Raw genomic sequence first — 144,179 nt, forward strand, 5'->3', positions numbered from 1 at the left:
TCATTACGTTAAACAGAATGTTCAAGTTATTAGCGAGCGCGTACTTACCAACGTTAAAGAACACATCGTGATATTGGCTAACTCCGTTTGAAAACGTGCGATTGAAATTTTTCTGCGGCTGACTACCGTTTTCAAAACTTTCACTGAATAATGGCGGATATTGTCCTAAAGTCCTGGAAAATAATATAAAAAAAGGAAATTAAATATCTCTCTTTACGGTATTAAATATTTTCAACTGTTTTTTTTTTGTTTTAGTTTGAAAGTAAATCAAATCAGAAAACAATTTTAATCAATTTTCCTGAAGCCCTTTCATCCATTTGCTGGAGTGAAAAGGTTAAAAAATATACAGGAATAAACAATGACTGATATACCTCGATTTGATGTTAAAATTTGGTGGGCTGGACCGTGCACTAGATCTCTGTGGCAGAAATCTTTGAAAGGCACTCCTGGTAATTCTTGGCGTAGGCACTTCCTTACAAGCTTGGTCGTGAACAATTTCTTCGAGAAGCTGCCTTCGCGTTCTCTCCTGAAACGAAAAGAAAAAGAAAAAATGAATAATAAAATTTAACATGTCACGAATCAGGATTAATATTTGGCTCATATGCAATTTGCGATAACGAAGAGTGATTTATGCTATCCAAACATACCGATCAATCAAACAACATTGACCAGGGCTGCAATTTAAGACACGGAAATTACATATCAATAAGTCAATAAACACCTGCATGGCAGAAAACTTTGGTGAACGGTAACTTGCTCTCTCTCCATTAATAATCTTCGTGAACAACCAATTCTGAAATATTTCACCCTAAAGAGAAAAAAACCTTGATTTAAAGTCCAATTTAGTAAACAAAGTGACTTCCAGTGCAAAATGCCACGACTATTATTATTTCCGCTGAACATTGGAAAGAAAAATAGAACTGAGAGTTTGTTGCACTATGGTGGCTGCACTTTAGAATTAAAATGCTCAAATGAGAGTGCTACAAATGTAATAGTGTATCCTTCATATATAGCTCTTATTGTTAGTACTGCAAGGAATAAATTTTAGAGAAGTTATCCAAGGTTGATAATCATAAATGAAAAACGTATGGCGAGGTTATCCTGGTCTGATAATCATAAATGCAAATAAATTATGCATGGATAAAAAATATTTAAATTTTCTTTTATACCTTTTTAAAGAGCTTTGATGGAAATATAGCTGGTCCAAAGGGTAACACTAAATCCCTAGATACAACAGCCACCTGAAAATAAGAAAACTAAATGCATACAATCCAAACATCAAGACAATGGTTAGTTTATTTGAAAATATATTTCGGCTGTAATCTTTAGTCCAATAAAAGTGGTTAAAATCGTAAAAGTTAAATAAATATGTTAAAAACAGTATGTACACTAATTAAAACTCTCGTGATAATATTCACATAATACACATGTTTAAAACTTGATGGTTTGTTCACCGCTCCTGAACTCATCTTTAGTATTTAATGAAGGTTTAATTTCTCTAATCAATAAAGCTTCCAAAACATTTTTGTTTAAAAAAAATTCCAAATTAGTCTCGTTAAATATAATAAAAACTTATTTTAAAATTATTTAGATTATTTATTATAAATATTCCAAACTGACATATTTGACATTCTTCAAGCTTTAAAGCAGACAGATATAAGGAAAACTCCCAAAACACAAACAACACAAATTAAAATCATTCACATTAAATTATATTTGAATATATTGACATTTTAAGGTTTTAAAGGATTTTCTGTACTAAATAATGGATATTTAAGGTTTTTACGGTCACCTAGTTTAATTACAAGGTTTTCAAGTCCTAGCAGGCACACTGTTAGAGGATTTCATGGAATTATTGAGTGATCCAAGCTTCCAGATACTTCATTTCAGCTCCCGCAAAACATTACACAACCTGCTAAAAATTTTACCTTATAGTACAAGCCGGATTCAATCCACTGAGGTTGGATAATGATGAAAACATGCAGAAAGTTTGATTTAATGGAATTAGGGTCAAATTGAGCACCAGGAGCAAGAAAAACAATGCACACAATGTCGTTACCAATATGACGCTTTCTTTGCAACTACAAAAGAAATCGTTTAAAATAAAAAAACAAAACTTCAAGACAAATAAAACCTTAAGGGGATGAAGAACTAATTTTTGTGAAGCCAGCAAGTCCTCACATTTTGCAAGAATGAAATTTAAATGAATTCTGCAAAAAAAGAGAAAAAATAACTCAAAATTCATCAGAGTTTAGAGTGTTTTTAAATTATTTTTTGGGAAATAATTTTTGTGGAGTTCACAAAAAGTCATTTTCCAATGGAGAGTCTACAAGAGCATTCTTAGGTACACTGATGATAAAAAATGCAAACATATAAAACGTCATACTTTCTGGTCATCGTGTTCTTCCATCGGTAACAACGTTGAAACATGAAACATAATTTTATATTTCTGCCATTCTTTGTATATTGAATGTTCGCCAGTAAGACCATGGGAAGTATCTAAACCACCGTTGTAGCCTTTAAAATCCTTTAATTTTACTTTATCACCTAGTAAACACAAGAAGTCTTCGAATTCAGAGTTGTGGCCAGTGTTAGTGAAAAAATCCTCCTCTTTAATTTGACCATCGTTAATAAAGACAACGCCAACTTTGAATTCCTCTTTTAACATTACCTAAAATATAAAGATTGGTGACGTGAAATGGTGAAAAAGAAAAGAAATTCTCAGATGTATTATACACAGATGTTATATAGTAAAGCAAAATAATACTTTGTCTAGATAGTACAACTTGTTAGGAGTAGGTTCATTGAATGGTCGAAGTGAGGATGAAATTTGAAGTTCTTTGCATAAAACCTCCAGGACTTGTCTTTCGTTGTATTTTTTTGAGCAGAAGCACGAGACAGGTATTAAACCTTCAACTACGTGCGATGACGATCGAATTAATACTCTGAAAAAAATGACGAAAGAAATGTTAGTTAAAAAAAAAATAATCACAATAATTTAGATAAGAAATCTATTAAATCTAAAACCAAAGAAATATCAAGAAAAATCATGTCACTCCTTTGACAGACCTTTTCTTGAAAATGTTTTACTTCATACAAAAGAGAACTAAAAGTGTTGGAAACTCACAAAAATAATTTTGTAGATTCAAAATAAATACTATATTACGCTACAAAACTTGAACATCCAGAGGAGAAATATTTATTTATTATTTCTTTTTTATTTGAAGGGGGGGGGGGGGGGAGAGAGGTCAACGAAAAAAGTTTTAAAAAATCATAATCATATATTGAATATATAGGAATCATTATAAAAACAAGTTAAACAGATTTAACTTTCAATAAACTCAAAGAAATTTACATAATTAGTTTTTTTGTTTATTAGCAGTTTAATATGATTTTGTTACCCACAATTATGAATTAGGAGTTTAACCGTACTAAAATAACATGCAAACAAATCACTTAAAAAAGACTAATCACATCATACCTATAATAAAATTTGTTATTAATGATTTCCTGTTTTAAACTCATCACTAATGGACCAACAAGTTCATCAACAGAGTAATAATTGAAATGCTGCTCTTCCAGAAAACATGTCTCATAAATTTCTTCCTCATAATGTTCAATTTTAAAAAACACTTCATTTTGATTTTCTTCTTCCCAGAGTGGTACATTGTAATTTCTAGTATCATTAAGCTGGCTATAACAGTTTAAAAGCGGGCAACTTTCTTCAGTGCATTCATTCCAAAACCCGCGGCTTTTTAATAACAATGGTTCTGAACAGCACCTACATTTTGATAATGTCAATCTTAGCTTATTTTTAAGGGAGGATGGCGTCTTTCCACTTTGCAAACAACTCAGGTTTTCGCGAGATATCTCCCTAAACTTGCGCAATTCTCGTATTAGGTTTTCGTGATGGTTTGGCAATTCAAAGTCAGCATGTTCCCAACAATAAAATAATTTTCTAGGTGATAAAAAATAATTTTGCATGGAAAGTGTTCTCTTACAAACATTGCAGTTAAAGCAGTCAACATGGCATGTGAAGCGTTGACATATGCCCTTTTCTCCGTAAAAGTAAATTCTGTGTTTTGGTTCTTTTATTGCCTTTCCACATAACTGGCAAGTGTTTTTGCCATTTGGTGCCATTAGCTCATCTAAACAAGAAAAAAGTATAAGTACAATTGTCAAACCACACAAAAAATAACACGAATTAATTGGATTCAACACTTAATTTCTATTGTGATGTGGCAAAATATTTTGACCTTGTGTAAAGGTTTTCATGTTGTAATAAAAAATAAATGAGGAGAGAAAACTTAATTAACTCAAAGCTGTACACAATGGCAATAATACATATATTATATATATGCACTAATTTTTTTTCCTAATAAAATTTAACTGCTGATGTCTTCAAAATTGATCTGTTTCTTTTGTCTTTAAACAGAACATTGCTGAACTATATACATTTTTTCGTTCTTACATTGTTCCTATTGAAGATCGCAGTAACTAAGAAAAATCTTTCAATTTAACGTCACAATGGCTCTTATTGCAAATTGCAAAAAGGAAAAAGAATGTCATAAATTTAACAGGCTTTGACCACAAGAAATTTTGAAGTTATATTTTCTGCAAAAATATTTACAAGTCCTTTGTCTAGAGATAATCAATCCTTATTTTTTTAACAAAATTTAGCCACTAAGGGCGTGGAAGGGAACAAATAAACGAAGCACTACAGAGAATACAAGACCCAGAAGGTTAAACTGTTATGCACACAAAAACAAAATAACATGTTATCCAAAAAGAAACATGTAAATATCCACATGAATGTGTTTTTAGCATTTAAAAATCTAAGCATTTAGAGAAAATACATAACATAGACTATCCATCTAACTAAAGATTGATGGGTTTGCAAGAAACGCTTGCAAATCTTGTTACAAAAAAGTGTTATTCCCCTTTGTTGTAGTAAAGGTTTACAATACCAAAACACAACTATGTTTTATTTGCTATGGTACTTTTGCAGGAGTTTAGCATGCTTATTTGTGTCACAAATAAGGCAGCATATTACTATACATGTCACTGGCTAAATATAACATATATCATCCATTATGTAACATCTATATATCTATATAAATTATATGTGATGTGCCAACTTTCTCTGTGCACTATTAATACTGCATGACTATGACATGACATCTTTAGTATTAAGTCTAGGATCCAACCATATTACCTATTTTATTATTACCAAAACCTATGTAATATACAGAACAGACAGAAAATTTGTACAAAGTGGAGCATGTTAGACGTGTTTCGGCATGAGAATGTTTGAATTTTGCATCGAGACTGTTGACATTGCACAGGCATAAAATATATATAAGCAACAGACTGCAACAAAGATATCAAGTGAAAAAAGACTGAAAAATATGTAAAGTCTGTTTTTACATAGAAAATAATAGTAAAAAAAAACAATTCCAATGCATTTTAAATGTTTTATCATATTTCTTAAAAAATATAAATTACGTAAAAATGCACTTTGATCTAAGTGGTTCTTTCTTTCTTGCTTGTTAGGTTGCACGCGCATATATATACAGAAATTTGTAAACATATGCAACTAATCTATTTTAATCTGTTGTTATCTTTATCATTTGTTGAATACAAAACAAACCTATGATTTAAAAAATATAGACAGGTTGGAGAATATTTTTAAAGAAATTGAGCTGTGCGCTCTCTTCTGTAGGTCCTCTTTGTGAATTCTTGGATCCGAGTTAACATTATGAAATATTAGAAACAAAAATATTTCGAGAAAAATGAGTTAGCTACATATATATCTGGATTTATTAGCAAAAATTATATGCATATGTATATATAATAACATTGGAAATTTGGAATACCATATTAGAATAACATTTATTGTAATTTAAAGTTTTTTAAAAATTTATACAAGTGTGACCGTAATATTCAACCGTGATTTGCGTTGTCATTTATTTCTTTATAAAATATCAAAAGTTTGGCCACTAATAAAGACAGTTGTGCCTATATATGGTGTATAAATTGAAATTTTGCATGTTCCCATAAATTTTGAAGCATGTTAACCCAGTTCCATTAACTCTCAGTTTTTTCATCTCAATGCCAACTCTCTCTGCTTTTTGAGTGATAGAAAAAGATACATATAGGCAGCAATGCTTAATAAAACAAGTCAGTAAGTTCTGTATTGCAACTATTATAACCATAAAATAGGCTTTAAAATTAATTTCAATTGGTCTCTCACATTGAAACACATCACAGACTTGGGATGAAAACCACAGAACTGACGTTTTAAGCGGTTTGTTTTTGGCTCAAAACCCTGTGCAATAGTTGCCCTTTTCCCTGGAATTCTTAGCAAGTTGTCTTATGAGCCAGTGTAGTTAGCTATAGCTAATCTGGATAGTTTAACTAAAATATATAGCTAAATGCTAAAATTTACGTTTCGTTGCAACCCAAGTGGAGTTGTTATTATAGCTAGCCAAACGTTTTGTAAAACCTCTTCAAATAGCATACCTTGTGAAATGGATCTAGGGTTTAATGCTACGTGATAAGATTGATACAAAGGACTGACATTTTAAAGATTCTAGCTTCAGTACTTGCGGCGATTGATCTTCTTTCATCTGCCTGCCATCTTGACCTAAGCCTTTCTTTGTCTCGATGCTTTTTGTGTTTTTAAACAATCCGCTTTTGGCTGGACACTTGTGCCATGCCTTTTTAAGTGAAACTTATTCAGCGCTGCACCCGCCCTCTGACCCAGAGGCCCGATTTATTACTACACCTGAATATTTAAAAACGAGTAAAAACATTATTACACTGTTGAGCGTTTTTAAAATTAAAGTCATAACATTTTTTTTTATTATTGCTTGTAACTTTTTCCATTGTGCCCAAAGGTAACGCACCATTCTCGTCCCCAGAGCTTTTTGAGATTAAAACCTGGAAAGTGCAAGTTTATCTCAACAAAGAGCTCTGTGGTCGAGAATGCTAACTCACAACAAAACATACATATATAATTTAAAAAAACTCGAATTTAATGTGTTCGTATGGAAGCTTTGATCTTTTTTAAAAAAATTAAAAAATAATACACGCGCTAATAAGAATAAAAACGGGAAAGTATTAGCGAAACTGTTACTCAACAAATTTTTTACTGTCCAATAATATACACGGGGGCTTTAGAAATATCAGAAAAAGAATCTCTCAAGATCTACCTAAAATCTACATGTGGTCTTTCTAATAACTGAGAGGAGGGAACATGTTCTGCCCAAAGATTTGAAAAAAGGTTTTTCGCATTTTGTTGGTTTTCTTTATTGTTTGTTTTGTTTTTCACTTTGTTTCCCCCCATCACTCTTTTTTTTCTCTTCCTTAATTTGCGTAAATGGTGCGAAAAAAACCCTTGAAACTAGACTTGAAGGCTCCTCAAAGCGGAATGTTTTTTATACCAGTCAATAAAACAACTGGCTTTAGAAGATCCTGGGAAAAATTTGGACCTGACAACCGTAATTCACATATGTAAATTTTTGCTTTTTTTTTTGTAATATACTTGCTAGAAAATGGGATATCGCGACTTGTGACGAGAAGTATAGAAGTTGATCAAATTACCTTCTTCTGTGAAGAATACATCGTCGCCAATCTCACTGCTATCGCCAAAACTTGAATTTAGCAAGTTTAGAATTTCTACTGGTAAATACATGGCACAAAATCATCAACTTTGTGTATTTGTTTATTTATGTTGACTGTCTGTCTGTTTTCTGTTGTGTCAAAAATAAGTACCAAAGCTCACAACCAGTATCTTCACTGGCTTTTTTTATTTCACTTTTACCAATTCATACAATTTCTCACCAGTCAAACTTCATGAAACGAGAGAAACAAAGTTATTAAAAATTTCATATGACAAATATATTTTATAAATGACATGTCCATCATTATTACACGTTGTTAGATGACAGCCTAATTGTCAAGTCGTCACCCAAACCGCAAAGTACAAACAGAATCCGCAAAGCGATGAAACAATACAGGTTAATCGATTCCTCCTTAAACCTTTAACGACGTATCCTATTGAACTCATTACAATGTGAAAGTGACATATAGAATATTTCCGGTCTATGTCCGGTTTTAATTTAATTAGGTATCACATTCTGTTAACTAATAAATTTATAGTCACGTGCTAGCCCGTGGAAAAATCCTCAAGAGTTTGCCTGTTGTTATTCGCAAAGCATGTTGGCGCGCAGACGGAGGGACCAACAAGCAGATAAGAACATATCGAGCATAAGAGTGGTTGTTAGCCTGTGGAAAATACACGAAGTTTCCACCCGACGGAAATAAAGTTGATAAAATATATCGAATTTGTGTTATTAATAGTTAGGAGATTTCGTGCGTGGTTCAGCATGACTCGTTGTTAGCTGACGAATAGACAAAAATACGGCTATTACTATAGGGATTTTTAATTTATTTCTGTTTTATTTTTGGAGCATGACTTAATCTATATTATTATAAGACTTTTTATTTGCACATTTAGACATAATACAACCCGTTTATGGTTTTTCAATCACTTTTAAACCTTAATTTTGAAAAAAACACCCCCCCCCCCCTTTTGTGTCTACTAAACAATGTTAATAAATTAATGAGATAACAATATAATATGATATTTTTGTATCTGACACATTTCTTCGACTTCAATCCCAGGATCTTTCATAGAGAGATGTCTCCATCCTCAGTGTAAAAACACTACAGGCCCTGGGCCTAAGGTTGTGCTTCATACTTTTTCTTACTATAAATAGAACTTCGTGTGCTAGTTCGCGCCAAATTAATGTGTCAAGTGTTTATAAAACTGAATTCGTGTTTACGTTGTTCTATTCATGGACAACGTCAATTTCTTAATAAGGATGACAGGAAAACACGCTAGATTGAATACAGACAGACATTTTAGTAGGGAATTTTATATTTTCTTCAGGAAGGCGTAACTTTACACAAGCAAAGAATAAACACGGAAATTTATTATAACCTGTTGATCTGACAGATATTTTTTATTTCTCGGATAATCGAGACAGTTCTTCAAGTTAATACTATTATCAGTATCATTGAGAAGCAAACAGACCTAAGAACGAGGTTGAGTGTTGTGAAATTCTTTTGCCTTGACAATTTAAGATGGACATAGGTTGTTTTTGTGGAATAAGATAATCCACTGTAAAAATGCTAGTAGGGAAAGCTCCATCAACTTGTCTTGATTGGAATTACATCGCTTTTTGCTTGATATATCGTCTGAACCTGATCTTCTTGAGTAGGGAAATAACATGCTGCATCAGCAAAAATTTATAAAAAAACAAGTACCGTCTATCGTCACTATGGCCAATAAATTCCTAAATATTTTCTCTTAACTAATCCCTCACTTTTTTCTTATTTAGATTTTCAGTAGGCTGACGAATCCTACGTGAAGGACCAACCATTGAGGAATATCTTTAAGTAGTCGTTAGCTTGCGAAAGAAAATCCCTCGTATATATTTTCTGCATCCTTATTTCGAGCATCAGTTTTCATCTCTTCGTACAATGTATTTGGATTGGGGAGGGGCTGGAGAAGGGGAGGTCCGGACTAAAGCTGGTGGCAATCACTTTGAATAAATATACAATAGGTATTTTTACTACTATAGAGAAGACACTATGACTGCTATCTTCAAACGAGATCATATCATGTTTGACGTCATACAAAAAGGAAAAAAATCAAATCTTATTAAAAACGTCTGTTATTCATATATAAAAACTAATTAACGAAAGCAATTATGTTTCCTGGAGGTAAATAACGAGGTATTTTTTTTTGTATAAGATCAATATGAATTTTGTGACTAATGTGATTTTTTCCTCAATCCTGCCACAGAGATATAAAATATTCTTAATCAACCTCGTCCCTAGGGCTCCTCTTCTGTACCTATAAGATAGTGGTAATTAATTGGTAGAACTTAACTAGGCTTGACACAAAAATTCTGGAGTTCTTGTCACTAAATTATATCCATTACTGTGCAAGAAGGTTGTCACAACGATCCAAAAGGCCTTAAAGAGCTTGATAATTCAATTCAGGCTGTTGCTACTGTATTAAGAGGTCACCCGCATACAGTCCTTGGTAGCCGTTCAAAATTATTTCCTCGTGCACATAAATTAAATCACAAAAAAGATTATCGAAAAAACTTTTTGCAAATGGAACGCAGTTTCTAAACAGAGGTTAACGAGATATCGGTCACAACCTACGTCTAACTGCACGTTGACCTGGTCAAAGAGTTCATGTCCATTTAAAAATGTACTTCGCAATAACTACCTTGTGTTTTTTGAATGTGGAGAATTTTTATTTTTAAGGAAAAAAAAATCGTCAGATTCGTCAAAAAAATCGCCCGGTTGGTTTTCTCTAGACCTCTATATTTATAATACCCGTATTTTGTTTGTCTGCGAAAAGCCTAAAAATGTGCACAGTTGTGCGAAAGACTTGATTTTTTTTCTATCAATTTTAAAGTCGGTAGGGTTGAAGAAAGACAAAACAATATTGAGTCGAATATTCAAAACATATGGAAACACTACTGATGTCCAATCAATTGACAGGAATACTGATTTACTCAAAAAACGCATTGCTATTTGCATCGCTGCACAATAACCAAAACATTACGTAATGTATTGTGCAATCCAATGCGTCCGTTTAATTTCTTGATTCGTCATATTGATTTTGTTGATATTAGTATACATCAAAATCTGAAACGTATATCAACAAAGCTTTAATTAACTGGCGGGAACAAAAACGCCAAATCTGCACAAAATAATCAATATCATGTCAATTGTGTCCCAAAACGCATCAACACTGTCATGTCAGTAAAGGACAGGAACTTCATCCAGCCTGTCTTATTACTGACAGCGCTTTAATCGCTATTCCATCCTGTTCACATGTATGCGTCTATACGATAACCACAAAGGTATTGAGAAATACGCAGCAATAGAAAATATGTTTCTGCATGATTTACTGTGCGGATAGTAGTATGCTTGTGGCGTGTTGGATGTCATTGTTAGCACTTGCTAAAGCATCAACGACAGCATCTCTTGCGAAACCCATATCGACTAAAGTTTTCACCTACAATAGAAAACATATGCATAGAATTTTAACGAAACTTAACAACCTAACAGGAGTAGTTCTCTAGGCGTACAACGTTTCGCGCTTTTTTTTTTTTGAAAATATTTTCTTAAAAGAGTGTTACGCTAGCTTTCATTCTCTCTAATTTTATCTTTTTGTGTGATTTACCTTGGATTTGAAACAAGTAGAGTCTTGCTTTTGGAACCTATACTGTTGTGCAAAAAAATTTAAAATATGCGCTCCGCTCAAATATGCGCCTTAAAAGTCAACAAGCGTCCGGGCGGTTAATCAAAAAATCTACTACACAATTCCACGTCTAATTATAACGCACCAAATATAAATTAAATTTACAGATTTTCAAGCGGAATTAGGATAAGCGAGGAAAGTTTTTTTTCGTATTTTTAGTGCCTGTCCTTCTTGACATATTCGTGAAACGAACAAATGCTCACAGACAGACAACAATCCTATTTAAGCTGCGTTTTACAAAATAAGCGTCAATGGAGTATGGACCTTGAAAAAATGCAGTCTATTGAAAAGGCTTTGAAAAATTAAAACATTATACAGCGCATCATTAAAAACCTCGCACAACAAAGATTTCGTCCATATCCCGAAGGTACAGAGCAATATGTTCCCTACAGCGATCTAATCATATCTACTAATTCCGCATGTTATTGGATCAAGCAAGTAAATGCAAGCATAATTACCTTTTCTTCACGTACGTCAGATGTGGGCTCTGCCTCGTTTACCACTTCAGGATATGGAGGCGGTTGCGGAGCGGGCGGCGCTTGTGGAGTGAGCGGGGCTTGCGGTGTGGGCGGTGCATGTTGTTCCACGTGTCGTGCGTTATTAAAAAGACTCCCGAAAGAAGGATTGATGACGTCAGCGTAACCTTGACCAACAGTTCGACGATCCTAAAATAATGTAAAGTAAAATTGAACTTTAAAATAGCAAAAAAATTTGATTTTCCTAAATCAAAAAATATTGGGTGCGGAATGCTTTTTTAACTCACTCGAAAATTTAAGCGACTACTCGCTAAACGACAAGGAATCGTAATTAGATATAGCTAGCAAAATACTGTTTTATTCATTTTTGTAAATTATAACATTTCTACAAAGGAAAAATTTATTTAGCACACTACAGCTTAATACAGTATCCGCTATGAGAGGGAAAAAGCAATCAATTTGACATCCAAATCGCGGTTTTACAAAAAGCTCGTTTCCCTTCGTTTGGGCACTCTTGAATCCGCTATTGCACAGGAGGACGCAAGGCCTTCTTTCTTGACCCAATGTATATTTTTTCTTTGCACTACTATAGATTATAAGCCGATATAGGACTAAAGGTATTACAGATGTCAGAGCTGGGATTTCAGAAAGACCATATTTGTTTTTTCCAAAGAACTGTATCCTGATGTGTGTTACATACAGCAAGCGAGTTGACCCTTTTGTATTAAAATTTAACTTGCTGGGATTTCAGAAAGGTCACATTTCTTTGCGAACAACTGTAGCCTTATGTAACACACAAAGCAAGCGAGTTGACCTTTGCTTATTGAAATTTAATTAGACCTCGTTTGGCTGCAGAAACCAGTCGGTGTCTCAAATGTTGATATAGCACAAAAGGAAAAACTGTCGTGAAAATAGCAGCATGAGACAAGGTTGTTAAGGTTACTAAAAAAAAGTTAGTACATAAAAAAAAAATAATGAAAAAAAAATGAAAAAAAATGTAAATATATGTTCTAATGACTTATTAAAAAACCATTAAACAAGAGGGGTCAAGGAGACAGTAACATTTCTAAACAGAAGTCAAATTGATTAGCAAAAAAAACCACGTTACGCTGAATTACACACGTGAAGTCGACGTGCCAAACCAGACTTCATTATTCATTTGTTTCGTAATATAATTTCCGTTTCAAATCAAGTCAACATGTGGATGAGAAACTACCATGCATGAAAGAGCTTGCATATCGATAGACAAAACTGCAAACGTTCAACACTATTGCAACATCGCGACATACGCACGCAATACGATGAAGAACTATAATGCATAATAAAAGACTTACATCGCATAGGATATATTTTTTCCTTCCGTCAAAACATTTCGTTGAAATAATTTTAAAAAGTGAACTCAAAAGAGGTTCATTGCAGCATAAAAACCCTTGTGTGCTAAAATTTCCGTGCTTTCCTTGTCAAGTTTTGGGATGACACACAAATCAAAACATATAAGTATATGCTATAACACAACGTTATATGGCTTGAAATAGCGCCCTACAAGGTGCTAGATGATCCTAGGTCAAACAAACAAGCATAAACAAACAAACAAAAAAGTAAAAAACAAAACTAACTTACTCCACCTCCTCTGACCACGTTCTGTCGCTGTCTACTCATAACGTAATCAAACACCATGTCTTCGTGAATTTCTGGGGTGGCTCCCATGTACGCTTTTCTTGAAGTTGTAGCTGCTTCACCGGATAGGAAGTAGGAATACAGTCGTTGAAACCTACTGCTCACAGCGTTTGGAATTGTAAACCAGGATTGTATTTTGAGAAGATTTAGTCTGTAGATCATACCTGATATCTAAACAGAAGATACGGAAACTGCGAGTGGCTAAGTTACACGTGACATTACGAGTTTATCGGTAAAAAGTCGGTAACAAATAGCTTACTGCAACTTTATCGATAAAAAAGTTGGTTATAGTAAAACAAAAAAAATCGAATTTATCAGCAAAAATGTTGGTGACAAGTGGCTATAACTTCACAAATGTTTCCAACGAGCTCCCTCTTCACAAACAAGAACATGAACTTTTTTTAATTTTCAACTCCAAAAATAAGCCCATCAAGTTACTACTTTATCTTTTTACTCCGAAAATAAACCTATCAAGTTACTACCCTATCTTTTTACTCCGAAAATAAGCCCGTCAAGTTACTACTCTATCTTTTTACCCCAAAAATAAGCCCGTCAAGTTACTACTCTATCTTTTTACTCCGAAAATAAGCCCGTCAAGTTACTACTCTATCTTTTTACTCCGAAAATAAGCCCATCAAGTTACTACTCTATCTTTTTACTCCGAAAATAAGCCCGTCAAGTTACTACTCTATCTTTTTACTCCGAAAATAAGCCCATCAAGTTACTACTCTATCTTTTTACTCCGAAAATAAGCCCATCAAGTTACTACTCTATCTTTTTACTCCGAAAATAAGCCCGTCAAGTTACTACTCTATCTTTTTACTCCGAAAATAAGCCCGTCAAGTTACTACTCTATCTTTTTACTCCGAAAATAAGCCCGTCAAGTTACTACTCTATCTTTTTACTCCGAAAATAAGCCCATCAAGTTACTACTCTATCTTTTTACTCCGAAAATAAGCCCGTCAAGTTACTACTCTATCTTTTTACTCCGAAAATAAGCCCATCAAGTTACTACTCTATCTTTTTACCCCGAAAATAAGCACAAAGGAAGGCCGATTGGAAAATTAATATTTCGGTTGGGAAGTTAATTAAAAAGTCATGCTTGGAAGATTCTTTAACATATGCACATATGTTTCAACACTGAGCTCTGCCTACCCCTAAGTTTTCCACGTTTTCCACGCTAGAATTAAACGAAATAATTTCCCGAATATTCTTTTACACACCTTTCCAGAAACCATGGACCAGGTGATAATAGCAATTTTTATATCACCTGATTTTTCTCTCAGTTTTTTGGTTCCCCCTAAGACGACACCCGTTTCCCAACCTCCCTTTCTATCCAAGACGAATACTTTACAAATACTGAAATTATGCAGGACCTAACGAATATCGATTTGAAAGGCCTGTTAATCAACACAAGGATATAAAAAGCCAAAGGTGAACTTCTTCAACGCGAAAACAGCTTTGATGATTCACACCAACACTACTACAACACAATGAGATGATGACGAAGAGAGTTAACACTTACAATGCCGCAGGAAGCCATTAAAAATGTTTTCTCGTTACTTAGCACCATCTAGAAGAAAGATAATTTCACTTTAATTACAGAATAAAAAGTCACCGTAGAAACAAACAAATTATTTCTCATTTCGTTCAGCGCAAATAAAAAATGTATAATTACACAAAGTTGAACAATCACCTTGACACCCAGTGTCTTTGACTTTCATTTGATAAGGATACAGTCATCGCATTAAGATTTACGGCAACCGAGCAGGCCGTATGTCCAGCTTTTTGTAAAAATAATGTACCGTAATTATTCCAATTTAACGCTGCTTCTAATTAACGCGGACGGAAAAAAATGGCCAAAAGTTTGTAATTTATCGCCTCCAATTATTAACGCGGGTCGAAAATTTGGCGTGTTTTATTTACCTCTAATTTAACACGGATCGCATTTTTTATTTAAAAAAATCAAGCAGTGGTTTAGATTAAATGAACATATATATTTCGATATATTATGATACTGAGATCAAGCAAAGGGATTATCATTTTCGTCTTCGTCCATGTCAAGCTCGTCCTGTGCTTTTTCCATACATTTTTGGTAAAATGCTCCATTGCGAATGTCGAAGGGAAACAAGAACAAGAAGAAATAGCTTTGTAAAAAAATTATTTTGAAAAAAAAAAATTAAGGAAAATTTTCAAAAAAATGTTTCTTATATTGAACGGATTAGTTTATTTGCCTCTAATTATTAATACGGGTTGACCGTGCTCAAAAGTTTGTAATTTATCGTTGCTAATTATTTTTACCGGCGCGTTATTTTAAAATAATTACGGTATAACCCGTAATTACGAAAATATGCTAAGCGTAACCCAAACTTGTGGAAAACAAATTATTTCCTATTTTTTTCATATTTCGCGAGGAGAAACTTGCACAAAACGGAAGACTACAAATGTTTCGTCGAAATTAAATTTTGCAAGTGATTATGACACAAATACTGACGTCCAATTACAGAAATAATGTGAGTTTTCATTCACATCTTCCTCTACCTATCCCATCGAACCAGTTTTTTACGCGAATTTGGCAATTTCGGAACAAAAAAACGCGAATTTCCTGCAAAAAGTACTTTTCCTAAGGTAGCTGAGGTTGGTAATTGTGTTAAAATAGAAGATAAAGCACTAATACATGTATAAAAACTCATATTACAGAAGATTTTCACAAAACTTAAAAGGGACAAAAAGTTACTCATAATCACACTTATTCTAACATACACGTTGGCCGACCTTTTAAAAACAAAAATTTAGCCAAATTGAAAGAAAAAGACAGTGAGTTTAGTAGGTATCGATTACCATGGGTTTTTTCATGGGCTAACGACTGAAGTTAAAATGCCTAAATTGCAACAAACAATACGACGGAACCATAGTGAGCTTTTACGCTTTCTAATTAATAAAATAACCGTTTGCATTCTTTCAAAAAGGAAGTAGTGCCAGTTCTCTAGAAGTGTGTATGTAAAAATGTTAAAAAAAATTGAAATTATATTCTACCTGTGCTGCAAGCATATATACAAATGTCTTTTTTGAAAACGAAAATCTACCATTTTCTGCGTTGCTTCGAATGTCTTTGTAATAGTATACCAACATACTAAACAGTGGGCCATAGCTACGTGGCGTTAAGGAATTATACATGTTAGTGCTTTCTACATTAGACTTTTTCTTCCAACCAACAATAGATTGTCAGCGAAAATTTTTGAACCAATATGGAAGAATTACTGATTTCTTAGAAAGCGGTTTGTGACTGGTGTTGATATTCTAAGGTAATGATTCAAATCGAAAAGTGAACACGAAACGTGAAATTTTCGCCTCTTGCAAACATACAACTGAAACTTTTGCGAATAAGACATAGCAAGAAAATTCGCGAATCAATGCTCTTGAAAAAATACTAAAGCATTAATTTTCGCTGAATCACCGAAAAAGTTCACCTTAAAAAATTTAAAGGATTGAACCTCAAAACGTGATAAACTGAAACTTAAATAGACTGGCCAGATGTTTTCTACTTGTGAACTTTTCAAGTGAAAGTTTTAACACAACAAAGAGGTGTCTCTAAAATATTGGATCAACAGAAAAATTTATAGAGCTCAGAACGAAGCACAAGTAGTTAAGCAAGATTTAAAGGAAAAACAGAGCGTATGGCAATCTGTTGTTTGTCATGAAAAGATACATCCCTTTCGGTACTATTTCCACCATTGGTATATTGCTTGCCAATATTTTTGATTTGAAGAGAATAAAATATAATCCAAGGGATAATGACCAATTTGTGAAAAAGAATGACTAAAATATAAATAAAAACAGTAAAAAATAAAAAAAACACACTCTATTCACAAATATTTCCATGACATTTTAAAACAAACATGTTTGTAAAAAAGTTTATTACGCAAAGTCAGTTACAGTTTTTTCAGCATTCTTGTGGCAGACAAACCACAGCTAGTTAATCTTTAGATGAAGAATCCAAAATCTGTTTATTAAGTGAAGGGAAAAAACTGAGAAAAACAAATTTTAACATAATTATCAAAAAGGGCGTATTAGCTGCAAAGAAGTTACCATTTTAACATTTTTAGGTTTAACAATTTGCATGGGTAGTTATGGAGTGCTGAGGTAAATCAGATTTCACATTCAGAAAGAGTGTCTAACGTTTGTCTATAAGACTTTCGTTCTACTTTTTTATAGTTTAACTTTCTTAATCAAATTAAAATAGAAAATAAGCTTGATCTTCAATTGTAAAGTCATGAACATCATTTAGGTAACAGTTATTATAATTGTGTTTTAGTGACTTAACATTACTGTTGCCAACAACAGAATGTAAAATCACTGGTACCAAAACGAACTGGATTTAAATCTTTTTGGCACCCACTTAGAAACGACACATAGGTGGCATTCAAATGAAAGTCTCACTTCGTCTAAAATAAAGACTTAAACTGAAGTGAAAAGGGGCAAATTTCGACAAGCTTCCATTTCCCCCGGGAGTTAAAGTGAAATGCTGGGCCACTGTCGTCTTTTATGTCAACCTTGATAATGGTTATAATACGGTAGTACTTATATTACTTAAGTTTTCTTTTGTCTGTTTACAGTGAAATTTTATTTTGCTTTAACAAAAGTTTTGGGAGCATCTTGTAAACAGTCAAAAACTACTGAATTGAGACCAAAGAAAATATATTGCTTTTTTTCTACAATGTTGGGTTTTGTGTGAATAAACCAAAATCGAGGAAATATATTCAATGATTTCAAAAAAATGCCAAAAAAATTGTAAGGGCAGTTAAAGTTTTTTGAAGTCCTTGAGAAACTGACAGCTTCCAGACTTTCCTAAGCACTTTTGAAATGCCTTTTCATTGTATTCCACCCTAATTTAAGTTTGTGAAGGGAGATAAATATTACATCACATACAATATATTTCTTTGAACCCCATCTTCGTTCCAACACCAAAAAATAATAAATGAACAAACAATTGCAAATGACATCGAAAGAATTATCCACGATAAACTGTGAACAGATAAACCGCAATATCTAGGTGAAAGAAAAAGAAAATAATTAAACACAGCAAATAAAGCGCATTGTTAGAATTCACAGATATGTGCAGCCTTAAAGTCTACAGGATACTCTGCAAAAAAGTGAATCCTTTCGAGGGATAATATGTAAGTGTTAAGGGAATGCACACATGACAAAACGCTGAGTTCAATCCTAAACAAGATTTCTTTGAAAACGTTGTGTAAAATAATCTCTGAATAATGTTCTAAAGTTGACCACGTAATTGTCATAATTGATAAAAATGACAGGTATAATGCCTAACATATTTATAAATTTTCAATCTTAAAAAAAACGGTACTGTTGTTATCTGTTGAAGGCAGGCTTTGAAGTTAAAAAAGTTGGAGTGCATTGGTTTTAAAAAATGTTTTTATAAGAAATTGTGTAAATCATAATACTAAGAGAATTAACTGGAATGTTTATAAAATTCATAAAATAATAAGTTTAATTTAATAAGTTTAGAAAACAAGCGCTGCTATGAGAAATTTATTTATTATCAATTATTTTTGGTCCATAAAAGTTATAATTCCAACGTACTCATAGTTCGAACTAACTTGGTTTTTAATTCCCCTTAAAAAATGGAGTAAAAAAAACATTCAGTCTGTTGAAGTGCCAGCTCAGAAACAAAACACACTGCAGGTGGCCAAATCATTGACTACTGAAATTTAATTTGGCGTACATAATTGAATGAAAACTCAGTTAAGTTAGAACTGTTTACAGGTGAAAATCAAAATAATGAACCGCGCATGTCAATAGAAGTACAGATGCCTTGACATTAGAAATAGATACTTTTATTGAACTTTTTTAAATACAAAGTACAAACGCAATGTGGTTTTTTTACGACTTTTCTTCCTTATGCATACACTTTTGTGTTGCATTTTGTAATCACAAAAAATATATACATCGCAGCCATGTATGAAAAAAGTTTACCCACAATGCTGCTAAACATTAATTTTCGTTCACATGCATTTTCAGAAATCAATGCTACAAAAAGGTAATGTGATTTCTCTATTTGTGTATTAAAATTTAAAGTTTTTATTTTGCAGCGTACACTAACCTTTAAATCTAATTCCTGTAAAAATTGCTTGGTTTCCTTAAGTTTAAAATCGTCTTTAGTTTAGCAATAGGAAATCAGAGAAGTGAAGTGGTACTTGGGAGTAGGCCTAACAAATGGAACTCTCCAACAACTGCAGTATGATCGTGTTCTAGTTACAGCAAACCTGTTTAAACAAAAGGGGCTAGAAGGAACATGTGCCAAATGTGAAAATATGAATGAGAAAATTACTTGTTTTTTATGAATAACATCTGTCCATGATACAGTGAATAATTTTCGGTATCCATTTGACAAAAATACAGCGGCCACAGATGGAATGCCAGTTGACACCAAAAGAAACCGGCTCACAGGTGCATGCTCTACAAAAGAAAAAATATTAACAAATTATGATATGTACCAACCAATCAGAATCCTGTTGATGTTGTGTGTGCAGGAGACCTGAAATTACCTACAAATGTCAGCTTTGGCAACTTTTTAGTCAAAACAACTTCTTTGTGGTCATTTTGGCAAACATACTTTCAATACATGTTTTTCATAAGCAAAATATTGATAAGCATTATAAAGACTTGGAATGACTAAAAAAATAGAATGAGCGGAAAACAGGATTGAGAGGTTTTGCAGATTCTATTTTTACATCATTTAAGTCGTGTGACAGTTTGTTTTTGAGAAAGGTAAGTGATTTTCCACACTAGAAGTGAACTTTGTTTAAAATTCTTTGTCTAAAGTTTTTTAGTTGTTAAAGAAAATAATGAGATGATACAACATGTTGATATAAAGTAATGAAGGTCTCAATATGCTATAGTTAACAACAGGGATCTACCAACATATAGACATATCAGATAAACATAAACATTTCTATCTGATGCGGTGCATTCAAAATTTAAAAATGCAGTATGCTATAAAAACAAATCCCACACTGAGCTCTAATCAGCAATCACACAAAAACAGGCAACTTTGAATAAGGAAGTTTTCACTTTCCTTGTTAATTAAGATAGCATGTCACGTAAATGCCAAAACACTAATCACATTGTACTACAACTAATAGTGCCTATCTTACATGCAACGTAGAGAACATGAATAATAATAATAATAATACATACTAAATCCCAAACCAGATATAACATCAGGACTGACATCCATACTGTGTTGATCTTTCGAATTTGCTTAGTAGTTTACACTAAAATGGAATAATTTTAATTTCAAGAGTTAAAATTTACAAAAAGACGTATAAATATGCAAATTATAAAAATACATAGGTGAAACTAAACTAAAATTAACATGTGTCATGATGTACGATGACATTGTATTCTCGTCCTGCTGAGCCACATTCCCTTTTTCTTACAGTATAGCAAAACAAAACAAAAATTGCAATGGAGTGGAAAAATCAGTTGTGCTATGCTGTAAACATTTTTTATTTACTTTTGTTTTCATTTTCATACTGTGGTTATTTTAATTTAATCTTAAACAATGCAGCCTGATTAACTAAATTACAGCAAGAAAAAAAAAACTACTAGATCATTTTTCTCCTGACATTAAGATAATTAGCATGATAAAGTATACGTTGACACACATTAAAAAATTAAAAAGTAGATATATACTAATACTACAAATATTTATAATATAATGAATTCGTAACAATTTGTTAAAAACAGAACAGGAACATAGCTTCTCTACATGAATATTGCTGTCCACAAGATTTATTCATATGTTGATACTAATTCAAAACAAGATATGCCTAGTCAGGGAGCAAATTAAGTGTAAATAAATCAAAAGCAATTTTTTTTTCGAAGCTTTTGCCATAAGTTTAATGGTGTAATCGCTACCTCAAAATTGACGCTCCTTTTTTCATTCACATAGCTGAACAAACACGCTTCTTCCTATCATCGCCAAATTGCTACCATATCAAAATTTTTTTGACCTGTATCGCCAGTAGCCGAAATGTGAAAAAATACATACTCGTTCAAAAAAAATATACAAGAGAGCATGCAAGATATCCCGTGATTTTCTTTTACATCCATGATATAGACTGAGGTAAAAATATGGAAAACTTATAATTTATAACATTTTAAGATTGCTAGTCAATAAAAACAAATTGCGAATCGCGATCCCTTAATTCGATCATTGCTAGTAACTATATTTTTCTTATATTCCATTTTTTACCATCCACTGTATTTTCGTTATTCAAATATTTATGATGATTTTGTGCATCTTATCAAAATTTGGTGCCAATTTACTTCAGAGGCCTTTTTAACTTCATAGATAAAGTGTACATAAAACCCAATCTGAGTTCTCTGTTTGCGTGTTTGTGCATTGATAAAACATATAATTTCTTATCAACATAAAAATAATAATTAGGTATATAGTTTATCAATTCCACAATAAATATCAGATATATAACGTTATAATTGACTTTAGTATTATAGACAATTATGACAAAATTATGTGAAGAACAAGCTTGCTAAAGGTATAAGCAAGCTTTATTTAGGTAATGATGATAAGTTCTACATAATTCCAGTTCAAACAAAACATCCTAGCGGTTGTTTGTAAAAACATTTACATTGTGGTGCACTTTAAAATTTCTTTATTCAAAAGCATAGGACATAGTGTTTTGTTTAGTTTAAGAAATGTACAAAATACAGTAAAATGAAAAACAATAATACATATAATAGTATGTAAGTAAAATAATAATAATAATAATAATAACAATGGTTTTAAATTGTGCAAGGTTAGTTACATTTTGTACAAAAAAATATATGAAAATATAAATTATAAAAATTAAAAGATTACTTTGGCGGGACAACCAATACAGACTTTCCAGATTCACGAATAACAAAATCACTAACAGATCCAAGAAAGGTTCGCCGTAATTTATTCAATCCTCTTGAACCAATTATAATTAAATCAACCTCATTTTCTTTTGCTAACTCGCATATGCCTTCTCCAGGATCGCCACTATGCAATATAGCCCGGTTCATGATTCTATGCTCATCACAAATTTCTTCGTACGTTGTAAGCAATTTCTTTAATTCATTAATTTTATGCTCTACTTTGGCCCGCCATTTTTTCCAATGCTCGCTCCCAGTGTCTATAAACAAAAGGATGATAGATAAAAAAGGAGTTTAAAAATACTATTCAATGCATGGATCCATATGGTTGGAATGAAATACAAATCCAAAAAAATGTATGAGATTAAAGCAATAAATTATTATCAGAAAATTTTTTTCAGACTTCACATTTGTAAAATAAGAGAAACAAAACGAGTTTTTTGTTTAACATTGTGCTGTATCTTTGCTTTGTTCAGCAATCACTTTCTGCATTGGAAAAAAGTATTTCTGCTCATTATTATAAACTAAGTATCCTGTGGATAAATTTACTGTGGATAAATGTTTCTCGCATACAAAATAACCTAGTATGATACAAAGTAACAGCAAAATGAACTACAAACATCTTAAAATTATCTTAAACATCGTAAATTAATAAAGCTCTTTGTGTCTTTGCTTCCTCTTCAAAACAACCAAATTTACTTTCTTTAATTTTTTTTCTATAATTAGAGATTCCATCCAAATTGATCCATGGTTTGTTGAAAGTACTTTCACAGAAATTTTTTTTGCAGAAAACGGTTCCAATAAAATATACAGAGGTTATTATTGCAACTGAATGCTTGTTTTTAGTTGCATTTTTTGTGATTTTATGAAACTATTATGGACAAAACACAGAAACAATGCTTGTGATTGAAATGCTTTTTAACAAACAAGTTTCACGTTGTTAAATACCTTACATAAAAATAATAAAGTGTTTTATTTCAAGAGATAACAGATATATACAGGTAGCACTAATTTTAAAAGTCAGGTGAAATATTATACTTTACACGACATCGTCCTATAATTATTATCTTAACCACATTTAACCAAAGACTTAACAAAACACAACAGTTAGGAAACACGAAACAGCACAAAATTTCAAAATTAGTATATCAAAGGGTGTTGACTCAAAAGTTGACCTTAATTTTTCTGACTTTTTCGAATTTATTTTTTTATTCATAGTTATCGCTGATGAACTATTTAACTTTTCAAGGTAAAATAAATAATGCAATATACATAAAAAAAGAAAGAAATAAAGGAGGAAATACAAGCTAAAAATAAGAAATGACATTTAAAAATATTATATTAAAACTAGTCAATAAGGGCCTTGAAAAAATTCCCTTATAGGCAGAAAAACAATGGAAAAAAATAAGTTGTTTTTGTTGACGTGAGCAGTGCATGTACAAAAATTGGTAAAATTTGTATAGTTGTAATGTGTAGAGCTGACAAAAACAATGCAATGGCTTCACTATTCTTATTTAATGAACTGACATCAGCCTAAATGCATTGGTGTCGTTCCATAACGTCTTGGCTGTTAACACATAAGACATTACTTCCTTTGGCAACTTCAAAGAAAATTTTAGCCACTTAAGACAATGAACATATCCACTATACCTGTCACAGACACTTATTATATAAGATGAAAAACATATGGATTACGGCACTAATGGAAAATTTTATCTCTTTTTTAAATTTCCCAAAAATTCCCAACAGTCAAAAAATGCTACTGAATCAAAATAAAATCTGTTCTACCCTGCAAAATATTTACATGAAAGGCAAATCATACCACATCACAAAACACCAGATTATAAGTAAATAAATCATTACATCAATAATGCATGATTACCTGACAAAAAAAAATCATGTCCAAACGGATGTGAATGGTGCCGATTAGATCTTTCTTCCTTGCCAGCAACTTTCATAGCTACATAAATAATAAGTAACTGTGAATCACCAGCTTGACCATAGCAGCCTTCATAATTTAAACTTGTTTAAGGTTATTTGCCTGCCCAATTTGTTAAAACATTAACATTCACGTCAGCAATTGCCAAGCACTTAGGTAAATTAGAAAGGCTGCCATAGGCAAAGAAGCATAATGCATCACTCATAAAATAACATGGCGAGGCAATGCCCGTTTAGATGTTTTATTTGCATTTCTTATTTTTTAATTTGGTTTTTTATACAGTAAATATGCTTTATTTTGTTATTAGAGTTCAACCTAAAAGTTCTTTTGCAGTAATTATATAAAGAATATTTATGTATACTCCATAAGGGATTTTTCCTTATTATTATTTCTATTATTTCTCTCTGAAAACAAACAAAAGACTAGGAAAATAAACCGTTCTATTAGAAAAACAGAATTTTTCTCAAAATTAGGTTCATTTCCTAAACCCAAGTTAAACATAAAACCATGTCTTTAATATGCTCACAGTTACAGAAATATATATTCTTTTTGATGCCACACATAAAGTAACCCTTTTAAAAATCAAGAAAAGTTTTTTAAAAAAATTAGTTTTGAGGTTTTGTTCAGACTATATACCCATATATTTTCTGTTATAAACGCACTTGTCACAATTTTATAGCTATATATAATTACTATTATCTTTCACCAAAAATATTTAGCTTCAACAATTCCTCTTTAAATAAAAATGTTCAGTATAATTAATTAATTCTGCCGAATATATCTTTAGTGCTACACGCTTGCAAAATTGTACGGAAAGTAATGACGTTATTATTAAAAAAAATGTTAATAACAACAAAGATGAATAAAGTGAAAAAAAACTATGATCTCAATAGTGCTTCACCTTGATCTCTAAACTTCTGATAGCATTTTCGTTTCTCCTTAAAATTTAAACAGAAGCTTTGTAAATCATACAGCTTTAAAATGGTGTGCCCTATTTTTTTCAGTTTAAACATTTTTCTTTTACAGCGAGCTAGATGCAGCATAATATGCCAACGAGATCTCTCTGAAAACAAACAAAAGACTATTGTAAGGAGATTATAAAAGGACAAAATCTTCCCACACACTCTTTTGATACAACCAACTTATGGTTTGTTTCAAAAAAGAAGGCAATGAAAAATCATGAAGTTGAAAAAATTAACTGCCTGAATGCCAATAATTTCAGAAAATAACAAAGGAAGTTCGTATAGATAACACACTGACTAAAAATACATTTGTTTGAACAGTTAAAAAAAGATTACTGCCTCCCTAACTTGGAACACAGCTATTTTTCACGTCAATTAAGCTCTAAAAATCAACTTACGAAAGAGGCATGGAATATGAGAGATGCAAGTTCCAGCTCTAGCTCTGCAATTTCAGATATAGAATATATTAGTGATTCTAGTAAACCTCAGTGACATGAATGAGCCAGAGTATTTGATAAAAGAATTTGAAAAAAAATATTTAGCTATAGAGAATTTGATAATATACTTGCAGAAAAGATAAAATAAATTTAAGACTCAAAAATTTGAGCAGAAACACATTGGTGTTCTTGCGCATGTTGTGTCATTTTTACTACTTTCACTCTTGTTGAATGAAAGTGTTGTAAAGAATTCTCAGCCTTATTGAACAATAAGTTGAATGACAACAAATGTGTCATGACGTAGAAAGTTTTTAAAATCCTCCTTTAAAATCACACAGTTCTGAAGACAGCAAGCTTATGTCACCAGCCTTATCAGAAAAAATTTAAAGAACTCTGAGAAGTGATCAAAGGGAAAACACAATTTTAAAAGTGAAAGTATAATTTCCAGTTTCTCGATGCATATTTGCGAAAAGAATGCTTAATACTAATATGTTATGAACATTTAGGAAAGATGTAAAGTTAAAAAAGCAATGTCAGCAATTTTTTATTAACGTAAAAATACACGCGGAACACGTTGTGTCACATATAGAGTATTACTATATAATTTACCTACCATACAACCAGACAATACAAGATAAAAACCACAGAAATATGTGACACAATATTTTTAGAAGACTGAATATTTGTTTTAGAAATGTTAGTCAAGACTAAGCAACCACATCAATGCATTGTGGAAACAAAATCTGGTTAACATTCAAACAATCTGCAGGTACCATACTGCTAACTTAAATAGTCCCTGATTACTAAGCAGAATTTTATTCTGCCTATCTAGCAATTTTCCCAAGCTCTGTGAAATAGCCACAAACTGTGCATTCTCATCTTTTACAACCATTCCACTATGCAATTTGATATGTGAAAATAATTTACATAATTTTGATATGTGAAAATCATTTACTCAATTCTTAGGTTGGTCAAATAAAACTACAACCATTGTTTTTTTTAAAAAAAGCTTTCATAGTTTTTTCTAACATTAACTTCGTTTGAGATAATATCTTATTACATGTTGATGCAATTCAAAAAGCAAAAGTTAAATGGAACCCGAGATAAAACAGAGGTAGTTCTATTGCAACTATAGTTGTTACGGCCTGTCGTGAGTCACCTCAGGCAGAAGAAGAATGAAAAAGATTGGGAATTTTAGAAATTTTAATGACGTCAGTCTGTTCATATGCAAAAACATTTTTTCTTTCAAATTTTTATTAACTAATGTGTCTATTGTGTAGAACTTGATAGGCTGATAAAGAAAAGACATTTTGACAAACAATTGAAAAGACTTGGGTTTAAAAACCATCAACCTGTTGATCAAAACAAAGGTTGGTTTACTATGGCGCATCTATGTTATCCATGCAGGTGATGACGTTAGCTATTGTTGAAATGTAAACTTTATATATTTGCAGAGTTGCTTCGACTGCTCCAATAACTTTATGACTCTATGACTCTAAAATTTACAAGACGTTCTCCTATTTATATATTAAAGATAAGATACTTTAGAATGTTCTAGTATATTCCAGATGTTCTATATTTACTATTAGTAGTTTCTAGTATAGTTATCTTATTTCTGGAATATTCTCCAATGTCCCTTATATTTCTAGATAGTACACAAGGTTCTAGAATGTTCTTGCGGCAAGAGTGCTTATTTTCAACACTCCTCCTCACTCGCAGTCCGTAAGGTTCTTCAATCCGATCATCGTTCGCAACTTATCAAACTGTACTCGTCCGATTCCTTTCGTCATTATATCTGCGATCATATCTCCACTTTGACAGTACTTCAATTGGATTTGGTTTGATTTAACTTGCTCTCTTACGTAATGATATTTCATATCGATGTGTTTGGCTCGTCCGTGAAATTGAGGATTCTTTGTCATTGCGATGACTGATTGATTATCTTCATTGATGATTGTTGCGTTTGGCTGCTTTTCTCCCATGTCTGCTAAAAGTCGTCGTAGCCAAATCGATTCCTGTGAGGCTTTTGATAATGCATTTGGATCTTCTTCTTGAGTGATGTATACCCATTCTCCGTAACGATCAGGAGGCCGTCGTTCTCTTACTTGTCGCTCTTGCTCCTCCTGTATTTGATTATCTGTGTTTTCTTCACGAGGTTGTAATTCGATCTCTACTTTTGGTTCGTCTATGTCACGGTCGTCTTTCAATTCACCACAGATTTCATTGAATGTCACATTTCGGCTGTAAAAGACTCTCTTCTTGTCGTTGTCATATAGACGATATCCCTTGATTCCATCACCGTATCCAAGAAATACACTCTTCTTGGTTTTTGAATCAAGTTTCTTTCTTTCATCTTTTGGTACGTGAGCATACGCATCACATCCGAAAATTCGTAGATTTTCGACATTTGGTTTCTTTCCAGTTAATACTTCAAAGGGTGTCTTCCCTTTAACTGCTGTCGTTGGACATCGGTTACGAAGGTACGTTGCTGTAGCCAAGGCTTCGGCCCAAAATCGTTTTGGTAACTTTGAATCTGCTAACATTGATCTTACAGATTCCATGAGTGTTCTGTTCATCCTCTCTGCAACTCCATTTTGTTGCGGTGTTTTCGGAATTGTCAACTCATGATGAATACCTTCTTTCTTCAAATAGTCTTCGAAATCTTTGGATGTATATTCTCCACCATTGTCAGTTCTAAACGTTTTTATCTGAATTCCAGTCGATTTTTCCACAGTTGCTTTCCATTCTTTAAAATTCTCAAACACTTCACTTTTGTGTTTCATGACATATACCCATATGTATCTTGATTTATCGTCAATGAATGTAACAAAATATTCTGCACCACTAAGTGATTTTGTTTCTATCTTTCCACAAACGTCGCTATGGATTATACCAAGGAGATTTTTCGATCGATCTCCTCCTGTCTTCGGAAACGGTATTTTGCTTTGTTTCCCATCAATGCACGGTTCACAAAATGTCGGTTTCTTTGTTGCATCATAATCAAACCCTTTAACAAGTTTGTCCCTTGCCAATCGTTTAAGATTCTGCACACCGAGATGACCGTATCTTCTATGCCAAATTTCTTCCTTTGTTGTAGCGTTATTATCACATTTCATAACTGTGTGATTCTTCTTATTTCTCAATCCATTACAGTTGAGATGGTAAAGGTTGCCATGCTTTGTTGCTGTACCAATGATTCCGTGTTTCGCATCCACGATGTCACATTTGAAATCTTCAAACTGAAACTTCTTTCCATTTGTTGCAGCTTTTGATACACTAAGTAAATTGTACGAAAGTTGTGGTACAAATAAGACATCAGATAACTTGCATACAACGTTTCTGTTTTCTGAAATGTTCATTTCCAAGGTTACTGTTCCTTTTCCAATTGCTTGTACTGAATATCCATCACCGACAGTGATATCTTGTGGTATTTCAAGTGACGAAATTTCTTCGAACAATTCCTCTTCGTTACACATGTGACATGTTGCGCCTGAATCAACTATCCAGTTACTTTTTCCTTTGACTGCCAAAGTATTTTCAGCAACTAAACTGATGATTTCTTCGTCATCATCTTCTTCTTCTTCAGCCGTACACACATTTTGCGGCTTCATTCGATTTTTACCGTACGTCGAAGGAGTCTGTCTCTCGAACTTCTTCGTTAATTCTTTGCAATATCGTTTCACATGACCAATCTTTCCACAGTGATAACATCTGGGTCCCTTTCTTGGCTTTCCATGATTCGATGTCATTGCTTTGACATTCGTTTCCTAAGTGTCCTTATCTTTCCGCTTGCTTTCCTCGTGTAACAATCGTTCAGTTACGACTTCAAGCTTCGGTACTTCAGCACTAGCCTCCAGAGCTGTAACTAGCATATCATACGAGTCTGGTAAGCTTGCTAACAAATGAACAACTTTACTTTCATCATCCAACGGGTCTCCAATAATTGCAAGTTCATCGAAAATTTCTGTCAAAGCTTTAACGTGCTTTTGAACAGATTGCTCATCTTTCAACTTCAAGTCATACAACTTCCTGCGTAGTGTCAATTTATTACTCCATGTCTTCTTTTGGAACTGGTCTGCCAACTTCTTATAAACCTCAGTAGGATCTTCTGGATCTGGTCCAAGCAGGTATAACAGCGTTGGTTCCACCGACAAAACAATCGTTGCTAACGCACGATCTCTACGCAAATTAAATTTCGGAATTTCTCTCTCTTCAGTTGGAGCATTTTCTCTTCCATGAACAATTCCCCAAAGTCCATCTTTGATTAACGCCATTCTACACTGTACCTTCCAGGTAGCATAGTTTGTTCCATTCAATGGTTTTATCAATACTTTGGTGCTTTCCATTGCCATTTGTTCCGTATTCAACTAATCCGGATAATCCGTTTCAGGTTTCCACAATACGATTTTTCGTGCGAACTTCACACCAATCCAAACAAACTCGTCGGACACACAAGATGGCTTCTTCTTCTTGAATATTATTTCTGTAAATATTCAATCTTCTTGGGCATAGACTGGGCCCATAACCTGTTGAAATGTAAACTTTATATATTTGCAGAGTTGCTTCGACTGCTCCAATAACTTTATGACTCTATGACTCTAAAATTTACAAGACGTTCTCCTATTTATATATTAAAGATAAGATACTTTAGAATGTTCTAGTATATTCCAGATGTTCTATATTTACTATTAGTAGTTTCTAGTATAGTTATCTTATTTCTGGAATATTCTCCAATGTCCCTTATATTTCTAGATAGTACACAAGGTTCTAGAATGTTCTTGCGGCAAGAGTGCCTATTTTCAACAGCTATTCAATGAGTTTCCCTGTTATTTGGCCCCAAACTTAATAGTGCAATTCAATGGCTTGGTCACTACCAAACACACTTTTATTAAATAGCCTCACCGTCAACAAAATAAATTGATTGTCAACTAAAAAAATTGACCGTCAACAACATAAATTGACCGTTAACTAAATAAATTGACTAAACAACGAAATAAATTGACCATTGTTAAGTAAAACTAACCGTCAATTTTTTTGTTAACTGTCAATTTATAACTTGCTAATCTTCTCCGTAAATATTAACCGTTAACAAATTTAATTAACAGAGTGTAAAGATTTTGACGGTTAATAAATCCTGTTAACTTCCAATATCAATACCATCTCAAAAGGTTTGTACAATTTTTTCGTACCATTATATGAACGCTACGAAATACTTTGTACCATTATATGAACGCTACGAAATACTTCGTTTCGTAGAATTGCTTCGTTTGAAATAAAAATAAAAACAAAGTTCATACAAACTTTTTTATAACATGAAACGCACTTCTAAAATACCAGCGTAAATGTGTGCAACTGAATATAAAAGTTTAAATTTTCGTTTGATTTATAACAAAAAATAGCTAATTTTGCAAATAGTTATTATGCAAGAGAAAAACAAGACAGATTATTATTGCCGTAACATCCTCCTTCATTGTGATTATTATATATGTTTGAAAATATGCTAGCTAAAATGTAATACTGCAAGACTAATTTTTGGGACAGTGATTTTATCGCATGTGTAATTTCCATCTAGTTAAAATGTCAATGTTTTTAAATGCCGTAAATTCAATATCAAGACTATAGATAATAGTCGAATTATAATATAAACGAACTTCGTTATGAGCAACTTCTCATGCAAACTTCTTTGAAACGATATGAACTACATACAAACTTTATAATTTTTATGATACAAAAAAAATCATATTGAAAACAAAATTATACAAAAGATTTAATTAATGGATACAAAGTCATTAGACTAAAATTTTGAGTTAACAGGCAACAAAAAACATTGGCCGTTACAAAAAATGATTGACCGTTAACATGAGAACGTTGACGGTGGCGCTGTTTAATAAAAGTGGGTTTGGTAGTAAATGTTGATGATGAAGGGACAAAACAATTTTGTTGTAGGTATTGTGGCAGGTATTTTTGTAGTTAAACACTTTGTGCTTTGCTACATAGCCACAGTGTAATAATCAACATGTTTTTTGTTGCATGAATTTCAGAAGTGTCCTTTTGCTTGTGGAAGGCATGATTAGTTATCCATCAAATTAACCATTCATTTTTGTATTCGATGGTCAAATGCTTAAGACCGATCTGGTGAAGCAGGAAAATACTCCAAAAGAAATGCAAGCATTGATTCACATCCATAGAAACTTTAATGAACAGTTGGTTAGGGAAGCATCCAAAGGTTTCATATTTGTGACTGATCCTTCCACATTAGTATTATGTAAATTGCTTTCATCCTTCAAGCAAGTAACACTCTATTCTTAATAAAAAAACAAAGAACTTGATTGTGAAATATTGGGGGAAAATTGTAACAAACTAAAAAACCAATTGTATTATACATCTCTTTTTAAACTCTTTCATTTAGCATGGAAAATGTTTCTCTTTTTGCTAAATCTAAAAACACATGTTCGCACTGCTTAAAAAAATATGTAAAAAATGTAAAATAAAATGTTATTTCTTAATACGCGAATACGAAAAAGTTTTCACAATGTGTAAGGTAGCAGACAAATGTGAGCTATCGATAAAAATTACGCTCCGTTTTTTTATCTTATACTCTCACACATACTCACAAATCATTCAGTTACTGTACTCGCATGCGCAAGAGGCTATACTTGAGGGTATGGAATAGTATACTCACCAATTACTCGTATTTGTCTTCCACTTTATTCGGCATTTAACGTACCCGTACTCGTATACTCGTGTATAGTTACTCGCGATCAGGACTGTATTACCATTTTTTATTAGTACTTACTGCAAATTACCAGTTATTCATTATTAAGAAATACTGGTATATAAACTTCTTTAACCAGCAATAATTCTGAGTAAAAGTTTAGAATTGAAACAGTATACAATACTGGTGTCACATTAGTGATTTAAATGGTAATACAGATAAAACCAGTGTTAATTGCTGACAACGCGCAGGGAAAAACAACAATAAAAACTGCAAGTTTGGCGGATATGAGGGGTCTCGGAGGATATGTGTGTACTGTATCTAATTGTAACAGAGGTCAACAAAGACCACAACAAACTGTCTAAGACAGTTTCTCGTAAATGTAGTGTGGTCAACAAGGATCACATAAACAAACTGTCAATCAATATAAGTAAAACAAACTGTCAACAAAGACAGGTTCTAAACAAACTGTCAACAAAGACAGGTTCTAACAAACTGCCAACAAGGACAGCTTAAGATTGATAGTTCATGAATAGCAAAATATTACTTAAGAATACCAGCATGAGTTTAAAATACACAACACACCCCCTCGACCCTGTCTTTCAGACCACATGAACGCAAAGTAAATATATATACAACGTATACAAAATATATACATCTCCCGTGTATAAATGTCCTAAAAATATTCACATTGAATAAAACCTAATGAACTAAACAGTAAAAATGCCCTGACGGGATGGGTGGGCGGTAAAACCACAACTACTGTTGGCTAGCACGAGCGAAAGAGGAATCGTGGAGCGAGACCGTGACTAAAAGAGCCGAACGAACAAAGTGAAGATTGGAGCCCAGGCCTGTGAAACTAAGATGGCAACCACAGCTACGCGCTACCGTACTAACGCCAGTCCATGTCGTTTAGCAATTAACTAAAGTTAAGTAAACTTAACTACCTTTAATTGCTGACAACGCGCAGGGAAAAACAACAATAAAAACTGCAAGTTTGGCGAATATGAGGGGTCTCGGAGGATATGTGTGTACTGTATCTAATTGTAACAGAGGTCAACAAAGACCACAACAAACTGTCTAAGACAGTTTCTCGTAAATGTAGTGTGGTCAACAAGGATCACATAAACAAACTGTCAATCAATATAAGTAAAACAAACTGTCAACAAAGACAGGTTCTAAACAAACTGTCAACAAAGACAGGTTCTAACAAACTGCCAACAAGGACAGCTTAAGATTGATAGTTCATGAATAGCAAAATATTACTTAAGAATACCAGCATGAGTTTAAAATACACAACACACCCCCAAATTCCCCCACACCACCACACTTGACAAACTATACAAAATGAAGAGGTGTGGTGACGCCTACGAGCGCCACCAACTAAACTATAACAAAAATGAAGGTGTGTGACGGCTCCACCCACGAGTAGGTGGCCCAGCGGTGCATAGACTGCGAGAAAGGCCAATGACCTGTGCATCATCGAGATGTAGATAGCGTCTATAGGCATCACTGGTCCACCTGCCTAAAATCTGGATAGTGCTGTCAGGCACCCCTGCAGATGCTGCTGCGGAGGCACCACCAATGCGAAAGGAATGTGTATTAATGTGTGGAATATTAGGCAAACACGAAGCCAGGAGGTTTACTATGTCCTGACGAGTCAAAAATTTGAAGTCTTGGTAAGTGAAGAGTGGCCACCCTGGGCCGGGATGAACCGCTAAGAAACGGCGCATACACTGAACCGGGCAAACTGCGTTATTGTTAGCGCCAACCCTAATCTGACAACCAACACGAAAGGGATCTGTTTTAGACGACCGGATATGAACCAGCATGACGGAATTGTCTGCGGAAAATTGGATATCTCCAACCAATAAATCAGTGGATAGATCGAAGTGACGACTGGATTGATAAGTGTATTCAGAGCAGCGCAACAAGCCAAAGAAGGCCAAAGAGGTAGCAGCTTTGAAAAGTAGTCGTTCATATACTGTAGCTTGTAAAAATTGAATACGGTAATGAATTAAACACAAATTCTGATATGTAATTGGGTGCCTGCGCGGCCGGGTGAGACGAGCTCCTTGGACTCTTTTAATTCCTCGCAGGGTGTAACACAAGCGACTCATGTCTGCTATTCGAACATAGTTGCCGGCCATGATGGAGTGATATTGCAAGCCTGAGATGTAAACGCGAATGGTAGTGTGAGATACGCGTTGTGCCAAACTAGAAATGTAGCGAATTAGAATATCCTCGTTCAACGGCCAGAGAGGATGAGACCACCTATAACAAAATCGCTGATATGAGGCAACACCAGTGGAATACGTGGCCCTAGTAGTGGGTGCCAAAGCTTGAGATTGAAAGTACCGTGAGGCTATACTAAGATGGTCCAGATGGTTGGCTCGATTGGTGTGGGTGACTCGTCTGCGGACTGAAGGCGTTGTTTGAATCGACGAACCTGTAACCGAGATAGAAGATCAGCTGCAATATTAGTATGTCCAGGAATATGTTGAAGCAAAATATTAATGTTCAACCGCGCCGTGAATAGAAATAAGTGGCGAATTAACGACATGATGTGTTTATCCCGCGATGTGCCTGAGCGCCACACATGAACTATGGACGCGTTGTCTGTGTAAATGATGATCTGCAGATTACGCCATTCGCGACCCCACGTCCTAACCGCTGCTACAATTGCGAAAAGCTCCAATATATTAATGTGAAAAGAATGAAATGTTGGGGGCCAACAGCACCAAATCCTACCCCTGATGCATCCGTAAAGAGGCTAAGTGAAGCGGCTGTGATTGGGTCGCCGTGAATAAAACAGACACCATTCCAGCTAGGTAGAAAATCCACCCACCATTGAATGTCTAAGCGTGCCTCCCCATTTAATGTGATATGATGATTGAGTGATGCAACGGTGGTAGACAAATCAATTAACCTACGGAGGAACATTCTGCCTGGCTTTACCACTTTGGCAGCGAAAGATAAAGAGCCAATCAAGGAAAGCAATTCTCGTTTGGTGCACTTCTTCCTACCAGACCAAACCAATAAAGCTTCGTGCAACTCCCTGTACTTATCCGCTGGCAAGCGAATGATTTGTTGCTGAGAGTCGATCTCAATGCCCAGGTAGGTTATAGTTTGTGAGGGTCCTGTGGTTTTTTCCTCCGCAATAGGGACACCCAGTTTAGTGCACATAGACTGAATAGATTCCAAGTAACTATTTACTTCTGCTGCAGACCTCCCACAAAGGAAGAAATCGTCTAAGTAATGGATCACAAATGGAATAGCAAGCACAGTGAGGAAGATCCAACATAACAAATCTGCAAAACAGTTAAACAAGAAGGGTGAGGAGCGGCTGCCAAATGGCAAGCGAGTGTCCACAAAGTAATAGCCCTCCCAACAGTAGCCTAATAAACCCCATTGAGCTGGTTTAACGGGGCAAAGGCGAAAAGCATGCTTGATATCAATTTTGGCTAAAAATGCTGTGGGACCCAACCCAGACACCAATTTTAGGGCATCGTCGAAGGTGGAATATCGCACTGAAAACTCTTCTTTGCATATGCCTTCATTAATAGCATTGCCTCTAGGTGAGGAGAGATCTAAAATTATTCTGTAAGAACCGTTTTTCTTTGGTACTGCACCTAAAGGTGAACAATGCAGAGGCGTAATTGGAGGGCTTAGAAAAGGTCCTGAGGTGTGGCCTCGCGCTAATTCTTTAGCAATTGCCTCCCACACTGATTGAGAATTAGAGCGTGCAGATAGTAGGTTGCGTGGCCGGGTAGCTGTGCATGGGCCATGAAAACCAATGTCAAATCCAGAAGACAAACCAGAGATAATAAATGACACTAAAGACTGACAAGGGTGTTCCCTTAGCAATCTTTCAAAAAGAGCAACATTGACAGGACATTGACAAGACACAGGCAGTGGATTTGGATTAATATTTGCGGACAACGGAGCATTGTGAGGCAGGATGGGAGTCGCCGCAGTGTTTGCATTGGTGTGCGAAGCGACATTGTCGGTTCGTACAGTGACCCTGTGCGTTGAAGTATCGACAAGTGGCGATGTTATCGACCTGTCCGACTGCACCTGTGTCAGCCCTACTGAGGGTCTGCGTGGCTCGAAAAGGCTGTGTGGCACGAAAGCGCTGTGAGGCGCGAAAAGGCTGGGGGGCACAAAAGGGCTGCCCACTATATGCTAAATTTGAAGGTGCTGATTCGTTCCCAGCTGCTGACTCAGTGCGAAGAGGGCAACTTGATGCAAGATGTCCATAATTCCGGCACCGAAAACACATGACCTGCAGTGGGGCACTTCGGAGATGACGGTTATAAAGATCGTCATCTACACGGTTCCATGACAAACCAGAATCAAAAGCCATTTGGTACCTAAACATGCGATCGTATGTCGACCATGCTGTAAATGTAAACTGTGAGGCGAAGTCACACATGATAGACTGATAGTGTAAAAGCTCGGATGCACGATGTGGAAAGAAAAAGGTGAAGCACCGGATAAAATTATTCCATGCTAACATCCAAGATGAAAAGTCACTAACCTTAGGGCGGTTTGATTGCTTGGGAACTAACACAACTGACGGGCTAGACCCACCGAGAACCTTAAACGTAAACTCGTCTGAAGATGAGGCAAAAGCAGGCAGTAAGCTATCAAAATTTACATACTCACCTTTTTTAACCTTGTCCAAAACGGCCTGAGGAAGTGCCGGCAAGGGAGCAGGGCGCGCTGTGGTTGCGACGGAAAACCCAACCTGGGCTGGACGAGGAAGACCCCCCTGTGGAAACTCACCCCCTTCAGAAAACGGCTCAGACACAAAATGGTGTACAATAGGAGTCTCAACAACAGAGTTAGTATTATAAGTGTCACCTGTCGCTTGATTTTGCTCTATTATGTCAGGAGCTCTTCCCGCGAGTCGTTCCCCCTCGTGACCCTCAAAAAATCGTCGCAATTCTCCTCTAATTAACTCTGTAACCACAGCTGTTGTAAGGATGGGCAACTCGACAACGTCGGTGGTTGAAGATGATGATGCCTGATGACCAGACAAGACATTTGACGACACAACTGTAGTTGACTCAACGCCGGTTGCTGTGTTGGTTGGCTGGCCGCGTGGGCGGAGTCTGGTCGACCTCGTGGCCACGTTGGTTGATGGAATAATTGGGGCCATACATGATGTAGTGGTCACCTACGTAGCTACCACCGAATGTGGCGGATTGTAGAACGAAAACAGGCGACGAGCAAGTATTTGAGGCGATCCTGAGTCAATTAAATTTAATGCATTGCACACTAACCGTAGAGTTTGAACTGGCAATGTGGCCCATTCTGCCAGACTCTTCGTATCTGCGTCAGCCACTGGCAAAGTTCCTCCAGAACGCCGTCGAACGGCGACGCAAAGAACTAGCGTTATCGACACGCACAGAAATCTCACAAGTAACATCTTTCGTCACGTAAGTTATTATTTACTGAACCAATTAAAGGATAACAATAGATAAATAACGATTAAAACCACAACTACTGTTGGCTAGCACGAGCGAAAGAGGAATCGTGGAGCGAGACCGTGACTAAAAGAGCCGAACGAACAAAGTGAAGATTGGAGCCCAGGCCTGTGAAACTAAGATGGCAACCACAGCTACGCGCTACCGTACTAACGCCAGTCCATGTCGTTTAGCAATTAACTCAAGTTAAGTAAACTTAACTACCTATATAGGTTGTTAGCTTTTCTCAAAAACACTCCATATTGTCTGTGAGCAAAAACATATTACTTTTTGTATATCTTTAGAATGGCTTTAGCAAATGTGACGCTGTTTTTTTGCTTCTTGTCAAATTTTATTCTCCATACTTTACCCTTTACCCTTTGGTTTCCACCAACTACCATACTGTTCGGCTTTTAAAATCAATGTGAAGACAAAAACATCTCAGCAAGTCACTGGAGTTTTTATATTTATGGCCTTTTTAAGTTTTGTATCTCAGAGATATAAAACAGGTTTATTGAATGAAGGTTGGTAGCACACTTTCTGTTGCACACAGTATTGTATTTGGAGTATAGAAGTTTAATCTTTTGTTTAACCTTTCTAGATGTACAAAAAGTAAAACTTAAGTCAGAACAGGGACAATAAAATCCATAAAGATTTTTATTTGGTCAGCATTCCACAAAATAAGGGTGTAATTTGAAAAAACCTTCATGGCAACTTTCTGTTTTACTCAATTGGTCATAGCTTGTTGGTGACTATGTAATTTTATTTTTATTCATTAAGGATACTAGTCCGGAATTGTTCATGAAAACCACTCTTAATAAATCCATGATCATGTCTGCCTTTTCATGACTACGCTATAGGCTAAATCAATGGGAAAAGGACACTTTTACAAATATGAAGAAGTATATATGAAGAACATAGTATCGACTATCAATATGGGTTTAACAGGCACATATTTTAAGATGCTGTCTTTAAAACAAAAGTAAAAAAAATACACACTGCCATCACTAAAAAGAAAGCAGCTTACCTTTGGATGACATGGCTGGAGGTGCTGGGGGTGTAAACATGTGAACAAGAATCACTTCATGATTTTCATCAGCAACTTCATTTTGGTAATCTGTTTGTTCATAAAAAATAGAAAATAAAAATATGGTACACAAAAAATAAACATAATGTTATGTGTTCTCTTCCCCTATCTAACAGAAAATGATTTTAATTGGTATTCTTCCATGTTTTTACTACATGTCTATGACAGAAACTGCAATTTTATTTGATATTACAGAACTAGCACATTTTATTTTTTACATTTTTGTTTTACTTCATAGTGATGACAAAGCTTTAATTGGTAAGGTTCGTAAGGTTCGTAAATAGAAAAATCGTAGAAAAACTACATCGAAGCAAAAAAATCTTAAAATCGGAAGATCGATTATTAAAGAGTATTGGTCTGGACCCCCGTAAGGTATACATTAATGACAACCTCTGCCCCTACCATCGCATGATCCGGGGCGAATGCAAAGCCCTTTACATTGATGGTTGCATCGCGGGATTCTGGACATGCAACAGACGATCCACATTATAGAAACCGAGAACTCTGATGTTTTAAAAATTCTTTTTTTTTTTGAATTTTTGAAAAATAATGCCAATATTTAGCTGGTTGTTCTCGCAAATTTAGTTTATCCCAGGGGGGGCGCGACCCTTGTTACTATTCTGCTAGATTTCTTGTTTTAAAGACCAACATCAGATTAAATTCACTATGGCGCCTATGTTACCCACGTTGATGGTAAATTAATGTTGATGGTAAATCTTGTTTGGTAAATTTATTATTTTCCTTACTTTTTCTCGCCCTTTGGCTTCTTAACAAAATCGGAGAAAGCTCCCTCTTCGCTTTTGTGTTTTTGTTGTTGTTGTTTTGTTTTTCTTGTTATTTTTTTCTCTTTTTTAATTGACTGATACACAATATTTTTGTGCAATATGTACTAAACTAGTACATGAGGGATCTGATGCTATTTGTTGTGATTATTGTAATAACTGGGTCCATCGTAAATGTAATCTATTGAACATCCAGGATTTTAAAATATTAACAAATACCAAAGTATGGTTATACTTGAAATGTAACTCAGATATTTTCCCTTTCAACTTGTGTCCAGAAAATTTTGATGGAGACTGGAACCCATCCAAACATGATCCAAAGCTTTTCAGTGATGCAAATTCTACAAGCTCAAATGACAACAATAACACCGAAGAGCGTGATGGATTTGTTGAGAAACTTAATTGTAAGTATTTTAACTGTGATGAATTTAAATCTTCTTTTTCTAACTGCAAAGGTATGTCTTTCCTTCATTTGAATATTAGTTTTCTATCGAAACATCTTGATAATTTCAGTGCCATGCTAGACTCGCTCAACCACAACTTCAGTTCTTCGAATCTCAGATGTCTATAGGCATATCTTTGCAATCACATTGAGCACATTGAAATGATTTGCTATTGGTAATAAAGCAATATAGCAGGTATCTAGGTTTAATTGACACGTATTTCACAATTTAGTGCCCAGGACTTAATTATTAATTCCTGTTAAAAATTTTGAAAAATGTTAAAATTAAAGTATAGATAATAATTTTCTTCGAGCAACGGGTGACCACTAAAAATATGAAAAATAAATATAAAATACAATTAATTAGAGACACGCAACTATCTCCTCCTTATTGCCGTCTTTCATGCACACTGTGATTGCTGAGATATAAATAGATAACAAAATTCTATAAACATTAGAAAAGAATGTTCCGCACATCGCTGTTACAGACAATCCATGATAATTTTTATGTTGTTTATTTTTATGCCAAAAAAACTTAAATATACATAAAAAAACAGAGATTTTACTTTAGGTTTATAACCTGATAGAATGGTTTTTTATTTGTTTGTTTGTTCAATCGTAGGAAGAGTTATTATTGGCTGAAACTAATGTTTACAAATTAAAACAGCATTGTCCGATTTGGTACTGCCGGCATTAGCAGAAGATCAACTTGTCAAATTAATTATTATTTCGCCAATTGGAGAAAAAGAAGTTAAAAATAAGAGAGTCGCTAGTTCAGACACTTGGTTCTCGTGTTTGAGGTTCACAAGTTTAAACGTCCCCCACTTGTCTCCAGCATGAAAAAACAGAACACAAGCACATGAGTATAAAATGATTAGGGTAAGTAAAAATATGCTGAATTTTTTTCTTAACATGATGCGGGTTATGCAAAGGTGTGGGTTGGTAAAACACATTGATTAAAATTTTATGCGAGTTATACGAAGGTGCAGTCTATCTGATAGCATCTAGTTCATAAGTCCCTAAAAAAGCTGAGCTGCGGGTTATACACATGATGTACGCATTTTATCCTGTTGGTACTATATTTTCTTCATTGAATGTATAAACTTTAAATTTCACAATAAAACTTATCACATAACGCGCACCACACTATAACCCGCACCAACAGTGGAAGTCGTAAAAATCAACTTATAACCCGCGGGTTATATACTGGAAAATACGGTAAATTAAATTCATATGAGTTTTTAAAAAAATTTGCATGAGTTTTAAATTTAATTCGTATGAGTTTAAAAAAATTTTTATGAGTTAAATTCGTATGAGTTAAATTCGATAAGTTTTAAATTAAATTCTTAGAGTTAAATTCGTATGAGTTAAATTCGTATGAGTTTTAAATTAAAACAAAAATTTGTGAGTTTTTATTTAGATGTGTATGTTTTTTTTTTTAAAAAAATTCGTTTGAGATTTTATTAAATTCGTATATATGATATTTTTTAAAAAAAATTTTGTTGAGTTTTTATAATAAAATGCATGGGTTTTTGTCTTGGAGGCGGTAGTTGAGAAATTTAAGAACAAAGAACGGCGATATAAATCATTTTGTTTAAAGTACCAATCCTTTGAAATTCACACGAACAGCGTTTAAAGATGGTTGTTTGTAAGTTCTAATCATTTGAAGTAATAAGAACGGCGTTTAGAAATTGTTAATGTTTATTTAAAGGCTAGTTGCATAGCGAAAAGTTAGATTTCTATGAAGAAATCATATTGAAAATTAAATTCGTATGACCATTCATTTAAAAATTCGTATCGCAATTGGTATTGGAAAATCTTAATAATTCGTATGAAAATCGTATAAAATTCGGATAGGAACTTTAAAAAGTCGTATAACTGATTAACACTATACGAATTGTATATGATTTTTATACGAATTATAAGCAATTAAATTCATATATATTCGTATAAAATGTCATACGAAATTTGTAGATGACCCCTTAAAATTGGTCTGTCATCAGACCACACACATATATAAATAACTAGCATACTTTAAATATTATATATATATGGCCTAATTATAAATGAGTTACAGCGTGACGTATTGTTTTGATTTTTCATCAAGAACAATGGACATGGGAAGCATATGGCCACCATCGATAATATGTTAGCGTCATTTCTAACTACAAAAGAGAGTCGGTTGGTTGGCCGGATAAAATTTTTTCCCAAAAAATTACAAAAATACTATATTTCGTAGCCATATTTTGTTATTTGTTTTAAATGTAACACCAGCTGTTATTTTAGTTTTCGCTTGCATTGCCGTATAAATGCGAAGCAGGAAAATATAGCACTAAGTAGCGCAGCACAGTCCCCTATCGAAATAACATTCGGACGTAACAAGCATTATTCGGAGGACCGCTGAAAAGGTAAATGGTGGATATTGTTGTGTGTCGCAGATTTTTCGTGGATTTTTTGGTTTATTTTTTACAAATTTACCAACTCCCCGACTTGTCATTCGCCTTTCAAAGTGAGTCGGTCAGGTGACGCTAACAGATTATATTTTTGAAGGTGGCCTATGTAAAGAGGGTGCCAACTTGCCGAAAATTGCACCGTATATGTGACGGTGACCGGGGGCATTTTTTTAGGGTTTTTTTCTGTAACCGCCTAGAAAAGCCTGGCCACATCGGAAACTGCCAGATTATATTAAGAAGTTAAGAAGGAAGACGTGCTATTTTGTCGTTGTACTTTTGGTTTATTATTTGTGGAATTTTATTACAGCTCTTTATGGAATATAAATATAAATGATATAAAAAAACAGTTTTTTTTTCAGAAGTCTTTCATTACCACTGCTTGACAATAAAAGAATAAATTATATAGCTATACATATGGTAATAAATGTTTTAAAAAATGTTGATTCAGGTGTCTCTGGGCAAAATTTTAAGTTTTTTTAAAACGCTGGAAGTCGTTCGACAGCCCCCTGTCACCAGTTAGTTGACTATAATCTAACCTAGCAGTAGCTAGCTAGCTAGGTAGCACCAAACGTACATAGCTAGCTAGCTATTATGCTATATGGCCAGGTGTTTATTTATGGTTCTAAAATAGCTAAACTTACAGTCAAAAGCTCTTCGACTATGTTGACTTTCATCTATCGCAATTAAAACTACCGTTTTCTTCTTATCAGCCTCGGCCATTGCTTTGTGGTATTGTTTTCATAAAGAACTCTGACTTACGGCATATCTTTAGCCAGCCACAAGAATTTCAGCTGGCTAGCATGTACTATTTTGTTTTGTGCCGCAATGTAGGATAACATACCCGTTCCATGACAAACCCTACATGGAATGGGTAAATGGACAGGGCGAGCTAAATGAAAAATCCCTCCTTATCAATTTTAACGATAAAGGTATTTTGACGTTTATGTTTTTTATTTGGTCTGCCATCATTTATTCTTCGTAATTTTTAGACGGTTTCTCAATATTCTTCTAATTGCGTCATACCCCCTTACCTAAAAGAGTAGCTAAGAAATGCTTATAACGCACAATATCAAAATTTCCATGCCCTTTTTTACTACATTTTTCGCTATAGCGCAAAAACTCACCAGTTTTTCGTTGGTTTGTTTTTCTGTTAGCGCGTGCGCACTCTGAATTTTTTTTTTTAAAGCACCTCTCCTGGAAAAAAATAAATAAAACCAGAAACAAATATGATTACGTTAATAAAGTACGCTCAAAGCGCCCTGACAATAAACTTACTATGTAAAGATCTCTGGGTTGATTCGACAAAGGGTTTTATTTCAAGCAAATAACTTTACTCAACCGTTACAAGATGATACACAAACAACGAAGTTCACAACATCTACATGCACATCCGAATGTTGCTTATTTATATTTTATCTGAAATCCAAGATCCAAGACATTGTAACAGCTGTGAATTCATCTCAGACAATTCATCAGAACCGCATCAAGCTCAAATTTTTATATAAAAGATCAAGCAACATTCTTACACGCGTAAATAGCCAATCCAAGTACTGTCGGCATAAATTTTCTGCAAAGGAAATAGACTTCCTGAATACCACTGTCTACCTTGAAAAGAAAGCTATACATCAAACCTACTGACACACGAATGTTATTGCATTAAGTTCTATTACTTATACCAAACAAAACAGAGTGTTGTTTACTCACAAGAGCTCTTTTATCACGCGGTTGGTATGATAAAAGAGCTACTTTGCAAAAAGTTAAACCTTGGAGGAATTAAAAGTTTTTTCTTTTCTTTTAAGGTTGTACCAACCTAAAAGGAACTTGAATTTAGGGGGTGATAAGTTTAGTATGATCAATTAAACTATCTGCTGAGAGATTTCTGAATATGAATTAGAAGGATGTCCTTAACAATAACGCAAAAAAGTATAAAAAAAATCATCGTTAACATGGAAAAGTGCAAATGCAGATTCGACAGGATTCGACGTTATTATTTTACACATTTTTTGTGACATATTTTTTTTCTACATAAACAGCGGCGCATGGCTTTGATTTATATTTTCTAGCCTGGCAAAAAATCCGTCGGTAAAAAGTGACGAATTACTTAGCAAGTAACAAATAATGTTACCCATGAAATTTTTTTACCGATGATTTTTTGTACGATAAAGATATGGAGAATTTGTTCCTTTGAAAAGTTAGTTTTCCTAACCTAACTTTTGCAGCGTCCACAAGACACAAAACAATCCAGGACCAACTTAAGCACATTGGATCTAGTGATCAACAATCTTTGATACTTGGCACCCAAACTGCCTTTCAAACCGATAAAAACTCGAATTAATCATAACAATATTTTAAAGGGTGATTAATCTTTTTTACCCTGTTCCACAAATGATAAACCTTTAACAATAATATGAAAGCTGAAAAGACAAGTTGAAATATCATCTACAGTATATACTTGTCTAATTGAATTGATAATGCGTGCAATTAGAATATGAAATTATTTGTACTACAAAAGAAGGACGAGACAAGAGAGTTCATATGGAGCGATAGGGCAGTTTTTTTACCTCACTTTTTTATTGTGACCGCATGACGGTCTCTCTACTGAAAGAAACTTTCAAACACTCACTAAAGCAACGTTTTGCAAAATGCACCTACCTAAAACACTCTGATGATATGAAGAACTTGGTGCTAAAAACCATGTAATTTGATTTTATCACTAAAAATTATCAGGTAAGAATTATTGTTTGTGTGTTTTTACAGCTAGCCGCACAATTCCGGTTATACGTTTGGGATCTAGCTAGTTAATGGTTTGCCAGCTGAGCTAAACTCGCCTCTTATCTTGGTGGTAGTTGCGCATTTTTGTAAAAATTTTATTTACTTTATTGGTTATCATAACAAAACAGAGTAAGAGCTAGCTAGGTTTAACCCACAAGTCTGTGATGCAGGCATCAGATCCTGTGAACCAAGGAGGTGTGAGAAAAACGAGTCCCGGTGGAAGATTTTTGCTCTTATCAACCATGTACAGTAGACGTCCGTTAATTCGAACACGCAAGGGACTAAATTATTTGTTCGAATAACGAATGTTCGGATTATCGGAAGTTCAGAAAAAACAAGAATTTTAAACATTTAAAGGTGTTATGCTAATATAACTTTATTATAACTTTACTACAACTTTTTATAAAAATCTTTTAACGTTGTTTGCTTGGTGATGGGCAAGGCATCCAAATCCCTTGTAAACTTCATTTAATTGATAAATTAACAGAAATTTTGCCACCATTGATGCAATAAAAATGAATAAAAATGAAAACGTTTTTTTTATTTTCCCTTAAGATTTTGTTTATCGATACACAAAATTTTGAATTAACGAGCATAATGCATCTTTGGGACTAAAAAATTGTTCGAATTAGCGAAATGTTCGAAGTAGCGGAGTTCGAATTAAGCAGCTCAAAATATAAGACTTTATTAAACCAAACTCAAGGGACTTGGTAATTTGTTCGAAATAACGGAAAGTTTGAATTAAGCGGCATTCGAATTAAGGGACGTCTACTGTATCAGCACAAGCACTTCTTAATGGGAGTATCTTCGCAGATTTAATCGTAGCCACCAAATTGGAATGTTTACGGTCAGATTGCCTGAAATTTGCGTCAACAATGGTCGACATAGCCAATCAAACCAAAACAATCAGCTTGACAAACATAACGCGCGCGATGCATTGTTTGAGGTATACGTTGGGTTTATTTATTTTTCTGAAGAAAAGAGACGAAACATTCTAAAGACAAGACACGAAAGCTAGAATACATTTATGACAGCTAAGCTTGGTTTGTACTTGTACCATAGCTATTGGCATAGTAGTTAAAAATGGTGAAAGAAGCAATGCCTTAATCATGGGATCCCTGATTTGTAGGTTGAGCAAACTGGCTAATAATTAAGGGAATATACAGCTAGCTCATAAAATCTTCGGAAATACATTAAAAAGGATACTTCACCCAGCTATTTTCCTCGTGCTGATAATGCTATCGAGAATTTCTACCTTTTTATTAAAAAGAACATGTCATTATTATTACCTGAGGCACTTGCAATAATTTTAAAGGCTTTCTATTCCATGCAGCAAATCTGTTTTAAGGTAATTCTAGGAGCACATTGGAACCGTCTATACCGGGGAAAAAGCAAGTGTAGAACTTCCATTAAAAAAATTTACAAAAATTAATGCGTCAGCCGGGAATCGAACCCGGATCTATTGCTTGGAAGGCAACAATGCTAACCTTTACACCACCGACGCTATGATTTATAATACAGTTATGTTATAGCTATAAGTTGTTAAATTTTGATTGAAAACAATAACATTGATAATTACTCTCTACTTCGGGTCCATTGAAAGCGGTTTTGATAAGTATATTATTATAACAAAATAAAACCCTTAATATTTTTTATATCTTTTGACTGATCGTAAAATCATCTTAAGTTGTTTTACAAGAAAGAATAGGTTGGTTAAAAAGTTTCTCTACGAAGATTTGACGTTCCTTTAGAGAGAACATCCGTGAACATCCAGGATACGCCACAATAGCAGTACTTCACTGAAATGTGTACACCACGGAAATAAATGTCAAAAAATAAAATAAAAAAATAAATAAATAAATAAATAAAGAATTACAAACTTCCTTGCTCTGTATGTTTACTCATTTTCTTTATTCAAAAACATTTATGTTTACATTACAAGAAAATAAATTTTTTGAAGGAAAGTAAATACTATAAACAAAATAATGAATCCTTTTAATATCCTTTAATATTGATCGTGGATTTTTTCCACTGCTTATGGGTGTAATACATAAATGATGTAGCTATACAAGGAGTAAAAAAGACGGGTTATTATGGTGCACCTCATAATAATAATAAAAGAAAACGTTGCCGGGAAAAGATGTGGTAATAAACGTAAAGCTTACCTACGATGCTTATAAAATTTTATTCCAAGAAAGTCTTTACGATTTGTTAATAAGGTATTCACATCAAACTTCTTAGCAGACGTTCACATAAGTCATAGAATTTCTTCCGCACGCCATTTCTGTAGGAAAGCTTTAACAATTTTTATATTACCACGTATTTTCCCCCGTTTATAATTTTTTTTACTTTTCCTTTAAAAAATAATGAAATATTAAAGATAAATATTGCACGCTTGTAAATATTATACGATTTAATTGCAATATAGCAAAGATAACAGCATGTCTTGGTGTGCTGCTGCTAATTGTACAAGGAGTGAAGCTAAACAAAAGAATTTAACTTTTTTCACTCTTCCCCTAAGGACAATGTTTAGGTAACGCTTGGAAAGTAAAATTGATAAGAGAAAATTTATCGAAGCATATACTTTTATGTGAGAAGCATTTTGAAGAAATACGAGTCTGTTGATTTAAGCAGCAAGTTAGTAAAGGGTATAACTGGTATAGTTTCATATATAATACAAAGTACAAAGTTGTAATATTGTTTTTAGACGAAAAACAATGTCGACGAACTTTTAATTATGTAGGCGAATATAAAAGATAAAATCTCCAAAACACAAGTTAATGTTCGTATATAGGCGTACTGACTTTTATTTAATTGTCAAAGTTATTGTAGCCAATGCGACTTTTATTGGTTTTAAATAATATCCCATATTTGTGAGTTGTTTCAAAACAACAAGGAGACAGTGGTAGATGAGAATGTACGTGGTAGATGCGATATTGATTTGGTCGTACAACAAACAAAAACGAAAGAGGTAGCTGTTTAAATGAAAGTTATTAAAATGCTGCAAGCATCAACGAAGAGAAAACGGGTAACTAAAAACTAACTCTGGCTTTGAACGAGATTTTATTGTATTTTGAAAATAAAGTTGAGCATTTCCTGTTCTAGCCTAACTAGAAAAACAAAGCATGTCAGACAAATTTTATCAGTGAATGTACCCAGCATATAGAAGAAACATGTATGCGATCATAAGTTAATTTTTAAATTTTAAAAAACATCAAGTTATACATTAATCTTGAAACAAATTATCATCTTAGCGAATGTAGCAGAACTGTTGGACGTATAATGTGAAGGAGAAACATTTATTCTTTACGCAACCTTGTATTTTTGTAAACATAACTGCTATTGGCATACCCCAATGTCTAGTTTGGCTTGACTGGCAACTTTTTCTGCCAAAATTCAATCTGCCGCAGTAAATATTCTTTTATTTCAAAAAACAGGGTCATGATATGGTTACAATAACCAGATTCTCCTGCAGGGCAGGTACAATTAGCTTAATGGCTTTGCCTGATTTTTAGTTTACCTAGACTCTCATGCTCCCTTTTCACTTTTCATACTTGCCCGACAAGTTTACTTAACGATAAAGATATTACTCTTCTTTTTTTTTTCGTAAATTTATCATGGACTGAAATGTATCTCTCTTCCATAAACCTCCCTCAACGATCTCGTATTTTTATTATAGCCTTTCCTTTACCACATTTTGACCTATGCTCCTCTATTTCTATAAATGTAAAAAAGAGTAAATCTTTCAGGTATTTGTATTTCCTCAATTTTCGTCATTATTTTGCAAACCATTTTCACTTTTTGATCTACATCATCATAGTCCGTAGACTATGACATCATGCAGTAGTTTTTCTTAAATGGTCACATTTGTACGGTTTCTTCTGCATTACTTGCCATGTTTACCATGCGAATATACCGGCTCGCCTTGTTTTCGAATTTAAAAAAATAATCTCAGGACTTTTGTATAAAAAAATTTGCGTCAGCCGGGAATCGAACCCGGATCTATTGCTTGGAAGGCAACAATGCTAACCTTTACACCACCGACGCTGTGGACAACGGATTACACAGTTATTTTATACAAACTGTTATATTTTCATTGTAAACAAAAACATTCATAATTGCTTTATACTTTGTGTCCATTGAAAGCGTTTTTAACAAGTATATGATTATATTAAATATTATATTATATTAAATTAAAACCTTTAATTTTTTTTATATCTTTTGCCTAATAATTTTTATTCTACGCAATGTTGTTTTACAAGCAAAACAGGTCTTCCATTAGTCAAAAAGTTTACAAGGCTCCATTCTACACTAAAAACATTCAGGATGAGCTACAGTAGCAGTAATTCACTGAAATGTGTACACTACGATATCAATAAAGAATAAGCAAAAAAATGAATAAATAAATTGATAAAAAATTACTTCCTTGCTTTGTATGTTTACTCATTTTGTTACATTCAAAAACGGCTTAAAACATTTTTATGTTCACAAAATAAAACACTCGGCTTTTCGGAAGTACAGTGGAAGCTATAAACAAAATATGCATCCTTTTAACATCCGTCAACACCTGTATGAACTTTTCTACAACTTTAAACCTAATAATAATAATAATAATAAAAACGTTATTGATGAGGTGGTGCTAATAAACTTTAATAAATGTTGGTATAAAATAAAAAAATGTCAAAAAAATCTTGCGTCAGCCGGGAATCGAACCCGGATCTATTGCTTGGAAGGCAACAATGCTAACCTTTACACCACCGACGCTGTGCTGTTTACTAAATCTTTTGGGTACATATTTATACAAAGTGTTATTGTCTGAAGAAATTACTGCATAATTACACATTACGATCTTTTAAAATCTTCTTGTTACGATGTAATTGCTTATTGTTTACAATCCTCAAAATTTTCTATTTGTAAGTAATAGTTATTATTATTTTTTTTTAATAAAGTAAAACAATAAGTTGTTTTTGAAGAGAATCTCCGTTAGTCAAAAAAAACAAACAAACAAATATATACAATGCTAACAAAGCTATATGACATTATATCTGAGAAAATTATTTAATGAAATTTAAAAGAAAAACATTGGTTATTTCTTTTGTCATTTTAGGAACGTCCTTGCACAAGTTTGGAATATATAAAAGCTAGAAGTGTTTCAATGTAAAACATTTTAAAGTCCAATATTTTATCAAAAGTAATTTTCCGTTTGACGTCCGTTGCAAGAATACAACACCGTAAGAGAGAGAGAGAAAGAGAGAAAGAAAGAAAGAAAGAAAAAAAGAGAGAGAAAAAGAGAGAAGGATTTAGTTCTGTTAAATACCTCCTTAGTTTTCTTTGTTTATCTTCTTAGACATAAACCCAAAAAAACTACTTTTGTTTGAAGTCATCAAAGTGGGAAAACTGATGTTAGTTATGCCTGTTACAAATATTGTTAGCGAACAATGTTTTTTAGCTTTGAATCACATAAAAACTCACCTTCGAGTTACAACCACTGATACACGGATGAGTAATCTGACGGTATCGCATATTCACAAATCACATGCTGATCATATGAAGAAGCTAACAAATTTTTTTTATTTTAAAAAGAGAAGTCGTTCAGGAATATGCGGATCCTCCCCATAGATCACTATTATAAAAAACACTGATTGTGGCAGCACATTTTAAAAGTTCAAATGGGATGCAAACTTTTTAAAAAGTACCAGCACCCTTAAAATTTCTAATGTTCTTATAATTTTTTATATTATTGTAGTCGTGTAACGTAAATATGTATCTCTTTCTGCCATTTGGTTTTGATGGAAATTTTTATCTAAATTTTGCCTATCTAAATGCCAATTAAACAATGCAGCTTTCTAAATTGCAAAAATATCGAAACATTCATCGTGATTTTTCACATAGAGCCATGAGATCGTTGACATCTTGAAGGGCGTTATCCGCCAATCTAGAGATGTGAAAATTGAAAATTCGCCATTCGGCGCCCACCATGGGGGCGCTATTCTGACCCAACTTAGAACACGGCCCGTCTTAAGACGGGATTGACCATCTTTGGACATGGTGGCCCATCTTTTGACATGCTGCTGTGTCAATTGACGGACCAGGACCAATTGCGTTAAAAATGTTTGCATACTTCAAGACCTTGTATTTAACGTAAACTAACTACAATAAAGTGAAAAAACTGAACTGCTGCAACTTTCTCCGAGGTATTGTTGTATATGGCTAGCTGAGATTAAATAGAGTTATGCATTTCAAGATTGTTGTGGGTAGCAAAAGCAACACTGCAACTCGTGTAAGACCATATCTGCGAATGCATTTTAAAAAGCAGTTAGAGACTTCCTTGTTGAATTATCGGAGATGTTTGTGTGCATAATGACTAGCTAAATAATTATGACTCAGATACCAAAATATAACATTTAGCTGGGTGTAATTTCATATTATATATATTCACAGGTGGCAGTATAGCTAAGCTGTTGTTAAAGCTATTTTGCTATGTTTATTTTCAATATAATCTTTGATGGAATTATTGCAACTTGATCTATCACGTAACCTGAGAGCGAGAATCGTTTTGCTGGGGCATCCATGATTGAAATATTTTGTTATATATTCAAGAAACAGAGAGATTGACTATGATTTTAAAGAAATATTATAAGTTAATATATATTTTATGTTATGAGTGAGTCCTTAAGCTCCCATTTGAGCTACAGAAATCTTTTTTGAATTTCTTTCCCAACTGAACAACAGCATTATGTGGGGATCAAACCCACAACCACCTGGAAATGAGTTGTACGCTCTACCGACTGTGCTACTAATATTTGTGAATTTATGTCTGTGTTTGTTCAATTTTTAAGGGAAAAAATTATGACATTGTATTTGTGTTGCTCATTACTTTAGCTATATTTGTAATAGATTATATTTAGAGAATTCATGATTTATTTTCCTCCGTATATTTTTTGTTTTCTTTTGTCCTCTCCTAAAGACACTATTGTGCATTTGTCCACAGTTGGGCCAGACCTGTCTTCAATTTTTTAAAAATTTGAATCAGTGTGTTTCCCATGTTACAAGGCTTAAATTTAGTCTGGGAGTCTTCAAACTGACCCATGTTGTGGCTGTTTCTAAAAAGTGCTTCTAGAAAGTGGGCCTGTCCCATCCTATGACACAGGCTTAAAAGCATGGGAATTGTTTGTCAATAGTTAGGCCTGTCCAATCTTGTGACACATTTTCTAAAATTGCAGACTTAGGCTAAACGATTGTCTGCCTTAGAGGACAATCATTTGGTTTTGGTCTGTTTCATCAACGAATCCCTGTGCATTCCAGCTTATCTATATGTTTATTCGTCATTTTGATACATATAAAAGAATAGTTCCAAGTTATGCATTGTTGATGCTCGGTGATGTTGTATGTGGTTACAATTTTTATTTTTAGTTGTTATTTCTTTGTTTACTCTTATCCTTATTATCTTCTTCTTTGCAAAATCTATATAAAGATGCTTCTTGTTTTGGAATCAATTAAAAGAACACATTATCTTAAAATGGTTATCAACATTTTAAAGAATGCTAATTTCCAAAACATGATTGGACGAAAAATATTACTTAGACAAAAAAACTTACACATACAACTTCTGTGGGAGTAAAGAAGGGTTAAAATTTGCTCACTTCCCTGTTTTTGTTGTTGTTGTGTTTTATTATTTTTTATCTTCTGCAGATACTATTTTAGCCCCGAAACCTTCCCTCTTGCCTTTTGGGCAGATGGTCAAATACACAAAATTTGATTGTCGATAAGAATGAAGTTGTGGGAAGAGTTCTCGCTAAAATGATAAGCCGATCACCAGCTGCGTGTTATTTTTCAATTATTCTTTCAATCTAAAAGTAAATAACAAATCAGATACGACTTGGACAGAAAAAAATGTGGACGGATAAGAAAGATTATCATATATAGTAATATTAAACGTAAGTGATAAGGAGGTTTTTGCGCCTTCTGGTATGTACTTTGTATTTTCGTTTCATTTGATTGTTTTTCTCTGTAAATACTGCCATGGCAGTTGGTAAGAACAGGTAAGTGATGAAAACTAAATGCATAAAAGCCATACTCGACCCCAGAGCTTGGATGAGAATGCGCAAAAGCAATATATTTGCTAGAAAGTTCATGTAACTAAGTCCAAAGAATGGCTTTGATTAAAATGCATTTGGTTTATAACCACCAATACAGGGATAACTCTCTTACCATACAATTTATTCCGTACTCAAAGTTGTTATGGTGCTTTATAATTTTGTGTAATTCTTTAACAGAATCCAGATTTGTATCTACTTTCCTCACACCATGTCACTATGTCATCATTTTTTTGATTTATAATCTGTCGGTACAAGATTGCGTGTCATTGCTTGGTAAGGGATCGTTGTTGCTAACCCCATTTCTACCGGAGCGATGCTAATTAAGAACCGCCTTGTACATTTTCAGTTGTCATTGAAGTCCTTTTTCTGCTGTGCTAAGTTTTTATAACTTTTACTATTATTTGTCTATCAGAATGTGAACGGACAAAATTTTAAAAATATTGGCGGTTTGACCGCAGTCATTACTTAATCATTAATGGTCATGCGACATATAGACAGGAAATTGCCAATAATCTGTTTTCTTAACGTTGTCATCACATGTACCTCTTTATTATGTTAGTACTTGACAACATAACATATAATTTTGTTCAAAATCAAAATTAATTTAAATTTTTTTGGATCATTTTTATTTTTAAATTTGATGTGCGATTATATAAGGAAGAAACGAAAAAGTAACAGCTGATTTTTTCGGGGAATCTCCATACCTTTATTAAAGAACGAATTACTCAGGCGACATCTATTTCTCTCAATATAAAAGCAAAATTGTGGACACAGGCAAGCGACCACGATGCGGGACAGCGCTATTTAAAAGGAAATTGGAAACACTGTCTATGTTTGTTTTGTTTGTTCACTCAGAAGTTAAATATATTTATATTTATGTTTATGCTTCAGATCACGTGACTATGTCTATTGTTTTATTGAGAGATCACCGCTGCTGACATTAGTATACTGAGACCTTCATTGCTATATATCACCACGTATTATCTTTATGTGACTTGTTTATTTCAATTTATGTCAACTTTCATGCCACAAAAAAAATACAGAGCCAAAGTATAGGTTATGGAGCAAAGCGAATACTCTAATCAATATAGAAATTGCGAAGCAGCATGTTGCTTCTGCGGTCACGAACCCATGTAGAAATAAGATTAAAGTTGAACAAACAAAAAAACATTTACTTGCGCTTTTTGACTTGCATTAGGAATTTTACTAATGAATTAGACAGCATATAACATAAACCAAAACCAAAACGGTTTTTCAAAATGCTAACGGCAACATAAATTTATTAGGATAAATAGCATTGTGGGGAATACGCACGAGGGACGATAATCTTAGAACCAGAAGATCCATGAGTTCCTCCACGGAATATTGACTAGTGTCTTATATTGATATCGACATTCTGTCTCCTCTAGATGCTTTTAAGGGCAAGTTCCTGTCACTTTTTCTGCAAGCTTATGATCTTTTCGAAACACTTGTAATAACCCTTTAGCATGTGCTTTTTTGTACGTGGGAGAAGGGGAGGCAGGACATAAAGTGCCCTTGGCCATTACTTCCCACATAGTTATAGTCAGGACTAGAACTTGGTACAATTGTAGATAAAGGGAAGGAAGTAGCTTAATTTTTTTCTTGTTGACAGCACTTACTGTGTGACGTCTCATCAATTTTCAAATCTGGAAAATGCTAATACTTACGAAAATCTCGTTTAGAAACGTTCGGCATTTCACCATTTTATTTTGATTTTCTGATAGTAGTAAAAATGAGTTCGAGTTTTTACAAAACAAAATGGATAAATCATGAATTAGAATCTTAAATTTCGGGAAAAAAGGTTTCTACAGGTAGAAAAACTTGGCCGAAATGTGTAAATTTATGCTCATGAGATCAGAATTTACAGCATTTCCGTCTTATTCAGCTTACTATGGTGGTTTTAAGCAATGTCTAATAACTTGTGACGTCATTAACGGGTGCAGAAAGTTTTTTTGGAACAGATGTCCGTCATAAAAATAATGAAAACATTAGTCACAAATTTTAACAATTCAGCACGTAATCCAGGAGATATATAAATTTGAAATTTGCCGCAAGCACAACCACCCCATACCAATTAGAGTTAAACACCAAAAAATAATGTACATTTTTTATTTTGATCCCTTAGTAGAAAGACATTTTACCATACTCTCGATATTACGAACACTCAATACAACGGGCATCTCGATTTTGCGAGCTCAATTCTGTCTTTCGTACTACTTAAGAAAAATATTTGATTCAAGAAACTCACGGCTTTGCGAATTATTTTCCGTATTCATTCATACTGATAGAGTAATGCGGACCTACCTTGTAATTTGTAATCTCAAGGTCATAAACAGATGACTGATAATTTTTTCAGATGTCTTCTGGTAGAAAATTGGTACGCAAGTTAATGCAAAATAAACTTTGTGTGGATTCAGCTGCCTTTACTTACTTAGATGGAATCCCCCCCCCCCAAAAAAAAATATTTTAATACCTAAAATGTTTTATTAAAAGTGATTTATATTCTTAGGGAAGAAAGAATATTGTTTTGGTTTTTCATCTTTGCAAGGCTATTTTTCTTTTGGCCCCCTTAAAATACTCTTTTCAATGCGGAACGATTCCTCTTTAGGTCCAGGGGATAAAACTGACTTTTGCGTGATTAATTGCAGACGTCAGCAAGAAACAGCAGTGCGACTCTAAAATTCTAAAATGTATGTTATGAACATATTGGTACCATCTTTGCATCAAAATTGGACGAAGAAAAACCTTTTTTTAACAAGAAGGCAATAAATGTTTGAGAAAAACAAAAAATAAACGAAAAATATATTTAAGCTTGCTTTATGGTTAATTAGTAATAAAACCATGCGTTTACTTCACCTAGAAGAATCATTGTGCAAAGTTTTGCAACATAATTCATGTAATTTTCCAATCTTTTAAGACATCAGAAAAATCAAAAAGTTTCAAACTTGAAGATGTGTTTCTTATATCAGAAACTTGAGCAAAACGTCAAAATTTGTTCTAGAACTGAAGTAAATGGAGCACAACAGGCATAGTTACAAGATCAATCTGATGCTTTTTTAACTTCTATCGATGTCACGCAGCAAGCGTTGACATAATGGAAAAGTCTTTGGGAGATTAGAGCCTCATTATTCCTATAATCTTATGAACAAATTATAACCACACGTGAACAAGATATATCTACCTTTTGTGTTGGTTATTTTGTAGCTTTTCAAACGTATTTAGCAAGTTTTTTGATCTTGTACGTAAATAATTTCAACAGATTCCATTGAATTGTTCGTTAAGTTATTAATTATTTGCTTGCGGGGACAAACGTTTAAAAGATTGTTTAATTTGATTTGTGAAACTAACCGATAAGCATAGAATATTTATAAACAAGATGAAAAGATTTGTGGAAGAAGCGATTACTTCATTTTCTTTAAATCGTCCCATGAGTGGGAAATGTCAAATCGTAAATATTCATAGAACTAGTATTGAATTATGGCAAGGCTTTTAATTAAGGTTAGTAAAAGAAACACTTTATTCTTGCAAAACTAACGTATTAAGCTTTTTGCTAGTTTTTGTTTTAAGCTTTCCGTAAACCAAGTTATTCGATGGGGGTATACAAAGGGGGGTATTAGGGGGTATGAAACTTGATGATACCCTAAAAAAGGCTGGTATGAGTATATACAAATGCAACCGGTGGATGGATTCAGGGACTTGCTGCCGTGTTTTTTAATATACTGGTATTTACATAACGAAGCATATGCACTCTTTCTTTTATAAAGATAGTGTTTTTTTCGTTTCAACATGAATATTCCAAACTTTTTGGCAAACTTAATCCTGATATATTATTCTTAGCATATTCTTAGCACAGTTAAGATTGAAAGGTCTTAGAATGCAAACTGGTGTTAAAATATCACCCCTAAGATCTTGTATTTTAGGCAGCCTAATTCAGAGAGACGGACAACTAGATTTTGTTGTTGTTTTTTGCTTATTTTAAAACAATTTAAAAATCCAAACAAAATTTCAAGATGAGCACCATTAGCGCATACTTAACTTTTTATCTATTTTCACCTTGAATATTCTTATAGAGTATATTCTTATTAAAACAAACGTGTACTTGGTGCGAAGATGCTGCAGGTTCACAGTTATTCATTTAAAGAAAGATAAAAAGTGATGGGTGCAGTTTTAAGGATATACGTAGTGTTTTTTATCTATAAAAATGTCATTTTTTACACATTTTTTTCTCAAGAGGTCCCGAGGATTAATTCAAAAACCTACGTTGAACAATATTAGTACGTGGAAAATGTGTAGTTTTTTTGTATACTGTATAAGAAACACACTAACAAACCGTTATTAAGATCAGTGTGTCTTTTTCTTAATGTTGCCTGTATAGTGTTGGATTGAAAAAATTCGTTTATTAAGTCCATTAAGTTTGGTGATAAAAAACAAATTTTCTTAACCGTATTACTGCAGTTAAAGTTTTTTAAATTTTTTTCTTCGTTCTAGCTTTACCGAGTTGCTTCTCCCATTCTTCGTATGAATTAACAACGCAATGAGAGAACACGAGATAAGGGAATTCTAAAGGACACGAACACTGATAAACCATTTTGATAGAACTTAAATTGCGAAAAATAATACTAAACTGACAAACCTTGAGCGCATAGAAATTTTAAAAAAAGGTTGCTAAAAAATGAAATCACAATACGTAAAAATAAACCCAGTTAAGCCAATTATAAAAAAAACGTGTTTATACAAACTTCCTAACTTTCAATGTTAAATTATTAATCAGAATTATTAATATATCGGCACACTTTTAAGAAATGTGCAAAGCAATGTCGTCCCTAGATCTACCCAACCTCAAAATTAGAATGCGATGTACAATATTCTTGGGAACGAGATGAAAAGATCTTTCATCTTTTTAATTGCTGTTTACGAATACCTTTTCCTGCTTTTATAGTTTCCATGAGTACCAAAATAGTTGTTTTGTTTCTTTTCTTATACTATATATCCTAGTTAATAGCTTATATTTTTAATTTAGCGAAAATAAAAATAAAATAAAAATATAAAAGGACAAGTATTTTTTTATAGGAATTTTAACACAACGAGAGCATCAAGTGAATACACAGACAGCTAGTAAAGCATATGGGATGGCTTCCAACTCATCCCTCCTAATCAATATTTCTGCATCATCATTGGAACCACTCGATCGCAGTGATTTTGCTCTTATTGCAGCGTTTTCAATAATCTTCATCATTGGTGTTATTGGTAATATCTTAGTACTGTATGTGTTTAAATTTCGAACTAAAAAAAGGTTATCGACGATGGAAAGATTAATTTTAAAGTTAGCTATAGTTGATTTGCTTGGAAGTATATTCAACCCTGCGTTGTTTGTGTACTGGCAGATTACGCAAAACAGAGCATGGCATTTCGGGACAGTAGGGTGCAAAATATTTCCCACAATTCTTAATGTCACCGACAGTGTTTCCATTGGCATAATTGTAATCATAGCATTGGATCGGTGCCGTGTCATTTGCAACCCGTTCATACGCGGATATTCAACAATGCAAATCAACGGGGCTTTACTGGTTGTACTATGTACAGCTGTATTCCTGGAAATACCACGTTTAATTCACGCTGAAGTTATTCCAGGTTTAACCTGTTACGTTCCAGAGTCAAACAAACCTTCATACGCGTATCCAGCACTTCTATCATTACTTCTACGCGATGTTTCCTGTTCTGTAATTTTCGTTGTGATATTTCACCGAATGTATCACGCACTGTACGACCCTGACGTAATCAGATTATTAGGGGACCAAAGCCAAATAAAAAAGCGAAAGGCTTATGTACTACTTGTGGTAATCACTATCGTATTTACGGTACTCGTTTACCCTCGAGATATATTGCATATTGTTTTTCTTATTATTTCTCTTTCGCCGTATGATATGGCACCGTCGAAAGCTATACTTGACCTGAACACGGTATTAAAAATCTTAAGAGCGGTTAACAGTATTATTAACGTGTTTATCTATGCAAGGTTGCACGGAAAGTTCCGAAAAAGTTTAAAAACCATGCAAACATCACTGAACAGACGACGACAGGCTGCCATTAAAAAAATCAACCACAACCACATAATTCTCAGTGGACTGGGAACATTAGAGACAAACGACGTGCTCGAGGATAATTTATGCCAGAATGGTCACAGCGTATTTGATAGTTATCACTCACACAATAAAAACAATACATCTTCAGCTGAATAAAATATTATTTTTAGATTCTATTATTTCGCTGTTTTATGTCTCAGATCAAATCGCAGGGCGAAATATATAAAAGATTTTAATCAGAGGGAGGCGATATGGATAATAGTGTTTTAAAAGCATTATCACACAGTCAGTGTGCTACCTTTAAGATAGTTGGCTTGTTGATATAACTCTTTGTAGTAACAATAATCTGCGAAAGAGTGCGTTTTTAATTTTTTGTAAGATATTAAGGTCCCTTCTTTATTATTAGTAATTAAAAACTGTTCAATAAGCTCTCATCGGTTAAATTAATTTTGAGCTCTTTTGGTTAGCAGAGTCCCTACCCTCTCCCTTTCACTTTTTTATTACAGACATCCTAATTCGTGAAATATAATATCTTCCCTTAAGATAACGCTTTAGAACTCGAAACTTGAACCATAACTGTATTTTATCAACAAGAATCTTTCTGGAATTTCCATGCTCGTGATCAACTCAATTTCCCCGATATTTTCCTAATTTTAGCGGCAAAATGAGGTTTTGAAGTGCTTTTTAGCATTTTGTTATTTAAAATATGCAAAAACCGAAAATTAGCTTCTTGAATTTTTAGCGGACAGTGATTTCATGGTTGTGATGATATCATAGTAAGTGAAGACAAATTCGTTACTACAAATTTTTCCTTTATGCTAGCCTAGTTAACTAAACTTTCTTCTTCGAGTTGATAAAATGAGTTCCTCTCAAACACAAGCTTAGACGCAAAAGAATGACTCAACGGAAACGCTGAGTTTAAATTGAAAAATGTGACTAATCGCTCCTGAGGCCATTTTAATTTATCTGTGAGTTATTTACCAAGCTTGGCCGCATCTTTCTCTGGTAAAAACTTTATAGTTTAATAATGTTTGTTAGGGTAAGTGAAACCACTCGCTCGAACTTTAGAACAATAAAACAATAGAACAATAGAACAATAGAATTAGCCAATCAAAAAAACGCGGCCAGATTCTGGCCGCAGAAAAATCGTTTGAGACCCAGAGTAATTTTTCCCACCCTAACTACTCCGATTTCCCGGTGGTAAGAAAAATTATGCTGGGTCTCCTGGCTACCTTTATGGGTAATCCAAATTAACTTAATGTATGGAGAGGGTTAGATGTGTGAAAAACGCAGGACAGAATTGGTATAAGGTCATAGTAACGGTATTTCCTCGCGCGATATAAACAAACCATTATGAATAATATACTCATTTAAAGATGTGTCATTTTGAGTTTCGCTGATTTAACTATTTTTTCTAACGATTAGTCATTATGACATCAATATGAACTTTATGAAGATTAAATAAAATCTTCCAAGATATGATATTTTCACGCCGTTTTATACCCTGAATATGTCACCAAATATATCAAAGAAAAGACTTTTACCTTTATTGTAAAAATTGTTCTAATAGCGTCTGTAGGAGATATTTTTAATTTTGATTGGGTTGGGTCATTTGTACAGGCGCGGCGCCACAATTTCCAAATTGGGGGGAGGGGGATTTTGAGATGTTAGTGACAATCAACGAGCAAAGCGAGTTGCCGAAACAGCTTGGTACCAAGATAATGGCGATGAACTTCGGAAAATACAATGTTGGGGGTGAGGAAAGCCTTTAACCCTGTATCATTAAACATTAAAACTGTAGAGTGGATGAAAAAGTCACTGAGTGGTTCCTATAAACTTCAAATTCTTACATTTTAAGTTTGATAACCTTCAAGATAAGAAATGTAAGAAGATGCACGGTATAGAATAGCAAAATAATAACATATCTTAATTATTTAAAAATTGTTATATTCGGTGTTAATCAAAATTATTATTTTAACATTTAACATAATATAAACAATTCGCCCTCTGTTATGAAAAAGAGACAGCAGGCATTGGTAACGAGGTTGTATATGTTCTTTATAAAAACCTAGTTTATGTAAATCTAGTTTTTCGAAAGTTGAAAACATTCCAAAAGCGTACTCGGCATAAAATTTCCTTTATGGATTTTAAAAAAAGTGCATTTGAGTCTTAAATTCATAAGGGACTGTTTGCCGGGAAGAGACGTTTGCCGAGGCGATTTTGTCCCGCCTTTTTAAACAAAATTGTCGGGTTGATTTTTTTTTAATAAAAAATTAAGAAAGTCTCTCATTACTTTGACTTTTATTAATGTTATTTCGCCGAAGAATTTACATTTTTTCGTAAAAATAAATGCAAAACTATAGCTACTATATTGTAAAATCTAGAAATATATGGTTGCATATCCTTAAATGCAGGCAGAGTAGTTAAAAATGACAGGAACAAGAAAAAGACTGCAGTACTCTCATCACCAAGCCCCTAAACCTTCTATAAAAGGTTAGCAAGGAAGATACGGATGTCGTGCGATTTAGCTGTTTTTTAACTAGCTCAAAGTGGTATCCCGTTAGCGGGGACGGAACGAAATTGTCCTAGGACAAAAAAATTCCATGAAAACACAAAGTGACTATTATTATAATTATTGGTGAAGCCCCTGCTGTAAATTTGAAAGAACACATCAGCTGAGGCAGATTGTTGTTAGATTATTGAGAAGTAAAGAAACACTTTGAAGAGTTTTAATGAAAACACCAAAAGTAAAAAATTAAGTTCTAACGCGAGGGTACGCGCGCACGTTGAGGATTTTGCTACCGGACAATTATTGATCACTTAGGAGAAATTGCGTTACTTTTCTTTTCATGTCTTTTTTATGCAGAGGGTAAAAAACACTCATATTTGTATTTTCAATACATGATTCGTTGAAGCAATTTGTTTTCCTCTAAAATCTCCGCTAGTTTCGTCTGACATGTTGTTGTTCAATAAGGTATGGTTGTAAATTTTAAGCGGGTAAATAAAATATCAAAAACCAGTTTGGACTTAAAGAGCGAAAGACAAAATCATATCAACCAGCCATTTTTGAAATAACAAGGAAAAAAAGCAGTCGAACTACTTTTAAGATGACCTTAAAGTGCTTAAAAGGATCAACTGCGAGAAAAATAAAGTCAAATATCAGGCCAAACAAAAACTCGCCTATAATTATATAACATTTGTTATAAAAGGAGAGAATAAATAAAAAATTAAAGTCCAACTAATAAGGGTATCCTTTTCATTCGAAAACTCTTGTAAGTTATGGTAGATATCACAAAAGTTGAGAAGAGGATGCGTTTTTAGTCAATCTAGAATTTAAAATTTTCCGGCACGTCAGTTTGCAGCTATTATGGGGTCTAATACAGTGATTATCAGCTATTCTCTTAGTATTTTATCTGTTGTAGCAAGTTTTTCCTTTTTTTCAAAATCAGTTATTGAAATACTGGAAGAAATCCTTTCATCATAATTAAAGTTTGATGAAATATAAAACTTCTTTGTAGAAAGAAAATAAAAAATAGGGGCGGAATTATTTGTCCGAGTAAGGATGTTAAAAGTCAACCTCGTTCCTAGGACATTTGCTTTGGTAATAACAACTCAGGGCCCACAAGACATTGAGGACGAGGTTAGTTTGAAATAAGAAGTTTCTAAGATAAAAAGTTCATTGTTTTACTTTTTCACAGTTGAGACTATTTGCTTAATTTCTTTTATTTCGTCCAGCAGCAACAAGCTTTGATGGCACTTCTTAAATCTCTGTTTACCGTAACATACACGATTCCATCAAAAATAGAATTGATATCTGCGAAGCAGATCAACCATGAAAATATATAGGGGGAAACGTGATCGTTAGAGACAAGATTTTTAAATTTAACAGCCACTGCAGGCGACCACATAACAGAATACGTCAGAACGTACGAGAAGCATACGTAGAATTGTTTGATTTCCTTTAACTGTCGCCTCTTTGTCTTTAGATCAGCGCTTAGAGCGTCAGATCTTGTGGATACATTAGTTTCTAAAAAAATAAAGTAATAAAAGAAGTAAAAATCTATTTTGTTTGCGCGCGAAAGAAAAAAAGTCATGTCACGGAAACACAAAATGAGATATATAAAGGAAGGGAAACCCCGTAGATTTTTTCACGTGTTGGCGACTAGTATTTAAAAAACGGTTGAAAAAATGTCATTGTTCCGACAGTTTTAATCCATATAATAATTCCTATTATTGACTTTCATACAACGCAGTCTGGGCACGAGTAAAGCGCTTGTAGGGACAAATTTTTCATAATGGTAGCGCAACAACAAGAAAACAACAACATTAACAGAAAATTTAACTTCGGTGCTTGCCTATGGAGGTATAAAAGTTCTTTTGTAAAATAACTTTTATACCTCCCCGCTTTACTATTATAACACTAAAATTAAAGAAGGGTATTCTTTAATGGTTTATGGACTGTATTCTATCCAAAAGACAAAAAATACAAGGTTATTAAATGACTAAAGACTGTTGATTCCGTCTCAGATTAGCCTATCTAAAAGTCGAGTGTCCATCGTGTTAAACCAAAAAGAAATGTTATTGTTGGCACCAGACTGCTAATTTTTATTGTTATCTTCAAAAATATTGTCACCAATAGTTACTACCACTATATTTTATAACAAAGCAAGTGCACTTGTTTAACTAGCTAACTAAATAGCTGACGAAATGTAGGTGTAGTTTAAGCTAGTTAGCCTGGCAAGTGCATGGACGAGGAAAACAACACTTTAAATACTTTTCTTATACTATCATTATGTTAGCTGTTAGTTGCATCACCTTAACCCTAAATTTACAAAAAATAAATAAAATCTATCATCTACAAATTTCTACCACAAAGTTTTTCATTTTTTCTCCACAATAAAGTTTTCGTTATTTAACAATACCGATTAGATAGATCATCTTTAAGGTAATTATTGTATAAGTTCCCAATATAAAAAAAAAATAATTCTCGCAAAAACTCTAAAATTGCCCTATTATCCAAAATTTAATATTGCGTATTTAAATTGCTTACAAATCTAGTATTAACAGGAAGATGGTAGGTCGAACTTTTCTGACTGAGATAGGTTAAGGTTTGAAAGAAATCATAGCAAAATTACATGAATGTAAAAAGATGTTCTTTTTATATTTATTTACAAGAATTTATTTTAGCGAATAATTTGTTATCACATGACTGACTCTTAAAATTTGTTGTGAACTTGTGAACTGAAGAAAAAAATCTAAGAAAATCAGGAAAACTTCTCTCTGTAAAAATTACTTTTCTTAAAGTTCACCTTCATCTTAATTAAAAATTCAAATTTAAAACCCAAAAGAATTGACCATGATCTGTTAGACGCATTTATCAATATATCTATATTCCAATATGTTGATCAGTTCTTTATACATTATCTGAAAAGATGTCTTTGATTCCATGTCTTTGCCTGCATCAAAACAACTAAATTATAGTAGCTATAATGGATGTTTGAATGTTTTTACTAATTCGCTTTTCATCCAATGACTTGTAGGGACAAATTTTTAGCTTGTTTTTTTTGACTCGATAGCCTAGTCAAGTTTCTCGGTTACTTTCACACAAAGAATTATTTGTGTCATACGGAGAAAGGCCAAGAAATGTGTAAACTTAAGTTGCGTTTTTCCTTCTTTGCTTTTTATACTAACGTTCAACTTTTATATAACGTGTTGAAATGGTGCTGCTAGACTTTTCTGTGGTATATTAACTTTATTAAAAGAAGAACAACTTACAATTATTAACTTTTACAAAGCTTCAAGTTGGATGATGGTAAAAAGGGTATTCTTATGACATACTGCTAGATATTACACATCTTTTCCTTATAATCAACCTTCATGGTATGAATTATATGTAGCTAGATGGCTGGAAACTACCATATATGTACAATGTAATGTATGTTCGCTATGGTTACAACAAGGACAACCAAAAAGAATTAGTGCTAGCTAGCATACTGTTGCAAAAGTAGAAGAAATGGATAATCAAATATTAAGCTGAAAGAATCAAGATATGAATAATTAGCAAAGAATATTTTTAAATTCGGACGAAAAGTTATTAAAAATGCCACAGCTGCATATGTAGCTTATACTGTCCTTCTTATGTGATTATCTAAAAGCGAATATTTAATCCCGTCAACAACATAACTTTAAAAATAAATTTAATAAAAATGTGGTTGAATAGGAAGTCATCGGAATTGAATTGAATTGGTAAAAACATTCAAACATCCATATATATAGCTACTATAATTTTGTTGTTTTGATGTGGACAAAGTGGTGGATGCCGACAAAGACATGGAAGACATATTTTCAGACAATGTACCAGGAGCTGATAGAATGTAGATACATTAATAAATGCTATTTCTAAATTCGTCTAACAGATTTATTGTTAATTCCACTGGGTTTAAAATTGAATTTTAGAAGTTTTAATTTTTTATTCAACTTTTTCTGGCTAACTTTTTTCTTTTTTTGAGGAAAAGATTTTGAGGATGAAGGTAATCTTTAACAGATGGATTTTTACAGAGAGAAGTCATGATAGGTTTTTTTCTTTAGTTCACAAGTTCACAACAAATTTTAAGAGTCAGTCTTTACAAATTCTTCCGCTGAAATAAAATTTTGTGAATAACTACAAAGAGAACATTTTCCTATATTTATGTAATTTTGTTACGATTTCTATCCAACCTTATTCTATCCCTGTTAGAAAAGTTTGACCTACCATCCCCCTTTTAATACTAGACCAATTGTGGAGTTTTTTTCGAGAATTAATTTTTTTTATATCAGGTATCTATTTTTAACTAAAAGACTATATGTATATGTCAAATGTTGATGAAGATTTTCGCAAAAACAGTTTTGCTGATGCCGAAGATTTATTAATTTTAGTGAAAGAAAAATCAGTAATGCAAATAACGAAAACTTGTGGATAAAAAATAAAAAACTTTCTGGTAAAAATTTATGGATGTTGGATTTTATTTATTTTTTTTAAATTTAGGGTTAAGGTAGATGTAACTAACAGCTAACATAATGATAATATAAGAAAAGTATTAACAGTGATGCTTCCCTTGTACCTGCGCACTGGCCAGACCAACTAAAGCTAACTGGCTTAAACTACACCAATCTTTCGTCAGCTATTTAGCTAGCTAGTTCACTAACTGCACTTGCTTTGTTTTGAAGTATAGTGGTAATAACTATTAAGGACAAAATTTTTTAAAGATAACAATTAAAAATTTGGTGCCAACAATAACATTTCTTTCTGGTTTAACAGGTTGGACACTTGACTTTTAGCTAGGCTAATTTTAAGACGGAATTAACAGTCTTTAGTTATTAATAACCTTTAATTTTGTGTCTTTTGAATAGAATACAGCCCATAAGCCATTAAAAAATACCCTTCTTTAATTTTAGTGTTATAGTAGTAAAGCAAGAAGGTGTAAAAGTTATTTTGTACCTACATGGGTAAGCCACAACCTAAACTTACTGTTAATGTTGTTGTTTCTTTCTTGTTGCGCTACCATTACGAAAAAATTGTCCCTGCAAGCGCTTCACTAGTGCCCAGACTGCGCTGTATGAAAGTCGGTTCTTGAGTCTAGAAACCTTGAGACTGACTATTCCTCTAAAATGTGTTGTTACGAAAGGGGGGCACTATGCCTTATTCGCATTAATTTAATTTATAATATATTTAACAATTAAAGCTATTGCAGACTTGGTAAAAGATAAATATAATGCTCTAACCGGTAGAATCTGCTTTGCCCAGAGAAGACGATAATTTGTGTATATTTTGCAATTGCCTCCTGGCTATCCCAAAAAGCACCATGTTGGTTGTTGTCAAGGTAAACATCACGGAAAGTGTGATCGCCACGAAAAATATTGTAACGGTTGCGTCCTCGTGGACATGGTATTTATCATTCTGCATTGTATAAAAGTAAACAGCAGTACCAAAGGTTAAAACGGTGGCAAAACAAATCTTGTAGTTTTCCCTGCGCCAATGAGTATATCGGTAAGGATAACGTATGGAACAAAAGCGATCTAATGTGATTGCTACCAATCCAAGTTTAATGTGAAAGTATGCAGAGGGAGCAAACCATTCCAGATTTACAAACAAACCAACCAATCTAGAATACGCTAAAATTACGTAGCCAAAGGACAAGTAAAAAAACCATTTGTTTGATCTCACTTTTCGCAATTTCTTGATTCGTAATAGGGATGTAATAATCAGTTGGTGTAGAGTTAAGACAAGAGAAGATACTATAATGCTACCTATGTCATAAGATTCTATCATGTTTAAACGCATTTCGCTTTTGATATAACTGGTTTTCCGTATAAAATATGAATCTCTCATGAAATTAAAAATAATCAAAAAGTAATAAGACAGAAACAAAAAGAAAAACAATTATTATTTATATTTATTGGTACCAATTCTTTGCTATTTTAGGTGCAAGATATTTTTTAATAATTTTCATTATCGTGTCTCGGTATTATTTTATTATAGCAATATAATTAATTAATATCCCCTGCTATTAAATCCAATTTTCTTTTTTAATAGTGAATTGACGAAATATCAAAATTGAAATTATATTGTTTTCTTTATAAAAAAACAGCGCGCAAAATTCAAAGTAAAATAACGAAAAACAATGAGAAATTAAAACTTCAAAATAAAAAATTAAAAATCCTTATGCATTTCAGAATTTTCGCAGAGCAATAAAACGTGCAGGTCTGATCAGTTAGGGCGTAATTAATACAGTCAGTGCAACAGGAATAGTTATATTCCTGCCTTTTTCTGCAATTTCTTATAATTTTTTACAAACATTTGTTTTCTAATAAGCAGTGGGGTTAATATGGCTGAGAACTTTAGTTTTAGAACGCAATTTAACATTTTGTTTAACATTATTTGCGCCAAGCTTTTTTAACTCCTCTCTCATTATTTTTGTAATAACTTCTAAAGTATACCGTTTGAGGTGTTGAGCTTTGGAGACTTTTCGTCTTTTTTTAGTTAGCTTCAGAATAATCAAAAAATTTCGATCTGAAATCACGTCTGTTGCCATGGTAACTCATCGGTGGTCGGATTTTCACAGCAAACAAAAAACTAATATGTTTAAAATTTCAGACACATAAAAATAAAATAAATTAAAGTAACTGTTTCCTGATTTCTTTTAAAGCTGAAGTCGCAATAAAGTTTTTTGAAAATGACGTTCGCCTATACTCATGTGCGACACGGTGTACCTGTACAAAGCGCTTAGTCCAGTGTAAACAAAAGGCTGTTTCGTGTTTTTGTCGTTTAATGTAACGTTTCCACAAAATAAAATTATATCAAATATATAATTGTTTTTGCTATGACGGGATAACGAGTTGTAATCTGTGTAATTCACTACATTCTAGACACCTGTACTAAAGCGCTTTGCCTGAATGTGAGGCACAGTTGGCGGGTTTTATTAATCACTCATAGGGTTTTCAACGCCGGGTAACACACTTACTCGCGGCTTAATCCTGCGCTTCAACAGAATGTATTCTGTGTTTTGTAAACCAAAGCTGCAATACAGTTTTTTGAAAAGGGTATTAAGCCTAAACTCATGGGCGACACGGTTTATCTAAACTAAGCACTCAGCCCGATTAATTATTTTAACTTTCACAGACACTTATTCAGCAAAATAAAATAATATTGACCGATTGTTTTTGCTATGATGGTGTAACAACGGTTTGTAAACTCTCTTTTTATTTCAGCTTTTTTGTTGTGGAAAGTTATTTTTTGTAGAGATGTTACAGTCGCAACACTACAATGGTATATGCGCTTCACTTGATTTACGACATACTGTATAGCCGTACTAAAAGCTCTCCACCTGTCCGTGTCGCATATCGGTTCTTATTAAGCGCTCCTTAGGGCGCTTAACAACAGTTACTTTTGGCGTAATCCAGCGTTTCGACGCCGGGTTTCCTGGCTAGTCTAATAGATAATAGTTTTGTTTTGTTGTTTTGTTTCTGAAATGCAGATCAGAATTTTTGAATTATCAGGGCCAGAAAATTTTATTTTGAAGAACATTTTATGACATCATTTTTGATCCCTATGACGTAATCAAATTATTTTTTATACCTGGAAGGAGTTTGTACTAAAACATTCTAAAACTGTGCTAAATTCTATCACTTAATCATAAATGGTTTAGAATTTATGACGCGTGGGCTCTTTGTACCCCCTTCCTTAAGGATTACAAGGGCCAAAAAAGTTCAGGCATAATAGAAATTAAAGTGGCTTTGCGTGAATAAACGAAACTAGGCGTTGCTTATTTAATCTAACATTGTTTTGAAACGTTGGACATAGGTTACAAGTTAGGATACTCGGGAAACTTAAGGACAGCTTCCAAAAAATGATTTTACAAAGCGCACCAACCTGACTTATAATTAAACCTCCTGGTTTATTTCATTCGTTCATGGAAGGATTGATTTTTGAAAAAAGGCTGTTTAAATTTTTTGTTGGTTGTATTTTCGTCGGTATAGCCTCCCTTTGGTGATTTTGCTTATTTTTTTTAATTTAAAAAAGTCCATTTGAATAACTCCGCGATTAACTATAAACGGTTTTTTTTTTAGGTCGTCGACATATTATCTGTAGATTAAAAAATTTCCGATGACTCTGCATACCCCCAAGTGGTGCGAAGTGTAAAATACGGCGTTTTTATTAATTTTCCGTCATTTTCAGTACTTTGACGTCATTTTCATTATGGTGTTGGATTTTTTCCCCGTCATATAAAAAAGACGCGCAAAAACTGCGGGAAAAAAACAACGTAAAAATGGTAGCTTCAGCGGGAAATTTTTGTGGAATATAGCAAAAACCATTGTGTAAAAACGAAAAATAATATCATAGCGAACGTTTGTTTTTGAATGCGCTTTTATGATGCAAGCTAAGGCATTAAATGGAATAAAGAATATAGGTCATTATCACTGTGACTTGCGTTAATAGCGATTTCTCCTATTGTAACTAAACAAAATCTTATTTTAAGAGAAATTCCAAGGAACTTAATACATTTCTATTAAAAAGAAAAAGTGAAATAGTAAAAGAAGGAAAAAAACCTACATGAAAAAATTCAAATAAAAGTATGATAGGTGAATATTTTTTAATTTTAATCATTCACCTGTAACATTTCTCTATTCAGGAAATAGTTTTTTTTTGTTATTATTTAAATGTCGCATTTTTTAAATAAGAATTTAAACAATATATAGCTACATTGTTATACGTAAAAATTAAAATTATAATCCGCAAAAATGAAATTATCCATTATCGTAAGAGCTAAGCAATCAACGTACCATGATAAAGTAACAACACAACGCAAAAAATGTCAAGAAATAAAGTTGATGTAAATCATTATTGATTTAACTAAAAATTGTGAAGATTATTTTACATAAAATATATCAAGAAGTTGTTTCTAACCAAATCAAGACATATATAGATGCAAAGATGCTAACCCTACTAATATGCTTTGCGGGTGTAATTCTTAGAATAGGGACTCCGTGAGACGGAACCTTGGTTGGCGGCGAGGTAAAAAGTACATATTTGAGACTTCTAGATTGGCGGAAAGCACCTTTCCCATGCCCATCTCTCAAAATCTTGCTGTCACACAGTTTGTGAATTTAGTAAGTCTTCTATCTATCGATGCAAGGTCAATACAGAGGAAGCGAAGTCAGTTTGAATCAGCGCAGTAAGAGTGGAGAGAACAAAAACACTCACACCCTCACAAGTTCCTGGGGACCAGCATCTTAGGGAAACCTTAGACTTTCTAATCGTAACTTCGACCAAATTTTATTCTGAATGCAGGCAAATCTATCTATAAATTTTCAGTCGGGTGAGAATACCGTGATTGTGGGTGTCACTCACTCGATGCAGGTAAGTTCAAATATCTGTAGATGACAAAACAATCTAGAAAAAACGACATAGTCCAGATCGAAACAAATGAAATTTTAATCAGAATGGTCTACTTGAAGAAGTGTTAGGAATGGATATTGGTAGAAGGTTATCTTCATGTATATATTGCCATTTATTTTATTGTCCAATTTTGAACAGAAAAATAACTAGTGTAACATATTGATTTATTTCTTATTGCAGATAAATTACTCCCATTTGGCTTAAGAAAACATATACATGGAAATATATATGTACTGGAAATACAGTTGTTAAAGACTTAATAGTGTTCATTTATCAAAACTTAGTGTTAATTCATGCAAATTTACTCGAAAACATGAAAAGTTTGCAGATGAATACCTAAAAATAAAAAATAATTGATAATGTATAGTGCCAACATTGCTTCTTGTCCACAAATCTAAATAATTTAGAGCAATTTATTCCTTTTTTTCTGGACAAAGTAGTTTTTCTTCAATATGACTTACACGCTTTATACTTCGCCCGTCATGATCAGAGGTCTGAGAAGATAAGTGATTGTTAACATTAGCAGTGTTTTGATACAGAAAAGTTAGAACATTGCGTCGATTCAAACTGCTAAATACTATCATATTATAATTACAAAATACGTAATGGGTAATGGAAATATTGACTGTATTTATCACGAAAATGCATTATAATTAAACAAAAAAGACTAACCAGCTACACTTTTTCTTTATATAAAAATGTCTAAATGACAGGTCTGCTTCACCAGTTAATCGCCTCTCCTGAAAGGCCAGCACTATAGTTGGTGTGGCTGCACAAATCGTGAATTTTGATTTTCCTTTCCACGCTTGTTCACTCAAAACATAAGGACGGCGAATTCCTTACATCATTTTTCGATTTTTTAATAATGAAAACAAATTTCCGTTCTGATTTTATCCTAAACTAACCGTGGATGTGTATAATATGGCCTTGGTTTTGGGATAAGCTTTTGAAAAGTTTTGTTCTTCACTTTTGTGTTGCTAAAATTATACATTTCCAGGCACTTGTAATTTCTTAGAGCTATGCATACACTTGGAATAAATATATTAAGGTCATGTAGTAGCTAGCTACCACTCATAGCCCGTATGATTTTGCAAGAATCTTGTTACTAGCTAGCTAATTACAGCTTTTGTTTATATTCAATTCTAGTTGACATATCTTTCGCTCCGGAGGTTTTCAAACATATTATGACCAAAGGGGGGATAAGGGAGGATTCCACCGTTCCCTCCCCTCAATAACACACTTATAGTACGTCAGAAAAGAAACAAAATGGTAGCAATAAATTTTTTTCTTATGTCACTACTTTTTGTATGACGTCTTCGAAATCTTGAAAATTTCTCAAAATACCGCTATCTACTGAAAATTTAATTACTTTAGTTCTAGAGAGAATATTCACACAGTTTCTGGAAGCCGAATAAAAAGTAAAGAACTTATACAAAAGGCCCGAAATTCCGGGTTTTTTTCGATTTTCGCGTAAAATTCGAAGAAATCGGGAAATTCGATGAATGCCGCCGTCCAAAACAAACAGAAGAATTATTACAAGAGATCTTATATTTTCCCAATTATAAGGACTTTTTAGAGATATTAAGGGGTAGTTTTGAGTTATAGCCAATATCAAAACCTCTGTGACATATGGGGCCAAAATTTGGCGCGCAGGTGTCTTATAGATATTGAAACTCAGTAAGTATGATAGCCATCAAACATAGCGTAAGGGAGTTATTGCAAAAACTTCAGAAGGAGGGAGTGGGGGGGGGGGAATCCGCTCTTCCCACCCCATTGATCAAATAGGGTTAATATCGTGTTATTGTTGCTTATCTATATTTTTATAGGTACTTACTGTTACGATTACCTAGCTAAAGTGAAAGGACGCAGGAGCAAATACGTTTTCAGTCTGTGGTAAATTTTCGAATGGTTGTGTTTGTTGTAAAATTGAACGAGCAATTTGTTAAAATTAACTAGAATTTAAAAAAGAAATTTAAGAGAATTCACATTACTGGTTTTTTAAAGACATTGTCGATGATGATTCGAGAGTAGTGTTTAGATTTATTTTATCCTTGCCTAAAAAACTCAAGATTTGAGACAATGGAAGCTTTCGATGCGTAATATGTTGCTTTGACAAAACGTATTGAGGGTATTACTTCCATATTTCGTAGCATACTTGTTTTCAGAGACTGAATAAATTGATCTATTCTATCGTACTGTCAAAAAACTTAAATCAAATATTTCAAAACTAGGATTTCGTTCAGACGTTTTACTGCGTTCTAATTTCACGAAACATAGTTTACTTTTTCTATATTTTAGCCTGTCGCTACAGAAAAATCGAGCCCGCTCACGTTATCAAACAAGCCAATAAAAACGTCAGATAAAAAGAAGATGGTATTCTGACAGTTGCCATAGAACTCAAAGTTTGGATTATGTTTCGAATAAACCCAGGGTACTAGTTCAAATAAATACAGTATCCAATAAAAAAATAAGAAATCATTATTCACATATAGATTGGAAGTTAGTTCGGAACTATCCGGATAAATGTTATCAAAAAATTGATTTTACACTATCTATGTACTGTAGATATATTAATTTCGCTGATCATTAAATTAAATTAATTAAATTAACGAGTAGTTACTATGTCTGCTGTGAAAACATCGTAAGATATTTTTAGAAGAAAAAGAGATAAGCACTGAGTAAAGCTGTGGCTATAAATAAGACTGACTTGCTGACATAATTCGGCACATTTGAAATCGCATTTACATGTATGATTGTATAAGTTTCACTATATATCACGTGATTTAATGTGATGGTCACATTGAATGTCATATGAAATATGATTGTATCGATAAGACTTGAAGTTCTTTTTTTTATAGAAGTGTTTGTTTCACTAAGAAACCCGCGCCGCCGTGTAGGAAGAACTACTATTTTAATTTTAATTTCAATTTTTTTTCCCTTTTTTTTAAATTAGAATTTTTGTTATCTCACTGATGAACCACATCTTTTAAAACAAGGTGCAAGCACCAACACAGCGGGGACGATTCCAATAGATATGATGCGAGCAGTCTTGATCTTTGGTGCAATAGGGTGTTCTTGCCAAGAAGGCGCCATAGTAGTACGTACCAACATAACACCATTCGCCAGAAGTCTATTAAAAACAATGAGCATTATTACAAACATTTTCGTAGACAAGTAGAGAAGTTGATACCTACAATCTTGGATAAAAATATGGAGACAAAGGCATTATTTCCTCATTATTCAGATATGGTCAATGGTATTAAATAGTTAATTTTCTGCAGACTGCTTTGAAAAGTTGCTAATTACACTCTCTAGCACGCGCACACACCGAAATAATTCACCAAAAAGATTTCAAAATTCGTAAAAAATGGCCTTGTTAACGTCAGCAACAATTAGCACAGTTTAAAAATTTGGACTTGCCAAGTAAACCAGGTCCTAAGTCCACTCCGAACATTGAAAAGTAAAATTTAACAAGTTTAAAATGTGTGAATTTAATATAGAAATGACCTACGCAATTACTTGTGGTGGCGAACTTCGAAATTCGCTGTCTTGTCTCAACATACTGTAGCATAGGTAAATAGCCGAAGTTAGAAACTTTAATTAAACTTTAAAATAAAACTTTTTTAAACGCACAGCAGGGCCCGGAATATTAGATTGCCTACTTATTTAGCAAGAAAGTACATGTTTACCATAAGTTTCTGTCATTCTTCTAAGGAAAACAGAACGTAGTAACTTACCCAGGATGCACCGCAATAACTCCAACATTTATGGTAATAGCACCCATAGCCAAATTTTTGACCACCCACCCATTTGTATGATGTGGCACTTATAATGGTATTTCCAAGCAAACATAAAAGTATCGATATTACCACAAACGACTTCATCCTTTTTCAAAGTAAATTGATATTTATTTGTTAGTTTTGATACAGGTTCCTTCAGAGAATAGGAACGTTAATTCCTATAAATCTACTAGCCCACGTGTATATCTTACCTGCTTGAGAGAATGTCTTGACCGTCTGTCAAAATTGAATTTGCTGCTTATAAAGCTTTATGGGACATTCCTTTGTTTATCAGAATTATGGTAATGCCCTTTTTATCTTATCTAGGTCAAACTTAAAAAAGATGTTTTGCATCATAGTAAACCTTTTCGGAATAGCTCGAACAAATTTAGCGTCGGTCTGGTCATAATATTCAATTAGTAGTTTTAGATAATTTTGAATAAAAAATGATCCGATTATTGCAGCATGACATTTACTGATCAAATATTTATTTTATCAAAGGTACCTTGCGCTTGACTGACGGTAAGTGAATATGTAGGAAATGCAAGCCAACGGGGAGTTAATATATCCATTCTATATTTAGAAATACCTAAACGCTTTGTTCTATTTATTTTTCAGGCAAATGAAGCCATTTGAGTGTTTTTCTGGCCGCAGCTACCAGCGCGCTTAAAAGTTGGCGAGCAATGTGGGCCCTGAAAGGGATACTAGTCGGTCATGATGTTGCACTTTGAAATACAAACCGCCAGGTCAAAAATATAAATTGAGCGTCAATGTTAATGTACGTGAAGAAAACGCTTGCAGGCAAAAACAGCTATCCGTAGCTTGAGATAAAATAGTGAGAGAATTTATATCCTGGATCATTTAAGATTTAGGCTCTTCTAATTTTGTTTTTATTTTTCGCGAAAATCTGATAATACCTTTTTTATCCATGTTCAAAATAATTCTTCAAGCGTTATTTATCTGTGTCAAATGCCCAGAAATTTTTTGAAATTTTTTGACATTATTTATGCGTAAATTTATTATCTACTTTGGTTTGCTCCTGGGTCCAGGGTCCTAGGTCTTAGATTTTGATACTAAATCCTGGGTTCTGGTTCTGGGTTACAGATCTTGAGTTCTGGTCTTAAGTCTTGATCCTCCCATATAACTCTTTGTATTCAATTTGTGGTATACTATGAGAAGAGGGCATTTCTCTATGCGCACTAAGAGTCCAATCATAACAAAGAAATGAGAATCACGCAGAGCAGTCAAGAATTAAAAATAAACAGCTTTGAGATCAGCTTTTTTTGCATCAGACTATACAATAGAGCTGTAAACATGATTTATAAAAAGAAGGCATGTTGCAAGCTGTCATGATTATGAAAACTAGTTTACGGATTACTTTAATCCTTATGCTTGCTGTGCACATCATTATTCATAAGTCATTAAACAGCGTAATGTATCTACTAAAGTTTTCTTTAAGTAACCGGATGAATGCTCACTTTAATTGATGGTCTCTTTCAATACATAATAAGGTACAAAGACCCTAAATGAGATTTATCCGTAATGAAATTTTAAACCAAAACATCTCTTTGGTTTTGTTTACATGCAGTTTTTCGTATCATGGTCGTGTGCAAACTACGCGCATGCGACATGACATTGTGCGCATGTTCCATGACTTTCTGAGCAGGCGTTATAGTTTTTGTGCTTATGTGCGTATTTTTTATGGCGAAATTAAATTCCATTTTGGTGAAAATGCCCGAATAACACCGAAATTAATTCTATTCGCCTGAAATCATTCAAAAAATTTAGATTAAAATTTAGATTTTGTCTTTTTCATATTCTATATTATAATACCCGTATACGTCCGTCCGTCCGTCGCCCACGCTCATTTAAGCCGTGAACTTCAGAGATTTTGCTCGCGCAAGAAATTTGTGATTACGTCAGCGAAATTTCAAGATGGTAGTCGCGGCTGCGGCATCAAAGAATTGTTTGTTTTTGATTTGTATGCTTGATTGATTTTAAATAAAAGATCTATTGAATTGTGATTAAGGTATTATTTTTGGCTTCGGAAAGTTTGACCACGTGCTTGGGAATTTCAATCAAGCAGAAACAAGGAAGAAGGAACTTCGCAAGTATGTCGGTGGCTCTTCAGGGAAATATGGAATCATTTTAAAAGTTTCGTTTTGCTCATCCCAGGATAATGCTCAAATAATCGCGTTCAGAAGTTTTTCTGAACAAACTAATTGCATACTCGTATGGAGGAATACTTGGTTAACCTTCTAAAAAAACTCGAATCTTACTTACATATTTTTTTTACGAGATATGTGAGTCTAAAGTTTGGGAATTTTCGTGGTCGTTGAAGTCAATCGAAAAGTCGAAAAATCAACATGGTGTCATTGGCAATGGATTAATAACCTGATATTTTTCTAGCAACAACTAAAGCTAAGTTTAAAGTATTATACTCATGTTAAATTGTACTAAAAAATGTACTATATATATACATTCTCGCTGGCTATCTCTGCTAATGGTCTGAATGTTAAAATTACTATACATTATATACTTTCCCCACTGGCTATCTCAGCTAATAGTCTAAATCATTCTTCGATTTGAAGTTCTGTTTTCCGTTTCTTAATCTTAGGAATATAACTTTTGCATACTGGTGTTACTTTTAAATGGTGTTGTTCCATAATAACACGCACTCTTGATGTTGGTGGTCTCACACTACTATATGTGCTTCTTAACATATTAAACTCAGGGTGAATGCTCTCCCCGCCTTGTTCACCATACAATCCCAAACCGATTTTCCATTTTGAAATGAAATCTACAACATGATTTTCCAGCATGTGTAGTTTTGGTGTAACAGATTCACCTGGGAAAGTTTTCCTCAAGAAACTCATCAAAGTTTTGATAGCTGTATCTGAAACAAAATCTTGAAAAACTGACACGAATATTTTAAAAAAGATTTAAATCCCAAAGCATTAACAAAAATTGTTCGCTGTTCAAAAATTGTTCATAGCGATAAATTTTCTTTTTCAAATTGGATAGCATAACACACACCTGATTGTCACAAGACTGATATTAGGCACCAAGACTTATGTGGTGAGAAAAAAGTAAAGCATAGCTACCTAATTCCTGTATCTTTGCATTTTCAAAGTTTTTTACAGAATTCATCAAGTTGTGGCACTTTGAATAGTAATTAAAAAGGAGCTTGAAGTTTGTACATAGCTGAATGGATTCTCGGTGTATATCAGTATCACAAAATCCCAAATTCACTACCAAGATAGGGATGCTGTTGCATAATTCCAGTATATTTTTCACCTATTGAAAAAAATTTTATGATGTATGAACAAGGAGATCGAAATTCATATAAAAATACTTTGGAAAATTGATTTTTGTAAAAAATTTGTATATATAACCACTCGAAACACCAATTTACCTTTAACATTTTATGTACGTCATTACCAATAAAGGATTTTCCATGGTATGCTTGACGTTCAACGCCTATTTGCTTCAATTTTGTGTCTAATGACTTCACACAAGGCCCTGTGTTTTTCTCCAAAATGTTGTTTTCCTCCAATTCATCAATTTGTGCCAACTTAAAAAATAAAGAAAAAAATAATCATCATACTTTGTTTGAATTTTCCTCAGTGCGATTTTGTTTCAAATATATTTTAATAATTAATGATAATGCATGTTTTATAGTGGGAAAAATTTGTATAGTTACATAATTCAAGTGTAAGATTAAAATCCTGCCCTATGATATGAGAGAATTACCTTTTCTCTCATTTTATCATTCAAGTGTTTCAGTCTTGGATGATAGATGCTCAGTATCTCCTCTTCTTTTTCAGGTCTTGTTAATATGTTCGTGGTAATGGCTTCATGAACAAGATTAATTTTGTTGTGGTAATCTTGAACAAGATATTCCAAGTCGCGTATTTTAATTTGTGCCGCCACATATGACTCAAAGCTTTCATCTGTCATTGTTTTGTTTTTGATTGCGGCACTGCCTGCTATCTTGACATCCAAGAGATGACATTGATCTTCTAGCATATTGAAAAATTTCAAATATGTTCCCAAAGAAATGTGTAGTGATGGTAGTGCTACCTGGAGAGAAATAATATGTGAAAGTTATTTTTGCATTTTAACTTCCTTTAGTCAAATTGAAATTACTAACTTGATCAAGAGGTATGTTGAACATAGCATCGTCAATAACATTATTGAAGTTTTTTGCGTTACTTATGTTGCCGCCAGCATTTCGAAATCTTGTTAGGTCACTTTTCAGTGATTCCAAGGTTCGTTTTTTTATTGTTCCTCTTTTTAATGGAGGTGTTTTCATTTCTTTTGATGTTATTTCACAAAAAAGGCAGCAATGACGACCTGTAGAAAATTTAATTGAAATATTGAGTGATTGCAACACCATTTAGAATAATTTTTCTTTTTTTTTGAAAGTTACATACCGCTTGCACCCGTTATTCCATATATCACACACAAAAATTCATAGTCACCGAACATGAATACCCTGATATTTCTTTGTCTAAAAAATATTTAGTATATGCATAATTCCCTTTTTCAAATTCATGAATTTGCTGCCTTTTTAGCATTTGTTTTTAACATTCTAGGAAATATATATTGTAGTATATTTTAGTATTTTTATAGTTTTTATGGTTTTTGCAATTTTTGATTACTGTATGAAAATATTTTTTTCATTGATACGTCAATTCTGTAACTCACCTCCAGTCTAATGTTTGTAGTAAATCTATTTGATCACTGAATCGCGACAAACCTAGTTTCAAGTTTATCCTAAAGTCTTTTGCCTCAAAATAGCTAAACACAACTGTGTTTCCTCTGCTATTTGGATGAACTGTGTTACAACATTGGTAGGACATCTTAAATGATTTTCCTCCATGGTCTCCTCCGATTTTCACATGAATTTCATTTTGATAGGTGCTTCTTTCAACAAACTGAGAATGTCTAAATGAAATTCAGTCCATGTGTGTTACTTGCAATGATACATTAATACAATTTTTAATATTGTAAGTTTGAATTGAATGTCAATCTGATAATTTGATAAGTTTACCATTTTAAAGTTTAATAGCCAAAAAAGCAACTTCCTACATATTGAAAGTTTTAACTTACTCTGTGAGTGCATCAAGATAATACAGAATATGTGTAACAACATCAATAAGATAACCCCATGGTGCATCCTCAAACAAGAATTTCCCCTTTTTGTCCTTTGGGAACTGGAAGTTTATCATTTCAACAGCTATATCTTCACCAGTCCATTTTTTAGCTATTTGTCGTTGTTTTGATTGAGAGTCAACGTTTATTTTCAATGATTTTAGCCACCTGTAATTTAACACAGAAAAGGAATACGAAATTTATTGATAAATTTATATAATATTATGCATTTTTGGCTGTTTTTAGCACATGACATAATTTGATAATTTTAATTTGCTCACCTTCCCATCTTTTTCAGTTTCTCCCAGGGAATTCCAAGATCAACTTTCATTGCTATCATTGTTTCTGCACTTATAACAGAAGGAAAAACATCTGCCTGACTCAAAATTTTCTCTTTATCTTCTTCAGTGAAGGATTTTACTAACTTCGAGGTTTGTGTTACCAATGTCTCAGCACCACCACCTGAATTATCAAGCAATAGCAAAATTATGTGCTTATATTGTATTATGGTTGTATGACTTGAAAGTTTCCAGTTCAAACTTTTATGAGTACACTTTTGCTGTATATATGTTATATGAATTCATTTTTTGAAATTATGTTTTGTTTTAAGTTAACCTTATTTACAGTACCGTAAATTTGCAAAAATTAGTCTTAGCCTTAATTTATCAACTCTATGTTTGTGTATGGGTATATTTATATATGTTAACTAACTAAGTAACATTGTGTTAACCTGTAGTAAGCTGAAGTTGGCCTAGGATGAATTTGTTGCGTTTTTGAACAGTCCTTTTACTTAATTCTGTTGTTTTTTTTGCTTTTGGTGTTGATGTGAAGACCAAGGGCTATAAAAAAAAGTACATATAATTTTAATCGTTTTTGGGACAAACTAATATGTGATGTTGGATTAAAATAATGTTATTCTTACTCTTGATCCACCAGTCATAAACTCAATGCCATTATTTGGTAATGTTGACTGTGCCATTTTTGTTTTGATCACATGGAGAGCAGCTTTTTCAAATTCTCTCGGGATATCATTTTCCTTGTTTAATTTAAAAACATCACTCAATAGTGGCGACTTTTGCCCGATACACATGCTGAGATGATTTTCTTTGCAATATTCCCCATGTTTGAAAACTTCACCACATTTTTCGCAATCAATTTTCAAATTACTTAATAAATGGGATATGGTTTGAGAGTGTGTAACGAATTCTGGAGTCACCAAAGTGAAGCAAACGGGACATATGGTACTCTCGAGAGGGCGACCCTCCACTGTTGGTATGAAGCATTTGAAGCAAAAGCTGTGTTGACATTTAGTCAAAAGCACAGGCTTCTGCATTAAATTTTCACATAACTGGCATATGCATAAATGAAGGTTATCATTGAATTTTTCTTTAAAATTTTGCTTCATCAACACGACTGTTTCACCTAACTTTTCATTAATTTTTGATGTCTCATTTCTGGTCCAGTGTGAATTTGAGACACTATAACGTCCTGTGGACATCCTTTTTCCAGGCCTTCCTCCTTTTTTTCGTTTTATTTCGTTTTCACATACATTGCAATTTTGCTCACTATGCTCTGTCCATTTAAACAACTCAAAGTTACTTGTGCTTTTTCTATGGTCCAATTGTCCAAGTCTAGAGTAGCACTTCATGCAGATTTTGGTTGGGTGGAGCGCCTCAGTGTCATTTTCAATGTTTATGAACAAATGTTCCTGCATTCTTCTACTGACCTTAGGGTTTGAAACCTTAAACGTATTGTTCTTATTTTTCGGGAGAAGAAATCCACATATTCGACATAGTTTGTCCAATTCAACATTGTGTTTAGCAGCCATGTTTTTATGGAACGTTTGGCTAGCGGCTGTAACTGCGTTTAGACAAAATACGAGCTCTACGTTTCTCCTAATATTTAGCTGAAAAAATATGTAAGTAGAATGAAATTTTCACAATTAAAAACTTAAATGATGTGCCTTTATAGGAATATATATCATGTTACTAGAAAAACTTTTATTTTTTGTAATTTTAACGTGGAAAATGGGGAAATTCACTGATTTCTCGTCGGTTATAGTTTCGTTATTTCCGTAACCACGACAATGGCTATGGCTGCAATTTTTGTTGTTTCTACGAGACGGTGGCCTCACATACCATAATAAAACACATTTTGGGTCTAATATGTAGGTGGATAGACTTTATTTGGGCTGTTAGTGCATTACTTTGAATGTGATGACGTCATCGCCGCCTAGGATTTTTACGATTTATGTTTTCCAATTTTCGCGCATGCGCGTTTCTGAAGTTCGCTGCCGCGGGCTATGTTAAATGAGCGTGCGCCTTGTCTGTCACGCAAAATGGTAGCTTAGCTGCGCAATAGCGAGAAGCACGCAATGCGGTATAAAAAGGACGGGCGAACCGGTGGATTTTCCACGGGCTAAGGACTAGTGTTATATAATGTTGAATTCAACATATCCGAACCTGTGCAATTTGATACAAGTCGTGCTTTTAGGCTTACGTTGCAAATTTTCGCTTGGATACTTCTTTAGTAAAATATGCAGGTTACTATAGAAACCGTTAGATACTCAGCATGTGATCAGGTTACTTATCAGCGACATTTTTTTTACTTTTTGTCACTGCACTATATTATATGTGTAATGTAATATCTTTTGTTTGTTATTCTAGTATTAAGTAAAAATAACTTTATGTTCATTTTATTGTTAATAGGTGTGCTTGAATTTCAGTCCTAATTAGGTTACCATAGTAACTGAGTTAATTGGCAGAAACACTTTACGTAATAAACGAATTCAACGAGCAACTCTTTTGTTGTTTGTTTTAGTTTTCTGAGAGGATGCCAGCAAAGAAAAAAATTAAAATCACAGTTTTAGCTATAGCAACAGATTCTTCTGTTCTCATGCACATGTAAGATGTTTGCTTTAAAATAAGTGTTTTGTTATCAAACAAGGTTAGTGTAAAAATTGCTTAAAAAAGCAACCAACTGTCCTTTTACTATCAAATTCAGTACAGTAATAGTAGCTATGGGACAAAATAGGTCGCACAATTTTTTTTTTACTTAGCTACGTCAGCACTTTTGGTGTGATGCTCTCAGAAAATTGATATTTCGACCAAACGCTCGCTAAAAAATCATTGGTAATATTTTGAAATGTTAAAACTATAGTGGAATAAGTAATTACATGTGAAAAGAACATTACGTTGACGAAATATAGAAAATCGATAATAAATTCAAAACATAATCTTGTTTAAAATGTTAGTATAAACACTGCATGTTTTTTCTCTATTAGCGTGAAAAGGTGTGTTGTTGTTGATAGCACAATAAAACAGTTCAGTGGGTAAAGAATATAATTGTTTATTCCTCTTACAATCTTTAACAATAGCACCGAGTACTCTTTGTTACTTTAGCACCAACGTGACTTATCCAAAGTTGTGTGAACTGGAATAAACGTCGGTTAATCGACGCAAAAAAGCGAGAGGGTTAAAATGACATTGTGTTTTACGTTGCCAAAACAACGTCTTTTACGTGGCGTTGTATCAACGTTGATATCACGGCGGTTGAAAAGACGTTGAGGTAACAACATTGGAATTTCCAAAATCGGTAAAGATGTGATGTTGTATTTATGTCGGGGCAACTTTGAAAAGTCGTTTAAAATTTAGGTTATTCTAATACACTATAAATATAATATAAGCTGTTTTCTCTCTACACCGAGAAATAATACCCGTGGTCAGAAGTATAGACCAAGCCTGTACTCTGACCGAGCGAAATATTTTCGGAAGAAAAGAGAAACAAGTTTTTATTGTATTTACTAATTAATAGCTATTTTGTTTGGGCTTATAGAAACCAGGATTATTTTCTAAAGATTTTCTTGTGACAAGGTTGTAAAGACCAGGCTTTGATAAGGAAAGGAAACGCTTGATTTGAAGTTTATACCAATTTTGTAAATACCTATACGCACAAAGAGAAAACAAAACAACCGAATATCTATCTACAAAATCTTTTAAAAGTTTTTTTTCTTTTTAAAGAAGTTATAAGAAGTGTCTATCACAAAAATTCGACGTCAACTTGGCTATTGCTCATTGTGCTGATGAATGCTTATATCAAAAACGTTATTTATGTGTGATGAAAATTTTATCACGGTTGTTCGAAGGTGTTGTTGTTATTTACTTAAAGCCGTACAATAGGGCCTTAAAATTTCGATGTTTTTGTGACCAGTTGATTAAAAAACGTGAATTGGATGGACGTCGTTGTTAAGAAGAGTTAAAATGGCTGTTTTTCTAGCGGAGTTTCAAATTTTCGGATTTACTGCAAGTAAGAATATAGCAAGTTATGTTTTAACGATTCTTTAGCAATGTTATTTGTTTACATTCATTGCTACCATTATGGTTGCCATGAGGAAAATAGCTATCAGTTAAGGAGACGTGACATCAATATTGATACAATGTCAAATAAAAGGCATGGTTCCGACGATCTTGGAACATTGCAGCCTGTCGACTTTGCATGTGTTATCTTTTTAACGTTGCTTTAACGTGCCCACTTGGATAGAGTTACAGCTATGGTACACTTATAGATAACTAAGTTGTATGCAAAGTTTTCACTTCATCAATATGAAAAGTTCCGTGCAAGTACAACTGCATTTTGATAATGTTAAAACTCAAATTTCCGAATGCAAACTGCCATATATATTACTTATTCTATACAAAGGTATTCATTTATATAAAAAGAATTGTTGCAGCGGAGCATCTTGGCAGCAAATCTGCGTATAGGTTCCAGGACATTCTTGACGAGAAATGTACCTAAAAAATAAGACAGAAAGTGAAAATGTTGCTTAACATGAAATATGGTTTATGAAAACAAATACTAGCTACATTTTCTTTTATTGAAACATATCAGGAGATGAAAAATACACTATTAGTACTTCTTCACGCCAATGTTTTTGCCAAATGCAAGTAGTGTAGTAAGGATCAAAACATTGGACCCTGAAACTTAATGTTAACGCTATGAGCGTTATGAGGGCTATAAGCGTTTATCGGTGTTGCAATAATTACAATTTTCGCGACAAGCTGCTGGGCAAAATGATTGGCGGAGGAATGCGCGTGAGATAAAAATCACCAAGAATTGTTCAGCACTGACACGACTTATGCGAACACTGGGGTGTTTGTCCTAAAGTATTACCTTTTTTTGTGAAAAAAAGGAAGCATGGAGCACGCGTGGCTTTACCCATAGGCTAAAGAGGCACGTTATAGAGCAGTTTGTCGTCACAATTTACCCTAAACAGCATGCTTTCTGCACTGGATTTAATCAAGCGTGTTGCTAAAATATAACAAGTAAATACACTTATGTACCTACAGGCACTATTTCTGTAACATTGAACTATAAATTTTCCACAAATTTGTGTTTTTTATTAACATTTTTTCCCACATGGTAATAATTTCTTTCATTGCACGATGACAATATATATAGTATGATGTGACGAAAACAACAGAGAAATATTTTAGAAACACTACCAAAATTTTTGACAAGCGAAAAACGATATTTCAACCACTGGAAAAATAATTTTCATAAACCAAGTATATATGAAAAAATTAGTCATTCTCTGAAATTCACTTTCCGATATATGTATTGATGATGTTAAATACGAAGAAAGTTTAAAGAAAGTAATAAATTTGCTAAAATCAAATCTAGTAATTTTTGCCCCTAAATTTTAATGCTGCTACTTGCGATCCCTTCCTTTTCAGTTTTGTTTAACTTTCCAACAGAATGTGAAAATGGTCAAAACATTTGACCGATGTTGCAAATAGACCTTCTTAAAAAAACACTTATAGAAGCAATGGAGGAAATGGAAAGTGCAGTGCAGATAAAGAAGGCATTAGAATTGTATGAACAACTGAGACAGAGAATGGGTGTTGTGATTGTTGGCCCTTGGATTGTGGAAAAAAAGTTGTCTTTTCCCCAAGAAAATTGTGATGACATTGTTTAAGTTATTTTATAGGAATATGTAGAAGTTCCCAGTTATACCGAAAGTAACTCAAATCAACGAGATCTTGCTTGTTAAGTGCATATCTGTATTCTTTAAGGGGTAACGTTGAAAACCAGATTGACGAAAGATTTTATTTCCTTTTGCTGATTCATCTTTGCCCTAAGTTCATTGAATTATCTTGGTTTTACGATGATCTGTCGTAATTTGATCTTGCAAACATTTTTTTTTCTCCTTGGGATTATTTAGTAGAAGTTCAACCCGGCTTTTAATCCGTTTCGTTTGTAAATTTTATATTTTTCGACTAACTCAACTAACTTCATTAGGCCTATATTTGTCTTTAGGCGTCCCAATATGATTGTGTTGGTAATCAGCCGTAAACGTCTTAGCAATGTTAGTTAGACTTTATAATTCTTGGACCCCTCTATCAACCAAATTATCTGTGTCACTTTGTACTTTTAAGGTCCAATATGTATTCGTCCGTCTGTCGACTTTCAAACTTCTTTTTAGTCCCTTATAGATTCTACTTTTTCACAATTTGATTTTATTGGGACATTGCGACATGAAAATTCTCCCTCCAGCTTTACGTGTCTCTACTAAGGCATCAGCAAAAGCCGCATGTTTAAAATTTTTGAAAGAACAGGTACTGATATTATATAGAACAGAAGCGGCGTCAAGTAAATTCCATGTACAGCCGCTGCTATAGGATCACCTTGAGTCGTGCACTCTTTTGATAACATTTCACCACCATCTAGTTAACAGCGATTTGATAAAGGCAAATGATAAAATGGTTATAACTCCTCAATGATCTGTTCATGCTGGTTTTTGTCAATATTTTGTTGTCTAAGTTAAAGACTATCACCCTTCGTTTAGTCGTTTTTGCAGTGAATTATGATTGTCTTTCCTTAGCACTTCACCAATGCCTACAGGTCATTCACCACTTTTATTGCTTATTGCTATTAGGATGTATGCTTCAAAACATTCCAGATTCCTTTCTGAGTCTTCATAGGATGATACCATGCGCATGATTCTGCTCATGACAATAGCACTCTAAGATACAGCGTAAAACAATGATGGTTTAACTGCTTTTTGAGTTTACCCTGCAATGTTGTCATAAGTCGTTGGGTAAATAAATTTCCTAGACTTTTGCAGTAGTAAGCTTTCAATGTTTTCATCTTGATCCGAGTGCTTTTCCAATAACTACGTCATCGTTATTTGCAAAAAAACTTATAGAGCTTTTGTTTGCATATATCGTTTGCGTCTATGATAAAACCATGTGAATACCAATACAAGGTGTATTGCTAGGGCATGATTAAATGCTGCTTGCATAACTAGAACAGCCAAAAATTGCAAATACATATCAATATAAATCCATCTATGTGGAAAAGCAAGCTCCAATTGTTGCTACTGAATAAAAAGGTTGAGTAAAAACAGAGAATAATAAAGTCAAAAAAATTAGATCAAAAAAGAAGCTTGCCAATGTCAAATTTCTCTTTTTTTGTCGGTTTCGGTATTCCTGTTGGTGCTGTTATTGTAGGAGCTGTCAATAAACAGAAATATAAAATCATTTATTAACAAGTAAGTTATTTCGCTAAAATATTTCTTAATTACATCAAAACATAATATTTAAAGCTCATTGACAAAATATACACCTACTTCTGAATTTTGCGGTAATTAAACGGCATTTCATTTTGGGGGGCACCTACACATATAAGGGAAGTTTGATCATTTACTGGAACTAGCGATGGGGGCTTCTTAAAACCATAACTTTTCACCTTTTTAGAGAACTTCTTCTTTCCAAAAATTCGATTAAAAAGTTTACCTATCATCCGCTTTTGTATAAGTTTAATGTGAGAAACTTTATTTTAGGGCATCTTAAATTTTAAAAGCCTTGTGTTTATTTACCACAAAATGGATACAGAGGGAGGTGTAAAATTAACAATTTTTGTACACATCAAGATCTCATTTGTATCTAGGCAGACAGAATATGAGCGATTTTCTTGTATAAATGTAAGGATTATTTGCGTACCTAGAACCATTTTAATTGAAATGATTGCGTCTCTCGTCTCAAGTGGATTGTAGAAAATCGCTTGCAACTTGAAAGATAATGTTTCATTGTACTTGACATTTCTTAATGTCAAAACATAATCAGAAGATTTAAATGTTGAAGAAATTCTGTCACCAAACAGGGCTCTGCCTGCTGGTTGTAACACTGGTGACACTGCGCTTAATATCGCATTTCTTTCGTCTGGTAGAACGTAAATGTCTAAGCCAACTAAGTACTGGCCCGCATTAAAACGTATTTTCCATTGAAGCTGTAGGGTAGTGTTGAAAAAAGCTATCACGTCAGAGGTAGTTGCAGTTACGTCACCAGTGGACACTGTTAAAAAAAGGTTAATAAATAAGCAAATCTCGTACGATATATATTATACTTCGTGGATATTTTAATACCATTATTACCATCACGCATTCTTACGTATTCACCATATGGGAACACTTAGCTATTAGCTGTTAGAATTTATTGCCATGTCTACTCCATAAAATAAGAAGCCTATCGAATTAAAATAAAATAGATAATTTCTGAAAGTGAACAATTTTTGAATTATTCAAGTTACACTATCTAAAATTTCTGAATATTAAGTAAGTAGAATGGAGAAAATGGTTCCCTTCGGCCACATAATGAGTTTAGAAATTGAGCTTAAGGTAATTGCAAAGTTGAAGGTGCTCTCGACCAAGTGACTTCCTTGTTGGATTTTTTTCTTTTTTTTTTTCTTTTACAGAAAGGTTACGTAATAGAAAATGTTGAATAAGTATCAATACCAATTAACATGAAAGAAAGTAATAGAATAAATTACCTAGTCCAAAAGCGCAAAGAGTTAAAACCAGTTGCAACATCATTATTGATTATGCGGTCTAAAAGTGGAATATGTACCGTACAACACGGTTATTTTACATTTTTATATATTTAACACTTAATCCGCCGAATATTCTTAGTTTCCATTGTGATAGTACGACATAACAACGATATGCTTCAGCAAAGCATCCAATTACAATCTTACATCATTGACGCCTTATTTTTAGGAGTTATTTCTTGACAGCATAGGCATGTTACACTTATTTTCCTGCTAAGACTAGAAAATTAGCAAATCAGAAACAAGATCTAATGTTGTTGTTGAAATGTACTTGGAAATGCTTGGAAAATTAGAAAGGTTATCACCTCACTCTTTTTTAGTCTAAATAATTTAAAAAAATTTTATACAAGAATTTTAGGCTGCATGACCACCAAAGCATGCCCTGCAAGAAATAAAGGAGCTTTGTGAGAGAAACCTCTTAGGATGTTTTCATCAACTTTATTCAAGCAAAAACAGCTACATCCTTGGTGATAGACTAACAATTAACACAAGACAAGTGAGCAAATGTAAAGATACAATAAGTAAACTAACAACAAAAATAGATAAACATAGGGTCTGTGTACACGTAAAATCTCATTCCGGGATTTTCGTCCCAGGACGAGTCCCACCCCCTATGCTCTACTAAAAGAGAATTTCATCACGGGATGAATTAATTCCTGCCCTAAAGACAGGGATGAACATAATTTTAAATATAAGAGCTATAAAAACATTTCGTTCTTTCTCTTTGTGATGAAAGACAAAGCAAAGAAAACACTTGAATTAAAAAATATATATATATATTTAAAAAAAGTATATATATTCTTCAAGTTTTTTATTTTATTTTAATGAACAGTTAAAGCGCATTTCATCTTAAACCTATATCAGTTTGTTCGAACATTACTCGATAATTATTTATGGTTCTAATTTTTTTTTTGTGTCAGGTGCCATCGTTCTGCGTTTCTCGTTTGACTTTTGTACTCACAAACTAAAAAATAGTCACTTTGAATTATCATACGCAAAGTTAACAAAATTAATGTTTTATGCCGGGACGAGATCACCCATCCCGGAATGAAAATGTGCTGATTTCATCCTGGAATGAGGCTCACGTGTAAACACTTTTCGTTTTATACCGGGACGAATTCCATCCTGCGACAAGTTTCATCCCGCCTACATGTACACGTGGTCAGAGGGTGGGACTTTCCTTTGTTGAAAATGTTTTCCTTCTTTATTATTACCACCTACAGAGTATCCATTGCATTTTTGTTGACAAAAAAATTCGTTTGTCTGTTTGCACAACAAGAAGAAAATCATTAACTTCTTCCATAGGTCGTGCGGAGCGAGTGAATGTATTTAGAATGATGTGACATATAAGCTGACCATAGTTTAAAGTAAATATAATGTCTATTTCTTAACCCGTCCAAAAATGTTTTTACAAAATAACAAAATAACAACACAAAGTCGTATTAATACATCGAAAGTTTCTGGCAGCATCTTTAAATTTTTTTTGTACTTTTAGCGTTCTTACGTTACACTGGTGAGAAAGAAAGGAAATTTGTTAACAAAAGTTGTACCAAAACAACAAAGATCGAATTACAAAAAAAACAACTATTTATATTTTTATGATAGTAACAACAATATATATGGAAAGTGACACCAGTCTCCTGTATGTCTGTGCACAAGAAAAAAGTCGTGCTAAGGGAAGATCAAATTAGAAATGCGTTGTATATTTAACGACTTTTTAAAGACAGGCGAATTTCAGTGTAATTTTCCACGGGTTAACGAATATTGAAAGGTCTTCAGTTGAATTACGCAATTAAAATGTAATAGACTCACTTTGTTGTTAAAGCTTGGGAGCGCTGCGCGCAGATATTCAATAGTTAACATCATTTTTTTACGCAGAGAAACAAAAGTTGCCTCCCACCCTCCCCTGTTATATTTGTGATTCTCTGAAGAAAAATAACATGACAATAAGCACATCACACTGTTCGTCTACGCTGCTATCCCTTCTGTTTGGAAATCTTGTATTAAAAATTATTATAACAGTGACTGCATGCCCAGGCAACACCCTTTTATCTGTGCAAACTTGTATGTTATGCTGTAACCACTTTAATCATCCATTATGTATTTTTTCGTTGGTAGCATTGTAAGTGTGCCGTTTCCAGTGCTACTACCTACAATCGTTGCCAAAAGTTGAGACAAATGCAAAAACTGACCATTAGTAGGAAAAGTAATAGATACCTATTACTTTTCCCATACTACTTGGATTAGCTAAAAAAGATTCTTCTCGTCACATGTTTGTATCTATGCCCATTTCCCTTTAAATAGCCTAGGATAAAAATTGGATCAGGCAAACGCTAACCACATAATAAATAATAAGCGAAAAGAACGCATGGGAACAAGATTTATTGGAGCCAATGTTCTGATAAACTTGATTTTAAACAGAAAGTCTCATATCCTAATATTTTGATAAGTTTTAGTTTCCATAAAACGTTTTCTAAATTGAAACTTTATGATGCTTTTACGTTTGTAGAAAGATACATTCCACACAAAGTTTCAGTTTGCATTGATAAAAAAACCCATTAAATCAACAATATCACATGATTATAATAAGAGACTTAAAAAACCTCATAAAACACAAAAACAAATGTAGCAGCCATGAACGCAAGAAGAAACACGATGAAGAAATATCTCTGTCAAATTTTATTCGCGTTGCTTTTATTGTCTTCTCTTAAATGTGTCTCCGGTGAGTTGTGTTGTTTTTCTTAAATGGAGAATCAACTTAAATAAGTGTTCGATAGCAATAAAGCAGAATCTGATATTTGACTGTTTATTTTTCCCGTGTTAAATACTACGCTTATGTTTTTGAGAAAGTAAAATATGTTTGGCCAGGACTGATTTTAGTTCTAAAAAGGAAAAAAAATGGGGAAAACTGTCGTTAGATTTTGTGTGTCTGAAAGCAAGATTATTCGGTTTCACATTAAAAAACTAAGCATATGTGTTTGCGTGCTCGTAAACCATCCTGCACATAGCTGCACTACAACTGCAATGCAATGCAGACCTACATATTGTATTGAGACAAATGGAATGCGCACTCATAGCAAAAAAACCCTTTATCTCGTAATATTCTTTTTGATTTTTCACAATAATGTGTCTACTTAGACACAAATTCAAGGAAATAGCTCTGACATATTTTTTTTTTTTTTTTACTTTTTAAAATACACCCATATCAACAAATGTTTTACCTTGGAGTCATGTGTTTTGCTTTTACTGTCACAATCAAAATAGTAGTTGTAAAGTTCATAAACTGATCCTACATGATGTGTGTAATGTATTTTCCCGTAGTAACAGCGTAGTGATTTTTGTTCTTTCTATACATTTGGTTAAAAAAAGTTGAAAAATTCATCCCTTATTTTTTTAGTAAGAGCTTCAGAAATTGCTTGTGTTGTTGCATATTCATAATGTCTAAAATTCAGTATAAGTTATGCAAATTAAATATAACGCTGAAAAAGGGTTCGGGTAAATATAACTAAGCTTTCTTAGACGCTGTGTCACAATCCTTTATTTTTTAATTAAAACTTTTAACAAAGTTGCGTCAAAAAGACGTTTAGTCCAGTCGTTAAGTGTTTTGACCTGGAAAAAAATGATATAGAGCTGAAACTTGGCACACTTACTCCTTTTAATATGTAGATTACCAGAAAAAAAAGCCCCATCGATAGCATTTGTAGAAAATGAGATATGCGCCATTTTTAAAAATGGTGGATTTCCAAATTTTTCAGAAAACGAAAGCTGGTAAATTCGAAAACTAATTAAACTATTGAAAAGAACTTTCGATTTGGAACAAAAAATATTATTACATCGACTTACAAAAATCATTAATTGTGGGGGGGGGGGGGGGGGGGGGGTTAGGTAATTTTCTGAAGAAAAAAAAAATTAGAAAGAACCCGACAATGCATACAGTTATTTTCTAATTTATCAATGCTAGATATTTAGATCTATTTTTAGTTTTTTTTCAGTTATTTTACTTATAAAAGGTCAGAAAAGAAGTTTGCTTTATTTATATCCCAGACCATTCGAATCACAAGTTTAGAATTTATCGAATTCCAGTTTCGAATGTTTCGTTTATTTAGTGATTAAGATAGTTGGTAAAAGACTGTGCACGTAGAAAACGGAAGAATTGATAGATAAGAATAGAATATAAAAGAATAGTTTTGTAAATAGAAAACTGAAAAGTATAGATGGAACAATGGCTTCAAACATGGAATCTTCATACACGTCAGTCTGGTAGATATAATTATTCTATTATTGCATGATATGAAAGAATTGATTGAAAGTGAAATCAATCCTGGCGACAAGTATCCGTCTTTTTTTTATAAGATTTCTTAAATTATCTCAGAAGCGAGGATGAGGTGTTCTTAATATTTTCTTCACTTCGACCTGCGTAAACATTGAATTCTCATTAGAAAAGATTCAAAAAAAAGAAACTTTGGACATACGAGCCTCGTGATTTTCTAAACATTTTGGTTTTTTTTAAAAGAAGCCGAAACAAACAACAAAAAAAGCCGTTGTAACAGTTGCCGATGATACCGATGTCGCAATGATGCTTCTATACCATTGGCAAGAACATCATGGAGATGTTTACTTCTTTCAAGAGAGGTTGGATAAAGCCTGGAACATGAAAGTTGTCTGTCAGAAATGGAACCCTATCCGACAGCATATTCTTTTTGTACATTCGTTTTCCGGCTGTGATACAACATCGGCACCTTTTGGAAAGGGAAAAAATAACTTGCTGTCATTGGTCATAAAGAACAAAACATTGCAGATTGTCTCAGACACAATGGGTGATGTTTGGGCAGACAACAGAGATGTCGAAGAAGCTGCCATCAAAGCGTTTCAAATCATTTATGGTGGTAACGACTTGACTGATTTATGCAAACTTAGGTGAGTTTCTTATATAATATAACATTTATTCACAATACAAAAAGGTTCTCTTCATTTAGTATAATCTCAAAGTGCATTTTTGCAGATACCGGAAATATCTCGATATGTGTTGGAAAGGAAAAATTGATCCTGAAAAGATGCCACCTACGGAAAGTGCTGCTATTCTACACGGTTTTCGAGTTCATCTACAGATAATGAATTGGAAGATATTAGAGGAAGAAGAGGTATAAATTTTAAACCACACAAGTGTACAAGCAATGTCAGTTAAAGTAGCAATTTCTCAATTTTTATAACAATCTATTGTCTTATAGCTTAAGCAAATTGATCCAAGCAAATGGGGCTGGAAAATTAAAAATTCTCAAATGATGCCAATAAAGACAGATAAACAAGTCGCCCCTGATAGCCTCCTAAAAATCATTAAATGCAACTGCAAGGCTACTTCGAAGTCACCCTGTTCAACAAATTGTGTTCATGCAGAAAACATGGTCTGAGCTGTATGCAGTCTTGTGGAAAATGTCACGGTGAAACATGTGAAAATAAAGAGGTCCGCTCTCTATAATTCTTCATTTTTAAAGGCAAATCTCTTATAAGGAGTCAGTTCAGCAAAAAAGCCAGCCTTTATCTTATTAATCACTTTTTTTTAGGTATTCGATGGTGATAGTAACGTCGAAGATGATTTGGAAGATGAAGAAGAGAATAGAAACATTTTTGATATATTTGATGCATTTTGATTTTACATAATTTGTATACAAATATTTACTTTTTTAAGATGAAAACTATTAAAGAAAGTCCATGACTTTAAAAATATTGATTTTTGAGAGTTGGGTTGATAATACTTTTTGTTCTAAATTGACTGGTTCTCGAATTGACCAACTTTCGTTTTCTCGAAAATTTGGAAATCCACCATTTTTAAAAATGGCGCATATCTCATTTTCTACAAATGCTATCGATGGGGCTTTTTTTTCTGGTAATCTACATATTAAAAGGAGTAAGTGTGCCAAGTTTCAGCTCTATATCATTTTTTTCCAGGTCAGTGTGTTTTTTTTACTTTAACGACTGGACTAGTTCTCTATATATTAATACTAGTCGTCAACCCGTAGAAATATCCACGGGATCGCCAGTCCTTTATATATTGCATTTCGTGTTTTCGTAACAGACAGACAAACAGACAGACGACGGTTATTATTATAGAAACCAGTCTTTGCCCGTGAAATGTCCACGGGATCTCCTGTCCTTTATATATCGTATTTCTGTAACTCGTTTTTGCCTCCCGCACAGACAGACGGTATACGGATAGCTATTATTAAAGAGACTAGTCGTTAACCCGTAGAAAAATCCACGGAGTCACCTGTCCTTTATATACCGCATTTCGAGTTTCCGTAACAGGACGCGCCCTTCGCAGTCACACTGACAGAGGACGGCAATTAATAAAAAGACGCCATCGTAATTTTTTCATCGTTTTTATTGGAAATTAGTAACACTCCTATGCGAATATGCGACATTGTGTACAAGTGCTTGGCATATTAGCCGCGAAGCATATTATGTTGTGTGCGCTTCACTTGATTTATGACTTACTGCATGTCTGTACTAAAGCGCTCCACCTAGACATGTGGCACAGTTTACGGCTCTTATTAAGTACTTCTCCGGTCGTTCAACTTCGGGTCACATAGATACTGTGACTTCATTTAAATGTGGGGCGGAGTCTACGGTTCTTATAAATCGTTCCACTAAATGTTGAACGCCCGTAACATAGTTACTTGTGACATAACCCTGCGCTTTGTCGCCGCATCCAACAGCTAGTATTATATTAACACCCGTATTCTGTTCACAATTTGTGCTAAATAAGTCGAATATTTCTATAATTCGAACAAGTGCTCAGTTACTGTCAATTTTCCATAAGAAAAAATTTCTACAATTCGAATTTCTCTAATTTGAAACTTTCTATAATCCAAACAATTTTTCAGTCCCTTCAGCACGATTTCTGCCCTAATTCAAATTTTAGAGTGTAAACAGGGCTTTAACAAATTCAATTTGTCCACCTGAGAAAAGAACTTGATGATGCAACTCATATTGTCGAAAGAGATCGTCTCTCCCATGTAAAACAATCAAATATTCAACAGTTTTTTAAATAGACTATATGAAAAAAAAAGATTAAATGAAACTTGAATTTTTTTTTTTGATTTTTAAATAACGTAATTTCTCTCTGTAATTCGAATTTTTACTCTTTGAAGCTGAAAGTTCGAATTACAGAGACTTTCTATGATTCGAACCTCTCTATAAATTAAACAAAAATCCCCCCTATGGGAATTCGAATTAGGGAGAGCCAACTGTATACACGATATGGCGATAGGCCAGCTAATATGAGGATTTAAATATACATGACGGGTGAACCCGTTGATTTATACAAGGCCTTTTTTGGAAAAAAGTCCTACGACGGAGATCTTTAGATAACAAAACGTTTAACCACCATCGTTAAAACCGTATTTTGTTGTTTAATTTATGCAAGCACTTTATAGTTCTTGACTCTCAATTTATTAAAATCTTTTAGGATTCACTGGTAATGTCACAGCAATATCTAATTCTATGACAGCTAAACTTAATAGCACGGTCGTGTTGCAATGGAAACTATTTAATTCTCTCAGAATGTACCTCAGAATGGACAAGATTCGTCTGTTATTGTATGCAGTACCAAATTTAGTAGAACCGTTAATCATAGTTAGATATTACAGATTTGGCGTGGTTGAGATACTAAATGCTTCTATTGAGATGTTTGGCAACAGAATTTCTGCTACATATAACGGTTCAATGTTTACTGTGTTGTTAAACAAAGTTGTGTACACGGATTCCCACAAGTACTTACTACGTGTAATGGACTACTATTATCGGTTACAAAGCACTGTAACTCTCAATGTTACAGGTTAGTAATTTTCATATTAAAAGATGGGTGTGATTAGGCCCATCATCCATACATAATACCTTAATAGAATATATAAGTCAACCCAAGATGGTTTAAAGAAAGAAGTACTTGCTATAGAATAATTTTATTGATAACGGAGCTTTTAGGGGCTCCTTTTTTCTACAAGATGTTTCTAATAGAAATGGTGGAGAAATTACCAATTTTCAACTGTTAACAATTACTAATTTAGAAGGGTATATAAAAATATCATCCTTTTCTTACCCCGAATAGTGTTGAGATTGCTAGCTTAATATTTGGTTTGTGTAGTAGATTGCAGATATCAACTGTAATATAATGTATAGGTGGTCCAGATGATTGCGGTGATTCCTTAAAATCAATGTACAATGTCGAAGAATTTGAAAAATTATTAGTCACGAAGGAAATTTGTGGTCATCCGAAACCAACAGTAAGATGGAAATTTCAAAGAAATAGATTTTATTCTCCATCAGCGTCCTCACAGTTAATCAATAATTCAACAAGGCTGTACAGATATTCCTTCGAGTGGAGGAATATCACCCGTGCAAATTGTGGAAGAAAGTTACTGTTCAGTGCAAGCGGGTACGGCGAATCACTTAGTGAAAACGCATGTCATTAAATGTAGTATGTAAGTTGATTTTATAATACAGTAACGCAATGGCAGCCTTAATTAGTATTACCGTTTTAAAAGTAATTCAAACGAAATCTTACGCTAACTATTTACAAAAAAATAGTCCTATAAATCGACTGGTTATGTTCCTTTAACTTAATGAAATAAAGCAGGACAGTTTCCTTCGAGCTCTACATTGTTGAATGTGCGCACGGATGGAGTAGGCACTTATTAGAAGGAACGTTTATTCTTTATTTTCTAAAACTTGTGTCAGAGATGTTATACCACCTTAATACATTTTCACTTAAAATTCTTAAATTTCTTTTTTTTTACATAAATAAAAAAGACTTTTTACGTGAACTTACTGAATTTAAAAAATAGGTCCACGTTACTTGTAATGGCACTATAATTTTATTCTTTATTTATACGTTCATTGCAGTCACTCCTTCTAACAACTTTAACGCAACGTTTTACTACTACAACTCAAGTTGTGTATACGGCACGTGGAATGAAGAAAATACAGGAAGTTGTCATCTAAATTATCATATTCAGTATGATGATAATGATGCAATTCATTTAACTACCAAAACAGAGTATACTAGATGCGGCCTGACAAATCTGAAATTTGTTCAAATGTGGGCTGCTTACAATGGGAGAGTGGGAAGAAAAAGTGTATATTCCATAGACACGACCAAAGACATATCAACTTCAAGGAGCCTTAAAGCAAAAGGTAGATGCCTTAACGTAATCTATTTATCTTGTTTGTTTATGCTTGATTGATTTGCGAATAACAGAAAGCTTAAAATTCTTGGGATGTCCTTTGGGATATCAACACTATTACTTGGTTGCATATATTCTGTCATTGAAAATTAGTATCATTAACACAGGGCATAGGTCTAACGCTACTCTATTTTACTTTCCTGTTGGGGTTAGTTGTAGTTAAAAAATGACACTCAATGGCCTGAATATGTAACTGTGCCTTGGTGGATTACAAGCTGTAAACTGGCATTTTAAAAACAATAGCGTTTTTATTACAGCAACTCTACGAATCTACTTACGTTTATTGATTATAACAGGATAATGTTTTGTATTTAGGAGACTGTGAATCCAGTAGTAATGTCATTATTGGAGTAATCGTTACAGCCTTCATTGTGCAAATTCTCAACATTGTTTTTCTTTACCTGTGGAAACGCAAAGGTATCGGTTTTTATTTTTTGTTCATTTTTTTTATTTGATTATAATTAATATAATAACTTAGAAGTTCATACGTACATACTACCTAAAACATATTCTTCAGTGTAAAACATGTTGATTTAAGTAAAATTTTCAACTTTAACGAAACTTTATTGCCCCAACTTTAATTAAACAATCTAATTTTTGGTTCATGTCCGGAGAAGAGCACAGATGTTCTTAAGATAAAGTATTTTGAAGTTATTATATTTGCATTGGTAAATTTAACACACTCAAGATACCTATTATATTACAAAATTACTGCCACGCAAATTTACATTCACATTAAAAGGTTATTTTGAAGTTACTATAACAAAACAAATCAAAAGTGCCTGCATAATAAAAATACATGGTACGAGGGGTCTACAATTGTACTACTGTTATTGAAAATTAAACATTTTTTTAATTAACAAAAATCTCACATGGTTTTAAATGATTTTTTAGGTCTAAAAGAAATTTTCAAGGAGAAAGTAAATCACCAAAAGAATTCCACAAAAGAAAACGAGGAAGTTTATGAAGTGGTTGGCGCTACAGTCTCAAATTACACAGATCTTAATCTGGATAAAACGGTGACTAATTTATACACGGGTTTGACTAAAAGGGAAAAGGAGAATACCGCAGCAGATGCGTACAAGTCAGATGAAAATATGTATGAAATGTGATGTAAATTAGATCGAAAGTATCTAGACAAAAGCAATATTACGTAAGAATAATTTTTATGCCAGTGTCGTGCGCTGAGAATTAATTCTAGAAGGACGTTTTCAAAATGTATGCAGATGGCGTAGTAAACAAGGGACCCAACCTAGACATTATCGTTCAACTACATCTGTTCAATATTATATTATTATAACTGATAGTTTTTCAGTAGCTTATGAAACCAATCACAAGGCTTGATTTTGGAATGATGATTGACATTTTGGAGGTTGCTCTGTTCATGCATCTCTAATCAGTTTCTTTTCTAGTTAATAATTTTGTATTTTAGAAATATGTGATTTTTATCTGTCTCTACATATTAAGACAATTAATACACATTACGATACATATTTCATACATAGCATAATGAATATTTTATATTGGCAAGGGGAAATGCAAAATTTATTTTTGTACTAGATGTGTGACAAGCATATAGCTGTACTAAGCGCAGCACCTAGATGAGAAAGTGACGTGGTGTACTGAATGAATGGTAAGCACACCTTAACCATTATATCAGTAAAGCAACATCGCCTACATTCATTTACCACTTGATCGTGCATTGATTACCATTAATTTTGCAAGCTTTACAGAGACTTATTCTGTAAAATAAATAATCCTGGAGAACTGTTTTAGCTATATTGGGGTATCAACCAATGTGTTTGTTACTTAAATGAAAGTTGTGTAAAAATTATACACATGTGTGCAACACGTGTAAATGGGCTAAATGAGATATCGTACTATGTTTAAATCAGATAAGTGATACGGTTTACCTCTTTGATGGATTAATAATTCTGCAACCGTCACAGGTATTATATCCGGAAAAGTAAAATATGATGACTGACTGTTTTAGCTCTGAAAGAATAACAACAATGGTGTTTTTATTTGGAAAAATGGCGGAGAGATGTTGTCAAATTGGTAGAAAAGCTATTGTTGTTTTTTTATTTAAAAGTACATGTTGACTAATAGAACGCGCTCGTGATGCAATAGTTCTTTGCAATGTGTTTCAGCTATGATATCTCGTATTAAACTACATCAAAACATATTAAAGAAGAACTACTTTGTTCATCACTAACATACTGCCAAGCAGTGAGCGGGATTCTATCCACGGTCCCCAGAACTGGGAGCCGCAGACGAACCCACTTTACTACGTGCGGCAATATGTTAGTGATTAACTCAGATAGTTTATCCGCATGGTGTGTATACATATAGGTGAATATTTATCATAGCACATCCGTATTCATTCTCAACAGTGAAGCATTCTCTGTTGAGAATGAAATACGGATGTGCTATGATAAATATTCACCTATATGTACTTCAAAACATGTCCATAATCAATTGATTATGATATGCACATTTTAATGAAAACAATATGCTTCAAGTGTTCTTATATTTTTACTTGCTCAGTCTTGCCATTTTTCTTCCTTTGTTTTTATTTGCTCACACTTTCCAACCTTTTTCTTTAAAAAAGTGTAGCTAGTCTGGGAAAAAGGCATAATTTATGTTAAACAGGTTTATTTATGAAAATAAAACAAGAAAAGTGAATAAGATTTAGAGAAAAAACACAAAGCTAAATCAGGGTGATTCAAAAATGCAATATACTTTTTTGTTCTTGCTTTTCCGAGTCAGACATTGAAAGATTTATATGATAGCTATCTTAAAGAATAGATTAAAAGCGAAAATGTAACGTTTGACATTTCTTGTGAATAAATCATATCCCGACATGAATGATTTATTATCTTTAGTAGGGTGGGATTTTTGATTAGGGCTCTGCGTTTTGATAGTTTTTCCCTACCTGTCAATGTGTCACTGGCAATTAGTTCCTAATATAGACTTGACAAATCGTCGTTAAGTCAATAAAAAAAGAAGAAGGTAAAAATGACGTTATACTCTTAATTAATAGAAATGATTGCAGGTTAAACAAATTTTATTTGTTCACCATCAACTTCTTAACATTGACTTTAACCCACTATAAAAAGAATGTATGACATCATATGACATGTTCAAATTTTTATTATTCACTGTTAAACAAGATTAGGTAAGGTATTTTTGTCATTTCTTTGTGTCAGGCTCTTCTAAGTAAAGATTCATGTATCGCAAATTATACATGACAAAAATAACTGGATAGACGATTTACTTTCTCACCTCGAACACAGAAGCTTTCAAAACCGTGTTGCTACTCCTATTATTTTGAATTATCATTTATCATACATAAAACTATGATTGCAATAATTCCATCTAAGCCTTTCCACACTCAAACTGTAGTTATTCGCCACGTCATGCTAAGTTTCTGATGCCCAGGCTTGAAATTACATACCAGACTACTCTATCTTCTGATATTTGAAAAACAATGATGAATTAAAACAAAAGTTTACAAACATTTTAGGATAATATTATATCGTTGGATCTAAATATTTGAATAAACATTCACTGGACAACTTCCTAACTTTCGGACTAGAAATTTCCTTTTTTTTCTGTATTATGCTACGATTATATAATGCTTGCATACAGCACCAATTTTGGATAAAATTGATATTCTTAGCTTGTTCATTGTGGTGGTCATTTTGTAATCTTTAATCGGAGCAACTCCGACGTCCTCGCCCGGCGTGGATCTTGCCTTTTCTTACACTCAGGTTCAACAGTAAAAGAAAACAAAACCAAACACCGTTGAAAGAATTGCTATGTACGTGGTGTAGTTTCGTAGTTGTAGCTTTAAGGTTTGGGTTAAATGTATCTACATGTCACAAAAATACAGGATCAGCAAAGAAAGGGTGGGTATTATATGTCTCCAAGTACAAATAAATTCTTTTGAGGAAAAGACCCAGAAATAACAACTATTACCAACTCATAAATGCATTTGTGCAAAATATATGACATTACAAAGTAATATGTTTGTTTGAGGATCAGACATTTTTATGTTATGTAATGTTTATAAAAGTGAGGATCGTCTAAAAATATTAAAAAATCTAAATGATATAGTTTAGGGTTGTTAGTTCTGTCTTTATTACTATATTTTACTACATCACATGAGAGTTATGGAAGCCAATTCAGATAGAAGTAGCAAAGATTAGAAAGTTTTTTAAGTTGTTAAACAGAGTTTTTAATTTTTCAGGGTTTCTTCTTTTGCTGTGTGCGAATAAACAAATAATTCATCTAACCCTATCCATCCTGGAATATATGGTGTGTCCTTAATGCTGGGAGAAGAGGTTAAGTGTACCTTTTCCTCTGTATTTTCTAATTTTGTTTCAATAGACGTAAAACTTACCATATGTGTTGTTTAGACGTTAAGTTACGGCTTGGCCGAAGAATTGCCGATGTTAGTAATTTTGGTAACGACGTCAGTTAATTTGATAAAGAGGGCAGAAACTGAGTTTTTAAACTTGAGATTTGTAAACTATTTGTATAACTGCTCTCCTAAAGAAGATAAATATTTTTTGGGGAAAAAGTCCGAAAAAATAGAGATTAACCCGGAAATTGGCAACATTTAGGCATGTCTTTTTAAGATATTATCTTGGAAATAGAACAGTTACAAAAAGTAACAAAATATCAAGTTGCAACTATATGCCAATAAAAAAGTTATGGAAAAAAATTGAATTAAGAAAGGAGAGCTAAATTAGCCTCATTCCAATTGTGCTGGCAACTTATTATTGCACAATCCTAACTTAAACCAACAGTTTTAGGGAAGTGTGAACTGGAGCAGTAAAGGTAAGTGCTACAAGTTTTTCGCAAGTAACCTCGGTTTTGGATCGGTGTTTAGGTTACTAGAGGGTCTTTTAGGCTCTCAAACGTTTGTCGTAGGTAAAAAATGATCATGGGATGGATTTGAGGCTTGCAGCTTGCTAAACAAATTGCTCAATTTTCAAGCCAACTTAAGACGCCAACTTTCAGCAACTGACTTGATCAAAGGAACACATGCAGCTGAAAAATTCAAGAAGTAGGATAAATTTTACGTATAGCTAAGCTAGCTTCTGGTGTTCAGCTAAAATACCTTGTTAAAATTAAATTTGTTAATTTTTTATGAAATTCTTATAATCTGGAAAATATAAAAACATTCGTTAAATAACTTGTTTAATATAATTTAAAAATTTGTTAAAAAACTTTTAATGAAAAATAATACTTCTAGGGAGATTCTTATAAATATAAAATTAGTTTTATGGTGAAAAAGTAGAGAGATGTAAGAAAGTCAAGCATCCAAAAAATAAACAATAGGAGCCATCGTCCTCAACATGTACAATTAAAGAACCAGGACTCGCTTAAGTTACAATTACTATCCGCATAAATTGAAGCGGCAAGAAAACAACACTAATTATTCACAGTGTTCATATGCTGCTTGTGAAAAGAAGTCCATGCAAGGGTATTGTTAGGCGTCCAGCATTTTCTCTTCTTTTTATATTATACTTTGCTGCATATATAATTTGTGAAGGTAAATAGAACTTGTTGTTTTAAAAAAGTGTGTTTACAGGTGTTCTAATCGCGTTTGCGAAATGGTGTCTCGTGTTGCTTTTATATTATAATCCCATGGACTTTTTTTTATTTTTCTTTGTTTTGTTTTGCAATTTAGTTACAAATTTATTTGCAATAAAACGGAAAGTAGGATGTAAAAGTTATTCGCATTATTTATATTACTTTAACGCGGCTATTAGTTTCTGTTTACAATAGTATAACTTATTTATTTTGTTTGAATTTAAAAGCAATTTAACCCTATTCGGTCCGGGGTTTTTCGAACATACTATGACCGGGGGGGGGGGCGGATTCCGCCCCCCCCCCCCCCCTCAATAACTTTTCATAGGATTGTTCAAATTGAATCAAACTTGGCACACTTATAGTACGTCATAAAAGAAACAAAATGGCGGCAAAAAATTTTTGCTTGCGTCAGCACGTTTTCTGTGACGTCATCAGAAGTTTGAAAATTGTTAAAAATGCAACTATTTGCTTAAAATATAATTACTTTTGTTCTAAAGCGAATTTTTACATTCTGTTTGAAGTTTCTGAAAGGTTGATAAAAATTTTTTAACATATCTTCCGGTTTTTACATGCATCGGATAAAAAATTGCCAAAAATTGCCCGAAAATCCGTTTTTTTTCGATTTTCGGGTGAAATCCGACAAAATCGGGAAATCGGATTAGTCACGTGTCAGAATTATTCATAATGATTCTTCTTGATGAAACAAAGTTGTGTTGCAAGTTTCAAGTTCTAAGGATAATCCTAACAGAAGTTATTATATTTTCCCCATTATAAGGATTTCATAGAGATTTTAGGGGTAGTTTCGAGTAATGGCCAATATCAAAGCCTCTGAAAGGTATGGGACCTAAAAATTTAGCATGCAGGTGTCTAATAGATAAATGTTGAAACTAAGTAAGTATCATAGCTATATAAAAAAGCAATTAGGAGTTATTAAAAAAAGCCGTCAGGGGGGGCGGAATCCGCCCCCCCCCCCCGGACCGAATAGGGTTAAGCACAGTATGTAATCTAATGAATAATAAATTAAAAACTGACAATTTTTGATTAATCATTCCTTTTTTTCCAGCGCCACAGAAACTGTGAAAATGGCCAGTTAACCCTAATAACTTTTCATAGGGTTGTTCAAATTGAATCAAACTTGGCACACTTATAGTACGTCATAAAAGGAACAAAATAGCGCCAAAAAAAATTTGCTCGCGTCAGCACATTTTCTGTGACGTCATCAAAAGCTTAAAAATTGTTAAAAATGCCACTATCTGCTTAAAATATAATTTCTTTTGTTCTAGAGCGAATTTTTACATTCTGTTTGAAGTTTTTGAAAGCTAAATAAAAGTTATTTAACATATCTTCCGATTTTTACATGGATCGGATAAAAAATTGCCAAAAATTGCCCGAAAATCCGTTTTTTTCCGATTTTCGGGTAAAATCCGACAAAATCGGGAAATCGGATTAGTCACTTGTTCAAATTATTCAAAATGATTCTTCTTAATGAAACAAAGTTGTGTTGCAAGTTTCAATTATAAGGATAATCCTAACAGGATTTCATGGAGATTTTTAGGGGTAGTTTCGAGTAATGGCCAATATCAAAGCCTCTGAAAGGTATGGGACCTAACAAATTTGCATGCAGGTGTCTCATAGATAAATGTTGAAACTCAGTAAGTATCATAGCCATATAACAAAGCAATCAGGAGTTATTAAAAAAAAACCGTCAGGGGGGGCGGAATCCGCCCCCCCCCGGACCGAATAGGGTTAATGCCAATAAACATTATAAAGCACTAAAAGTAGATATATTTTTTTAATTTTTGCTATGATGGCAGGAAATTTTACAGAAAATGTAACATCGGAGGAAGGTGGTGCCGTAGTATTCACTGAGGTAGCTCAAATAACTCTTATAACTGCAACAAGTGCTAGTCTGATTTGCCTGTTGTTAATTATTGGGATCAATATCCTCTTTATATGGGCAGTGACAAAAACAAATAAAGGCAAATCACTGCTCAGTGACTTGTATGTTATGCTTTCCATATCTGATCTACTATTTGGTTTAGTTTCACTACCTATATATGTGGCTTTATTGACGGGATACATCAATGCATTATCGTCATCAAATTTCTTTTAGGCGCAAATTTTATAAGCTATCTGTTTGGTACCATATCAATGACAGCAATAGGTGCCATAACTTTAGAATTGTATTCAGCCGTGACAAAACCTCTGACATATGTTGCAAGAAAAAGAAAAAAACTTTGGGGAGTTTATTGCTTGCATGTTGGTTTGTTAACGTTGTTTTTGCGTTCTTTTCGTTATTGTATAAACCCTTCCTTTATGATAACAGCTACAAACCCACTACGGTGGCTTACGGCTTTAGCGTTCTGATATTCATGGGAATATGTCAGCTAAGGATTCATGTTTACCTTCGAACTAGTCAACATAGAAACAATTTACGTAACAAAAAAGCCGCGAAAGTTGCTTTAATGACACTTTTGGTTTATTTGATATGTTTCTTACCTGCTGGTATTAACTCTTACCTTAGTTTGCACATTTATAGAGATTCCAATGTTCGTGCTGCAATTGTAGATCCTTGGATATACCTATTAGCAATGTCCAACTCATTTATTGACACTATTGTTATGGCTTTCGTTCGAAACGTATAAAGTTCAGTTCATTTTTAAAAAAATTTCCAGACCTTGGACACGAATCATCTAACAATAATATGTAATTTTTTTTAACAATACTAATTTATTTGCGCATTGTCAACAAGAGATTTTTACCATTACGCATAGTTGCATATATAATTTTTTATACTAGTTGACACATTTATTTATCTTTAGATAACTTTTCGTATGCTTAGAAAATATCGAGAAATAAAGACACTACGTATTTCCAACTGACTTTCAACATTGACCATAGCCGTGAGGGATGGCTAAATACAAGGTGCTGATAAAAACATTGAAATGCCTCCTTATAATAAACTCAAGGACATAGAACAGGTGGCTACACTATTTTTCTAGGTTATTGGAGAAGGCTGAGTGATCTTTGAAAAGCTCTCCACAACGGGATATTTATTAGTCGACATATGTTAATAACACAAACATACAGCAATTTGTTGATCGAGAATTTAAAATAAAATAATGAAAGATCGGTAAATTAAGCGGTATATTTGTGGAAGAAATATAAACTGAAATCCATAATGGGCCTAGACAATTCTGTGGTTTAAAAATATAGTAGAACTCTTTTGCAAGAAATTGTCTTCTGACTGCTAGTTTATGGTAAGAATTAATAATTTTCTTTAAGAAATTTCATCCGCCTCCTTTGAAATGCCTAAAGTTTAAAATTTAGAAAGTATAGCCAATCTACAATTGTTTTTTTTAATTTTATTTTCACCAGATTAGTCTAACAGCATTCCAAAAGAAGATTAAAGTCAATATTTTCTTTTTTACACAAGTAATTGCATTTTGGACATTCCTAAAATATTCCCAAGGAAACACTACAGAGGGAAGTTGTGTAAAGGGGTTAGCTTTCTAGGATGGGAGAAATACTAAAAACACACGCTTTATAATAAAAATATCACAAATTTTAAATATGCGAAACTTCGGAATTGGAACATGAAAGTATTCCCATTTAGCTTAAAGTTTACTATAACGTTACCGAAACTAACAACGGCAATCGTGTTGGACACTGCAATAACAAGCTTTTGTTACGTATTAAAACCAACAGTTTTCCAACGTATGTATGAATCACCTGATATTGATCCTGGATCGTTCCGCCGGTTAATTAGAATCAGTTGGGCTGCACCAAAACTTGCACCAGAAATTATTATTTTGAGGGGCAAATATTTTAAGTTAGATCTGTTATTTATTACCTTTGGCACTAACGGCCAAAATGCGGATATTACGGTGAGCGAGCAGTGTACATAAACAATGTGTTAATGCGTAAAAAGTTTGTAAATGCAGAAAAATAATGTTTACATACGTAAAAACAATCTTCGAATTAGTAAACACAATGTCTAAAGATCTTTAGTCTCCAGCGTAGGAATAGCCGTTTTGCTAAACGCACCACTTCATGCAGCAAATGGTCTTGCCCAAAAAAACGGAGAACTAGAAAGCATACCAGCAGTGGTTTATATGAACGCTGGATGGATATGATAAAGTCAAGGTTGTAAATTGACAGTTACAGCAGGGATATCATATGCTTTCAGTTGGTGCACATAAATAATTACCGAAATGTAGTTGGGAAGTTGCTTTTAGAATACCGTTGATAGCTATCCAATAATTCCGAGGATTGTTCAAACTGATTGTTGTACTAAGATACTGGTATCGCTGCGCACCGTTACTTACAGGTGATAACTCCCACATGTATGGATCCTTGCATTTAAAATAGAAAATCTATAGTTGGTAGTCACAATTCTGGCAAATAGGGATTACATCAGGTATGTTTTCGAATATATGGTTGATGAATGGTCAAAAACTCAAAATGACATTGTTGAAAATGATTGTGAATGGTTCTGATTATATATTATCATTTTTTCCCATTGGATGTCCCTATGGTCCGGTGGAGCATTCTGAGTATGTAGAGAAAGGATGTTGTTTAGGTAAGGCATTATGTCAGAACCAGCGGCTTTATCAGATAGGCAGGCTTTGTTTTATTTTCTGCGAGATAAGAAAGGTAGGTTGTGATTCATTCTGGGTAATCCCTTGTTAGGGTTAGTTCTGGTGCGTTTTTTTCACCGAAATACGTTCAAAGAAGGTGCAAAATTGTGGTCCAATGATAAAATGTATTTTACCTTTTCTTTCCAATTTTCGAAAGTGTTAACATTCTCTACTTTTGATTATGTACTCTATGAGTCGTGATAATGGTGTAAGCAAATGAAGTCAATGTCCTTTTTATTTAACCTGGATATTTCCAGCCAACTGCCGACCAATGTCGAAATATCAATAAAAACCCGTCACCACGTCTTGTTGAAGGCCACCCGGAGATTAATATAACATTCACAGATTGGGGACAGAGAAAAGACAGCCAATACACCAAATTAAAAAAAGAAAACAACCCAGAAACAGTTTATTAAAAAGAGGTTGGAGTAGATTCGCATCATGCCCGTCCATCGCAGTGAATGAACAGAAACAACTCTATACATATCATAACAAGTTATCTTAACAACAACGTTGCTATAAGGTTGTTGTTTCATAGCATGACTACATTGCACGATTCTGTTCACAACAGTAGCACTCTAAGCTACAGTATAAAGCAATGCAAACTGCTAAATCGCTTTTTAGTTCTGCGTAACGTTTTTTTTATCAAAAATCACTATAAAAAACACTAAGAAAAGCTGACAGACAGACAGATATAAATTTTTAAAAGACAAAAATAAAAAAGGATATTAATATACATAATTAAACAGTGGATAAGCTTTCCCCGATGGCTTAAGTTCAAACATTTTGCTAGTATAAACATTCATGAATATTAAGTATTCCGTGTTTTCTTTTTAAATGTTTAAAAGGAAAAGGAAATTTTAAATTTTACCAGTTTAAAAAACTTTGACAACTACTAGATAACATGTTTACATATTTAGGTAATCGTCCATAATCTCAAAAGAATTTCGTCCATCCTTATTTATTTTTAATCAATCACAATCTTCTACGTTGCTGCTCTCATGGTAGATTCAATTTGATCTTACATTGGTGACGTAGGCAATTTTTGCTTCGTCTTAATACTGCGAGGATCCTTTGGTTTGTAAATAACTCCTTGGGATAGGGAAATTTTTAGACTCCCTCCCCACAGACCATAATAATTTTCAAGTGATAATAAAGAAATGCACAGATAATTAGTAACTAGTTTCTTTGCATTTTTTTACTTTTTAAACCGATGCTAATTTTGCATAAACTTCAAGAAAGGACTTTTAGTACTGAAACAAAGTCTACATTATTAAGAAGACTAAAGACCTAAACTTCGTTATTATTTGCTTTATTTTTGGCAGCTCAATCATATCTTTACTGTTGTTTCAATTATGCCAGTGTAGAAAAAGAGGAAGTAACAATCAGTGTTTGCTCTTAGCTAGTTTTAGTCAAGTTAGCTAACTAGTTAGAGTGACAGGGAACAAGTTTGGATAAATTTTTTTATTATGCAGACAACATTGGACTGGATATTTATATATAACTACTGGCACAGTTAAAATAATAAAGCTCGTTATAAATATAAATATATTAAAGAATATTTAAGAATTAAACCAATAATGGTTATTTTTTCTTTATTACCAATGTATTTCGAAAGAATTTATCCATCATCAGGTTTAAAAGCAAATTAAAATGGTTATAAAACGGTATAAAATATTCATAATTCCTATTTACATATATCATACAACATACCATAACTACATCCAACGTTATGATGAAAGCTACATTAAATTTTGATTAGTAACGGTCGGCTTCTATACTCACCTTTTGTATTCAAAATAGGTTTTATATAACTGATCATTAACGCCTCAAGAGTCATTAAATGATATGCGAAAACAAAAGGTTTTTTAACGGAAGCGTACCAAATGCTTGATCAATTTCTTCGAACATTTGTCAGAGGTTTCGTGTCGTGATATTTCCAGTGAAATCAATATTTTAACTTGTTTTGATGTGAGAGACTATACTTTATTTTAGAAACTATATAATCATCAAAATATATTTTATCATACATTAATAGATTTGTTTTCACAAAAATTTGATAACCCTTCAGAAAAACGTAGTTTTCCTTTAATGTTCACTAGTTATGCTTGACACCACCGGCTCCTTTTAAGAGGGTTGCCTGGCACAATTAAGCATCTTTAAAGCAATCTATGTAAACTTATGAATTAGTACCTGGCAGTGCAATGTCTTCTTCAAATCTGATGTTTTTATTGGCTTATATCGATCACGTGAGCGGGCACTTTTTGAACGCTGTAAAATTTTGAAATAAAATATAAGTTTTAAATTAAATGATATATGCTTTTGTTTTGGTAGTAAGATGAAATAGATCATTCATACTGGATCAACAAGCTCTGAAAACGAAGTATGCAAGTAATACCTACAAGAAGTTTTGTTAAAAAAACACAGTGGCCATAAAGGTATAGACTCCCTCAAAAGCGAAAAAGCAGTTCACAAAACTCACCTTTTTCGAATGTCTCACATCTTTAGTTCTTCAAACAAGAATAAAATAAATCCGCCTTACACCACTCCCGAATTATCATAAACTATTTCTTTAAAATAATAAGTTCAATGTGATGTCTCTAGGTAGTCACATTTTGTCGTTTATTTTTGGTTAATTTCAACGATTGCTTTTTTAATTTCACAACAAACACAACCACTCCATCAGCGGCAAATATTAAGAGCTTTCAAAATCGAACTACAAGAATTTCTGTGTTCGAAAAGTATTCTTTTCCTTCAGTTGATCGAATGTTACTATTGTCAGAAGACATGGTTTTTACATAGACATGTATTTTATTTTTCATCCAAATGTCAATCTTTTTGTGAAAGACTTGACTTAATTTCTATGTTTTTATCAGACTACCAGCTACTGACTGACTTATAAGCCGCTTAGACGGGCGCTGTTGTTCAATTATTAGGAAACAATAACTTCCGAACAAATTTCCTTTTCCTAATTTTTTTAACTGCCTACTTTACGTTCTTGGAACCAGGTGACTATAGAAAACTATACCATTCGAAAATATCATTCCAATAAGCTGTAAAAAACAAAACATCCTAAAACGTTTCTGCGTTGCTCATATGAGTTACGTAAGTTAAATTGTTGTTAGGTAACAACAACAGCTCATGCAATACGTCACAAAGAACAACTAAAGATGAGAATTATATAGCATCATCTCATAATGAATGTCAAATATGGTTGGTAGTTCAAATGACGTTTGACTAGTATTTTCACAGAGACAAACTTAGATAAAAGTTTCGACCCAAGACGCAAGCCAGGAAAGATAGCTGGCTTTGTAAATTGGTCTACATATTTTTGTAATTTCTGATAATTATGGATTAGCAATATAAATAAATTGAGATTTTTAACCATATTTTTTCGACTTTTGTGATACAAATAAACATTGAAGATAAAAAAGATCATCTTTACACATAAAGCGTATTGACTCGAACTTTTTCGGTAAACGAATTGTCCGAACCTACTTTTTCTTTCTGAACAACTTGAACAAAACGTTGTTTTGGGAAAGAGTAGTTATTGTAAAATTTTTAAACTGCAACATTAATTGTAAGGAGAGGAACTTTAAATCTGTTTTTGTAAGAACATCCTTTTTATGTGTATGCTTGTTTAGTTTCTTTATAATTTAACTAGGAGATTAAAATATTCAAACTGTGAAAGCATGATGTTGTATTTACTGTTTTGCGAATGTAAATTAAAACAACAAGAAAAAATCACCTGAAATACAATGTTGTCCGCTCCGTTATGCCGCAGTTCGATTCGTCCATGTTTTGTTCGATTCATCACATTTAAAGACACTGCAATGCAGGCTAAAAGCCGGAATGCTGTATGAGAGTACACGTCACATTGTTCAGTTAACCCTTATTTCTGCTTTGTATGAAAAGGTTTTTTACTAAACACGTATTCGGAATTTTTGTTTTTTGTTCTGCGATTTTCCAGATTTTTTTTTTAACAAACAGAAAAACCCCGGAAACAGAAAGGTGCTTTTTAATATAAAAACTTATAAGATATTCTATGCTGCTAAATTTATGCAGTGTTTTCGCTGTGAAAACGAATGCGTATTGTAATTATCTCTTCCCCGGGTTTATTTTTCTGCAATTGTGTCTAGGGTGGCGCCTGCACGCACATAGCAAAAGTAAAAAAAAAAGATCTTAGGTGAAGACTGGGTTTTACTCTAGAAACGCTTTATAAGATCTTATTTAAACTGTTTATTGGAGCGGACAAAAGTTTTCAACATATTCATCATGAAGTATGATGTAAATTTTTCGCAACCCTTTATATATTGATATATCTTTACACCATCAAGCGTCTCAGATAACAGTTTTTATTGATATACCAGTTTTTAATGACTCGATTATTTTTTTTCTAAAGTCTCATATGTACACAGTGTAATTCGATCTGTTTACTTTGATGTGCCACACAATGACTTTCTAGCTTTTTTTTTTTTGCACAAAAACTTCCATTACGAGAGTAACAAGTTGGTAAATATGGCACGAAAAGTATTTTTGTGGAGTGCCTCTCGTTGTATTTCAACAGCCTTTGAAAGATCAATGATGGAAATCCAAAACACACATTTTCTTCATGAACCATACACAGCCAGTTATTATTACGGTCCAGAACGGCAAAGCAGCAGGTACGTGTCTACTCCGGTTGATCCAAATGTTTCGTATCAGGAAAGGTTTCAACTGCTGACTAAAAATTACGAGGGTATGCAGGCTGTATTTTCAAAGAATTTAGCTTACACTATCGAAAATCATTTTGAAGAATTGCTGAGGACTGAATTACGGGAATTTCAACACACCTTTCTAATCCGAAATCCTAGAAAATCAGTTATCAGCCTCTATAGAGTGTCACTCGATCCACTATTTTTAAATTGGGATTTCTTTGATCCTGTCGAAGCTGGATTCAAGCAACTGTATGATTTGTATCAGTTCATTAAAATTCACTTAGACCAGCAACCGGTGGTTATTGATGCCGATGATTTGTTGGTTAACCCGGCTGGTACAATGAAAGGTAATTTTTGGGCTTTTAACTTATTTTTACTTCTGTAGTTAGACTAATTAAATTCGACATGTTATTTACAAAAGTTCAACTTAATGTGACGACTATTTACTTCCTTATTTGTCATGTAGGAAGTACATGTAGAGTCATGTCATGTAGAGTTTTATATCGCACAGGAATGGGCTCTAGAGACGGATTTTGTGGCTCCCTCCCCACAGATCATAATCATTTTCTAGGGATAATAAGAACTGCACAGAGAATTAGTCACTTATTTCACCGATGTTTATTTTGCAATAACTTCAAGAGAGGACATTCAGTAATGACATAAAGTCTACATTATTAAGAAAAAAAAGGCCAAGGGCTTGAACTTTGTTATTATTCGGTTCAATGTGTAGCTAAGCCACACATCTTGAATGTTAGTTACACGAAAGTTTAGCAGTCAAAAGGAAAAGAAACTTTAAATATAGTAGCCAGTTCCATCAGGTACTTACTGTCGTTTTAACTATGCCAGTGTCGAAAAAGAGGAATTATCAACCAGTATTTGATCTTAACTAGCTCTAGTCAAGTAGCTAGTTACAGAGTCAGCGAACAGGTTGAAACAATTTCTTTTTATTTTATGGAATAACTTCTTCTGGGATATTTATATATAACTACTGGCAAAGTAAAAATGATACAGCTCATTATAAATATTAGTATATTAAAGAGTAATTTTAAAATTTATTATTTTGTGCGACTTCGGAAATTGTTTAACTATAGCTAGCTACCTACCTTCAATTTTTAAATACAAACATACAAATTGAAATTCCTCACGACTATGTCCCTTTAAACTTCGAAGCAGAAATTTAAGATCGTGAGCTGAAGTCCTAGCAGATCGTGTGTCTGTCTGGCAAAGTCGATTATATTATTAAAATTTTTCTACAAAATCACTTATAAACTTCCCCTAACACTATATTGGATATTTTAAGCTTTTGTCTACGTTTTTAATTGGTTAAAACAAATCATGTGATAGAATAAGGCGGTGTGATCAGCTCTGAATTGCGTTGTATGCGAATTTAAATTTCTCATGCCTGGTTTTAAGACCACAGGGAATGCAGTTACTTGTTATAAACTAACGTGTGGGTAACGTGACGGGTAATTTAAAAATGTTATTGTTGTTGTCTATTTCGCAGACTACTTTGTTTATTTTCGTCGCAGACTATTTATTGAAGTTTCGAACATGCCATTTTGTGATAACCACAATTAACTTTAAAAAGTGTTTCTAAGCTGCTTTAAGTAACTAGTCTATATAGTAATAAAGTTATCCCGTCTGTAATTCCCATAGTGGATGTATCAATTTGTTCTTAAAAAAGGACGTTAAATATGTCAAAAGAGAAGCTAAGAAACGGTAAAATAAACCTCACGTAATAAGTTTGAGGCTAAAGAAATTAGAAACGGGCTAGTGCTTTCTGGTCCCCAGAACTTTTTCGGTTTAAGACCTCAGAAAACAGCTCTGGATCCGTCTGGTCACGTGATGACAAATGCGCCACTATATGTGAGGAAATTTTTTTCTTGATCGGTTACCTGATTCTTTTCTTTTAAACTAGACGTTTTTAATTTGATTTATCGTTTGTGGTGACCTAGTTGGATTCTTGATTTTGCACAACTTAAGAAAGTGGATCTGACAGTACAAGGGAAGATCCTAGTGAAAAGAAAATTTATTTGATGATAACTCTAAAGGAGTTATTTAAAAAATTTTTAAAAACGTTTAAGCTACATGTAAATCTGAAACTTACTTACAGTCTAGCCAGTCTTAGTTTTGTAACTTAGGTGCCAGTTTTAGCTATAGCTAGAAGTCTAACTATAGGTAAAAATTTAGCACGATAGCTTGCTAACTACTAATCTATTGCATTGCCGTTTTATTTTCCAATCACGAGCTTTTATTTTTACTCATCAGCTTAACCAGTGTGGCTGGTACTGCTGCAAAAATATTCGTCTAGATAAAAAAAGTTGTCATCTATCTACATGCTTACGATGAATTCAACATAAACATAAAAAATGTGATTAAGATGACAATTCCCAAGATTCCCTAAATATCTCTAAATGATGAAATAACATCAAAACGGCCGTATTTTGTGTCTATCCTTCGCTTTGTGTTAATGCATTGCCAAAGAAATAAAAACATTGCTGAGGTTTAATTTTCAGTAATTGTAAGCTTCTATACTGATCCAGCTTGATCTAGACTGTGACTCGTTTTCTTAAGACTGTTTCAATCATTAAATACACTCTTGCACATGATAGTTGTAATTTATTTTTAGCCTACTGCAAGGCGACGAATCTGCCTTTTAGTGAAGATATGTTGCAATGGGAGCCTGGCTTGATTCCAACGTGCCCATTTAGTGTGTGGCATTCGAAAATGGCAAAAAGTGCTGGCTTCATTAAGCAAACAGCTGAACAACTTGAAAACTTCGAAAACCTAGATGACTTTCCGATTGAAGTGCAAACCTGCGTGAAAGAAAGTGAGAGTTACTATGAACTTTTAAAAAAACAAAAAACATTACCTATTAATGTTAATTAATCTGATTTGATGAAGAAAGTCTCTACATTCTTGTTTATATTAAGGCTTTTTTTCCTAAAATCCATAGAATACATGAAACAATCGCTGTTTTTGTAAAATTTTTGATTTATATACCATTGCAAAGTTTATAGTTCATAGAATATTAATTTTAATCCTATTTTTGGATTATGATCTGTAATAGGTCTATGCCAAAGTAATTGGCATGTAGGTGCCAAACAAAAAAACATAAAAATGTCAGCGAGTATCATAAGCATGCAACATAGCAAAAATAAGTTTTTGACCGCTGGACCGAATAGGATTAAAAAAAAGGAAAAGGGGGAAAAATATAAATATGAATAAATAAACATTTTCTTTTCAGCTATTTTCTATGAAGATTAATTTACTCTTAAGGTTTAAATCTACCTATTTGCTTGATAGACTTCTATGTTTTATGCTAAAATGTACAAGCATTCATGACTATAAAGACAAAATTGTAATATTAATGTTCTGGACATACTGAGCACTTAAACTATGTCGGCTTCTTTCTTAAAAAATTTTTTAAGATTTCATCGGAGTGTGAAAATATAAAAGCACAGTTGACCCTAATTGACAGGGTGGATCACTAGGGTAGTTATACTATGTTGCACAAACAACAATCTTATTTTAGCCTCAGTTGATCGCGGTTAAATTTTAATTTAGACCCTCAGTAATGCAATGGGTTGTAAAAATATGGTCAGCTTGTTATTTTGATATATCATATTATAACAACAAAACTGTTGCTGGTTTTCACACTCGTCGCAACTATGGTCTTAAACAGTCGCAAATACAACACAAATTCGATTATTTCCTATGTCTTGACCTACCAATTTTTGAATTAAGATAAAGGACGCGTGTAAGAAAGCGTCAGTTGCATCAAGAGTTATCATCAAAAACTACTTTGTCTGCTGCGAAGCTGTGAACTCGCATCAAATTTCTCTTTCCTTATGCTTGTGTCGTTCTTTAGATTTCGATCGTTCGTAAAACAAATCTTTTTTAATAAAAATTATAACAATACTGGTCTCAAAACTAAAATTTTTGTGATGAATACTTTGTTTTAGTGCTTGCAATAAAAAAATTTCTATGAGTGAGGTTGAGTGGTAGGCATTTCCTTAACATGCCGGTTCGGCCGTAAAAAAGTGACGGAAATTCTTATATTTCTGCTGATGTTATTGGTCAAAACGGCCTGATGCAGATATTCTGATTGGTGGATTTTTTCAACTTCAACAATTTCGCGAAGACAGATTTTGGCGAAAACAAAAAGTTTTCGAAATTTTGCATTTCGCGAGGATAAACCTTAGCGAATTGACCGAAAAAATAATTACGTCAGGATAAACCTTTGCGGATGGCTTAACTTTTCGCTAGCATAAACGTTCGGTAATAATATTTTTTTTTTCTAAAATGTTTTTAAAAGAAAATTAAAGACACATTTTATCAGTTTAAAAAGCTTCAAAAAATACTACACAACATGTTTACGTATTTAGTTAATCGTCTATAATCTCTAAACAGTTTCGTCCATCCATTATTTGGATTGAAGCAATTACGATCTTCTTCATCGCTACTATCATCACTATCGATATCCTTTCTCAATTTTTGAAAGGAAGTTCCTCCATTACTGGTAGATTCAACTTTGATCTTTCATAGTTGACCTAAGGAATGATTACTTCTTAAAGGTATTGCGATGATTCTCTGCCTTTTAAATAACACTCAGGATTGCCACTCAAGGAAAATCCTTTGGAGAAGGCAACTGGTAAAAAACATTTTAACCTCCTTATATCAATTGGAGTGGTGGGAACAATTATAATACCCGTTTGCGTCTGTCTGGTTGTCTGTCACGCAAAGTGGTAGCTTAGCTACGCAAGTAGCGAGACGCACGCAATGCAGTATGAAAAGAAAAGGCGAACCCGTAAATTTTTCCACGGGTCACTGACTATTTTTACAAAGTGCGATGGCAAATGTTCCAGTTATCATGGGTTTATCACGACTGCCCTTAACAGTAACTGACGTACTAACATTTTTGCCATTGTTTCAATACTCACAGATACGTACTTCAACAGTATGTTAGTTTCTTTACCTGTTTTCTAATAAAAGACATTTACAAAAAATAAATCGTCTGTGTTTACGGACATGTACTACATTCGAATAATGTTATATTAATCTATATAACAGTACGCTTGTGCGACATGTCAGTTCACAGTACTAAATCACGGGTCACTTTCGCATTGTTTCCCAAAACTTAAGAAATCAAAGCCAAGGGTTTATTGGTTGGTTATTTTTAGGCCATACGGGGCCGGTATCGTCCAAATAATTTTTGTTTTAGCTCTTGATTTAGTACGCGCATGTCGTATCTCGCGAAAACAAGTTGTTTATCAACTGATAAAAGAAAACCGGAGCGAGGAAGGTTGTTTCTTTTTCAAAATAAAGCTGAAAAAAGTTATTTGAAACAAATTATTTCAAACAAAGCATGCCAATTCTTACTCACCATGAGGTTAGCTTAAAGCTTATTTGTTTTTCTATATTTTCCATTTTGTGTTCTGGGATCGAGATTGCTTCCTTTTATATCGCATTCGAATATAAAAAAGTCATATATAAAATGTAAAAAACAAGAATGTTGTTGTCGAGCGAGTATAAAAAGTTAATGTTGTTGTCACAAATGTTTTTTTATAAATAACTCCTTATTCCTATGTTTTATCTACTAGACACCTGTATGCCGAATATTTAGGTCCCATACTTTTCAGAGGCTTTGATATTGGCCATTACTCGAAACTACACCTAAAAATCTCTATGAAATCCTTTTAACGGGGGAAATTTAATAACTGCTGTTAGGATTATCTTTAGAACTTGCAACTTGCAACGCAACTTTGTTTTATTAAGAAGGATCATTTTGCATAACTTGCACACGTGATTATTTCGACTTCCCGATGTTGTCGGATTTTACCCGAAACCTGAAAAAACAGTATAATCGGGCAATTTTTGGCACTTTCTTATGCTATCCACGTAAAAACCGGAAGATATGTTAAGTAACTTTTATTTAGCTTTTAGAAACTTCAAGCAGAATGCAAAAATTCGCTTTGGAACAAAAGTAATTAAATTTTAAGTAGATAGTGACATTTTTAACAAACTTCAAGCTTATGATGACGTCACAAAAATGTGCGGCGCAAGCAAAAATTTATTGCTGGCATTTTGTATCTTTTATGACGTACTATAAGTGTGCCAAGTTTGATTCAATTTGATCAACCCTATGAAAAGTTATTGAGGGGGGATCCCCGGACCGAATACGGTTAAATTAATGTTTACATCTGTTACGTTATGCTCCATTCTTAAATTCGAAAACGCTGCATTGTTATCATGCACGGCATAATTAAGCTGTTTTCTTACTACATACAGATCAACAAATTTGATTTTTTTAATTATTAGTTTAGGTCTGTAAAGCAAACTTTTCTTTTAATATTTTAGATTGAGATAATACGGTAGATAAACCTATTTTATGAGTTGATAACTGTTGATTTCTTATAACTTTGGAAAGGTTGCTGTATGCAATAGACTGAATGTCTGATTTTAGTATGCCGTGTTGCAACCTGTACAGTGTGGAAATTTTGTAATAACCTTTTTTGCATGACTGGGCGAAATATGTTGGATTTTTTAAATGTCTGATTTACTTTTTCCCTAATGTACTTCTGGCATGGCAAAGCAAGTATAAATTTTAGCAAATTTTGCTTTTTACGTAACGGTTGTTAGACGGCTTTGATTTTGTTTGACACTCGCATTTTTTGTTGTTGCACGTGCTTATATTTTGCTTATATGTTGTTTGCTTACGTTTTGTTTTAACAGGTATAAACATAAAGTAATGCAGACTGTGAGCACTCTCAATTCCACGGCTTTTTTCTCTTTTTGCCGTCCCGTTATAAAAAGGGACAAAGAGCCGAGGTTGGAATGTGAGTTTAAAAAATTTAGATGTTGTATGTTTTTGTTTGGTATTACTTACATACATTCAATGAGAGATTCAGTAGATTCTTCCGCGGATATTTGGCTCGTTTATAATAATTCGACGACTGCAGACATAGACAAACACATTTGATTTCCTTTGAAGCACTTCACAAGAAATATGAAAAGTTTTTTCTCGACCATGGCGCAACTATGGAAGCTGAAACCAAGAAACTATCGTCTGACAGTTCTAATTTCAAGGTGAGCCAAGAATTGAATTATCGCATGCCTAATACAAGGATGAGTAAACACAAGCGTGTTATTTGTAGTCGGCGAACAAGAATTGATAACTCTTTCTCAGATAGGGCGACTGTGTTTGTCTTATTTATTTCAAACGTGCTCACTGACCGAAATCACGCAACAAAGTATATTTTTAAGACGAGAATGGAATAGCGCAATCGTGGAAGAATTACTTTTAAAATTAAAACGTTTGACAAAGCGAAGTTTTTAACGTGTTGGCATGTTACTATATTTATCATGAAAGTTTTATTTGGGTGCTTTACCATATTACAGCAAGAAATCCATGAATAACAAAATTCATGCGGCCAATTCCGTTCTGATATTGTAAGACGTTTTTAGTAGCACTTGCTGGTAGACTAAGTTGTGATTTTAGAAAGAAAATAAAATGTTATAGTGGTGTACTTTCGTTATTGTTGTCACTTTGTTTCATGTTTATACAATATTGTGGCTTTAAAGTACATGGCAAAATTGTTTTCCTCACAATAAATTTTATATTTTCCCTATATTTTAATTTTTGTTCCTTTAAAGGCCTATATCAGCATAAAATTTTAAGGAAGTTTATGGTTTGTTTTTTTAAAAACAGACGTTTTTAAGGAGTTTAGCATACTCGAAAAATTATAAACATGCAGCAAACTATAATTATTAACTGGACCCATGTTTTTTGTGTTTTTACATTATTGACAAGAAGAAGGAAGCTATAGAATCAGGTTTTAAACATCGAAAGTGGACAGGCTACGAATGCTTTCTTTTTAAAACTGTATAGACTACATAATATAATAGATAAGTAAGGCTTTTAAAGAGATTTCTAGTAGTATATAAATAGATCCACGATGACTAAATAAAACGATGTAAGGAGGTCAGGCATTCAACAGGAGCAGTCGTCCTCAACATGTACACCAGAAAAATCAGAACGGAATCAAATTACATTTACTAGCAGCACAAATTGAAGCAGCGAGTCGTAGTAGTTATTCGTTGTAAGCATTATTGCTATCGTTCGTTAAGCGATTTGTTAGTCTTCCTGCAAGCATTAACAACTCCAGTATAGGTCACAAAGAAATGGGAGGAGGATACAATCTTGCATAACATTCGTTATATCAAAACACGAATGTTTGACTTTGTATTTATATTGTGCAATATTGTCCTTTTAAGTAAACTAAGTAAGTTAAGTAAACTCAATGTCAAATGTTTTACTAGATATCGATGAATAAGGAAACAATACCAGTGCGAGAAATTAATAAATCAATATGATTTATCAAATAAATGTAAAGGTACTGATGTGATACTAATGTCTAATTGCGAATTATCGTTTATTACAAGCTTTTTTGACCTTAGGTGACCGTCGTAGAAATTATCGAAAGAAAAGCTGCTGCCGCATGTTATAACATGCTTTTTTACTGGTATTGGAAGTGTTAATGAGCTTACATGTAAATGGGGAACGTCCAATATTCTCGCTCATTTGAACTTTGAAATGTCTTGATGTCTCTCCAAGATAAATGGCGTTGCAGCTGTTACACAAAAATTTATAAATTGGAACCGGACGATAGTTCGTTAGGGATTTTATCTTAAAACGATAACATGGATTATAAGCTGGCATAATGGTAGCATAACTTTTATTACTTCATTCAGCTTTTTTTTGTAGTTCGATTAACAAGTAACGTATTATTATTATTACTAGTCGTTGCCCGTGGAAAAATGCACGGGTTCGCCCGTCCTTTAAACTTACCCATGGCAACAAAATGGACAAAAATATATCGCATTTGATATTCGTGTTTCCGCAACATGATTTTCTAACTCAGCGTGGGGTCCGCGCAGAGACAGACAGACGACGGGTATTATTATAGAGATTAACCCGTGGAAAAATCCACGGGTTTGCCCGTCCTTTATATTTACCCGTGGCAACAAAATGGACAAAAATATATCGCATTTGATATTCGTGTTTCCGTAACACGATTTTCTAACTCAGAGTGGGGTCCGCGCAGAGACAGACAGACGACGGGTATTATTATAGAGATTAACACGTGGAAAAATCCACGGGTTCGCACGTCCTTTATATTTACCCGTCGCAACAAAGTGGATAAAAATATATCGCATTTGATATTCGTGTTTCCGTAACATCATTTTCTAGCTCAGCCGGAAGTCAGCGCAGAGACAGACAGACGACGGCTATTATTATAGTGATTACTAGTCGTTGCCCGTGGAAAAATCCAAGGAATCGCCCGTCCTTTATATTAACCCGTCGCAACAAAGTGGATAAAGATATATCGCATTTGATATTCATGTTTCCGTAACATCATTTTCTAACTCAGCGGGGGGTTCGCGCAGAGACAGACAGACGGAATACGGTTATTATAATAGAGATTATTATTAATTTATTTATAGTTGACAAGTTTACAAGAAAATGTAGCTCTGAGGCTAATTAAAGTCAACTTTAAAAACATTAAAAACAATAAGTAACTAAATATAAAAAATCTATAAAGAATACCGTATATACAATTTTTTCAAATATTTTAAATAATATGTCAAAGGACAGACTGTGTAGTGGTGGTTTCAGGAATTCAGTCAAATCTCCCAGGCAGGGGGCCGAGAGAAAATAATATGCAACCAGATAACAAGACTAGAATATCCTTATATGATAGCACCCCACTTAAACGGTCGCACCGCAAGACATGTTTAACTGAGTTCCCGCTCCCCAACTGACAAAGGAAGACAACGGGGAAACTAAAGAAAACCTAATTCAGGTATAAAAGTTTTGCATATTCTGCAAGGAGAATGGTTTGGAATCCAGTTTCTTATTTCGCTTCTAAACTAAATTAAAGTACCAGCGTTCCGATACTCGTTAGGCAAAGAGTTCCAAAGCTTTAACCCAACATTAGACAGTGTTTTGATCCCATATCTCACTGAAAATATTTTGTTACTCTTGAGTTTGTCCTTCCTCAAATTATACACTGGTTCAGGAAAGATAAAAAGTTCATTCAACAGTTCTGTACCTGTTCTTGTTTTAGCTTTATACAGCTCAGTAACAAGGATGCGTAAGTTCGTTTGGTGAATTGTAACGCTCCCATTATTTGATAAAAGCTCTTCAAATGAGGATTGATAGTCTTGATAGATAATTCTTAGTGCTCTTTCATGTATATGGTTTATCCTATTGTTTAATTTACGACTGTGAAACATCGATACTAATGGACAGTACGAAAAATGACTAGTGACAAAAGCATTAATAATCAGCTTTCGCTGGTCTAATGTCATTAAAAAAGATAACCTTGCAAGCGCACAACTTACTGGCCTGCCTTGTTACAGAGCTGATTAACATGTTCCTCGAAAGAAAGTTTGTGGTCTATGGTTATACCAAGCAGTTTCTCAGTGTGAGAATTGTAAACAAGAAAAACTAAAAGTGGAGGCTTCCTTGGAGGTCAAATACAGGATTTTAAACCTTGTTTTGCATGGATTAACTGAAACTGGTAGGATAGCCAGTTCTTCTGAAAAAATTTTCTGTTATATCTTTGTTATACTTCCAACGAAGCTATAATAAAGCTTGCAAATTTGTAAAAGTAAGTGAAATCTGTTACTTTTATAGAATGTGTTTGCAGGTGTGCTAATCGGCTTTGCCAATTCCTACCTCATGTGGTTTTTATATATTAATCCCATTTTATTATATTATTATTATTTATCCTGTTTTTTTACAATTTATGGAAATAATAATATTTAGCTACAAAAGTTTTGCAATAAAATTAAAAGTTGGATATAAAAGCTTTTTTGAAAAATTCATATTAATTTAACGTAGCTATTAGTTTGTGTTTACAATAATTTAACATTTCTTTCTTTGTTTAAAATTATTGGTAACTCATGCACAATAAATTTTTAAAAAAATTAATTAATTCAAAATTAATAAATTTTGATTTATCATTCTCATTACTTTTAAGTTAAAGGTAATAGACATTATAAGATGCCAAAAGTAGAGACATTTTTCTCCTTTCGTCTAGAATGGCAGCAAATTTTACGGAAATGTAACATCGGAGAATGCTGCTGCGATTAACCATTAACTTATCTTGCTAGAAAGCGAAATAATACTTTAGGGTCTGTTGCTTGCATGTTGGTTTGTTAACATTATTCTTGAAATTAGTTCGTACTTAGTTGAACGTTCCTTCTACCATGACAGCTACAAACTCACAGCGGTACAGCAACACTGCTTTTTGATCTCTTGTTTACACTTTTCCATGAATTTATAATAATAAGGTTTCGATTGCAGAAGGCAATGGTTTAAGCAGGGTAAATACTTTCCGCCTTCTTCTTATTATTCCTCCCAATACAGCCACTTCAGTGTTGGAAACACTGTCGTTAACCTTTTTCCTGAATGTATATATTAGGTCAAAATCGGCATTTCTTACCAATGTTTTTTACATAGCATGGGTTAAGCCGTAGCTGTGATAAAGGCGCATGGTAAACGTGCCAGTGTGTACTGAACAAGCGCACTTCATAGGCACTAGGCTAGGCAACACTAACTCTTACGAAGGGAATGAGCGGCTTGCGAAGAAAGAGTTGCTGTTGTTGAATGTGTTCGTCCGTTAATATGACTACCAAGTTTTCGTTTGATTGTCTTAAAAGATTTTTCTTTATCTATACGTTATTTAAAAGTGCGCGAGCTAAAGTGGCTGTGGCTTAAATTGGCTCTTTTTGCTAAAGCGACCTAACGCATGCTTCGCTATAAATCACGCAAAAGCTCAGTGATGCACAGACCAGGAGGCCAGTAGGAAATACCAAAAGCGCGCCAACATCAGAGTTTGTGCAGAGTGAAAAGTCCAAATGAAGGGCAGAGCGAACAAAGATTAAAGTAGCCAAAAACTTGCATTTGCTGATCATTCCTTTCCGATAGACCTTGGTTATCTAAACATCAAAATACATCGATAAAAGTTCTCGTGAAGAAGTTAATGGAACTTGTTTTTGTATTAATCGAGGCAAGATACGCATGCGGCTATTGTCGCTCGTCTGCGGAGTCGCTTGCCAGGTCATCTGAGATGTATTCGTCGACGGTACTCACTCTACAACAGATCTGTCGGCAACATTGATTCATTTATTCCTTTTCTTAATATTAGAAATTATCTCCTGTAACATTTTTGTAGATCTCTGTTTCCAGCCTTGTTTTATCAGATCTCCCAACGTCGTAATTGTGACGTTGTAATTGTAAGACGTGATCATGACATCAGTATACAGCTAGTTAAGGAAAAAAATATGTCAAAAACACACTTTGTTATTGTTCATTGAATATATGTAACCCACACTAAGTAGAATTTCTGATTATCACATATTATGCTTGCAGGTGTTTCGATCGGCTTTTCTATCTTGTTACCATGTAGCTTTCAAATTTTAATCTCAAAGTTTATTTCATTATTGTTTATCTTGTTTTTAAAATTTAAACAAATAAAAATATTTTATTTTAAATTTATTGTACACAATCGGAAATATGAAATATTATAAAATAAAATTGAATAAAATTCTTTTTGTTTACCGTAACTATATTTTCGTGTTTACAATAGCATATTTTTTTGTTTATTTTATTTTATATAAATCAAAAACAATAAGTGACCTAGAAAATAATTTGAATTATTAAGTTATTATTTTGTTTCTGTTAGCAAATATAAGGTTACACATTTCGTCAGTTAAAAGTCAAAGACATTTTTTTGAGACATAAAGCAGCGATATTTTCTTTATTTAAACTATGATGACAGGAAATCTTACAGAAAATGTAATGTTCGATGATTTGAGCGCAGTGCTGTACAATAGGTTTGCTAAAATAAATCTAATAAGTGAAAAAGTTGCTAGTTTGATATGCTCGTTGTTGATTATTGGAATCAATATCCTTTTTATTTGGGCAGTAAAAGAGAAAAATCAAGGGAAATCACTGCTCAGTGACTTGTATGTTATGCTCTCCATATCTGATCTGGTATTTGGTTTCACTACCTGTATATGTGGCTCTTTTGACTGGATATGTAGATGTAATATCGTCCCCTAACTTTCTTCAAGTTCAAATGTTTATAAGCTATTTGTTTGGTACTATATCTATGACAGCAATATGTGCCATGACATTGGAATTGTACTTAGCAGTAATGAAGCCATTGACGTATGCTGCAAGGAAAAGAAAAAATACTTTGACGTTTGTTTTGATTATATGTTGGTTTTTAATCGTTGTTTTTGCGTTGCTCTCTTACTTTGTTGAACGCTCCTTTTACCATAACAGATACAAGCTCGTGGCGGTAGCTTATAGTGTTCTTATTCTAATATTCATGGTAATATGCCAGCAAAGGATACATGTTTATCTTAAAACTAGTCAACACAGAAACAATATACGTAACAAAAAGGCCGCGAAAGTCGCCTTATTGACTCTATTGATTTATATAATCTGCTTCTTACCAGCTGGTATTAACTCCTACCTTAGTTTGCACCATTATAGAAATTCTAATTTTCGTGTTGCAATTATAGATCCTTGGATATACTTAGTAGTAATGTCGAACTCATTTTTTGACACCATTGTTTATGGCTTTCGTTCGAAACGAATACACGTTTGTGTATTTTTAAAAAGAGTTCGGCAACAATGAAATGTAAATTTTTTTACGGAAAAAAATATTAATATTCAATATTTTCCACCAACTTAAACACTGACTAAAAATTACCCAAGCTTATTTACGTGTACTGTTGCATATTTAAAAGTATCAAAGTAGGTGTTATCAACGGAGGAGGGCAGAGCGGTAATTTTCCCTTTCATGTTGATTCCATTTGCTTTTCATCCTCCGCTGTCCAGTTACTTGATTATCAGATGGAAAGGTGATAGGATCTGAAAGATACTGAAAGGAATATTGAAATCAGCAAAGATGATATAGTGGTAACGCATTCGCTTGGTTACAAGAAACAGCTTCGACGCCCAACTTTAACACATCTTAAGTGTAGCATTGGTAGACCATTTGTATACCTTTACTGACTGTGAAACAGTTTGTTTGACAGGCAAGAAAGTAATGTCAGGTGGCAATGTAATACAGTTTCAGTGGGAGGAAAGGGAGGGTCAGCCGTTAGGATGGAATTCGCAACGATGGTAAATGTCCCTTTGTTACTTACCTTTGAGATTGTTTACTTATGATTTTTAGCAAAGTATAACAGAACATAAGCAGTATATTAACGTACATTGCACATATTCTAAACAGATGTTACGTTTATCTCTTGCCTACTCTCTCTATTCACATTTTATAGATTTTTTTATTTTTAATAAATCATGCAGTACGGGCGAATGCTTATCAGTATAACTTACATTAAAAATACTTAGTCTTCTCCGTAAACAAGATATGATGCGAACATGGAGATTCTGTTTAGGTATAGTTTTAGGATGTTAGCTTTTAACAAGCTAACAAATGATTGCCATTTTTTGCGAGAGCTGCTGAAGCTAAAATGCATTCCCTTTAGGACAATTTTCAAAACATGCTTTTTTTTCTGTAAATTGGCCAATGCCCCAAAGCTTAAAGTAAACATAAAAGTTGATGTTTTGTACACATTTTATATCTTTCACTGTCAACCGTCTTATGTATTAGTCCGATAAGCATTGTCATGGGTGCTATGTTCTGTTTATTGATTTCCTAAACCCTTATTTGTACACACTGTAAACAGATCTGTTTATTATGAACATTAAACACAAATACTTAGTGACATTTCTTGCATAAGAATATATACTATTACAGTTGGTCAAAATGCCGGAAAAAGTATTTTTATGGAGTGCCCCTCGTTGTATTTCAACAGCATTTCAAAGGTCAATGATGGAAATCCAAAACTCAAAGGTCTTTTTTGAACCATACGCAGCGAGTTATTATTACGGTCCAGAACGACAAAGCTACAGATACATATCTATTCCGGTGGATCCAAAAGTTTCGTATCAGGAAAGGTTTGAAATGCTGACTAAAAAGTACGAAGGTATGCAGGTCGTCTTTTCAAAGGACTTAGCTTACACTATCGAAAATCATTTTGAAGAACTGCTGAGGACTGAATTACAGGAATTTTAACACACCTTTTTAATCCGAAATCCTAGAAAATCAGTTATCAGCCTCTATAGAGCGTCACTTGATCCACTAATTTTAAATTGGGATTTATTTGATCCTGTCGAAGCTGGATTCAAGCAACTGTATGATTTGTATCAGTTCATTAAAATTCACTTAGACCATCAACCGGTGGTTATTGATGCCGATGATTTGTTGGTTAACCCGGCTGGTACAATGAATGGTAATTTTTGAGCTTTTAACTTATTTTACCTTCCGTACTTAGACTGATTAAAATCGGCATGTTATTTACAAAACCTTCAAACCCTAATATCTTTGCAACCGTTTATCAAAAGTACATGATCCTATACCTTTTCTTGATCAGTGCTTCAAGATCTATACGATAAAGGCAACAGGCATACAAATTTCTGAAAAAAACTTTATTGTGTTCTGACAGGTCTCTGCTGACCTCAGGAAACTTGAAATGACGGTTGTTTTTCTCTGTTATCCTGCCTAAGTGGATTTTTCACGGGCCTTATCGACTAGTATCTATATAATTCCAGACATGCTAAGAATATAATAAAGAAAAAGGAGGATAGTATTTCTCAAGAAAGTTAAGAACATTTTTTGTAAGAATTTAAATACTTTAAACAATGGGTCAGAAGTTCAGAATATTCTAAGAATATGTCTAACCTTGATTGTTTGTTCTAAATATAAAAACTTTTTTGTAAGACTATACTGTAAATAATGGGTGAGAATATCCCAGGACAATGTTTAAGCTTGATTGTTTGTTTTAATATTAAAGTATGTATGATGCACAAATTTCATTAGAAGTTTACTTTTTTATTCCCTATATACCTCACAAACTGAACCTTTTTCTCTCCAAAGCAATGGGCAAGTACACCAGTGAAAGTTAAGAACATGAAGGCTGAAACGGAAAAAAACACTGTTCTTATAAAATACAGCGGAGACAGAGAAGAATTTATATAAAATGTAAAAAGTAATTTTTCCGTTGTTACTGTTTTTAACGCTACGAAGTGGTTGATGTCGTTATAATAAACCTTAATGTAAACAAAGTTAAATCAATGTTAGCATCTGTTACGTTACCGTTTGAAATATATTTGATTCTTAAATTCGAAAACGCTGCATTGTTATCATGCATGGCACGTTTGCGCATTGGGAGGGTTGCTGTATGCAATAGACTAAATAGCTAATTTGGTATGATGCATTAGAAACTGTACGTTGTGGCAATTTTGCAATAACCTTTTTTGTGTGAATTAACGATTTATTCTAATCTCTGATATACTATTTTCCCTCGTGTACTTCTGGCATGGCAAAGCAAGTATATAGTTTTAGCAGATTTAGCTTTTTACATAACCGTTGTTAGACACCTTCGATTGTGTTAGACTTTTTCCATTTTTATTTTATTTTATTTTTATTTTAATGTTGGACCTGCTTACATTTTTAAACGTTCTGTATAATGCAGATTGTAAGCAACCTCAATCCCAGGGCTTTTTTTCTCTTTTATTTTTATTTTTTTATTGCTGCACATGCTTATTTTTTGGATGTTTTGTTTCAGCGGTTATGCAAATTGCGACTTTTAAAAATTCAATTACTGTGTTCTACGTTTTTATTTGGCACCCATCATATGGACTCGATGAGAGATTCAGTGGATTCTTCCACGGGACTTCGGCTAGTAACTATATCAATACAATAATAACTGCCTTGTCTATCTATACCAAAAAGATCGCCCGAGGTCAAAACTATAGATCGAGCTTGCTAGGTCGATACGCTGATTTGATTCAAGATTTTAAATATACTGCAACTTAATTTTTTAGTTTGTATGATGTAGATATGTCTTTGTATACATTTACACCTACCATTATCGTTGTTACATGTTTAAAAATTGTAACGTGCTGTATAAAGCCTGTCGTTGGGGATTTCTTGTATAAACCTATTGAAAACAGCTATCAGTTAATAATAAAAAGTATTTCAAAAAATGTTTTACTTCGTGTTGCTCTAACTAACTAGCTATCTACATTTTTGTACACAAACACGCAAATTAAATTTTGTCAAAGCTTGGAGCATTCTCTGTACTATTTACATTGGTGAAGTATGCCCTTCAAAATTTGATTAGAAATTTATGATCGTGTCTTGAAGTGCCGGCAGAAATGAGTGTCCCTCAGTCAGTTGTTTGTGTTTTCTCAGATATTTTGCGACTAGGACAAGTAACTTCGTTTCATACCACCCAACTGTGTTACTTGAGGGTTTTCTATGTCTATGACATGGTTTTAGTTGTTTTTTCTGAATTACCGACCCAGGTTTATAATACCAACACGGGTCTGTTAAAAGACGCAAACGTAAAATATTCTCTATGTATCACCAAAGGAATAAAACCTTTCCACCCAAATCAGATGCTTTTGGTATAATGGATGTATAATTACAATCATATTCATCGTTGTTTCGTTTAATCAGAGAAACAACGTGAGAGATGTGTTTAGGAGTGATTTCAGCTGTTAACGTCGAAATTAAATATACGAAATGATTAAAATTAATAAGCATAAATTTTATCAGTACAAAATCTTTCGTGATTTACGTACCAAAATTACTATAACAAAGTTAAAAACTTTTCACCTTAACAAAACTTTAAAAAAATTAAGTAAACTTAAAGAACTAAAGATAATCAATAGCAAAATGCAGTACAGGAGAAACATTGATAACAGTTGTGTATTTTATAAGTAGCCGAAGTTTCATGCCTGTATAAATTTTTTTATTATGATATAAAAAAATTGCACCATGTTATTATATCTCCAACAGAATGTCAACTTGATATATTTTTAAATTGTCAAAACCAGTCATCGTCACATTCAAGATTCAAGTTAGGCGTTACATTTTTAACCAACTTTACGTATGCACTTTTTGATATAGCTGTACTTCGCGAGAAAATTCTGCACTAGATGCTCGGCAATATTATTCATTCGTGCAAAAAATTACTTTTCTTTAATGAGCAGCATTTCAAGCTCCATAAGAAGAAACGGATAAACAAATATCTAAAAAAAGATATTTGTATATTGAGCGGTAATTGCTCACGTCATCAAAACCGAAATTATAATTATTTTCCATTGGTCTTCTTCCTAAGACAATTTTTCGAAGGGCAACTAGTCTATATAAATAGCTGAATTTATCTGTAACGACAATGTGATGTAATTTGATGTCAAAAGTGAGGAATTCCAAAACAATAACAAAACAACAGTAAGAGAGACACAAAAGACAGAACAAAAAGTAAAAAATCGATACATATGTCTACTTAACAGTGAAAGCACAAAGTTAATATACAGGTACAGCACGCAAAAATTGAAATGGGGTAGCCAACCCTGCAAAAAACAAAATTTTATGCACTGGCAAAAAAAAAACATTTATTTGCTAGCTCTATTAAGGATGATGCTTAATTTACAGTATTTGTAGCTAAGCTTCTTTACGTATCAGAAGAAAAATAATCTAGCTTGCTGTATAAATAATGTATAATGTGACTTTGGTTTACGACTTCAGTTATAATCTATTTTTAGCCTATTGCAAAGCGACGAATCTGCCTTTTAGTGAAGATATATTGCATTGGGAGCCTGGAATAATTCCAACGTCGTACAAATTTACTGGTTGGCATTCCAGAATGGCAAACAGTACTGGCTTCATCAAGCACACCGCTGAACAACTTCAAAACTTCGAACGCTTAGATGACTTTCCGATTAAAGTACAAACGTGCGTAAGAGACAGTCAGATATACTATGAATACTTCAAACAGCAAAAAATTTTCCCTAATAATAATAATTAATCTAATTTAATGCGGAAAATTTCGACTTTTTACTTTTTGTATTCAACCTTTTTCACTTCTAGTCGATAGGTGCAAAGCTAGCACTATTTTCTAACACCAAAATCGTTTGATTTCAATACTCTTGGTAAGCTTAGAGTTTATAAAATACTAATTTCAACACCGGATTTTAAACAATATAATACCGAGGGATGGGGATTCCGAACAACCCCTTCAAATCGAATGAAACGTGACAGCTACTTAACATATTTAAAACATTTCCACTGTCATTCCCATTGATGAAATAATGTTGTGTTGTACGGCTGATCGTAACTGAAGTTATTATATGTTTCCAATCACATGGAGATTTTTAGGGGTAGTTTCCAGTAATTGCTGACATTTCAGGTTCTAAGAGGTATTGGACCTAAATAATCTAATTGACGAGTTATTGACTCCTGAAAAGAGTAGAGTAAAATAAAAAAATCTAAATATTTAGCAGAAAATAGGAACAAAAAATTAATATAAATCAATAAACACTTTTTCTTACTTCTTTTTAATAAAGATTAATTTATTTATATATGGCTCGAAAACAATTTTTACTTGATACACCCCTACGTTTTATGCTTAACGGTACAAGCATTTATGAGTATGGAGACAAAAGTATTAAGTATTAATTTTCTGGACATATTGATGTTTTAAACGAAAAAAAGTACAACAGACCAAAGAGTAACCTTCCCGTGTTGACAGACAAGGTGACTAGACTAGTTATTCTATATTCTATAAAGAGCTATATTATTTTAGCCTCAGTCGATCACGGTAAAAGACATGATCAGCTTGTCATTTTGATTTAAATAGCATACTTTTTAAAGGCTATTATGGTACTATGTGCACAAGAAGTAAAAAATGTGGACTGAATGTTTGCTTTTCGTGTAAGTCATTTAAAACAATCAACCTCGTCCTCAGGACTTGTTTTTTATATGTGGAAAGCCTGAACACGGCCTTGACCCTTATCTTAGAGTTATATTAAATGCAAAATTATGTGGTGAGAAAAATCAAATATAAAAAATGGTTGTTGTTGTTGTGTTATTGTAGATGTTGCGTTTGGTTTGGTGTAGGTCTTCTGAATAGGTATATAAAATTTTGGAAAAACATTATTTTTAAGATGAATGTATAAACAGAAAAATATAAAGATTATTCCGAAAGTATTTTTACCAACATTACCGACTTTCATACAGTGCAGTCTGGGCACGAGTAAAGCGCTTGTAGGGACAAACTTTTCATAATGGTAGCGCAACAAGAAGAAAACAACAACAAAATTAACAGAAAATTTAACTTGAGGCTTACCCATGGAGGTATAAAAGAACTTTTATGCCTCCCTGCTTTACTATTATAACACTAAAATTAAAGAAGGGTATTCTTTAATGGTTTATGGACTGACACAAAATTCAAGGTTATTAAATGACTAAAGACTGCTGATTCCGTCTGAAGGTTAGCCTAGCTAAAAGTCAAGTGTCCAAGTGTTACCAGAAAGAAATGTTATTGTTGGCACCACATTGCTAATTTTTATTAAATAAAAAGTATTGTCCCCAATAGTTAGTACCACTATATTTCAAAACAAAGCAAGTGCAGTTAGCTAACTAGCTAGCTAAATAGCTGACGAAAGGTGTAGTGAAAGGTGTAGTTTAAGCCAATTAGCTTTAGTTAGCCTGGCCAGTGCAAAGGGGCAAGGAAAAAATCACTGTGAACACTTTTTTAATATTGTCATTATGTTAGCTGTTAGTTACATCTACGTTAACCTTAAATTTACAAAAAAATTAAAATCCAACATCCACAAATTTCTACCACAATGTTTTTCATTTTTTATCCACAATAAAGTTTTCGTTTTTTAACAATACTGATTTTTCTTTCAATAAAATTACTAAATCTTCAGCCTCAGCAAACTGTTTTTGCAAAAATCTTCCTCAACATTTGACATATATAATCTTTTAGTTAATAATAAACACTTGATACAAACAAATTAATTCTTGCAAAAAACTCCAAAATTGCCAGATTAGCTAAAATTTAATATTGCATATATATAATTGGTTAGGAATCTAGTATTAAAGGGGGAATGGTGGGTCGAATTTTTCTGACAAGGCTAGGAAAAGGTTGGAAAGATATCATAGCAAAGAAAATGTTCTCTTTAAACTTATTGACAAAATTTTATTTTAGCGAATAAGTTGTAAACACATGCAAACAAATGACTGACTCTTAAAATTTGTTGTGAACTTGTAAACTAAAGAAAAAAAAACTAAAAAAGTCATGAAAACTTCTTTCTGCAAAAATTTATCTTTTGAAGATTACCTTCATCCTCAAAATCTGTTCCTCAAAAAAAAAAGTTAGCCAGAAAAAGTTGAATTAAAAAAAAATCAATTTTAAACCCAAGGGGATTAACAATGAATCTGTTAGCGAAATTGGCATTATCATTTATCAATATATCTATATTCCAATATTTATATCAGTTCCTTATACATTGTCTGAAAATATGTCTTTCACGTCTTTTTGGCAACCACGACTTTTTCTGCATCAAAACAACAAAATTATAGTAGCTAAATGGATGTTTGAATGTTTTTACTAATTCGCTTTTCATCCGATGACTTCCCATTCAATCACAATTTTTTCAAAGTTTTTTTTAGGGATGCTAAACCATAAAGTTATGCAGTTGGCGGGGTTAAATATTCGCTTTTAGATAATCACGTAATAAGGACAGTATATATAAGCTATATATTTAGTTGTGGCATTTTTAATAAGCTTTCGTCCAAATTTTAAAATATTCTTTGATAATTATTCATATCTTGATTCTTTTAGCTTGATATTTGATTATCCATTTTTTCTACTTTTGCAACAATAAGCTAGCTAGCTCTAATTTGTTTTGCTTGTTCTTGTTGTAGCCTTGGAGTAAAAAGATTTTTAACAACACTGATTTTTCTTTCACTAAAATTACTAAGTCTTCAGCCTCAGCAAACTGTTTTTGTGTATATTTTAAATGTGTGCGTTGAAAGGGCGAGACAAATAATTATTTTTAAGAACCAACTTTGTTGTGACCAGGCAGATATAAAAAGCTGAACAAGTCCTGGGGACGAGGTTGTTTGCAAATATATCTCACTTACAATTCTGTTCAGGGGCGGATCTAGTGTACATCAGAACCCGCAAGCGGAGACACCTTGTGAATTTTTAAATTCTGTAAATAAGGAAAAGAGATAAAATTTATAACTGCAGCCGTTAAACTTAGCTATAAATCAGTTCCATCCCTACAACATCTACTGGTTGCTGTCCTGCACTTAAAACTGAAAACTTGTTGGTGCATATCTTGCTTCCCTGCTGTGAACGAGGTAAGGTGGTGCGCATATATTTCCACACAATGCCGATTCTGCTGATGTTCGTCAAACATTAATGGGAATTCTCATATTTTCTGCTCATCTTATTGGTCAAATATTATTATCGCAGACCCAGTACAGAGTTTGCAAACGCAAGCGTATTGACACTGGTGTTGTTATTTGCAGACACGTCTGCGAACAAGAATTCATAATTCTTTCTCACATGAATCGAATCCGACTGTTTTGTTTATTGTAAAAATGATCACTGACTGAAAACATGCGAAAAATTATTTTCAAGACAACATTTTACTCACAAAATCGTAAAAGAAGTACCAGATTATAGAATTACTGTATAACTTATTCTCCTCGTAAAATCAGGACAAAGGCAGCGATATTAAAGGTTTGACAAAGCAAAGTTCTCAGAATGTGTGGATGATTTACTGTATTGCAACAAGAAAACCAATAAATAATCTAATGCATTCGTTTAGTTTCTGTTTCTATATTGTTAGAATCTTTTAGCAGTACATGCTGGTTAATTTTGTTGTGTTTTTAGAAAGAAACTAAAATAAGCTATTTATTATTTATTATTGTTGTTATTGTTCATCACCTTAGTCGCATATTTATACAGCGTTGTAGTTTTAAAATGCATTGCAAAATTATTATTTTCACAAATAGCTTTTTGCTTTTAAAGTACTTCAGCCTATATTTATATTTGTCAGAACTGTGTTGAAATACGATCTTCAGCGTAGATAATAATCAAGTTCATTTATAGGAAGCATACGGTGGGTTTTTTTAAAAAAGGCATTTTTGGACAGCAAACCATACTCAAATAATTATAAACATGCAGTTATGCACATGCAGCTTTAACGTGTTTTTTTTTTTTTTTTTGCTTTCTATATTATTGACAAGAAAGAGGAAGCTACGGTCTTGGTAACTTCGCCATACAGTAGCGATTATTATCTCGACTACCCATTTCCGTATCTCGACTAATTTCCATCGGTTTCTTGAGTACATTTTATCACTTTATCTCGACCTTTTCTTTAATTTTTCGAATTTCATCACACAAAAAAATTAGATCGGGAAAACAATCGAACGTTCGAATTTCTCCAATTTTCTCAAAATCAAGATTTCGAATGTTTACAACTTCCTCTTCGTTTACACATTATGTCGGGATAAAGCGTAATCTCGAGATAAAAACTTTAGTTGAAAAGCAAAGCTCTAAAGGAGTTGGAAATTGAAGATGTGACACAAAGATGTGACTGCCAAGTTTGGGATACCAAGCTCTATACCAAGCTCTGTCGTCTGGGAAAGCTTGTGATTCAACGTCTGGATCAAGAGAAAAGAAGTTGTCGAAAATTTCAATAATTCGGGGAATGCAGATGCTTGTTTCTTTATGGGAGGATGTATCAAAAGAAACGGTCATTAATTTCTTTAGGAAGGCAAAAATTTCTACTAAGAATCAGAATTAGCTATTGAAGATAATGAAGAGCCCTGTGAAGATTTAAAGGAAGACCTGGCCGAGTTACAAGAAAAGGATCCCAACTTGTTACCTAAAGAGTTAACAGCATAGGAATTTGTTGACATTGACTTTCAGGTTATCGCACCAGCTAACCCGGTCACAGATGAAGAAATTATCCAATCTGTAATTGACGTAGACGACAAAGAGGGGGAGAATGACGATGTCGAAATTGAAGTGTATGATGAACCCATTGAAAAGCCAATGAAAATCGAGGTTAATGCTGCCATAGGAACATTAAGAAATTTACCCCTTTTTAGAGCCAACGGCAACGACACGCTCTCTTTTTTACAGCGTTTAGAATCCTTCGTAAATAAGGACAGAATACCTGCTAAAAACAAAGTAGCATTTTGATTTTTTTTAAATGATTAAATACATATAGTATGAGAATAATAATAAATGATTCTTCTGATTAATAGTGTATTCCTGACCAGCTTTAAACTTTCCTTATCTCGACCTTTTTACGACCTCGAACTTTCGTTATAACGACCTTTTTCACCAGTTAGGGTTGAAGGTACAGATAACGAGCGTCGACTGTATTTAGAAAACGGATTTTACACCCAGGATAACTTTAACAAGATCTAACAATTGATAACAAGTTCTGCTAAAATATTCATTATAGTGTGAATATGAATTGTGTGAAATTTTTATATGTGTAAGCTTTGATTCTGGTGATATTTATGGTCAAAGTAGTCCCACAGCCGCCGCCATGACAGCGTTGATTAGTTTATTCGGTTCGGTAAAATACAAATTTGTGTGATGTAAGTCCAAAGGAATATGCACAAAGCATTTAAATATACGAAGCGACGGAATGCTAACTGTCTCTGCCTCTGGCGATTGTCTAAAAGTAATTTTATTTATCATGTCTTAAAATAAATATCTGCGGAATAAGTGATGTTTCACAATTATAAATATAATTTTACAGTTTTAGAAATGTAATATCACTTCGAAAAAGATAAATATTAGCTACTTGTATTTAAATTTTTTATAAAATTTGTCTTCTGATTGGTATTTCTATCTTGCGACCGTTAACGCACCTTGTAAAAGGTTATTATTGTTAATCGTCCAAGTTATAGTTAAGTATTTACACCTTCTTTACTATAACTTGGACGATTAACGACTTAGACAACTTTTTAAAGGTCGTAATCAGCTTGTGGGTTTCTTGTTTTAAACTGTTGCTAACCTTTAAAATCAAAGGAGCTGCATGTTTCGCGTAATTGTAGTGAGGAAATGCATGAAATATGTATAAACCGCTTGATTTTGTTGATATATTGATAAACATTGTTTGTGAAAGCAACTGGCAGCTTATATACTGTTGTTCATTAGCTACAAGTTTTTTCAGGGGCGGATCCAACATTTTTAACATGTCAGTTACAACAGCTGGGGGGTGCTGTAAGTCCCCCATGGCGGGTCCAGGGCGCAGCCCCTGAAACTGTCGCTATTTTGAGCCTCTACACACTATAAACGGCCTAAATAATGTCAAAATTATTAGCTTTGTTAGATACGTTTTATACTCTAAAGTTTTGAATGGACAAAAAAATAACAAACCATTTTTTAAAGGATTGTAAAAAAGTGTATACAAAAAATTAAAAACAACAGTTTAAATTCAAATGTTTTACCATTGTTTCTCCCAATATCAGGGCTGGTCAGCATGTCTAGGAAATGCCTAAAAACGTATTGTTAGCTATTCCAGGCATGGAAAGTCTGCTATATGCTAAAGTAGGCTTAACTAGGGGAAGCAGGGAATTAAGTAAAATAAATTGTATAACATAAAGACAGAAAAGAGACATTTATGCGTTTTGGTTTTCCTTTTTTGAATTGTTTTAACCGGAATTACAGAATTGGTGTGCTCTAAAACTATCATCAGTCTGGAGACACAGCATATTCTTTCTTATCACTGGGAAAATAAAGTATTTCACGAAAGAAGGGTAAAAATTTTCTGTGTTCAGAGTACTAACCATGCTACTGCAACTATTCTACCAAAACAAACTAAAACTGATAGTACAAGTAAAAATAGCTTCATTCCCCACAAATTCTATTGTGTTACGGGAGCTTAAATATACAAAGAGGCGTCATCATATGTAAGATGGAATAAATAAATTACTTACCTTGATGTTTCTCTTAGCAAGAAAGTAAAACAGAATTCTTACTATATATATACCTTAGAGTAAAGGAAAAACCCTAATGATGGAATGCTGCAGCACGTCAACCAGTGTTTTGTCACCAACATGTAGCTAGGACATGTAGCTGCACAAAAAATCCCCAGTGACTTAAAGAGCTAAAAATAATTATCCCAGGAAATAAGTAAATTGTCGAAACTAACTTCTGTATTATACAACATGTCGGATGTAGCACTGCAACATATATGCACCCTTTTAGTTGGTCAAAGCCTATTCTGCAAAATATGTTTATTCAAATATTATTCAATTGATAACGTAATAAATAAAAGACAAAAAAAAATGTTATCACTTAAGCCGTAGTCGTAATAATGATTAAGCCTTTGTACCAACGTAAATTAAGTTAAACGTTCCGGTACATTACAATTTCTTTAGACTTAAAAAATTTGGGCTTAAACGAGTTTTATCAATTCCTATCTGACTTTCTTCAACCACAAAAAATGGCTTTTAAATGGATTTTGCACTTGTATGGCTATGTGTTAAAACAGATATGCTGTAAAAATTGCCTAAGTTCAATCTTCATCAATCTAGTCAAAACTATACCATATCAAGTTTTAAGTAATTGTTTTATTTTTTGCACAAGTTATTGGACTCTTACCATTAGCAAAAGTATGCTCTTTTATACAACCCACATAAATTTTTTTTTTTTAATTTACAGACTTGTGCTAATATCAAGATTCCTAATATGATTTATCCAAGTAGTAAGCTATTAACATCTGGAGGAAGTTATTATTAGTCTACGTGTACTCTGGGCCTATTTCGTGAAAATTAAAAATTAGTATAAAAAAGATTTTTCATATGAAAGTTAGATGATGCATGCTTTTATTAGCTATATATTACAAGTGTTTAAGATAACTGGAATAATAAAGCATTATCTTCTTACCATAAAGTAATTGCAGATCTCTCTTAGTTTTTAGTCAAAAGCAACAACTTTAAAAAATAACCCACTATGCATTGAAATTTCTTGCTAGCTAGCTAGCTAGCTACATATGTACCAATTTCATAAGGAACTGTAATTATATTTTTGACATAAAGACTTTACACGGCATCGGTTACAAAATAATTCAATGATTATTGAAAAATACATGCTGTAATACATTTCAAATTCCGTTAATATGGATCAATGGTGTCAGTTTTTATTAAATCAATCAGAACATGTTTTTTCTGCCGGCAAACCAACTAAATTGCATGAAAATTCTTCGGATGTCAGTCGCTTTTTGCCGTATTCATTAAATCAGTCACACAAGAGGAAGGTCCGTAAAATAAAGGTCAACGGTCACAATACGCTATTATTTTTTACGATTCTTAGTAAAAATTACGTCAGTCGCGTGACGGTGCTGACGTACACTGGATCCGCCCCTGTTTTTATAATTCACTAGAAAAGCTTTATTTTCTCTAGAAGGGAGACATTTGTGCAAATTGATTGTGAAAAAATTTCACAAAATAAATCGTTCACTTTTACACAAAGCATGCTACTTTGGCATGTTTTTCTTTTTGTGTCTTTAAAAAAAAATTTATTGAAATATGTTCTCCATCGTAGGTAATATTTGATTGCCTTATTATTTAACAAACACGGGGCGAGTTTTAAAACACAGACATATTTGGAGAACTGTGCATGGTAAATAATGCTCGCATTTTAAAAAATGTTTCATTTTCTTAGAGCCGATATTCCCAGTTTGAATGCCGAGCGGCTTCTTGTGTTACTTTAAGTGGAGAAATCTCGATATTTAACGAACAAAGGTTACAACGTCTGCTTATCAATGCAATAATTTCATTTCTGTTTGCACCAATTTGACACAGAATTCTGCAATTATTAATCCTGGTTTCCAATTAGAAAAATGTTTGTAAACACTACCGCCAGTGATTTTTCTATTGACACTCTGTAGTTGATTATTCTGCTTAGCAAAATTATTTCTACGAATTTTACACCGTAAGAGGTTCCAACTGCGTAGTTATTGGATTTAGTTAAATCAGTCCTAAAGTTTAAATGTGGAGGGATAATTTTTTTCCTGTTAACGCTAAAAAAGTTGGAAAGGAGTGTGGCTAGCAACAAAAACTGAAAAAATTAAACTATTGACTTGCCGGAACTTCTATACATGCCAGCTAATGTACATACTAATGTACATATAAAGTAAATTGATTAATCGTAGACTTGTCAGCAAAGCGTGATACCTGCTGACGTTTAGTGCTTACAAGTGTACCAGTCAAGGAAAAATACCATTGAACAATTTTACCAAGAAACTAAAATGGAGAAACAAAATAACATTTACAATATGAATACAAAGTCAGCCTGGGTGTCTTTCCAAATTCTTTATGATTTTTATTGTTTAAAATTACGTCTTTCATCGCTATTTTTTCTTGATTGTTGATACATTTTTTTAAGACAACACATAAATTCCTCTGAGTTCGTAGAAATGGTTACAAACGTCATGGAACTTCTATTAAATTCACAGTAAAGATTTTAGAAGTCATAACGGTAAGAATATCTCAGAGAACAAAACTCTTCACTGAACTTTCAGTTTAAAAAAGAAACAGGAACCGAAACAAAATCGGTTTTAATACTCTCCTCCGACAGCAGAAAAGTTTAAAAAAAAATTCCAAGTTTGCACATACAACTTATATAAAACCTAGATGAAACATAAAAATCAATAAAAACAACTATTTTTGGTTTAATTTGTTTTTTAATGCGAATTTTGACTTCAAAAAATCAAATCAAATAAAAAACCTTTCCTTAACAAGGTAGTTTCGCAGCACTTAAAAAGTAAAAATTTCCGTACCATTACACTAGATTGAGACCTTTCTGTGCTTCACTAATCTGGGCTGTAAAAACACTTTAAAACTGCACCAGCTTAAAAGCTGTTGAACAGCAACACTGCTGAAGTTCTTTATTTTGCCTAATCAAAATATGCCTTTCAAAGCAACACTGTGATAAAAATGTATTGAGGATTGTGTCACAGTGAGAAGCATATCAGCAGTACTTGTCATAATGTTGGCCTAACCCCCTGATAAAGCTTGATACTGTATGTTAGAGAAGCAGAGCGATAAAGACCGCGGTCAATGTTAAGAGATATGAAAATATCTGCTAGACGAGACACCTCTTGTAGGACAAGAAAAATTTCCTTATTGTTTCGTTATCTTTCCATGTAAATTTCTTTTAGTGACGCCCAAGTGGTTTTAATCGACCAAGTAAGTTGTTATAATCTTTTTAAATTTCACGTTCTCTCGAGTCTAAACTGACAACTTCAAATAGCGAAGACAAGCGAGGTTTAATAAAGTGTAACTTCAATTTAGGAAGATAATATATTTTTGAACTTCCTATGTTCTAGTTTGTACGCGTGATCACCCTACACAAGACAAGCTTTTGGTGTCGTGGTTACTAGAATTACATTATATAGAATATAGATCGGTTTAACAAACTTTACAAACAAAATGAAATTACGTGCAAAAACACTTTATTTATTGTTTTAAAATGAAAGTACAAAAAATTTCTCAGCTTGTTTCACTATCGTATGTTATGCTCAGGCATGAGCGACGAAGTTTATATTGCTTCTTTCGTAGCGCTTTTATCGCCAAAGGACATAAATGTTCTGTAGTGTACACACGCTTAAAAGACAAATTTCGCACGCACGTAAGTTTTGATCAAAAATTACTTTTTAAATTATAATATAGTAAATCATATTAAAGATGTCAAACTCTCTCAACACGCCTGTTTTGATATTAATAATTCGATTTTTTACAGCTATGTCATGCAATATTTCCAATAGTTTTAGAAAAATGTGATTGATGTTTATTTGTTGTGCTGTTTTAGTGTTCTTCTTGACCCATTCTTTTTGGTTGGGAAGGAGGGTAATAACTTTACCTCGTTTATTCTCGATAACTTTTGTTGTTAGAGAAGATGGGGAATGTTTTATTTCTGTTACAATAACAAAAGTGAGATTTTTGTACATTGTGTCGGAGTTTGTTCTTTTTTTACCTAAGTTTTACCAATAGAGATGTCACTAACGTCTCTATAACATCACTTCCTGTTATCTCTTTGTCAAATATTAACCCTGTTTTTTTACATATTCTTACAGATTAAGAGAAATGATGAACGTTATTGCATGTTTGTTTGCAATCCTATTTTTGCTTCAAAACAGCAACGTGGTGGTAGGTGACGCTGTTGAACACTTGTTCGAGGAAATTAGCCAAATTTTCTCACCTCTTGCTACTTCAGGCGGAGCAGGCAGTGGTAATGGGCAGCCACCAGCTAAACGTCCTAAAATCATTCGACAATATGCTGTTTTTTATTTGTCAGATACCCCTATCCTTACGCTCGATCCGCCTCCAACAGCATTTCCAGCAGATAAAATAATTGACGGCAATAACTATTTGGCAGCTATTATTGGTGGACCCACAGGTGTTCACACAGAAGCAATGTTACTGCCGAAATTAGAGAGCAAGATAGACAACTTTAAAAAAGAAAATAGCAAGAATCCAAATTGGTACCTGTTTTCTTACAATGCTCCATGTTGTAAAAAGAATCCTTCTGTAAAAAATCAA

At 33.4% G+C, this 144,179-nt stretch overlaps 10 protein-coding genes, 1 long non-coding RNA gene, 3 other non-coding genes and 1 pseudogene across 20 annotated transcripts in view; 7 read left to right on the top strand and 8 right to left on the bottom strand.

The window, feature by feature from the left end:
- LOC130636316 (uncharacterized) overlaps positions 1 to 7,785 on the bottom strand; it is a 12,600-nt gene extending 4,815 nt beyond the window's left edge. The window contains exons 1-9 of one of the 2 annotated variants that reach the window (XM_057445991.1): positions 7,606 to 7,785; positions 3,482 to 4,148; positions 2,768 to 2,945; positions 2,387 to 2,671; positions 1,929 to 2,081; positions 1,170 to 1,241; positions 722 to 808; positions 372 to 526; positions 49 to 173 (exon numbers count right to left, since the gene is read on the bottom strand). In XM_057445991.1, the coding sequence (XP_057301974.1) occupies positions 49 to 173; positions 372 to 526; positions 722 to 808; positions 1,170 to 1,241; positions 1,929 to 2,081; positions 2,387 to 2,671; positions 2,768 to 2,945; positions 3,482 to 4,148; positions 7,606 to 7,696 (1,813 nt within the window). In that variant the 5' untranslated portion in view covers positions 7,697 to 7,785. Of the gene's footprint in view, positions 1 to 48; positions 174 to 371; positions 527 to 721; positions 809 to 1,169; positions 1,242 to 1,928; positions 2,082 to 2,386; positions 2,672 to 2,767; positions 2,946 to 3,481; positions 4,149 to 6,522; positions 6,777 to 7,605 lie in introns of those variants that run through there. The other variant, XM_057445992.1, reaches the window with a different exon arrangement.
- A 2,746-nt stretch (positions 7,786 to 10,531) lies between these two features.
- LOC130636319 (ubiquitin-associated domain-containing protein 2-like) lies at positions 10,532 to 78,165 on the bottom strand. Its single transcript, XM_057445998.1, has 10 exons — positions 78,154 to 78,165; positions 20,728 to 20,805; positions 19,859 to 19,986; positions 18,436 to 18,555; positions 17,216 to 17,325; positions 16,543 to 16,657; positions 15,032 to 15,079; positions 13,450 to 13,677; positions 11,812 to 12,018; positions 10,532 to 11,107 (listed from the first exon to the last, which is right to left on the bottom strand). Exons 2-10 carry the CDS (start codon positions 20,765 to 20,767, stop codon positions 10,997 to 10,999), a joined length of 1,107 nt encoding a protein of 368 aa, XP_057301981.1. The 5' UTR covers positions 20,768 to 20,805; positions 78,154 to 78,165; the 3' UTR covers positions 10,532 to 10,996.
- LOC130636317 (stress response protein NhaX-like) lies at positions 22,245 to 43,730 on the bottom strand. Of its 3 annotated transcripts, XM_057445995.1 has the most exons (5): positions 43,382 to 43,719; positions 39,004 to 39,093; positions 25,293 to 25,454; positions 24,335 to 24,412; positions 22,245 to 22,712 (listed from the first exon to the last, which is right to left on the bottom strand). In XM_057445995.1, the coding sequence occupies exons 1-5, from the start codon at positions 43,458 to 43,460 to the stop codon at positions 22,411 to 22,413; spliced, it is 711 nt and encodes a 236-aa protein (XP_057301978.1). In that variant the 5' UTR covers positions 43,461 to 43,719; the 3' UTR covers positions 22,245 to 22,410. The 3 variants fall into 3 exon arrangements, with proteins under 3 accessions (XP_057301978.1, XP_057301979.1, XP_057301977.1); XM_057445996.1 differs by lacking the exon at positions 25,293 to 25,454 and having other exon boundaries at positions 43,382 to 43,707; XM_057445994.1 differs by lacking the exons at positions 22,245 to 22,712; positions 24,335 to 24,412; positions 25,293 to 25,454 and adding an exon at positions 32,783 to 34,954 and having other exon boundaries at positions 43,382 to 43,730.
- Trnag-ucc (transfer RNA glycine (anticodon UCC)) lies at positions 46,945 to 47,016 on the bottom strand. Its single transcript has one exon. It is a non-coding gene; the product is annotated as a tRNA-Gly (tRNA).
- On the bottom strand, positions 49,488 to 49,559 carry Trnag-ucc (transfer RNA glycine (anticodon UCC)). The gene has a single exon. It is a non-coding gene; the product is annotated as a tRNA-Gly (tRNA).
- On the bottom strand, positions 50,205 to 50,276 carry Trnag-ucc (transfer RNA glycine (anticodon UCC)). The gene has a single exon. It is a non-coding gene; the product is annotated as a tRNA-Gly (tRNA).
- On the top strand, positions 56,979 to 62,170 carry LOC130636318 (prolactin-releasing peptide receptor-like). The gene is made up of 2 exons (XM_057445997.1): positions 56,979 to 57,130; positions 58,703 to 62,170. Exon 2 carries the CDS (start codon positions 58,762 to 58,764, stop codon positions 59,869 to 59,871), a length of 1,110 nt encoding a protein of 369 aa, XP_057301980.1. The 5' UTR covers positions 56,979 to 57,130; positions 58,703 to 58,761; the 3' UTR covers positions 59,872 to 62,170.
- Positions 63,074 to 68,226, bottom strand: LOC130636320 (uncharacterized). Its single transcript, XM_057445999.1, has 2 exons — positions 67,477 to 68,226; positions 63,074 to 63,742 (listed from the first exon to the last, which is right to left on the bottom strand). The coding sequence occupies exons 1-2, from the start codon at positions 68,081 to 68,083 to the stop codon at positions 63,438 to 63,440; spliced, it is 912 nt and encodes a 303-aa protein (XP_057301982.1). The 5' UTR covers positions 68,084 to 68,226; the 3' UTR covers positions 63,074 to 63,437.
- On the top strand, positions 77,294 to 81,179 carry LOC130636321 (uncharacterized). Its single transcript, XR_008982257.1, has 2 exons — positions 77,294 to 77,861; positions 79,257 to 81,179. It is a non-coding gene; the product is annotated as an uncharacterized LOC130636321 (long non-coding RNA).
- Positions 81,180 to 85,216: 4,037 nt separating this feature from the next.
- Positions 85,217 to 89,516, bottom strand: LOC130635457 (uncharacterized). Of its 2 annotated transcripts, XM_057444791.1 has the most exons (5): positions 89,413 to 89,516; positions 88,587 to 88,937; positions 88,214 to 88,259; positions 88,035 to 88,097; positions 85,217 to 85,376 (listed from the first exon to the last, which is right to left on the bottom strand). In XM_057444791.1, the coding sequence occupies exons 1-4, from the start codon at positions 89,453 to 89,455 to the stop codon at positions 88,040 to 88,042; spliced, it is 498 nt and encodes a 165-aa protein (XP_057300774.1). In that variant the 5' UTR covers positions 89,456 to 89,516; the 3' UTR covers positions 85,217 to 85,376; positions 88,035 to 88,039. The 2 variants fall into 2 exon arrangements, with proteins under 2 accessions (XP_057300774.1, XP_057300773.1); XM_057444790.1 differs by lacking the exon at positions 88,214 to 88,259.
- A 2,532-nt stretch (positions 89,517 to 92,048) lies between these two features.
- On the top strand, positions 92,049 to 100,195 carry LOC130636323 (uncharacterized). Of its 3 annotated transcripts, none has more exons than XM_057446003.1 (4): positions 92,049 to 92,191; positions 98,368 to 98,658; positions 99,024 to 99,125; positions 99,603 to 100,195. In XM_057446003.1, exons 1-4 carry the CDS (start codon positions 92,104 to 92,106, stop codon positions 99,818 to 99,820), a joined length of 699 nt encoding a protein of 232 aa, XP_057301986.1. In that variant the 5' UTR covers positions 92,049 to 92,103; the 3' UTR covers positions 99,821 to 100,195. The 3 variants fall into 3 exon arrangements, with proteins under 3 accessions (XP_057301986.1, XP_057301985.1, XP_057301987.1); XM_057446002.1 differs by lacking the exons at positions 99,024 to 99,125; positions 99,603 to 100,195 and adding exons at positions 96,935 to 97,303; positions 97,645 to 97,946 and having other exon boundaries at positions 92,093 to 92,191; positions 98,368 to 98,509; XM_057446004.1 differs by lacking the exon at positions 92,049 to 92,191 and adding an exon at positions 97,804 to 97,946.
- Positions 93,354 to 95,182, top strand: LOC130636324 (uncharacterized). Its single transcript, XM_057446005.1, has 4 exons — positions 93,354 to 94,386; positions 94,472 to 94,610; positions 94,698 to 94,930; positions 95,031 to 95,182. The coding sequence occupies exons 1-3, from the start codon at positions 94,043 to 94,045 to the stop codon at positions 94,875 to 94,877; spliced, it is 663 nt and encodes a 220-aa protein (XP_057301988.1). The 5' UTR covers positions 93,354 to 94,042; the 3' UTR covers positions 94,878 to 94,930; positions 95,031 to 95,182.
- A 13,059-nt stretch (positions 100,196 to 113,254) lies between the features above and the next one.
- On the top strand, positions 113,255 to 116,627 carry LOC130636322 (uncharacterized). Its single transcript, XM_057446001.1, has 2 exons — positions 113,255 to 113,996; positions 116,279 to 116,627. Exons 1-2 carry the CDS (start codon positions 113,471 to 113,473, stop codon positions 116,536 to 116,538), a joined length of 786 nt encoding a protein of 261 aa, XP_057301984.1. The 5' UTR covers positions 113,255 to 113,470; the 3' UTR covers positions 116,539 to 116,627.
- Positions 116,628 to 127,919: 11,292 nt separating this feature from the next.
- On the top strand, positions 127,920 to 132,616 carry LOC130636325 (uncharacterized; annotated as a pseudogene).
- Positions 132,617 to 143,124: 10,508 nt separating this feature from the next.
- The window catches only part of LOC130636326 (uncharacterized), a 2,252-nt gene continuing 1,197 nt past the window's right edge, over positions 143,125 to 144,179 (top strand). Inside the window, exons 1-2 of the mRNA XM_057446006.1 lie at positions 143,125 to 143,268; positions 143,714 to 144,179. The exon at positions 143,714 to 144,179 is cut by the window's right edge and continues 1,197 nt beyond it. Of these exons, the coding sequence (XP_057301989.1) occupies positions 143,724 to 144,179 (456 nt within the window). The 5' untranslated portion in view covers positions 143,125 to 143,268; positions 143,714 to 143,723. The remainder of the gene's footprint in view (positions 143,269 to 143,713) is intronic.

Source organism: Hydractinia symbiolongicarpus, chromosome 3 (assembly GCF_029227915.1).
Source record: "Hydractinia symbiolongicarpus strain clone_291-10 chromosome 3, HSymV2.1, whole genome shotgun sequence".
Lineage (NCBI taxonomy): Eukaryota > Metazoa > Cnidaria > Hydrozoa > Anthoathecata > Hydractiniidae > Hydractinia > Hydractinia symbiolongicarpus.

Excerpts from the sequence above, each read along its gene's own strand:
- LOC130636320 (XM_057445999.1), bottom strand. The coding sequence starts at position 68,083 with ATGAGAGATTCATATTTTATACGGAAAACCAGTTATATCAAAAGCGAA. Across the intron at positions 63,743-67,476 it reads GGGCAAAGCAGATTCTACCG|AAACTAATGTATCCACAAGA; the intron begins GTTAGAGCATTA and ends TTATTTTTTTAG.
- LOC130636324 (XM_057446005.1), top strand. The coding sequence starts at position 94,043 with ATGATGCTTCTATACCATTGGCAAGAACATCATGGAGATGTTTACTTC. Across the intron at positions 94,387-94,471 it reads ACTGATTTATGCAAACTTAG|ATACCGGAAATATCTCGATA; the intron begins GTGAGTTTCTTA and ends GCATTTTTGCAG. Across the intron at positions 94,611-94,697 it reads AGATATTAGAGGAAGAAGAG|CTTAAGCAAATTGATCCAAG; the intron begins GTATAAATTTTA and ends ATTGTCTTATAG.
- LOC130636323 (XM_057446002.1), top strand. The coding sequence starts at position 92,104 with ATGAACGCAAGAAGAAACACGATGAAGAAATATCTCTGTCAAATTTTA. Across the intron at positions 92,192-96,934 it reads TTCTCTTAAATGTGTCTCCG|GATTCACTGGTAATGTCACA; the intron begins GTGAGTTGTGTT and ends AAAATCTTTTAG. Across the intron at positions 97,304-97,644 it reads TGTAACTCTCAATGTTACAG|GTGGTCCAGATGATTGCGGT; the intron begins GTTAGTAATTTT and ends TATAATGTATAG.
- LOC130636319 (XM_057445998.1), bottom strand. The coding sequence starts at position 20,767 with ATGGATGTCAGTCCTGATGTTATATCTGGTTTGGGATTTA. Across the intron at positions 19,987-20,727 it reads TATATCTGGTTTGGGATTTA|AGCATGCACCTGTGAGCCGG; the intron begins GTATGTATTATT and ends TTTCTTTTGTAG. Across the intron at positions 11,108-11,811 it reads CTGACGTACGTGAAGAAAAG|GTGAAAACTTTAGTCGATAT; the intron begins GTAATTATGCTT and ends TTTCTATTGTAG.
- LOC130636322 (XM_057446001.1), top strand. The coding sequence starts at position 113,471 with ATGGCACGAAAAGTATTTTTGTGGAGTGCCTCTCGTTGTATTTCAACA. Across the intron at positions 113,997-116,278 it reads CCCGGCTGGTACAATGAAAG|CCTACTGCAAGGCGACGAAT; the intron begins GTAATTTTTGGG and ends ATTTATTTTTAG.
- LOC130635457 (XM_057444790.1), bottom strand. The coding sequence starts at position 89,455 with ATGATGTTGCAACTGGTTTTAACTCTTTGCGCTTTTGGACTAG. Across the intron at positions 88,938-89,412 it reads TCTTTGCGCTTTTGGACTAG|TGTCCACTGGTGACGTAACT; the intron begins GTAATTTATTCT and ends TTTTTTTAACAG. Across the intron at positions 88,098-88,586 it reads TTCAATTAAAATGGTTCTAG|CTCCTACAATAACAGCACCA; the intron begins GTACGCAAATAA and ends GTTTATTGACAG.
- LOC130636317 (XM_057445994.1), bottom strand. The coding sequence starts at position 43,460 with ATGGCCGAGGCTGATAAGAAGAAAACGGTAGTTTTAATTGCGATAGAT. Across the intron at positions 39,094-43,381 it reads TAGTCGAAGAGCTTTTGACT|ATTACCAAAATGAAGTTGCT; the intron begins GTAAGTTTAGCT and ends ATGAACAAACAG. Across the intron at positions 34,955-39,003 it reads TCCAGCCATGTCATCCAAAG|GTTCGTCGATTCAAACAACG; the intron begins GTAAGCTGCTTT and ends TCTCGGTTACAG.
- LOC130636318 (XM_057445997.1), top strand. The coding sequence starts at position 58,762 with ATGGCTTCCAACTCATCCCTCCTAATCAATATTTCTGCATCATCATTG.